The sequence below is a fragment of the Nyctibius grandis genome, chromosome 6 (assembly GCF_013368605.1).
Source record: "Nyctibius grandis isolate bNycGra1 chromosome 6, bNycGra1.pri, whole genome shotgun sequence".
Taxonomy (NCBI): domain Eukaryota; kingdom Metazoa; phylum Chordata; class Aves; order Nyctibiiformes; family Nyctibiidae; genus Nyctibius; species Nyctibius grandis.
Window position 1 is genome coordinate 8,767,058 of NC_090663.1, and position 144,179 is coordinate 8,911,236.

Sequence of the window (144,179 nt, forward strand, 5' to 3'; positions counted from 1 at the left end):
AAGCCTCAGCCTGTAAATAGGTATCTAAGATACCTTTCCTAAAGCTGGTTCTGTAAAACAGTTTTAAAAGAACTGATAGGGGGTTTAATAGGGCGTTCTTGGTTTTAGCACACAATGTTATATTAGCCACATCTTCCTCACACATAAATATAATGGTAAGGAGGCAGAAGTGCCTCTAACAGAGACTGCAGAGAGGTGCTGACAGGGTGTCTTCCTCACCATGAATCCTAAAGGATTAATGGTCCCATAAGTAGAGCAATTAGACCCCAGCTCCCTGCTCCCATCTGCCTTGTCTTGCCTTGCATGGAAGTCTTGCCTGTTCCTTCAGGCCCCCTTTCCTTCTGGAATCACAAGCTGCACCCCAGCAAGCCTTGTCCTTTTCCCCAAATGCTGTGGAGACTCATGGTTACAGCCCAGCTTGGCAGACCCATATCTCCTGCCTCCTGGGAAGCCTCTAACCACAAGTCTAGCATGCAAAAGTGAGACACCGTCACCATCTGCCTTTGACCTAAACTTAGTATAAAGTCTGAGGACAGTCATAGTCATTTGATCTCATCTTTGAGTTGTCTCCCAAGGCAAACATCTCATCCCTCATCCTCAGGTCCTAGTGAGATGGGGCTCCTGGAGCAGACACCTCAGTGGCTTTTGGTACTATCTGATGTGATAAAAAGTGGCTGGGAAAGCCATCAGGGTCTGCAGTGAACAATGAGAGGAGTCCTTGGGATCCACCTGGCTAACAACACTACGATGGGAGCATTTGGAGCTCTAATTGTGCAAAAGCTTGAGCTTCCTGAAGATGCAGGCACACAGCTGGTCACCTAGAGATCCTCACACACATACACATGTGCACACACACATACACATGTGCACACACGCACACACATGCACACATGCACTCACAACACTTGCTACATATTCAGTGATCGACCGGCTGTGTTGAGGATGACCTCAATTAAAAGGTGTCTTTGTAGGCTAATGCAAAGTGTGGCAACACACAGGGGTCTAGAGGGTGGTGAGAGTTCCTGGACTTTGACGATGTTCATTACAGGTATATGTGCAGCTGACACAGAGTTTGTTATTAATCTTTAGCTGTAGCTCTCTTAATTGCATCTCTCGCTCCTCAGCTCCAAATTAATGCAAACTGCACTTTAGAGCAGTCTTATCTCAAAGTTGGCCTTTTGCAAATACCAAATACGTATATTAGTGCTCAGGAATGTCATCTGCTCATGCAGTGACCTTGGTCACTTACACCCATGGAGATCCCATTTTTCACTTTGTCACTATCTCTTCTTCACTCACTGGGCTGAGATTCACTAGACATCATATCATCTAATATTTTTTTAGAAATGCCTGGTATATTTTACTGGTGTCATCCCAAAGCTGACCATGCAGCTGATTCTGCAGACAAGGAGAGAGGGTGATTTACTGTGATGAGACTCCTGTAATTCTGGGCCAGCAGCAATCAGTAGCATACAGAGACTTAGCATTTATGGGGAGATCCCATATTCTGCGAATGTTCTGCTGAAGCATAAATATCATATCCAGCCAACCAGGCTTGTGTGCATAAATCTCTGTTATACACTGTTATAGTTATGGCACTGCTCCACGTTTGGGACCACTTAAGGAGATATATACATCACTGGTAAGAGGTGCCCAATTTGGATGCAAAAATTAGGATTTTATGCCAATGCTGAAAAGCAAGCATCTTCTGGAGGTCATTTAGGATGCTGAATTAGGAGGCTGACTAGGAATGTTGCCAGTGCAGAGAAATTAGGGCCTCCAGAAGTGAGCTAAGCAGTCCTCATGAGATGCCCACCCAGCTGACGAAAACCCTGACAAAACCTCTAATCACCAGGGCTGTGCAGAGAGGCAAGGTCTATAACCCTACATTTAAAATCGCTTTAGGATACTAATTCTAGTCCCTTCCATGGTTGATTAGCAACATAAATCCAAGCTAATTTATATTTGGAATAGCTGAAAGCGGAGGCTAAAAAGATATTTTTAAGAGAGTAAAGTAATAAATATCTCTTCAATGTGTCAAAGGTCCACACTCCTCTGTTCTCTCCCTGTTGGTGAGCATGGCTTTGCTCAGCTCCCACCCACCACTCCTTTAAGGTGCATGGAAAAGGGAATTCAGTGAGGTTATTAAATAATTTTCTGCTTAAAAATTGCTTCCATCATCACTTTTGTGTCTCTAGCTAGCTGCCAGGCACTTGACTGCTACTTTACTTATCCCAAGAGATTCAAAGCACGTTTCTAACTCCTTTTAAGTAAGGAGCAAGTAATGAACAGCAGTAAGGACTCCTGTCACTGGCTGTATTCCTATTCTTCAAGGTTTAGACAAAATATTCATTGGTCCCCTAGAAACAGTCCACAGTTGAAGAGGGAGACTCATATTAGCCTTGAAAACAAGGCTGTCCTGTAGTCCTGCGGAAACCTCTTGGAAAAATTAAAATAGGATGTTCTGCTTAAAGCCCAGCAGACACAGATTGCTGAAGGAGGCACTGTCTCCTAATGATCTTTGGGGTCGTTTCCTCCCATATTCTGCAACAATGGGATTTTTTTAAGTGAAAGACAAATAGTAGTTCTAGTACCTTTTAGAGCATGATCCAATGCTTCCAACAGAAGGAGAGGCCCAGGCTTGGACTTCTGTTAAATGTGGGGAGGGTAAGTGTGAGGGTAAGGTGAGAGATTATTGATGCTGTATCTGAAATGAAAGGTTTTTTGCTGGTACCAGAAGCAGAAACAGCATCTCCCAGCTCTGGATTATGCCACATACCATGTCAAAGTGATTCATGTACAGCTAATGGTACATAGAGAACAGTTTGCAAACTCCTCTATGGAGGCTTTGTAAAAGTGACAAGGAGTAGTTTACTATGTGGTTAATAATGTTGTTTGTTGCACTATAATTTATTGATGCCGAATAGTAATTTCATCAGTCATTACTGTTGTGCAATTTGCAGCACTGCATGGAGAAGGAAACCTCAGGCTCTTCAATGGGCCATAATAGTTAGCAAGGGTAAATGCAAGGGTAAAACTACGTAAAATCGTGTGGCAGCCCTTGTCAGCATTAAAGCACAAGTGATTAGAGATGTCTCTGCTTAGTATGATGCTTCAACATTAAGAAACTTAAGCACATGTTCTTGATGAGCACGATACTGTCCTGAATTGCACAGTAAAAAGGACAAAAAGTCACACAGGGGGAGTCAGAGTCAGGCCATGCAGGGAGGGGAAATTTTTGAAGGCTGTTTCCCAGTTCTTGGTTCTCCAGCATAAAGCCTGCTATGAAAATCTGCTCACAGAGATATTAATGGTACTTGTATTGGGACATTTCTTTAAACTAGATATTTATCCTCTGCTCCCATCTCCCCTCCAATAACCTTACTGACATAACAAACTTCACCTTTTCAAAAGCATTTTAAGATGCTTCAGCTGTAGGCATCGCAGAAGACCAGCTACCCCTCCCTCAGAGGCTGTTGTGTGTTAGAGGATTATACACTTGGTGCCATAACTCTGAAGAAACAACATTTAATGCACTTAAGAAATGAGTAATCCCTGTCAGACTGCAACACACACATGCACATTGAATTGTTCTTCTGCAAATTGTGTCATTGTGCTCAGGGTGTGGGTTCAGGAGGAGGAGGTGAGACCCACAAATATTGGCCTTTATTCTGGTCTGGGGGTGTGGTCTGACACCTCCCAGAATTTGTCAAAACTTCTGACGCCTTGGTAGCATTTTTCCTTATAACAGATATTTTCCCATCCGTCTTTCTTTCTATCCATCTTTATTTCTTTTATTTTTCTCTTTCTCTTTTTTCTCTTTTTTTTCTTCTTTCTTCTTTCTTTCCTTCTTTTTCCTGCCTCAGCACCTTGTCTTGCCTAACCACCTTCCTAATTCCAAGACACTCAACTTTCAAAGTTTATATCTGTGAACAACATCTTCACATGCACAAACAAAGTCAATTCCAAGCTTTGGCATTTGCAGGAGTTGAGCCTGAAGTGTTAAAGTACAAACACTTTCTGATCAGCCATTCCCTTGATAACAGATGGCCCAATCTATGCTCCAAGAGTGTCTTTAACTCTGCCTGACCCAACATAAAACCAAATGTTCATAAACTGCAGTTCTCCGTACCCCAAGATGTCCATTTTTGGCTGTAAATCTGGAGCACATGCTGTTATCTGAGATTTGTAACAGTCATGTGCGATACAGGGAGGCGCGTTAGCTAACTGTGATCACCACAGGCAAATCAGTGCTCCCTCCAAAAACTTCAGCTTCTTCTGAGAAACTTTCTCTGCCAGTATTTTCAATCTGATAAAGTTGTTTTTTATTTCCTTGGATAGTATCTCACCTTATACCTTGGGTAAAGGTACCAAGCCCAAGCCATAAGAATTATATGCATTAAAGGCCACAGGAATCACACTGCACTTGGATGGGAAGGATCTCCCTCTATAACACCAGAACTTGGGTATAAGATCTGCAAGGATGAATGTTGCCTCTTTCCATTGGTGTTAGTGTTGCCTCAAGGGCAGGAGAGCACCGAAAAAATGCCAGATGCAGACCCCATAGAAGCTACTGAAATAACACCTTGAAGTTAATGAATTACGAGGAATCAAACCATAGCTCAGAAGTCTGGATGAAACCACTCTTCCCCGGCATTTTTTCAGTGTAGTCCTAATGGGCTGTGATCACACACTGCTGCTGCGAAAGGAATGGGGAGATAGCTGTGACTGGATACTTGCCACCCCCTAATTTCAGGAGGAAAAGGGCTGGATCTGCTATTTTTGATGAAGTCACAAATTCTGTTAATCAAAAGGATATTTAAAAAAAATCACATCTCTTATAACTCACTAAACTTTTGTCTCAGGCTTCAAAATAAGAAAATAAGAGATAATTTGTTTTTAAGGAGTCCATAACATAGACAAATGTTCAGGTTTCATTGATGCAAAAAGAAGTCTTTTCATGGGCATTATTTTTTGCAGGACAGGGGGAAGGGGATCTTCTAATCTGTTTATACTAGGATTAATATTAGGAGTGAGTTAGTTTTTCCAAGGTTCAGCAGAGCATGAGGGGGAAACAAAACAAAACTTATTTTCAGGAATGTTTACCAATGGGTTCTGGTCATGACTTGTGTTTTGAAACTTGGGAGGCCAGTTTTTGAGCCTCACTGTTAGTGTTTAACTTTAGGATTAGGAATTATTGAGTTAGGTTCATTAAAATAGCTGGGTTTTGTCCTTCAAAAATTTAAGAAAACATGGAGTAAGCCCTGGAAGCGAGGTCTCTTTCTGGGTAACAACAGCCTCATTCATCTCTAAGCATATGGCTGTCTTTGTTTTAGAAACCTGTGTTAAAATAAGGGTAACGCTCCCCATTCCAGCAGAATCATCAGCTCTGTTCTCAGGGATTTATGTAGCTCTCAATAACACCAGTTTAAAGCCTTGAGAAATCTACTGAGATGCCAGTATATTAAAACTACTGTAAGGGTGATGGCAGTCAGTTCTTCCCTAAATTTCATGTTCAGTTCCCAGTTTGAAGGTGGGGAAAAAAACACCAACATCACAGACAGGATAAGGCTGGCAAAGGGCATCTCTGAACTCTCTGAGCTGAGTAATGGATGAAGATACTGAAATACTCCCCTAAAAAACCCTTGAGGAGAGACTACTCCCAGACATCAGCATGAGGACATCCTCCTGGGAACACGTGGACAGGCCAGAAGCGGTTGTCCTGCCACAGTGGGTTACTCTGCAAAGGGCAGACTGCATTCCCGTGCCCTGGCGCAGGCGGAGGACAAAGGCTCCTTCGGGGGCAAACCTCACTCCTTGAGCTTTCAGAATGATTTGCGGTGATCTCTGTGGCTTTGTGCCAACTGCATGGTAGGATCTTTGCATTTCCATCCTCGGCAGGACCAGTTCTGTCTTCAGCCACTTTAATGTAACTGAATTCAAAGCAGCTGCCCCATTACAGCACAGGCTAGGACTAGCCCCGATTTGTCTATGTGTGGTTGAACTCACAAATTTCCCATTAATTGGGAACAGTCCCTAGTGGGTTTTCATTTCAAGAAGACTTTTAGAAGTTTGGGTCACTGCAAACAAAATCATGCTCTCCTCTGTTTTGGGTGTTTTACAGCATCTCAACATTTTTTTTTAATCTGCAGCCCAACCAGCTGACTGGATCTGGCGGGAAGACAATGAATCCTTTTTACGATGACTTTCAAGGTTTCAAAATGTGTTTTGGATCTGCCTTGGAGTGAAAACAAAACCTCCTGAACTTTTTCGTACAGTGAAGTCACGTCAAGACCATTTTTGCCTGGGAAGGCCCTGAGATTGCCTCTGTGATGCAGACTGTGAGGACAGCCTCGTTATTGCTGCTGGATGTCAGGTAGCTGCTTATTACTCTGAAAGCAGCAGCTCAGCAACATATAGATAAACCTGGCTGCCTTCAGCCCTGGACACAAAGCAAGCTGGTTACTACTCTGGACGTTTTCTCCTAGATGGGATATCTGCTGTGACTTTTCTCAGGAATGCTACACGTTCTTCCTAATGGTGTAAGGTCACAGCAACATTGAATTTCTGTGACAACAAACCAACCGTGGGCAAAGCGAGTTGGGACCCCGATTCCCAGCCTCACCTTTCGCTTTTACAGATACCACCAGCTTGCTGATGTAGATATCACTCTTCTCATGTTTCTGCCCTTAGCAGGGAAAGATATGGCACTGTACAGTAAATAAAAAAAGAAAAAAAGAAACAGCCTTATCAGTCTTGAAATTGCCTCTTTTTCCTTCCTTGGTTTTTATTTCTTCCAACAGCTCTGCTTCATTCATTGTTTAAGACAGATAAGCTCACTGACAAATGCAAACCGTGGTCCAGAAAAACACAATCCTAATTTTTCCAGGCAGAGACCCTGACTCTGCCTTATTTGCACACATTGGTATATGTCAGCTCTCACATAGTTTCAGACCTGCCAGGAATCACAGCAGTAGTGGATCATAGCATATTTGATTTTGAAGAGAGGAGAAGCTATGCTACTGTAATCATTATTTAAACCATATCCCTTTGCTTTGTTGAATGGCAGGCTCCCATCCACACATAGCATATCATGCAGACACAAAGAAAGGGGCTGTATTTGAGAAGAAATCTTTTTTTTTTTTCTGTTGAATTAATAATTTTTTGTGCAAAACCCCATGATTTCAGCTAGAGAGGGAGCAGAAGAAAATTGTGACATATATTTATTGATCTTTCGAGCTCAGAGGCTTCCTGTGAAACATGACCCCATATGCCAGGTGAAAGCACAAAGCTTCTCCCTGAAGAACTTTCAGTCTGAATAGAAAAGAGTAAGAAAAAATGTATTTTTGTTATGTATCTTTATTGGACTAATGGAGAATAAACCAGTAAGAGAGTGGGTGTTTTATCAGAAGTATGGCTGGTTGAAAAGAAACCCTATCTGGGAAGGCAGTCAGATTCACTAACCGCAAAATTATCTTTCTTACTTATTATCTTTCCAAAAGATTTCACATAATAATTTCTGCCATTCTGGTTGATACCACATTAAATGGAAAAAGCAACCTACTTGTCACATAAATTACTAGAGCATGCCTGTCACCAGTTACCCATAAGGATGCATTGCCTGGTTTTCGTTCTTGATGATATTGTGAAGTTCATGAAGTTCATGAAGTCCACGTGGTTCACTCATCCATTACCTCCACATATCGATTACTAGCTCCTTCTACCTCACATACCAATTATTTCTGTATGCTGCTGTAGAGTTCATCTTATATACTAGGATAAACGAGGTATGCAGTCAGATGCAAACCTGATACCAAATGAACTGGACATCAAGGGGCTGTCCAAAGAGCTGGCTTTGCAGCAGGCAAACACTAAATGCCCAACAGTCCTTCCACATGTAGGTTAGTAATTTTCCCACTGCCCATCCGTCTTCTTTTTTCGCCATCAAACATAACTGAGCACCTACGATTTCTTGGCCACAGAGTGCATGGTTTATATTTGAAGAGAGCCATTTGTAATAAAGATGACGGATTCATGTAAGCATCCAGTGAACTCATACTGTCTACTTCAATGTTTATATTCACTTATTGTGCTCTACTGTTCTCAAATAATTACATAACTAGCCACAGCCATTTCAAACAGCCCTTCAACCCACATCAGTCTCATGTATAAACATCGGTGCTTTATACAGTCATTTTGTATGAAATTTGTCTGCAGGGCAACAGTTTGCTGCACCGTATTCATTTTGTGAGATGATTCATGCAGCAGTTAAGACTCAAAGCGCTTTTGATTTCCTTGCAAACAGTCTGTCTGCCTTCCCTGCTATCTGTAGCCCAAGATCTAAGAAGGGATTGCCCAGTATGGTCTGTGTCCAGAGTCCTGCTAATAAATCACTGAGCTGCAAATAACAGGCACAAACAGATCCCAGGCATCTGGACCCCTTGCTCCATAACTGCAGGCACAAAGTCTTCGATCATTTCTTTTAAACAGGTCCAATTTCTGCTCAAGCACCCGCTGCTAATGGGTCAGACGCTGCAAGGTTGCATTAATATGGTTCTGTGGCCAAGCAGCAATAATTTGTGCCTCATTTTCGGTCATTAGCTTGGGCTCAGCCCTTCCCTAATCATAAATGAAGGAAGACTCAGTCTGCCTGCAAAGGCTTGAAGGCTTTCTGCCCTGTGAGGAGCAGTCCTCTGCAGTAAAACAAAAAAAGCCTGAAAACCAGCCTGCTCCAGAAAGTAATGCAGGGCATCCTGGCTCTCATGGAGACAAAGCTGCCTCTTTGGAAAAACTTCAGGCATTTTTAAAAGCAAGAGGGTGTAGGATGAGCCACGACACAACTCTCCACCCAGCTTTTGGGCAGGGAAGCTGGTGAAATGGTCCAGTAGAAAAAAGTGTGTCATCCTGACAAGCCTGTTCACCTCACAAAGTGAAAAATGCCCCGGAGGCAATGAAAACCATCATGGTGAGCAATTAGGCACTGTGGGTGAGGACCAGCAGAAGGTATAAGCGTAATGTAATTCCGATCTAAGCCCTTTTTAAACATCGTTATAAGAGAAACCTGAGCCAACATCTTTGGCATGGGGACAGATTCTTATCTCTGCACCTTCATCCTCAAGTGGTGCCGTTGTATCTCGAAGGGAAGAGGATATTGCACAGCACCAGCCCGTATTCTTGCCTGAAAGGAATGCAAGGAAGAAAAAAAATCCCAGGACATTGTGCTGGTTTCTCCCTAAATATGAAGAAAAGGACACTTCTGCCTTTCCTCTCACTGGGAGGAGGGGTTGTAGTCTTTGTTCTTTGAAAGGAAGAAAGATGAAAACCTCTGTGTTGAGTAAAGAACATTTTTTAGAAGATGTGTCTTTCTCAGTGACACATCCCTGTATTATACATACACACAAACACACACGCACCACACACGCGCGCATGTACACACAGACACACATTTTCTATTTCATTAAAAAACATTCTGGTAACAATCAAAGGCAGCTCATAAATGTCATATTTTGAAAAGAATAATGCACGATTCCCTCTTTAGAGCAGTTTTTATGACAAACAGTATACCCATGTTTGTGTATCATTTCTAGGACTATAAAATAAATTTTTATGGCTTTTAGGCTAATATCTGAAAAATAGCGTACATTTTCATATGAAATTCTTTCGCAGTATTTAAAGCGTAATATCCCTTGGCAGTCCAAACTCCCTCTTCTTGTTTCTCTTTCTATGCAAAACCATGTGACAAAAAGCAAAGTGCTTTTAAGAAACATACCTCTGGCATAGAGCCAGCCCCTCTTTTTCTTTTTTTTTTGGTTTTGCCAGTTGAAGCTGACAGATATCTCTAGCAAACAGTTAACATCTATAAACATGTCAGATATAAAACAAATATACTTTGAAAGAAAACAGAGAGCTGGAACAGTTCATGCTGCAAGACAATGTTTGTGCAATTAGCAGGAGCAGGGTGTGGGGTCTTCAGGGCGGGTTTGGCAGGTCTATCCAAGGTAGAAGTACCTTTCTTCTTCACTCTGTCAAGGTCTGTGTGGATGGCATGGAAAAAAGACAGGCCCCCAGCGTCACAGCCACCATCTGGTATAGATGAAAAGAAAGTATAAGCAGTTTTTTTATGATGGCTGGTGAGGTGGTGTGTATGAGAGACATCTGCAGGCGTGCGTTTCTGGAATACGTTTCAAGGGTTGAATAAGCTGTATCGTCACTGAAATGCAACCACTTAGAGGCTTGATCCTGCAAAGCTTCTGTCGGATGTTGAGCTCTCCTCCCTCCGCTCCAGCAAGGCTTTCCTCCACTGTTTATTATTGCATGGCTCTTAATGAGATTATAAACAAATGAGACTGAATTAATTAGCGTTAGGGAAAAAAAAACAAGTAGCAGTGTGGTCTGGTGGTGTACACCATGAGCAGGCTCATAGCAACCCACCAGCGAGGAGTCACCCCAACACCGGAGTCACCTGTAAGATCATGGGATGTTTACTCTGGAGGGATGCACATGTTGGGGGCAAAAATGACCAAAGGGTGACGACCAGAGAGCAAGGGAAAGTCATCCTGCTTGGGTCTACTCCCTGCTCTGCTGCAGTCTTGGGAACATATATCTTCACAAAATAATTTTTCACTGGTCACTCCCCTTTGATGGCGCAGAGGTGTCCCATGGGACCAGGCTTATAATTTTTGGCATTCTTGTTATCAGTCTGAATGAGGAAAAAAGCTATTTTAGCCTGCCTGTCAAGTCAATAAGTGAGATTGGCATCCTTAAGCAGCAGTTCAGGGTGGGCTTTCGTGTCCAAAATGCCACAGGATGAATCCAGGCTCTGCTGTGCCTATGGCCAGTGGATCTTCTTGGTGGGTCCTATAAAGCAGTCTAGCACAGACCGGACACCAGGGAGGCTTCTGGCCATCCAACCCCAACAACAGGTTAAGAATAGACTAAACAGAAAATTAAGCAGATTAATTCAGCTCTGAAACAGACTAGAGGTGTAATTAAATAGACTCGGATTCTTCAGGCTGGGAAAGACACCACTGAAGGGGATATGATAGAGATTGTGAGTAAGCTGGAAAATATGAATAGAAAATGACTGTTCACCGTCTCTTCTAATACAAGAGCTAAAGGATGTCAGATTAAACTAGTTAGTGGCAAGTTCAGAGAAAAAAAAGAAACAAAAGAAGAGCCGTTTTCCCCAGTGTGTAGTTAAGAGGGGGAACTCTTTGCCATAGGGCTACCAAGCACATTCATGGAAGAATAATTATTTAAGAGCTATTGAAGGCAAAGATGCCTCCCCTGGCTCATGGCAGAGCTCGGTGGCTGACGAATGCAGCGAGGAACATCGCTGTGTGCTGGCCCCACTCACACCTTGGCATCTGCAGGGGGAGAGAGGCCAGATCTGCCTTAGGATGGAGGATTGGACAGGCTTAGGACCAGTGTCTGCATCCCACTGAAACAGTTTAAAATTCACATTTTTAAATCACAATCAAAAAGGCTAGTAACAGCATAGATGCTACCTGTAGCTGGAAGGGAAGGCAGACATGTCCATGGGCTCAGAGTCCTTTAGAAAATCCAGCCAGCAATACCTGAGCATCTTGGGAGCTGAATCTCCTAGAAAAAATTAAAACTGGGATGAGGAGGGGGTTTGTCCTTCTGATGCCTCCCAGGGACACAGATTGAACCGTTATTCTTTTGTGAGAGGAAAAAGAGAAGGATTAACAGCAATGATGGGTGAAATTCAAACACTTTGCAGGTTTCATTCAGTTTGGGTAAGGCTAAAACAGATCTGGATTGGAAGTTACACAGCACACAGATTGCAGAAAATGCCTTACATCGAAGTGATCTCTTGTTTGTATTCGATGCAGAAATAAATAAGGATGGAAACAAATGTTTTTGACAACAAGACTACAAGACTACTTTTGACTACAAGAATAATTAAGATGTGATTCACCAATAATGAAATATTTTGCAGAAAAATATTTTTCAATTATGTTTTTAATTTTTACAAAAAAGGTGATACTTTTTGAAAAGCCATTTTTAAATGAGCTAGATTTTTTCTTCCCTTTCTTCTTTCCTTTCTCCCTTCCTTCCTTCCTTTCTAATTGCTACACTTTTTCTGCTGATTACTCCCTCACTCTACTCCGCCTGCTGCTGAGAAAAGGACGCAAAAGATTTCTAAACCCTTAGAGAAAACTGCTGTCAATTTAAATCTACTCAAAAACATAGAGGACACACATTTAAAGTGTGAAACTGCATGGAAAACAAAGCTTCTTTTTTAATGCTTTTCTACCTGAAATATGGGGGAAAAAACCATGTGCAGAAATACTTCGAAAAATGGGATGCCTCTACTTTTGCCTTCCTCACCGCAGGCACGGCAGACTCAACAGGTCTCACCCAGCTCACAGAGGAGCAACTGAGACATCATCTGCTAAAGGATAATATTAGAGGTGCCTTGTTCCTTGGTTAGATCGGCTTTTACAGACACACAGGAAGTCTGCAGCAGAAAAGGGATTAAAAACAATCTTAAATGAGTGACCTCTTCCACCCCTCGTTTCTCTTTCCTGACAGAAAGCACACACTACTGATGGAGACAGCAAACGGGAAGGCAACCCCAGGAACTGCTGAGCTGTTCTGGGCAGATGAAGAAGATGCTGCCATCCAAAGCACTGTGATTTTCATTTTTTTGCACCTCAGATATCTTCAGCAATAAAAAGGCACCTGATTTCCACCCAGCTCCAGGACTATCATGGGACCTACCACCCCCGCTGCAGCTCAGAGGGTCCCTGTGGCAGTGGTGCCTCCTTTTCTGGGCCCTTTTCTGGTTCTCTGCTGCACAGTGACCCTCCTATCCTGGGTCCAGATCCTGAGCTGATGCCATGTTGAGGCGATGCCGATTGACATCAGTTGAAAATTAGTCCCCGATATTAGCTGTTAACTATAGGTCTGGTTTCAGGGTGGGATTTTCCAAAGAGACAGTTTGGTGCACATATGTAAAAGAGCAGGAGAAATTGCATAGATGGTTTTATCCTTCTCCACGATGAAACATAAACAAGTTCGGTCATATATTTTAATTCATGAGAAAATCACCCTCCAAATAATAAAAATATCCAGAGAATCTTTCTGTCAGCTCAGCAGAGCAGCCCATTCTGGCAACGTGCTGCGAGAGCTGCTTGCACTGACCTCCTTGAGAAGAGGCTTCAACCCCAAGGCAAACATCTGTGGAAGTTTTATGAGAGCCTAGACGAAGAGAAAAGCCAGCAGCAGACATCTGTTGGCTTCTTTTGGACCAAGGACAAGAGATCCCAGTATCTATTGTATGAGGAAGGACTGATGGACTTTGTGGGCTTCACGTCTAGCTGCGAGGAAACTCTCACAGCTCCCTTATCTCAAAAACAATTGCTTGAGGTTCCTGCCTCTTCCAGGTTCATCACTTTCTTGCGTGAAATCTCCTCAAAGAAAAAAATAAGGGGATGGTCAATCTATAGACAGATGACCTGGATTGGTCTTTTAACACCCACAATAAACCAGGGCACTGTTCAGAAAGAACTGTGTCTCAATTGCTTACAAATTTCCTTGTCTTAATAGCAGCAGGAAATGACTGTAGGACAAGGCGTAAAGCTTCCGAGTCCTGGGCATCCACAATCCTATTCCTAAACATGTTGTGCTTGCATGGATTTTTTTCCATAAAATATTGGATTGATTTTACCTCAGTTGCACAGGACAACTCCACTGCTGTTAGGATTGAGCTTTGAGACTCTGAGGTGAGAGTCTCACTTGGGGCCACCAACATATGAATTGGTCCATGAGTTCGTGGGCGACACTGGCTTAACATGTTGTAAGAGATTGTGATAGTTCAGAAAGCAGACAGGTGAATGAAAGGGGCCACCAAGTATGATAGCTCAGGCTGCTGAGGAGCCACCATTCCCAAGAAACCCTGGAGAAACAGAGCTGACATCTCCCTGGTGCTGACTGCTGTGCCTGGGCCAAAAAATAAAGTGGGCTAGGAACCGAGTGGAGACTGTGCTGTGCTCTTGTTTACTTTGCAAGCATAGATGTGACCAACATGTCTCACCACAGCCCTGAACTCCAGTTCAGCTGAACTGGAGCCTGCGACAGCTGGAGGAGAGGAAATGATCTTGCGCGGGTTTTCAGCTGCCGGTGTCTCCTTTCAGCTGAAATTAATGTCAATGGTTGTTGATGCTACAGGTCATTTCCTGTCTCCCCCCTTAAATCTGGAACTTCAGTGGATTTCCCAATGGTAAAGGGAGGTCTGGCCAGCTTTCCAACAGATTTTCAGGCTTAGTAGTGTTTTTGTGAGCATTGGAGGGAAATTCTGAAACAGTCCCATGTCACGCACAAGTTCAGAAAAAAAGAGTAGAATAGGCTGCTATTTGCATGGGGTGCATCCTACATAGCAAGTAGCAAATGTCATGTATGGATAGGCAAATCGGAGTTTGCTGCTGTTAGTCTCAAATACACAAACAAAACTCTGTTAGCTGGAATTCTTAATGTTGGGGATCATAATGTCAGACTGGTTGAAAAGACAAAGAGTTGTTCCAACGCCGTCACCTTAGAGGCTGAGTTTGGCCTCTGGATCATCTTCCAAAGCTATTCAGGTACCCATGGACACCGTCACCACTGTCTGCAAGGTGAGCCATGCTTCCCATCTGTGGGTGTTGACTCTGGCCTTGATGTACACATATTGTCTCAGTGCAAGGAGCACAATGATGAGCGACCATAGAAGACTTCATGGGGAGCTTGGCTTCATTTTGTAATCAAGTACCCGTTATCCAGGAATGTCTCCTCATTCAAAATACATGGACAACTGAACCAGCACAGGACAAATAGCAATGTCCAGAAAACTATGGGCAGCACTAGTCCACTGAAGCAGCAGCTGTCCCCCTAGGATCTCCAAATGTTTCAAATGTTAATGAACTCAAGATCTCAATGAGACTGCTATAATGCTGGGGCTGTGAGCATTCTGCAGTAGTGCCCAGTATTGCACAGAGTTTGTCTACTTGTGCACGGCATAAAGTTCTAGTTTTGGAGCAGGAAGACCAAAGCCTGCATCCCAACACCACTGAAATATGGAGTGGCCGCTCTGTGAGCCACCGAGCAGCCATGGGGCTTTTCACTGCCTGCAGACTTACCTAGTTCAGCTAGATGCTAATCTTTGCTCAGTTCAACTCTCATCCTTCTCTCATCTTTGCTCCATGAAATATTTTAGGTATGTCCTCTTCCCACCCCTCCTCTACCCATTGTCTTCCCACTGTTTTCATTGTTCTTCATAAAATTTCCTCTATGTTGGGGGAAAGTGCCTGTGGGTGTATTCAGAAACCCAACCTGAGGCACTTAACTGAGGCAGTTGATCCTGTGGCTTCTGAATTTACCAAGAAGAAGCTTCACCAGGGGTCAGGTTACGGTTTCTGCTCTGAACAATTTCTCTCATTTCTCTGGACAAGCCCATTTCTCCCAGGTTTCTGTGGAGGAGATCTCCAGAGAGCAGCTGGCCAAGTTTGGTTCCTAAATTTGGGTGGGGTGAAAACTGCACCCCACAGATGTCAAAGGGAGTTATGTTTTCGTGGGACCGGGAGGCACTTGTGAAAGCACAACCCTTTCTGCTGATTCCTTTGTTTGCTGTGCAACCCCATACAATGAAGGCTGGGATCTCTCTGTGCCAGGCACCACATAAAAAACAGAGGGAGAAAGTTTTCTCACCCTGGAGTTTGCAGTCTAAACAGACAAAGGAGTACTGCAAAAGAGTGAGCAGAGTTTGGCTTGCAAATATTATGTTAGCTCCCTTATTTCTTCATGGTTGGTTGGGCAGCAGATGTATTGCTTTCTTTGAATGGTCTGGGAGCGGTATCTGTACGCCTGGGAGTGGAACAGGATCTTGTCTTTATGGCAGATTTGGCATGAGGAGATGTTCCCAATTAAATCTGGGCATAATCAGATGAGCACTTGCAATCCTAGCAAAATGATTTCAAACTGAATTGGTTTGATTTGCTGTATACAAAGGATCATGTTCATTGGAAAACACTTTTATTCCAGAATTAGGGCATCTCTACGTGGAGTTTTTCAGGGAGAGCTATTCTTTCTTAAATCCACCCCTTCCCTTAATCTCAATTAACTTCCCTGGATAGAAAAGCGTGTGTGTATATGTAACACAGAAGGGGCCAGGGCAAAAGCAGGAAGGGATTAGCTGAAAGGAAAAACAAAGGAAAGGGCAGAGATATGGATGGGAGGGAGATAAATCGGCTAGCAAGAGGGAAGGAAAACGAAGAGCAGCTGGAACGAAGAGCCCATCAGGCCAAGACCTGAGCTGGGGGATCCCCCAGCCAACTACAGCGCAAGGCAGCCTGTCCGTTGCGGCTGCCCCTGGGCAGGCAGCCCCAGGTGACTGGGGGACAGCTCTGCCCTGCGCAGCATGCAGGGACCTTGTGGACCATCAGGCTTTTCTCCACGAAGCCCTCAGCTTCTGGAGACACCGTTCACTGGGGAGCTCGGCTTTGGAGTTATTTATTTTCTTTAAGAAAAGGAAGTGTTTCATTTGAAGGAAAACATTTTTTCTGTAAAAGTTGCAAACAACCCCAGCATATTTGATGCACCATTGCAAAGTGTTGATTATTACACTTCTGGAGTCAAAGGCAATGAAGCCAAAAACTAAAACAAAACAAAAAAATGGAACCAATCTCTTCCTTGTTAAGCCAAATTCACTGTTACTACAAATGGGGCAGGGGTGAGGAAAAGTTTGCTCCGAATCCTGGCTTGCAACAATCTGGCAATGCTGCATGTCGCCTGTACCCCATAAAAGCCATCTTCCCCCCCTAACACTGTGCCATGGGGCTTTCATGGGAGGGACATTCCAGCTCTGCTCTCGTTTTGCAGCACTGCTGTTGACCCTGAAATCTTTTCAGGTGTTGCGACAAACCTGATGCCGTGGTGCAGCAAACAGGCTGCTGTCTGTGGTTCAGCCAGCCCTCCTCCTGTACAGGGTACAGCTCCTATGACCAAGGGGAGTGAAGACAGCACCCTGCACTTGAGGGTTCAAATCTGTGCTCTGCCACAGGCTTTCTAGGTAACCTTGGGCAAGTCTCTTAGCCTTGGGAAACCCAACCCCCACGCCTACCTGCCAGTCCTAATGCTTCCTTACCTCTTAGGGGTGTCTCAAGGAGGTCAGCACCAACAACTGTGAGAAGCCCAGTCCCACGGCAATAGGAGCTGCACGTATTCCTCAAGCGGGTCCAGACTGTGATGACAATGGTGATATTTTTGTTGTTATATTTCCTAAATGCTCTTCAAAGAAGAAACAGGAAGATGTGGTACTTGCCCTAGACTATATCACCTGCACACTCAGGGCTCTGTCTAAATGAACAATACTGCTGGCCAGATTGTATTTCCCATGAGCAGGAATTGTGTCTGGTGTGGTGGAAAGCACAGCCAAAGTTCAGTAAAAAAAATAAGAGAGGGAAAGGAATAATAACATTTTATGCATGAATTCACTGAGAAATAAAACGAGGCACAGAGCTGTTGAGTGGTTTACACAGCAACAGTGTTGAACATTGACATATTGAACCCAAGAGTCCAGTTCTGAGAATCTCATCCTGCTTCAACTGCTAGCACAGACTGTTTTTTCATATTTTTCTGCCATTGCTATACACAAGGACTTTTATCCAAAGAGCACAATTTTGTCATTAATCTGATTTTGGAAATGTGGAAGATTTGCAAAGGAAAAGAACCAAAAAGTTTCAAGAATGAGAGCAAGCACCAAGAGAGTTCAAAGAGGAGAGCAAAACAGTAATGAAAATATCTCTCTGCTCATGCATCCAGATCACATGCAGTCAGTAGCCCAAAGAAGGCAGTGTTAGTTATTGCTACTGCTAACAGCTCTGAGGATGCTAAAAACAGATTAAAAACCACGTGTACCTTTATTGTTCCTTCCTTCCTTCCTTCCAAAAAAAAAATAGTAGTTCCCTATTCAAATACAAGCATTACTGTAAATAAGGATTTTGAGTCAGTCCTTAGCATCTATAATCAAAGGTTATTAAGCTAATTTAGACACTTAAGAGACAATTTAAACACTAAAGGTGCTGGGAATGCCAAGATGACCAGTGTTCTCCAAGATCACAGCAGCACCTATAGTTTCCCTCAGTGCCTACAGAGTAGGGCACTCCCGTAGGATGAGGGAAGGCTACATTCAGATCCCTCCATCCTTAGAGGATTCATCCCATACCTCCTACTTTTTTTTGAAGATATTAAGATATCTCCTTCCCTGAAGTTTTGGGTAGGGAAGAAACTTTAGCCCCATCTGTTGAAGTTATGTCATTGACTTTGGAAGAAAGTTTTGCTGGGCTAGAAAGCAAGGAGTGAGTGTGGCTGTCCAGACCCAGGTGTGAGCACCTTCCCTTAGGACATGAGAGTCCTGACTTTTTCCAAGCACTGGTGAACACAAAACCCTAAAACAGCGCTTGAAAGACAGATATGGCCCATCTTATTTCAGGTGAGTAACATGATTACTCACTAGAAAATCCTATTCTTTCTAGAGCCATGTGTTTTTTTGGCACAGTGGGACAGTCTCCCCCCAAGACAGGGATGTCTCCTAGGATGAGCTGTGAGCACCCAGCCCTGCCCAGCAGTGCAAGGGAGCCCAGGAGTGGAGCTTGGACTTCGGGCTCTGCTGAGAGGCCAAATGTGTCTCAAATACTGGATTCTCAATACTAAGTGTTGTGGCTTCTGAATCCCTTAATTTGGATCTGGCATAGGTTATCCTTTAAGCCTTAAGAGCAAGTTGAGCTCGTCAGTTGGAATTTCACTATTGGTCCTAATAAAAGGAGGCTCAAAAATGCAGCAACCCAGCCAGGGCACATGTCATACTGTAAGAGCTATCATACATGATGTACACATAGGGTCTGCATTTCTTTAAGTGCAAATTAGGTGAGGAAAATCTAAGAGGTGGTTGTGATCCCCTTGTATGGTTTGACTGGAAGTAGAGGTGATCCTCTAGATCTGCTCCAGGAATGCAGAGGACCTGGCTTCTCCTTGTTGGTGCTGTGTATTCACGGTCAGGACTTGCTTCCATGGCCACGGGAGATCTTACATCCTATGGATTTCATCTTACACATAAAAGTAGGTTTGTATTTTCCTATGGAGTAGTTCATGCTCCTGCCCTTTCAGGTAGCACGTGGTCTACTGGAGATCCTAATATGTGGTATGTTATGTGCAACCATTCAGATGAGGCTCTTTGAACTTGATCTTACACTCAGCAAAACTGGGTTTGCTTCAGCTCTCCTGCGGGCTTCCTGTGTGGCATTTAGAAATGTGTTTATCCATCCCTCACCTCGGTTCTCCCTGCTTGAATCTTGTTCTTATCTCCCACAGGACTGGGAGGTTAAATTGTTACGGACCGGGAAATGCTAAATCTGAGGGCCAGTGAGTTCTAGAGACGTTATTTCAGTCTCTCTTTCTGTTATTACAGCATGATGTATGCAAGTCAGCTGCTCTTATCAGTGTAATACAAAAGCAGATGTGTGAGATGTGCAGCTATATTTTTTAATGTTACTTTTTACTGTGCCTGTATTTTTCTTTTCTTTGTGTAAAATTATGACCTTTTAAATATCAAATAGACTACCTATTATTAGAGAACAGTTGCTCAGTTTCTTATGAGAAACAAATATGTTTTCTATTATATTCACCAGGTGCATTTTATAAAGGGGGCGTTTATGGTAGAATCATATATATTTCAATAAAGGCTTAGTAGTTTTATGTCAGAGAGAGGTAGCCTTGAAACCAAAACCATACATTTCAACTTCACTGAAATTGCTTTTTTTTTGTCTGAAATAAGGTAAACCCTCAAATGGGAACAAAACATATTGGACATTACATGGGTTTTAGAGAGAGTTGCTTAAGAGTTAGGGCTGAAAAAAAAATATTGATCATTTAGAGGGGATTAGGGAAAGCTGGAAAACATAATAAAACCCCACAAAAATAGGCAGAGTTATATAATGCTACAAAACCTGGAAATTGATATCCATTGCCTGCACTTTTACTGTTTGGAATCTTCCTTGGGAAAATGGTTAATTAAAACTAAGCCATTGAAATGGTAATTTACAGCCCTGTTTGGAGCAGAAGCCTGGAACAGTAAATTCTGGAGCAAGGCTGTGCATCACAGAGTTACAGCACAGAACTACTGTACAGACATCGCTGGAAAAGCTCAGCTTCTGCTGTCTTGTGTCTATTAATCTAGTATCTCTGTGTATACAATTCAAACCATTTTACAAATATTTGTCATTTGTAGGAGGAGATGTTGCCAAGACCTATCTTGAAACTGCAACCATAAATAAAGTGTCCCAACACAGAGCTCTGAATTTAAAACAAACGACTTGAAGAAGGTGGGGAAAAACTATCTGTTATCAAATACAAACAGGCCTTCGATCTTAAGCCAAACACAGAAGGAATCTTTGATATTGAAAAATCTAAAGAACACGTGAAGATTTTGGTTGCTACCCGTTTTCCGTCACTCCTGCAAGTGCTTTCCACCATCACGACTTTATTCAAACATTGTTTCATCACTTTCTTAAACCCACCTCATCCTCAGTATCCCGGAGATTTCCAGGAGAACATTAAAAAAGGTGGTTAGGTTCTGTCAGGGAGTGTTTTGTTCTCACGTCTTCTCCCCAGCAGTAGAAACAAGTGAAACAGTCTTATTTCAGGCAAATTTTTAGAAAAGCATATCCATCACTTATTGGGAACATCCACAGCAGGTAAGAGCCAAAATGTTCCTTTTCAGAGGGGATACAAGCTCCTACAAATATGAGCAAGAAACTCCCACTAGCAAAGAGAGCTGAAGCTTTTCCTACGCATAAATTATTTCATGAGCATTTGCTGTGCGTTTCTTGCATTTTCCCCTGCAGCTCCTGGAAGGGGCTGCTCTCCTACATAAGATAATGCCATAGATATTATCAGGCTTTGGACTGTCACGACAGAAGTCTTCAGGTTCATTAATACACTGGACTGGTACTTCAGGCTGATCAAACCAGTAAACATACAGCGTTAATGTTGAAATAAGTTAAAATACTGCCTTTGACTCTTGCCAGGCAGGAGATGCGGCGACCTCAGCAGTCGATGCCTTACCGAGCTAGCTCCCTTTGGAGAAGAAAAACCTATGTCCCTGCTGTTTATAAATCAGAGCCAACCCTGGCACATCTGTACTGTCTGTAAGTAGCAGACCTTGGAATAAATTATTACTTCAGTCATACTGCACATTTTTTTTTTATTCTGGAAAGTGCTGAGATCCTCTCCAAACAGGAGCCCAGAAGCAAGCTGCAATGCATTCGGTGACAGTCAGAAAGCACAGCCCTGGAAGCAAACAAAACCAAGGGCATAAATGCTTTTTTTTTTTTTTTAGCATGAGTGGACTACATGTTGCCTTCTGATGCAGTTCTGTACTCATTCTCTCTGCTGATTTCAATCTCTGCTGAACTGAGCATCGACTTTCGGAATAGTTTGTTTTTCCACATCTGCAGGAATATTGCACAATATTAACTTTCAGCAGCCTTGGGCCAGCGTGCCCTTTGTGTGCCTGGTGCATTGTGCTGGCCTTGAACCGTGACTGCAAATAATGAAGCTGTGTTGACTCTGTTTATTTCTGATAAATCTCAGCCCCTCCATTTTCTTTATGCCGAATACCTAAATGTTTTCTCAAAGTCTTGAGCCAAATCACGTCCAAACAAAATGTCTCTTTGCTGTTAAAGGTGTCCCAATCCTGTGTGTATTTCTATGAGAGAAGTTAGCAGCTGGGGAGAGCAGTCACAAGTTTATATCATTGCAATAGGTAGGAAAATTGGTGCGTTGGGTACATTTCAGTACCACGCACACATGTATGTGTCTCACCCTGCCTTTTTCTTGATTTCTTCACATTTTGTTAAAATTGGCACAACTTTCACTTCAAAGCCAGGAAAGTTACACTGTCCAGTTCCTACTGAATTCGCCTTCTGTATAGCTCTGAGCACTGAAAAAGGGCATTTTAGCATAAAAATCTGCATTGCTGTATGATGCAGGTCTTTAGGAGGAAGAGGCTGGGAGTCCTTATGCTCCCTTAAGGCAGCTGGTGTGGACTGCACAGCAGCAGGGCTGGAGGTGGGAGGCCGGGGAGAAACACCCTGTGCTCACACTGCTGTAAGCACCACCTGAACTGGGACCAGTCTGACCACTGGCAGCCACTGAGACACAGGAGGAGGGGGGCTCATATCTTATGCCTTGGTATACTGCATGCTGGGGATGCTGCAAAAACCTAGTGACTCGGTCTCCTGAGGCTGCTTAGAAACTATGCCTTGAATAAGAAAGAAGAAAGGTCACAGAATCACAGAATCAATCAGGTTGGAAGAGACCTCTGGGATCATCGAGTCCAACCATTGCCCTGACACCACCATGTCAACTAGACCATGGCACTAAGTGCCATGTCCAGGCTTTTCTTAAACACATCCAGAGATGGTGACTCCACCACCTCCCTGGGCAGCCTGTTCCATTGTCTAATGACCCTTTCTGAGAAGAAATTCTTCCTAATGTCCAACCTGAACCTCCCCTGGCGAAGCCTGAGGCTGTGTCCTCTTGTCCTATCTCTAGTTGCCTGGGAGAAGAGGCCAACTCCCACTCCACTACAACCTCCCTTCAGGTAGTTGTCCAGCCAGAACTGATTCTAATTCCTGCTCTACTTGAACCAGACCAACATCTTCATCCAGGATCACTCTGAATTAGGCAGGGAAAGGACTAAATCTGATTCTCCACATTCCTAGTCAGCCTCTAGCAGTTGAGCTTGTCTCTGTCATCCTGTCCCAAGCCCTTCCAGCTACGACTGACATATCTCTACAAAATGTCTCAGCTTTGACCAAGCCTTCTTTCTGGGAGCAGAGGAGAAAAGGATCATTGCAGCTCTGGCTGCAGCTTCTGACTCACCACAGGACAGATGCTGATACCCTTTTCCCATGTTCTCTATCACCCTTGCAAAAAACAGGGTGTGAACCAAGCCTGTGCTATTTTGGACTCATTCCATTGCCTGGAATACTCAGAGCTGTCAAAGTTTCTTGGGTTTCTTTCCTTCCTCTTTTCCCCATGCAAAAGCCTGTTCCTCCCTTGAGATATAGAAGATTGAGTCCAGCACAGCTCTGCATGGCTATGATTTATATCATATATATCAGATACGCTTTTAAAAGTAGGCTTCAAAATTACTCCCCCTAATAGAGATTAAATATTGATTACCTAAGTAATAGCTCTGTCTGCAATAGGAAATAGATGTGTAGCAACCCCCACGCATCAGTCACTCACATCGTCTGAGGAAATCACATACCAGAGGATGTTTGCAAATCCTTTTCTAAAACCATCCTCGTCTTCTACATAGATGCAAATAAATATATATATACAAGGATATATATATATATAAAAACATTTATAAATATAGAGATACATATACTCACACTTATCCTTTGACTTTCCCTGAAAAACTAGCTAGCTCCTCACATTTCATTTAAACTTCCTACTGTTAATTACATTTTTAGTAGAGATGTTACTGCATCTTCCCTCATGGCTTGCCATACCGTGTGTCCTTACTGATTTTGAAAACAGGTGAACCTCTGACATGGACAAGCAGGGTTTGCCCCACAGCGTGCCAGTCACGTGATGTGGCCGTGTCCCCTGCCAGCAGCCGTGCTGTGTCATGCTGTGTGGCAATGCCAACGGTGTCAGGTCACGCAAGGAAGAGGAGGGACGGAGAGGACATGGTGTGAGATGACCACAGTGACCAGGGACAAATGGTCCTGGGGTGCAGCACAGTGAGCCCTGTGGATGTGTCTGCTGCGTGGCACCAGAGAGCTGGAAAGAAACCATGAGCCCCTCAGGGGTGAAGATGAAGGCCCTCTCCTTCCCTCTTCTCTTCAGCTCTTGATTTAGAGGTTTTGGGTCTCCAGCACTTCAGTTATTCTGCCAGCTGGCCTTGGCTGTCATGCTCAGACTGAACCCCAAGGCTAAAGCTCTATAAACACTCACAGCCTGGGCCAAAAGGGACTTTTACCTCACACGTTTGCACTGAGCTGCACGGGTCACGGCCTCAGCTCCTATCAGCTCTGCAGTACCCAGAGCTGTTCAGCCCAGACCTCCTCATCAGCTCGGGTGCTCACAGCATTGCCAATGTGAGTGGCTGATCTATCCCTCTGCAGCAAGCTGACTTTAAAGAGGCAATATCTTCTTTGCCAACTTGTATTGCAGGACTCTGCTTATCTGCTCAATTTGTTGGGAAAAGATAGTAATTTTCTCTGACCTTCCGCTTTTGAGATAGCATCAAAACAAGGTTAGATGTTAGATAAAGCCCAGGGACATGTGTCCTCCGTTCTGGTCTGCAGCAGTGTGTCCGTGCCCGCAGAGTGCACAGCATCTTTGGAGCATGTGAACACTGCACAGAAACTGGAAAAATGTCTGTAATGGCAGCATGCATCTAGTTACTCTGTTCATCTTTCCCAAATCATGAGAACATAAGAGGGCATTTTCCTTCCTGTAGGGACAAACTCCTTTGACCGTTGCTGCAGCCAGCTGAACACTCGTCTGTTGGGAAAACTCCAGTATTCATGAAGAACTTCATCAGCTGATAATACCATCTGACAGTGTAGTGGGAGTCTTGGACTCACCAGTGGTGTGCATTCCCATCCCTAGCTCCAGCTTGTCGACTGAGGTTAAAAGGTGATAGTTTTACCACATACCCTGCACAAACACTATTGGTTTTATGGCTGGTAACAAAGTGTAACATGGGCATAAATTGCTTGAACCAGATTTTTCTCTTGCAGATGCTTTATTTGCAGTTTTCCTCATTTGGGTGGATGGAGGGGATCCAGAAAAGAACTGTGACTCTTGTCCCTGCAGTGATCCTCATTTGGGTTTCTAAGGCCTAACATCACTTTTCTGAGGCCAGGGACTTGTTTGTAAGGGATGATACCCATTGCTGGCTCACTGCAAGGTTTTTCATGGCCATCTTCTTACCAAAGAGTGAGCTGTGGTTCTCAGTTTCCAGAAGGTCACTAATAATGAGCACTTCTACATCATTCCCAAAGAGATTGCCATTGCCATGCTATCCTGCAGGCAAATAAGCCATAACGTGAAAGTCATTATAAGTAAAAGAAAGAAAGCAGGAGGCTTTCAAAGATCTGCTTGGTACCTGGCCCCCTTTCATCCTCTACAGGAATGAAGCATCTAGCTGGCACAAACCCATAGGCAGGCAACAGTGTGAGCATCCTGCCAGGAGATGCTGAATTACACTCAAATCGTGCGAGCCAGGCCAGTGGGCTGAAAATCACTCATCATGCTGCCAAATGCTTTGGCCTGAGCTGGGGTAGTAACATGCTCCTTTTTAGCACTTGTCTAAAACAAGCTGTCATCCAGCAGCAAGGAGCTCAAAGCAGTTCAGAAACTGGAGTCAAGTCCCAGCAAGTCTCTCTGAATTTGAGTGAAACCCAGGCTAAAAAGCAGGTTTGTCAAGGCTCTATAGCAAATCATGTAGCTGCACCAGGAATACTCTTTCTAAGCACTGCTGTACCCTTCTTGCTGGGGGAAAGACACAGAAATAGACAAGACAAGGAACACAGTGAATGCAATTACCTGGGGGTTAGAAATATCCTTCTGCTTTCAGTGCCTGCAACTGCACCCACAAAACTCTCAAAGTGGCCAAAGCTCTTAAAACATCACACTGGCTTTTGTTTGGCTTGCATGTTTTAAACAAAAGTTTTTGAGACTGTTGCTATAAGGGTAGAATGGGATTGCAGGAACATCTACTGATTCAAGTACATTTTATATTATCAAAAGTAATTATTCATGACATAAGTATCCAGAAACCCGATGAGAGCATATCTCCCTCCTTCAGGTGTCCTACAGGCCCCACATGGAGAACTGTGACTGCAGCAGTGAAAGGACAAAGGGCTACAGAGACTGCAAGATGATGCAAAAATCCATGTATGCACAAATTTGTACACAATGGGTATGTTTTCAAAAACCAGGCACAAAAGTATGAGCTAAAGATGAAATAAAAGCCTTTCAGCTCAGTATGCCTGTACATATGTTGTCTCGCTGTGACTCTAGCAGTTTGATATTGCACCATTTGTACTAGCGTGCGTTTATGCCTAGTAAATTTTTGTTTTTTCACACCCCCAGAGCCATTGCAGGCCCCTTAGAAGAGCTCTGAACATGTAAAATGACCACCCTTGGAGCATCCAGAACACGTGCTGTGGTCGGTGGTCTTTGATGGTCTGCAGGCAAATGTCACTGATTCAAACAGATGCATGGCAGTAGTGGACCAATAGATCCTCCTCTTGTTATCTAATTCTCTGAAGTGTGTGATAAACACCTGCAACGGAACTTTGATCCAAACTCTAGCAGAAGAAAGGAACTTCTCTCTGGTCAGGTGCCTAAAAACTGATGTTTCATTAACATATTAGCTCTGCCCTAGCTCATTAAAAGCATATATTCATCTTCATTTTATTAAGTCTGTCTGTGGCATCACATCTGGGTTATGAATTCGTCATCTGATCTGCCCATTTCCTTGCTTTTAATATTTCAAAACCATCATTAAAAATGAATATAGGCAGAAATTTCAATCTCAGATAATTATCGCTAACTATTAATTGGTTTTCAGCTGGCATATTGTGTTCACCTTTTATGAGGTGAACACTCATAAAAGAGAAATTCCTTGACCTATCCTAAAAACATGCTTCCTGGGGAAAATCTCGATATTTTCAGCAGGATTCAAACATCAAGTTTGTCAGCTGTTACAAGTATTAGCTATAATATTTAGTTTTCAATTTTATTCAAATGTATTTATGTTTTTAATTAGAACACACAATTCTGTGGAAAGCAGGGATCATTTTGAAAAGGTAGTCAGTAGAAAACCAGATGTTCTCTTTAGGGAAATAAATAGATTAATTGCAATGTTTTTAACCAAACGTTTTATCCTTACAGAGATTACTAACTACTGAAAAATTAAAAAATAAAAATAAATAGTTGTATTGTGCATATTTTTTTAACAGGGATTTAATCAGACTGAAAACATTTCTTGAAGAAGCAGCTCGGCATCAGAAAGAAACTGAGTTTGATTGATATTTTAAAGTGCATTTAAATAGTATCAAACACAAGCAAACATAAACCATAAGGAGTGAACAGAAGTTTGCCTTTGTAGAAGTATGGAAATTAACCAGGAGGAGGAAAATTGAAATTGTGACCAATCCACAATTGCTGAAAATGCTTTTTATTCTCGTGTGTGTGTATCAGATGCCCTGATTCTCCTTTCATTGACACAGTTGCAAATTGGAAGTGAGTGTTGTGGGAGTTCACCCGTTACAGCCCGAGAATGAGACTCAGAGACCCGAACAGATTGCAGCAAATAGATCCTCTTGCATAAACACTGGTAGAAATTAGCTAAAAGCACTTAGTTTTGAAGCAATCTGTATTGTCAGAAACCTAGATTAGGTGTTGTCTAAATAGATCCTATCAAGCAGTGAGGACCTGCTCAGCCCCGTGTACCTCTCCAAGGGTCACCCAGTGATAATTGCCTAAACCAGGCAAGACCCGGTGCAACAAATTTCTGCAAGAAGACAGTGAATTGTTCAGCTGAAAACAGCAAAGGGAAAAAGGGAACAGGGGAATTTAACTTTTGCTCAGGATTCATCAAATTCACAGAGAGAGAGTTTGGCCTCAAGGGAATATTGAGAGATACACAGATCTTAAAGCAGTGGTCCTGTCTTTATTTATATTCACCGAGAATTTGGCCATTCTACATATTGATTTCGGGCCCAAAACTCTGAAAGCAATGCTCTACTCTTTAAATCATTGCAGCGACGAGTAGGAACAGATTAAAGGCATCAGGATTTGGCCCTTTGTAGATTAATAAAGGCGTGCTGAAGGGGAATTTTGTCTTTGTGATTTTCTTGGAAGTGAACGAATAAAGTGCTTTGATCTAGAAGGGGAGTGTGAAAGGTCACTGGCTAAGCATGTGTGCTGAAGTGCCCTGAGCCATCCAACATGATCAGTATAAATTAGAATCTGACTGCCCAGCTTTATTCGTCTGTATTGATGTCTATATAGTTGCAAAGGCAGAGGGACTATAACAATCCCAGTCAGAACAGAGAACCAACTGGGGCATGCAAAAATCCATAAAATGTTTAGTATTTCCTAATGGAAGTAAATATAGGAGTATGTGTTAGTGCTGCACAAGCCTCATAATTTTAGAGTTTGGGTTTTGTTTGGACCTGGATCCAAACCTTTGGAAGCTTATCTGAAGTTTCCAAAACTACTTGTACTTGCAAAATTGGAGCCAAGTTTTGAGAGTTTATCATGAGATTTTTTCCATTGTTTCTAGCCCTGGCTGAACCAGTAGTAACTGTTATCGATGCCCAGCTGCAGACCTATCAATATAATACGAGCACATTCCCCAAGGCAAACTGACACACTGATTACAGCCCTGGGGAGCCAGAAGCTGCATAAGATTGGACAAAACAGGTTTATGACATGTTCAAAATTTCTACTTCAAGGTCACTTTTGGAAGCAGAGACAATTTATCCGAAAAAGCCACTAGATGAGTAGATTTGTGACAACAGGAAGAGACAGATTCAGCTTTGCACTTGTTTAAGGCATCCATCTCAGTCCAGCAGCCACTTACACCAGCAGTACAAAATCCTCCATTGCTCCTCCTACATCCACAGAGGACCTCTGCCTTCTGTAGCAGCAAGCTACCAGGACGACTTCTTCATTCATTCCCCAGAAACACAGGCTTTTGGGTTTGGAGGTCCTCATTGTGTCACTCAAGCTGGTAATAGTCATTTCACTCCCTTGGAAAATGAAGCTTTCCTCTTCTGAAAATATTGTATAAGTAATAAGAGAGAATCTTTCATTTCTGACTACCTGATTGTCTCTCTTGGATGAACAGTAGGCAATATTCAGGGCTCAGTGATTTGCGGAGAAATGCAATCTTTTGAAAGCAAACACAGAACACCTTCAAAATTACATATCTCTGTTAAGGAAGTTCCTATGGTCAGGGCTCAACTACATAAAAACCATGTCCCAAACAGCGATCCCTGAGCCAAAAATCTTAAGGTCAAAATCATAATTTTGATCATTTAGCCTGACCTCCTAAGAAACAAGCCTCAACAAGCAATTCCTGTCCCAAGCCTGTAATGTTTGGCATATATCCTCTGCAAAAAGCTACGGTCCTGAGTTAAAGATCCCAAATGATGGGAGATTCCAACATTTGTGTTGGCATTTTCTTCGAATGTTTAATAATTGTCATTGCTCAGAACAAGAATGTTCTTTTTTCTAGTTGTACCATCAGGGAGCAAATATTGTCACCCTTGTAAAGAGCTTGACACAAGAACCCTACCAATTTTAATTTTCCTACCAGAGAAATTTTTCCTACATAGGCAGTAAAATAGCATAGTTACTATAGGTGCTGAATAGAGCCCAAACTGAGCATTCAAATGGACTTTTGTCTTTAAAATTAAAGAAAAATGTTTATATTTACAACACATGCCTTTTGTTTCCCTTTAAACTGGAAACACAGTATATAATTTTCAATAACCACAGTGCCTCTATTTTTTCCGACCACAAATTAACCGTCGTTCAGTGCAGTGAAATGCAGTACGACTGATGGAATGCTTCTGCCTAAGGGATGACTTACCCCTAACAAAAATTATGCTTTGCTTCCTATTTGTTGTGTTCAATAATATTGCCTCTCTAAATACTTTTAGTTCAGTACTGACACCAAATGAAGAGGAAAGCCTCCAGAACGTACAGACATGCAGGATTAGGTTTCGCTTGTCTTTGTTCACTGTCCTAATTCAAACCAGCCACCCAACCGCTGACTTACGACTCCAGGAGGCATATTGTGGGGTTTTTCAAATATATTTCACAAAACCACCCAAACTCAAAGGGTAACTTTCTGTCCTCAGCTACACCCCTGCAAGAGCAGCAAAGTTTGTAAGTTTGCACATGCACAACAGAGTGGTTTTCAGAAAATCCTGCACATTGCATTTTTAGTTTGTTATGTTTGAAAATACAAATTATTTACTCCGGACATGCATGACCAGTTTCTGCAAGGGGCCAATAAGCAAAATATAGATACTTTGTACATCTACCAGTAGATGAGAATATTTTGTTGGCTATGAGTAGAAATCTACTGTTTGATGAATCATTTTTCTCATCCATTTGTTTCAGAGACAAAATTTTCTCATTAAATATAGAGAAGGGGAATAAAATTCAGCTTTTCTCCTATGCCCTCTGCCCTAAATTGCATATCTGTCATGAGAAATAGTTCAAAATTCTTTCCAGATGTTAATTAAAAATCTCACTATCCATTAGAATAACCCTTGGTATGTATTTATACTCAGTCTCATAGCTGGTGAATGTGTGAGAACACACTTATTAACAAAGTACTGAAAAAATCCATATTCTCCACCAGAAGATCTGTCCTAATTCCCTTTGCAGTTAGTGGCTGAATGCATCAAACACCTACCATGTTTCTGAAGGCTGGTGTGAACCTGTAATGCTGCTGCATGTAAATAGCTCCACCAAGATTAATGGGAGTATTCAAGCAAGAAAATATCATGCACACTGGGTGGCAGGATCAGGCCAGCAGTTAGCATGTCCCTCATGGTTACAGTGACTTCTTTTTCAGATTTATCAACTGTGACTGCTACAGAATTTCCATTAAATTTTATCCCTTGTATCCCCAAAGAACAGAGACTTGATAATACAGTAACTGTAATTAGGAAGAACTTACTAAAACTAAGTCCTATTACATGCAATACCCCATCACTGGCGAAAAGAGTGGTGTCTGTCATCATTTTGTCGCTGCCTGGTTTTAGCCACTTTATTTAAAATTTGATTGAAACTTGAATAAGGATTTACTTTACAAATCCTTACCTGCTCAATTCTCTGCTAAGATAAAACAGTGAACTTTTTTCCCTTGAACTGTATAGAAAGGAAAGTTTGCAGGGAAATATTTGAGCTGTCAACAATAGATTTGAAGCAAGAATTAAAATTCAAGAACTCTCATGAGGAATTGATCTCATCTAATGTTAATAATCTGAAAGTGGGAATCTGGTCTAAACTTGTCTCGGGATGCCTCAGTGTCCAGAGGATGAACAATTCCATCTTAAAACAGCTGTCAAGTGAAACAATCACTCCCCGGAAATTCTCCTTTCTGCTTGTAGAAAGCTCCTAGGTGAGCAGCTAGGACCAGGCACCTAAGTTTTAGATGGCTAATGTGCGGCAAGAGTAAACTTCTGCTTGATGTCCACTGAATATCTTGAGCCTTTCCTCAATTTTTGACCACAGAGACAGTTCTATCAGCAAGCAGTGCAATTTAAAACAATAACTGGGCTTGGCATGCTGGGATGCACTGTGCTGATCTTGCTGTATGTGTATTGTACATTTGTCCTGTGGTAGCTACCTACACAGTTAAGATCCCACGTGCTGAGGTCTCAGCCTGTCTCCTTAATTAGCCCTAATGAAATGTATGTTTTTGTGATGAAATCCAGACTAACCTCTGTTCGATATTCAGCTTTCATTGCAATCTCAAAAAATTCAGGCTGATCTTGCTCATAGGCGGTGCATTTTGATAATGCCTCAGCAGCAAACCTGGCCAATATCCAAGTAACAACACGGTGGTTCTGGTTGAGCTGTGTCTGGAGTGTTGGTTCCATCCCAATGATAAGCCAGAGGAGGCTCCAGCTCTTAATTCTCTGTTCTGCATGAATAGCTGGACTCAAATCCCTAAAACAGGTAGCATAACTCAGGAACAGTCTTTCACCAGACTTCGGAAGAATCTCCATTTAGAGCTGAACCGTAAAATTTGCACCCTTCTCAACCTTTATGCCAGCCCTCAGCTCCCAGACAGCATGGTCCTTTGCAGTCAGGGCATCACACAGTCCTCAGACAAACTCACTGGATTACTGCTGTGGCATTTTCTTTAGATGTCAGGCTGCTTCCCTGCAAACACACGGAGTTGCTGCCCTGTGTGACAATACTTGCTGGTGTGCCTTTGTTGACATATTCATGCAGAATGGGGTTTTTACTATGTTTCCTACCAGCCTGGCTCCGTTCCCCACATACCTATTTTTCTGAAACACAAGCAGTTGACATTGTCTCCATTTTCCTATTCCTTCATATCTGGGCTTTTCCCTACATCCATCTGGATTAGAAAATTTTTTTTTAGTGTTTAAGCCAAGCTCAAATTTAGGCAGAGGTGTCCACTTGTGCTTGGAATGAGGGGTGTGACCACACTCTGCGCAGGGGGTTCTGCAAATAGCCATGACCTGACAAGGACTGTGCTGCTGGGTCAAACCAAAGATTGATCTGGCAGAGTGTCCTAGACTGGACAGCAAATGCCTGGGAATAAGCAAAAGAACAGGTGAGAATATAGTGATACTTTTCTCCAAACACTTTCCAAGCAATATGTGATGTTTGGTTCCTGAACCCTGTGCAAGTCTTTTGGCATTTCACTGTACTCAATGAATTTCTTTTCCATGGTACTGCCTAGTAAAACATTGGCCAGTGGTCTTGAACCTACATAAACCACCCAGTGTCCTCTGACAAAGCACTGCAGAGCTTAACTACTCAGTGAATGAAGGACCACCATCTCAGCCTTCTTCGAACATGCCCCAGCTGGTTTCATGTGGTCCTCTAACGGTTGATAGATGATAAACAGTTGTTTCCTTATCTTCTCCATCATACTTTTGACTTCATATCCTCTCCCCATTTTTCTTTTTTTTTCTGGATGAAGAGTCCTACTCTAATTATTCTTTGTATAGATAGTAGTCCAGACCTTTGACAATATCTATTGCCCTCTCTGTATCTTCACCAGCTCTGCTATTTTTTTTTCTGAGACAGGGAAATCAAGACACTGCAAAGGTGCTGGCCCACTATGGATTGATCAAGGACAAATATATTTTATTTTCTGTCCTCTGTTCCTTCCATAATAATCAAGCACTGAACTGATGTTTCTCATTGAGCTAGCTCTTATAACCTCAGATTTCATATCTGTGTTGTAAGTCAGCTTTGACACCTCTAAATATATGATGCTGAGCCTGTGGATGACAGCCCAGATTAGACAGGTTGTTTAAGAATGGGAAATGTGGAAAGGACCCTTTCTTGCCTTTAATTGCTCTCCATGAGTACTAAGACAGCTGCAGCCTTTGTGCTGTGAATTACAATCAAGGAAAACCTGTTCTGGAAGAAATATTCCCCCTGGCCAGACATGGAGGAGAGAGTGAAAAGTTATTTGGAGTCTCCTCTGCTGTCTTCTACCTCCATGACTTCCACCTGGAGTTGCATTGCAATGGATCCAGTGGCTGCTGAGCCCTGGGAAGGAACCTCAGTCCTGGCTTCATCCACACTCAACTCTGGTCCCTGTGGGCCAGAGACAAGTAGGAGTAGTTTAGGACAACCAGCTGTCTGGGATAGAAGCTCTCAAAGCTCATAGGCTACATAAATGCATCAGCTGTGAAGGAAAGAGAAGCAGAGGCCTGTGTGCAAGGTGCAACATGTCACAGGTCAGATTTGTTGGAGCACTGCCCCGTAGAGAGCTGCCTGCCATTTCCCCCAGTGGGAGTCCAAGCCTCTCTGCTGGAGCCAGGTCCTGCATAACTCACTTTCTCCCCCTCTCTGTGCTGCAGCCTCACTCTTCTTAAGTGCTTCTATGAAGCACTTCTATGAACCCCGCCAGGCTGCTGCATTACGCTCCTGCTCGAGCTGAGGGAGGGAGGTGGGAGCTGAGAGGAGAACAGAACAGCAGTGCTTCTCTGTTTTTCCTGGATGTCTTTCCATTCACCCTCGGCTGCATTTTCTCCCCATTCAGAATAACTAGCATTCTTTGGGGCACATCTCTCCTCGCAAATCTCGAGGAGGCGGAAGCGTTGCAGAGCTTGCTGCTTCACTAAAAAACGCGTTATTCCAAGACTAAGATCTTATTACAATTCCCTTACTACAGCAACACATTTTTTCCACTCCTTTTCTAAACCTCAAATGTTTTTATGGCGTCGATGGTAAAGAAGTTTAGGCTTGCTTGGATTTCAATCTCTTGGCCTTGGATGGAGGGGAAACATTATTTCTCTAAATACGTGAACCCGTATGCACACAGACACTCGCATGCTCCAAGACCCCAATCTTGCAATAGGATCTGCTCGTGCGTAGCCTTGTGCCAGTCCGGAGTTGTGCTGAACGCAAATCAGGCACATCTGACAGCTCAGGCTCTTGTAACACAGTGCTTTGGTAAGGTTGCTGCTAATGTGATCTGGGAAAACAGCAGTGTGGTTCAAACCGAGCCAGGCAATGGTCCCAGTGTAGTAGCAAACAAGATAAAGTTAATAGAAAGACAAACGATGCTGCAGGGATTCTGTGCACATCCAGATCTCTATCTTCAGCCTGATGGGGGAAAATGCAGCTTGTGCTCCCCACTGCATGGCAGAAGTGCTGGGAGGAGAGACCCTAGAGCTCATCCCGCTGCAGCTCTGGGCAAGGAGGCAGTGCTTCCACCATGGTCCAATGGCACAGAAAAGCACCTGCTGCCATGCTTCCTTGGGCCCCTTGGGTTTCTCCCCTCTGCATATGTGAGATGGGAGGGATTTGGGGGGCACAGAGATCAGTACTGGATTTTGGGAGAGGTTCTGTTGCTGCTGCTGACTCTTTGGGCTCACTGTTTTGTGCCCTGCATGCAGCCTGCACACCCCGGCCCCCTTCCATGGGGAACAGACCAGAGCACACAGATGGGTCTGTCCCACCTCCCAGAAGACCTGTGCAGAAACCCAGCCCTCCCTGATGACTTCCTCAGCACCCAAGGCACTTAGCGCTGTCTCTATCAGCAAAGCTTCTGAGCACCTTCTGGCCTTCAGCACATTTTTTCCTTCAGCAGCCCTGGGAAAGGATACTCTGTTTATCACACTTGAGAACGAGGCATGGAGGGAGGCACAGCCAGATTGCTAATGATATTTAGGTGCCTGGAGATGAAGATATGCATCTGGTGGAATTGTGAAGCACATGGAGGCACTTCCCTCCCACTGCACTCAAGCCAGGTACCGCAGCAGGTCCGGGCTGTACGCAGTAGGAATCGGGCAGCATTTATAACAGGCTCTGTCTGTTGATGAGACTGTCAAAACCCGCTGTACATTCCAAGAACAGCTTGTTCCCTTCCAGTGAAAATTGTTATTCTTGCACTGTTGTTTCACAAGTTCTGTTTCCAGCAATGCCTAATCACGGATAAGACAAATGTAATCTCAATATGTACATCTCAGGCTTTTTTTTTTATCCAGGATCAGCTAGGCATCGTGGTGGAAAGACTGACATTTGATTTCTTCCTTCAGCAGCACCTCCCCTTCTCTGCTTCCCAATTTTCTTCCACTCAAATCTGAGTTCAAAACAACACCGAAATCCACTGGAGCAGGGATTGGATAATCCCCCGAGCTGGAATCAGTTTCAGTCTTGCCAGATGGACAGGTACAGATCTGATTCGAAAACAAATCTGAGTTTCCTGCAGCCTACACTTTCCTAGTGGCTTCCTGCAGGTTCTTGGTACTGTTTAATACCTCTCTCAGAAGCTGTAACTGAGCCGAGCACTTAAGCCCCAGCTTCAAAGCATTTTGGAGGCCTCGATCAAGTGCAGACCTTGCCAGGGCAGTGGGGATAAGTGAGCCGTTTGGGGCTTGTCCTCCCCATGACTGCTGCAAGACTGATAATCCTGGTGGAAGACTCAGTGAGGTGGCATCAAACCTGCGACTGGACCAGAAACCTTTGCTACTAACAATTCTGAGGCCCTGAGTGATGAAGACTTAAAGAGGGAGTGCCTGCGTTTCTGAATCTCAATCAGAATCACATTTTTGCAAATTAAAAAAAATGAGAATGACTTGATTCAAGTTCTCCCTCTCTGAACAACAAGTGTTCGAGAGATTGGCTCAAGCCTACAGAGATGGGGCTGACAGTCTTTCCTTTCATCTGTTGCTGCTGCAGAAGCTGTAGAGGGCTGTCTCAGATACGGATTTGATCTCATCCAGGTTAATAGGATTCTAGGGATACGGTGAAGTTAAATGGAAATCTTGTCTTTTGAGCCAATCTTCACTTGTCCTTGTTCCTCCAAGCCTCACAGTTATGAATATAACACTCCAAAGTAATAACTGGCAGAGTGGTCTTCATAAAGATGGAAACTCCTGTGAATTAGAAGTCATTTACATACTGTAAAAATCTGGATATTGTTTTCTCCCAGTATTAACGAGATGTAAAAACTCAGAGAGAGTGTGCCAACTCAGAGTTAAAAAAAAAAAATACATGAGGCAGGCATAAACTGTCCTCCAGTATGGCCAAGCAGCTTCTGTGTCCTCCTCCCCAACATGAAAATTAACCTGAGAAAAGGCAGTACAGTGCAAAGCAAGAGAGTTAAGTTGCACTTACCTTGGAGGAAAGGCTGGACAGCAATTGTTTAACCCAGCCTCTTGACCTGATTTCTGACAATAGGAGGAAAAGAACCCTGAAAGCTGATATCTCTTTTATCTTATAAGATAGAGGCTCATTTTTGCTTCTCTGATTTAAGTTGCAAAAAGGAGTTGGGAAGAGAGCAGCCTTTGTTCAGTCACACATCATGTAGGTCAGCCACAGTGAGCTGCTGTGTGCCTCCCTGGGAGCAAAGTGTGGTGGTGACACTGGGATGGAGGTCCCTGCATCACTGCCCTGGGAGGGCAGCATCCCCCCAACCCACCCTCTTTTCTCTGGTCCTTTATTGCACGGTCTCTGCATCTTCTCTCCCCGGCAGATAGGTCCCTTTGGGTGCCTAGTCCTGTTGGCCAAGGGCCAAGATCTTAGTTCATGTGTCCTGTGACTGCTCCAGGGCCTCCCTCTGGTGGTGGTGCCCCCCATGTATGCCCCAGGTCACCAAAACATCCCCCAGATATCCACCTCTGTGACAGAGTTTACATTTAGCTTTGAACTAAACCTTGAATCCCTGTAATCTGGAGAGCCACAATGGTCCTCAGAGGGCAGGATGCCCCTTCTCAAAACCTAAACCCCTGACTGGGCAGAGCAGGCTACAAGCAAGCCTGAGAAAGACAGGAAAGAAGCAGAGACCTCCGGAGAAAAAGTATATTTGGGGGTTCCTGAGTGGTATTCCCCCTTGTCACCTTTTTAATTCACTGCAAAGTCCTCTCTCTTAGCAGTCAAATCTCTTCTTCCAGGCTCATGCCTTGATATGGGTGTGCAATATCTGGCCATCCGCTTTGGCTGAGCTCCTGCCATTCAGAGCATCCCTCTGTAAGCAAAGAAAACTAGCTCTGCTCTCCTGCCAGACACATTTCAACAAATCCAGCATATTGGAAGAGAGTATCTCCTTACACCATGCAAAATACCCGAGAAGTCTCTGAGACTCAAGGGTCATCACACAGGGGGAGGGGAGAAAGGTCAGTTTTCCCAGCCGAATCTCCAAACTAATCCCCAGAGCAAAGAAAACACTCTGGAGTCCTCGCGAGGGCTGTTGTTGGCAAACTTTACACAAACAGGACTCTGGCAGTCACTGCCACAAGGGTCCTCAATATTTCCCTCGGCCTGTGTCTCTTGTCTGCTGAGGAGCGATGCAATATTTGAATGTGAATGGCGGGTGCTTTTTGGCGGAGAAACTGGCATTAATCAGCAGCCTCTGAACTGGAGCTCCAGCAGCTTCCAGGCTCTCGGCGGGGGCAGCTTGAGAGTGAGGAGGGGAAGGTGGACTCAGAGGCCAGCCCTTGGCACAGCAGAAGTGATCAAGGCATGGGGAAATGGCTGCAGCCATCAGCAGAGGAGAATTAGGTTTGCAGGATCTCTGAGACCTTTAGGATTCTTCTCCTTCCTATTACTGCTTGTGACAGGGTTGATAAAGCACCCCAGATAAACTACCGAGGAGCCATTAGGAGACATCAATCTTTCTGATCTTGGTTTTTGGCCTCGAGTGATTGAGGCCAGGTTGGCCATGAAACATAAACCAAGAACACATGAGTTTTGGGAGGAACTAAATCCAGGCAGCAAGCCGTGTCAACGGAATAATAACTTTCAGCAAAACTGACACGTATTAGACCTGGCTTCTACCGGATAACCTCAAACTGGATTTCCAGTAAATATAAATCAGTGCAGCTCCACTTAAATAAGAGGTTTTACACACCAGCTGGAAAGCTAGCCAGGATATGAGGTGGCTTCACTCACCATTGCATAGTGCTTCTGCTTCCAGCTATAGCCTGTGGGGTCCAAATGCTGCTGTGGAATACGGGCACCCACCTGATAGCCAGATGCCCAAAGCACCTAGTTGATAAAGCCCTCTGTGTCTTGGATGCCAACTGACTTCCAGGTTTCTTTCCCCTCAGAAGAGCTGTCATCATCTGGCCCACTTCAGAGAGGACCACTGGTCTCTCATCTCTGCCTCTGTATTGAGGTCACACTACGGTTTGCCAGTGACTTACACTTGGTCTTCCTGACACAGACCACAGCTGCTTGGTTTTTAGAAAACTCAGCTAAGCTCACATGCATCACTGAAAAATAAGCAGGTGGATTAAGAGCTTGAAGTGTTTTATCAGTTCAGTAGCAAATGCTGCGAAACCTCCATCAAGAATAGGTGACTCATGCAGCATAAGGAAGCCCAGCTCCTACCAAAGCAGGTTTTTATTAGAGGCAGACTTAAAGCATAAGTCTTTAATAAGGCTGGATACATATCTAGGACTAATACAGCCGTGTCTCAATGGAGCTGCTTCCCAGATGCTGACAAATCAGACAACTCCTTCTTTGGCTCAGAGATCCTATGTAAGTAGTAAAACTGTTTCCACATGTTCATTATGTAGTGCAGGGTTGCTTTTGTGGTTATTAATGCATACACTGTGCAGAGCACAGGTCCTGGCCTGATTAAAACGTGAGTCTCTTCTCACTGCTCAGTGTCTGTCTCCAGCAGCATGTCCTCTGATGTGGAGAGAGAGAAAAGACCCAGTTTTCTACCCCATGAAATGAGTAATAAGTCAGATTCTTAAATCACTTCCAAGCATTTTGTAATCGTTAGATTTAGGGCATACAATATTCTAGGTTAGGCAGAAAAAGTCTATGAAGGTTAAAGACAATAAATCAGAAGGCAGGAAGAAGGATTTAAAAAATGAAAAAGAAAGATAATATAGGACTTGAAATAAGCAATTGACGGCACTGAGCAGAGAGGATTTGGTGACAGTTTGATGGAAAGAAGCTTTAAGTAAGAATGTGCATCTAAACCCACTTCTCTGGTTTTTTTTTTTTCTTCAGGTGTTGAATTTTGCATTAGAAGTGTCGCAGTAACTCACAAGCAAATGTACCTCTAACAGTGGCAATAACTTAGTCCCAGCTTGTGGCTGGCTGGCTAGCTGTGTTCAGCACTCATGATAAAAAACTGTACGTGTGATATGCTGATATGAAAGCTGACCTCAATTATTGATGTCTCTGATTGCAACTTCCTTCGTCAGCCCAGGCAAGCCATGTAACCTCTGCACCTCAGTTTCCTCTTATGCTCTGCACCTGTGGCAGTAATGGGGTTTTAATCTGGACACTGCTGCACCAAGGCGAAATATGAGTATGAGAGGTGGCAAGAGCATTGTCTGAGCCCAGGAAGGCTTTACCAGGGTAAAACATGTAATGCTGGTGGGACCACTTGTCTCGCCTGAGCCCTGGGAGGAGGGCTGCAGCCACGGCCGTGGCTGGGCAAGATGGGAGCCCACCACCTGGGAGGGTGGATCTGCTCGCGATGGTTTGTATAGCCTCTGTTCAAGCACTGATTGCTAAGAAAGGTAAAAAGGCAGATACAGAGGAGCCACGTAAAAAACCAAACAAATCAAAGATCTGAACCCTGTGCTAGAGAGCAGTGTTTGCATGGAGGTGTGTTTGCAGGCGCCACAGAGACGCACCCTGTTACCATCAGTTTATTAGGAAAGCAAAGGTGCAGCCTCTGAAATAATAGCCTGATGCAAACTGCAGGAAAATCAGTGGAAAGATTCCCACTATATTCACCAGCATTTGGCTTAAATTATAAAAATGTCATGTTCGCAGTGCCCTTTTACTTCTCCATTTACAGCATTCCCTGGCCAGGAATGGTGTCCATCCTTCACACACCACTGGATGAGAGATGGAAGGTTGTACATGGCTAAACAAAGGAATTTGTTAGGAGGGCAAAAAAAAGTGTTGCTGGCTGCCTTAGGTGACCAAATTTGCAACTTCAGGTCAACACAGTGTATAAAGAGTCAATGAATAACTTGGCTGGAAAAAAGAAATTTGAAAAATAGTTGTTCAGACATATTTAAAATAAAATGTCTCCTTTGAAAAATGTCATTTAGATGACTACCTGTATTTCCTTTATTATAAAGGTTAAATATAATGTCAGGAAATGAACATTTAGTTTGGGGTTGGATTTTCAATCAGTTTGACTCTGCTTTGAGTGAATTTCTTCCAAAAAATTTTTTTTCCAGTGTTTCATTTCAATCTGAAAGCAACAAAGACAGTTCTGTTTCAGGAAAACACCAATGTATATTTTATATTCTGAGTTTTTAGTTCTGTGGCCACACTAGAAAAGCAGCTATTCAGATGATCTTAATTATAGATGTAACCGTAGTCATCTCAGTGTCACTAATGAGCAGATAATTTCTTGGGCTGTATTGACTGGCAGTACAGTAGGAAGCAAGTGCTGTGTATTTCAGATTTATTTAACGTTCCCTTCACAAATCCATTTATCCTGGTCCTCTGCAGTTCCCAAATGTCATTATAGTGGAATATAGGAGCAGCACAACAGCAAAGAGGACAGAGGGAGTTTTGGAGATACAACACACACAGCCCACTCCAGGCACAAAGCAAAAGCCGAAGAAACAGTGACTGAGGAGATGTATGTACACATTCTTATTTAAAACCTCTTGTATCTAACTACAGCTTCTCATTTCCCAGCCATTAACTGCTTCTTTCAGGGCTTGTGTTAACGTGCTGATACACACACAAATCCTAGAAGGAAAAAAGATGCAATTGACTGCAAACCTCGTTTTCCTTTATTCATCCTCAGTCTGTGTGTGTGTGTGCAAATGTTTTCTGTGCACAGTAATCAGTACTGATGAGTGCATTAGGCACCTTCATTCAGAGCTGTCTCCTGGGTCCATGACGCTCTGTGTGAAGACAGGACCCTGGCAAATGCACCAGTAATACTGCCCGTGAAGGGTCAGAATCACTCGTCAGCTGGCAAAGGCAGAACAGGTTTTCAACTCTATATTTGCATGTAAAAATAGCCATGCTTTTTAAGAAAAAAGATAAGCACATTGACGCAGGAAATGTGAGAACAGGCTCTTTGGTAATCTCCATTACATATCTTCCCAACAGGTAAGTGAGACTTAGGTGGAACGGGAGGATGCTCTGAGGCTTTTGCTGGTGCAGGACACTAGCACAGGGCTGCGGTGTTGTGCATGGGACCTACCTCCCATGAAAAGTCCACCTACAAGTTCACACCTAATCTAAACTAGTTGTTGGGGCTGCTTCTCTTGGCAGGTGGTGACAGAAGGCACTTCCAGAGGTGGCTCAGACTGGTCTAAGGTGAATCCTAAAATGGGCAGCAAGTTACTCAAAGCTGCTTGGCCCATGGGGACATTCCCAGCTGGTAAGTGTGGGAAGCCTAAACTCTCCATAAACCCAAGATGTGCGTGCATCTGCCTGATGTGAGTCACAGGAGTTGTGGCCTGGGATCACTGCAGTTTTTTCACTGTGAGCCAAGCCTGTCTGATCAACAGCTCCCCATCCCAGACCTCCGTAGCTCAACTACAAACGTGGTTACCTCTACAGCTCTGCCCTATGGTGATACAGATTGCTGCCCACAGCCATGGACCAGTTTCAAAAAATGGCACAAGTGTTGTCAGGAGTTAGGCAGCTGTACTGAGCTGTGGGTCCCCATCACACCTGAGGGTGGGCAGAAAAGATGGAGACCCTGACTCCTTGGGAACTGCAAGCCTACTCACACACAGTGAAGACTTCAGTAGTGGGGAATTTAAGCAAAAACGTTGCGTATTTTGGTGCTACATCCAAACCCCAAGCTAAACATGTTTTCCTCTGGTTCTAGACTCATATAGATATGACAGAATAAAATCTTTTGACTTTCAGGCATGTTTGAGGCTTTTAGTAGTGTGACTGGTAGTCAATAAAGGTATTATAGAATGAGGTATTTATTCAACTGTGAAACTACTGCCATAAAAAATCACTGGCAGCAAGATCTATGTGGTGTTAAGTTTAAGTCTATTTATGTGTGTTTATGGATATATTGGACAGGACTGTTCTCATCTGTAACTGCTGGAGCAGTGAGGCCTGGATGCACAAGACGTTTTGGAAGAGACATGAGCCTTCAGGCTTAAGATGGTCTAATTGCCAAGCTAGGAAGGACATTTTTTCCACAGCAGGTCAGTCTACAATTGCTTTCTTTAGGAGCAGTCAATGCTGGTTGCTGTTGGACCCAATGGTCAGATGATCTGACCACTGGACTGGCACAACCATGTCTGATTCAGCCTGGCAATGTTTCCACTGCACATGGTCAGGTCTTCTGGAGCAGAGTATCCCTTTTAATAAACTTCTTTCTAAACGTTTTATTGTGGGAATTTCTTTGGGGGCAGTATTACTCTTATTTTGGACTTTCACAGAATCACAGAATCAGTCAGGTTGGAAGAGACCTCTGGGATCATCGAGTCCAACCATTGCCCTGATACCACCATGTCAACTAGACCATGGCACTAAGTGCCATGTCCAGTCTTTTCTTCAACACATCCAGAGATGGTGACTCCACCACCTCCCTGGGCAGCCCATTCCAATGTCTAATAACCCTTTCTGTAAAGAAATTCTTCCTAATGTCCAACCTGAACCTCCCCTGGCAAAGCTTGAGGCTGTGCCTTCTTGTCCTATCGTTAGTTGCCCGGGAGAAGAGGCCAGCTCCCACTTCACTACAACCTCCCTTCAGGTAGTTGTAGACTGCAATAAGGTCACCTCTGAGCCTCCTCTTCTCCAGGCTAAACAACCCCAGCTCCCTCAGCCGTTCCTCGTAGGTCAGACCCTCCAGACCCTTCACCAGCTTGGTCGCCCTCCTCTGGACTCGCTCCAAACACCTCAACATGTTTCTTGAAGTGCGGGGCCCAGTACTGAACACAGTACTCAAGATGCGGCCTCACCAGTGCCGAGTAGAGAGGGACTTTGTAGGAAAAACCCAAGCCGTCCCTTTCAGCTGATTTTTCATACTTTATTAAGAACATAATTGGAATCCTTCTATACTGAAAAATGTTTTGCTACAAGTTGATAATAGTGTGCAGACTAAGGATGCAAATTTGATCACTGTTTTTATTATTCTGTTTTCCTGAGTAAGGTAATTTCCCATCATCCTAAGTGGCTTGAACAGCCACAGGCCTGAAACAGTGATGATGAAATTTTCTGAGAACAAATTAATGTGGAGGCACTGGGATATTACAGTAATAGCGTGGTAAAGGAATGTGCCTTTTACTATATGCCTCCGTCATATTGATGTATATTTTGGCTAACACCAAATGTCACTTGTGAAATGTGTACTATGTTGTGGTCCGTGTTTTTCTGGCCTCTCTCAGACCAAAGCGGGGAGGACTATACCGTATCAGCAACTTCTGATCATGGTCCTGCAGCGCTTTTCCATGCGGGCAGAGCTCCCACTGATTTCCAGACGGGCACACACAAGTTAAGTCTGCTGGAATCCGTACCTACCATGGTAAAAATAGACAGTTACTTGGTTGTTTTCATTAAAAGGAGGGGAAGGAGAACATTATATACAAGAGGGTTTTTGAGGGGAGCACTGGTTTATTTAAAACCTCCAGTGATAGCTGCTTTCCCTGACGGGAACTGGCTCTGCAGCAGGGCACGAAATCTGGGATCTTGCCATTGCTGGAGAGCAGCTCTCTTTTCTTTATTAGCAGACAATAAGCCACATTCAAGACATGCTAAAGAGCTGGAAGACAAGCAACCAAAGCAGAGAAATTCAAAGTGAGGGCTGGTACTTGGGAGTCTGGTGTTTGCATTTGTGTGCAAGGGAGAGGCAGACACAACTGAAGATGCGGCAGCTCTTTGCCAATGCTCTAGGTGCTAGTGGGGATCTGGAGGCAGAAACGGATTTAATTGGCACCTATGCTAATTGCCTGCCCTTAGCAGGCAGAAGTCCTGCAAGACTGGAGCAATTGGGCAAGGCAGAGCACACCTGAGAGGAGGTGGCATTTTTTTATGGTGGTGAGGGAAGTTTAAGGACGACTTGCATGCAGTGAGTGAAGAGAAGGTGTGCATGGGGGCTGGAGGCTCTGTTAGCAGAAGGGTCATGTGGGGGAAGAGGAATTTTGATACTTATAACCCTGCTGGTGTTTCCTCCCTGTCCTGGCTCTGCACACCATCAGCTGTCCCCTCATGACCCACAGCCAGATCTCACCCACTCAAAGGGTACGGCCGCAGAGCTGCTGAAAAAACATGACTGGCCAATCAGGGTGAGCCCAAGGGCTGTTTTCTTCTCTCTGGCAGAGGCCAGGAGAAAACACCTGAAGAGAATGAGAGCAGGTCTTGTCTAGTATGTCCCCATCCCAGGACGTTCTCCTGGCTCGTGCCTCTCCTGATCCATGTCTTCTCAGGAGAGGCATGACTCACCAAAGCCCTGGAGGATGTTTCTCACCTGTGGCCTCACACCAGAGATCCATGTGCTGTGGGACAAGTGAGTGGGTCTGTGGGGTGGCCATGGAGGGGTGCTGGCACACCCTGAGTCGGCTGTGGGTCTCCCGTAGGATGCCAGCACTCAGATTGCACCACACTGGTTGTCCTCAAAAGCCCTCAGACCAAATTATTTCATATTGTGCATGCATTGATCCAAAGCCCAGTTTTCCTATTGTTTTCAGTGGCATTTACTTTGGGCCACAAGGCCCTGAATCAACACAGAGCTGAGCCTGGCAAGTCAAAGAGACTAGAACACCTGATTAGCACAAGTTTTTTTTTTTAAATTATTCCCTGCCTGGGGACTTATGTGAAATGGAGAGTTGCGTTTAGAAGGACAAACTGCTGTCACTCCCATGGGCCTTCAGCAAATCCTGATGCGCTTTGCAGAGCACCTGGTTGTGGGCCCCAAAAGTAGACTTCTTCCAAAGGAAATACAGAAGATTCTCACCAGGAACAACAGACTGTTTTCATTACTTGAACCAGTTTTATTGGGTTACTGGGTTTCACAACATGCAAAGGTGCAATGAGGTAGCAGAGTCCTGGTGAAGGCCATTTGAAAAGCGTCGTTTCAGAATGGCCACTAAAAAAAAAATACAGCAACCTTACAAAAATGAATTTCAGCGTGAGACGTTGATTGTCAACATTGAGCCAAGGGACATTTCTTACATGTAGTTTCAAATGGGAAAAAAAAAGATGTTGGCACAGTCTTTGCTACAGCAGTTCCAGAGGAGTAATTAAACAGGAGCCACTCGGAGCCAGCTCAGGGGCTACGTGTGATCTCAGAGGAGGAAGGAATGTGTGACTGCACGCATACATGTGTGTGCATATTGTTTTTTGATTTTTCTTAGTCATATTTGTGCATTATTTTCCTGTGTGTCCATGGCACCTGACTTCAAACAGTTTGAAAGGCATATGCTGTTGAGCAAAGGGGAGAGAAACTCTCCTGATCTTTTTTTCTCTTATCTCAGTAAACATGCCATTTTTTGATGCTTTTCCTAGGGCTTCTGTGACCTATGCTTTACACCACCTGGCTGGTTTAATTCATGAATCTTCTATTAATATGACAGGCTCTGCAAAGGTGACCAAAATGTTAAGGAGATGGATGCCATCAGTATCTCTCAAGGGTAAATACTTGAAGTTCACTCCCTTTTTGTGCGGTTGATCTCTGTTCCAGATCTTGGCACTGTGGCTGAGCCACTGAGACTAATTCATTTTTGCTCCTTCCTCAGATGCTGTGGATGAATGTTAACCATAATTTTAACAGTTTCCTGTGTTTTTCCCAAATGTCAAAACCTTCCTCTTCTGTTTCTCCTGCTGAAGAAACCCCATCTTACATAGATGAACAATGTAGCTAGAAGAGTCCTTATAACTCTTAAGAAGTCACAGGGTCCTTTCCACCACCAGCAGAGCACATTTTGCCCTTCAGGCAAGAAAATAGGTCTTTGCTAAGGGTATAGCTAGCTCCATGTTGAGTCAGCTCAGCATCTCGTTCTCATAGAGATCTCACCTGAAAGGCTATCTCAGGATCTGCTGTGGTTGGCCCAGTGATGACTAACATGGAGGCAGGATTAGGCAGAAGTAGGTCTGGTGCAGATACCTGGCCCTGGTATTGTATAAGGTGGCTTGTTTCTCTTTGCCCCAACATGAGACGTACCCAATGCCACACAAGACGAGGAAAGGGGAGAAATGCCCATTCTCAGAGAGCACAAGAATATTTAGGCTTTGAGGCTGACCCTAGCGGGTTCATTTTGAGTGGAAAAACACAGGCTTGGACCTAAAGCACATAAAAACATATAAAACCATCTCTAAAACAACCAAGATGTCTTGGGGACTTATTTTCCATTCTGTTTTTCTACAGTTCCTAGTGCAGGGAAGAGGGAAAAGGTTTGAATGCCACAACTAGAGTGTTTAGACAACAAATGATCATCACCACAGTGTGGTTAAAGACAGGACGATAGTCTCTGAGGTGGTCTCAGCATGGATGGGTGTTGCTAGCGGGACTCACCATGAGTGAACTCTAAACTATTCCTCTGCTTATAGAGCAGCAAAAGCAAGGAGATCAGGAAACCTCTTCTGTTCACTTGCTTACAAGCTGCCTAGTAGTTTGGATCCCAGCAAAACTGTCTGGATCCAGCCCACGTAAGAGACCGAGCATCAAGCCCAGATCAAGCCATGCTCTTGGCTCCGGGGCACAATTCATATCTGTGTCCAAGATGCATATTGTGGGCCTGCTCCAGGCTGAGCACGCTGCACTTCTCCTCCGAGACAAAGCCCCATATCCACGCTGTCTGCATCATATTTATCTTTACAAGACTGTCCCAGGAAGATTGTTTCGTCTTTGGAAAACCCTCTTTTGCAAACGGGCATTGTGCTGGACTCATCTCTCCTTTCACACTCCTTCCCAAGGCAGTTACTTGTCTGCTGTAATTTACTCTTTAATGCAGCACTTTCCTATTCTGTGAGACAACAATCATGAAGCATTTAAATTCCAATTGAGTAGGGCTGGAGTGCAGAGGGGCTGCGGCTTGCGCAGTGAGGATAATGGGAACCTGAGACAGGGGACACCAGTTCAAGGCCCCCCAGGAAGGAAGGCTACAAGCTTCTCCCTCACATTCCCATCTCCCTAGAGATGTAAATCAAGAAAATGAAGGGAGGGGAAGAGGAGGAGGGGGGTTGTTTATAGAAAGAAAAGGGAAAATGGATTGAGTTGTGCTGAATTCTAAGACAAGGATCAGCTACACAAGAGAACTATTGAATAGCTGTGAAATCTGGAATTGAGCCATCAAAAAAGCTGCTGAGCTGCATGTGAATCAGGTTGATTGTTTTTGAGAAGCACCTGATTCTTTTTTTTGCCTCCCTCTCTCTCTCTCCCAGGCTGCGTGCTTAGCCTTGGAATTGGAACATGACTGCCGATGTGCTAAACTGCTTTTCCTTGAGATAGAGACGTTTTAGGGAGTGGGAGAGGAGGGAGGGTGGGGGAGCGTCTCTCTGAATGTGAAGGCCATGGTACCCAGGCCGGGAGCTGACAGGATCCCCACTGCTCCCGGCAATGGCAGCGAGGAATTTACACTGCTGGCAGAAAGCAAGCGGGAGAAGTAAAGAGCTGTAACTCCCTGGGACGTGGAGGAGAGGGCTGCTCAAAGGGCTGCGTGCTGCTCCGTAGCTGGGCTGCAAGTATGTTTTGCTCACTCCTCACCAGCTTTGTGCTCCCAGAAACTCACATTTCTTACCTTGTGTCCCAGGACAGAGCTGGCGCCTATTTCCTGCTGAGTGGTCCCTGGTGGACCTGAGGAAAATGAATTGCAAAGCCTCAGTTTAATACTACACTTACCATCATAGTGTCTGATTCTCCCATCTGCATTGGTGGCAGTTGTATTCTCTCTGCAGCCCTCACTAGTGAGGGAAGCAAAGCACAGGGTGCTAAGATGCTGTTTTCCCAAAGAGTGCTGTGATTCCGGAGTGCCTTAAAAAAGGCACACTGAAAGTGAAAAAAAAAAATAGCAAAGCTGCAGTTAAAAATCTACCAACTTGCCCAGGGTTATGGAATGAGTTGGGATTGCAAGAGTAAAACCTTGCCTTTCCTCATTTGGTATGGCTGAGAACCATCTCTGTTCTAATTTATTATTATTGTATTGCATTATTGTGTAATTTTATTGCATTAAAAATCATGTGAATAGCACCATGGTGCTCTACAAACAGAGAGCAACACAGAGCCCCTGCTCCAACGAGCCTTGTTAAACTGCCTCCAGATTTGACTCAAGAGACCTACACTCTATTACCTTATGCAGAAAACATCTACATTGTTTTATTGTTGTTTATTTACTGGGCATGGAGGGTAAGCACTGTGCCAGGCGAGCTTGCGCAGTCTGGACAGATCTATCAAACTTCATATCTTCTGCATGGGATATGCGTATGTGGCCTCTTCATTCTTTCCTCTTTTTTGGTACCATAACTCATCCCAATGCTGCAGCCTCTCTGCCTCTCCAGCAAACTAGCTGATAAGAGCCAGGTCCCCCCTGGCCCTTGGAGAGGTGTCCAGACCCTCCCTGTAGACCACCTCTGCCCATAGATCATCCTCTCCCCACCCATGCTGGTCACGCTGAGGGCTGAGAGGACCTCAGTACCTCAGAGCAACCCTGAGGTCACTCTCAGTGCCACCCACGAGAGCATCCAGCTGTTTTGAGCCTGTACAGCACCCACACATCAGGCCAGCCTTAGGACAAGATTTAATATCTGCTGGCTGCTACAGCAACCCAAAGCAATCGTGATGCTGCCATGCTGGTGTCTACAATGATGCTGGAGATGCCCAGATGAGCCATGGGTCAGGGCTGGAGGCAGGGAAGGCTTCATGGCAGGAGGGAGCTCAGCATGCCCTGCTCCTGCAGCCCCAACCTCATCAAGGCACCAGATGGGAAAAGGCTCTGTCCTCAGGGGTTCTTTCCTTTCCATGAAGAGGACCCTCTCATGGGATGAAATATGCTCACTGCAGGAGGTGAGGGAAGGAAATGCCCCGCCATCCCCTCTCAGCTTCCAATCTGCTTTTACAGTCTTGGTCCCTGAGCAGACCCCAGCACCCCGGCACTGGTGCTGTACGAGGTGCTGCCCTCAGAAAAAACTCACAGCAGTTAATGGCTCACCATCCCGCCCTGCGGAGGGGACCCTGAAAGCGTCGGGCGGCCGTGACTAAGCTCCGGCCGGGGTCAGGGGCAGCGGGAGGGCAGCAGGAGGGCAGGCATTGTGCACCAGCCATTGCTGCCCACTGCAGACCTTGGCCATTCACACTGAGCTCAACTCTGGGACCCTTGAAGTTAATGAAAAGACTCTCCGGGATGTCAGCGGGTTTTAGGCTAAGCCCTGGGTGTGCAAAAGCAGCTCCACGTCCTGTGTAACTCAGCAGCACCAGGAGCACCCAGAGACACCCAGGCTGAGCAGCTCTCAGATAGGAGCAAGCAGCATCTTCCTGTGGCAGTTGTTAAAGCACCTCAGAAGTTGGCAACCAGTTTTTTCTTCTTTTTTTTTTCTTAAAGGGATAAAAAAAAATTAACCTTCACCTCAGGTCCCAACTTGCATAACCACAGATCAGATTCTACTAATAATTTGCTTGCTTAAGTGACTCAATAAACACCGTGAGTTTACTTTTGCTTTGACAGCAGCTGATCTTTGGAACAAACCGCCCACAGGCGTAAAATCATGTCACCCATTTGCTGATTTAACCCTCTGAGTGCTCACGTGTCTCTGGACCCTGCTCAAGTGCTGCTTGCAGGAAAGCCTGGTGTCTGGGAAATTTTGTCATCGAACATGAAATAATATCTAGAGAGGGTGTGATCTCTTCTTCACCTGTTTCAAACTGGGATGCCTTTGCTCAGGTCTGTGGCCCCCACATATGGGCCCAGATGCGGGCATATTTCATGCGTATTTTCTGTAGTGTCATTTTTCCCTTATTACAAGTTCTTCTGAGGATCCTTTTACTCATTAATTATAGATGAGCACTCTCAGCCTTGGTTCCCCCTCAGGCCAGCCTGAACCTCAGCAGTGCTAATACGGTGTTTGAGGGGCACCGAGGCCCAGCACCGTGACCTCAGACTGAGAGCAGGATCCTGATGGGACACCACAGACACATGGTCTGGTACCAGTCTCAGAAGGATATGTTGCTGCTGTAAATAAAAAGAGCCAGGGTCTGTTTTCACAGAGCTAACCTCTTTTCCCCTCCAAAGCACAGGGTGTACATCCTCACTGCCTACGTGGTGAGCCCTGGCTCTGTGCTTTGCCCGGACACTCTTGAGGTGCACAGACCATGCTCAGACAAGTCCCACTGCAATACCATGACCCCTCGTGCAAAGGCAGACGACATGTGCAGGCTGACCTGGGTGTGCAGCTGCATGTGCCTGCAGTGATACCCTGAAACACCCTCTCATCAGTAAAATGTGAACAGGGCACGCCTCGTGTCACAGCCATAGCACAGGACTGCACCCTGTTTTGCAGGTGGAGATAACTGAGCTGACAGAAGGGCTTCCCCAAGGTCATACAGGAAAGCCCTGCCAGAGCATGCCCTGTAATGTAATTTAAGCTTCAAAACCCAGCGCATGGAGCAGGTAATTGCTCTTATTCTGTGTGCATGTGTTTTCCCCTGCCCTCTGCATTTGGCGCTCGATGCAAGTGCAGCAAGTTGGCTGCAGGCTGCTGACCAGCAGCTTTCTGTGGCATCCTCAGACTAATACATTTTTGGAAGAGAATTTTATTTTTGTCCATCCCCAGCTTATGGTTTCAGCCAAGCAAAAACCTGCTTGACCTAATTTCTCCACCTTGCCGATCAAAGGTCATGTTTTACCAGGATTATTTCTGTCTTCATTGTAGGCACAGCTGGTAAATAACATGGAGATTTTACAGTATTTAGCTTTCTGATAGATTTATGGAGGCTCCCTGCCTGACTTCCTCTGCTTCTTTCAAAGCTTTTGCACTCACCCTACAGATGATACCATGTGCTGTGCACCTTCAAGCCCAAAACCCAAGCTGAGACAGAGAAAAGAGCCATGTGTCAACAATAAGCCACCCACTCTCCCCACAGCCAGCCCCAAGCCTCCACTCCAGATCACATGCTTTCAGCAAAGTGGTCACATTAAATCAGCAACAGCTCAGACCTGCTCAGGTGCAGTGATGGGCATTGCCAGGCTGCCAACACTCCTGCTGCCAACCACAACCAAAATAGAGGGAGGGTGCTGACCCCCCTTCCCTGGGCTAGAAGCGCATATAGCCTGGTCCATAAGCCAGCGTGGAAAAGCTGTTCCTCCATGGGGAAAACAGTGAGGGCTGGGGCAGGCTCACCTAACGGCCTTTTTTGCCTCAATCTTATAGGCTTAAAGAAGAAAAAAAAAAGAGGTTTGCTTGTCCAGCATCCATCTAAAGAGTTTTGCAACCTTGGGAGCTGTAGCACACTGCTTGGGAGAAGATAGGAAGGTAGCTCCATCGAACACCTAGCCTTCTCACCTTCTCGCAGTGCAGTGGTGGTAGGAAGGGTCCCGGCTGGATTTCCCAAGTTGCAAAGCCTCCCACCATTTGGATATGAGTGACAATTTCTGCCATTCCCCATTTAAGCAGCTCTAGTAGTAGAGATAGCAGAGGGCAACAGCCCAGAGCTGGGGCTTCAGCACTGCATGTGCCAGGGTAACGTTTGGTGGCAGAAGGAGCAGAGGGTGTCCCTGTGAGCATCAGGTGTGCTCCTGGGTCCCTGAGCAGAGAACAGTGACCCTCCAACTTCCCAGATGAGGATGCTCTTTCCCATACTAAATTAAAACCCTGGCGTCTGCTACACCTTCCTCAAAGCAGTTTTTGCATCAGGGAGCGCAGTTTGGGAGCTCCTGCTTTTTCCAGAGCATTCGTGCCAGCAAAGAGATTATTCAAATCCTCTCTCCTGAGGATTCAACCAAGGGGAAGCTGTGCTACGTGCAAAGTTATTGCCTCTGGACTGCAGTATTGATCCACAAGCAAAGTCAGTGGCTCACAAGGAAATATTATTTCACCTACGAAACAATAGTCTAAATATATAGTATTCAACATATTTTATCTTCTTCCCATCATCCTCCACTGAGTAACATATCTTATTCAAACACCACGAAGCCACACTTCCCTGGTACAACCATTTTCAATTATTTATTAAACAATGACAGTTGGAATGGGCTGAGTCCTACAATGGTCAGTCATTTCTTCTTTTTCTAATTGAGTCTGCAAAAAGTGTCGTAAGAGTCCAGAGGTAACAACTCATTTTCTGATACTGGCTGCTGCTTTGGAAATGTTTCAGACCAGGATCCCAAAATAAGGACATTGCTCCTTATTCAGAGGCGTTACCCTTGCTAAAAGTAGCAGATGCAAGGCTTTGCTTGCCCGCTTGTCCTGGGGAAAAGATACATTTGCACTTTTTCATATATTTTAAGTCTGAGTTTTATTTCATTTATAACATGAGGTGGTTATAACATTTATAACAAGAGGATGCAGAAAGGCTCTGGAAATGTCAGCCTATCTACCTGAAGTTTCCAGGAACCTCAAAGCGAGCTCTAACCAGAGCACAAAGCAAAACCCGAACCCACCTGTGAGTCTCATAACCCAGGCTTTCCTAAAAGTGCCCGCACACATAAACTGGGTGTAATCCCTGCACTACTTAAGACAACCCTGTCACCCTCCTGTGTCCCCATGCATCCCCCAATAGCTGCGGAATAGCTGCCCCAGCAGTGCAGGTGGGACATGTGTGTAAGGACCTGTTTTCTGCCTTCACAGAGAAATCTTAAATGAGGGAGGGAAAAAAATGGAAATTTTTGGAAAATTCCCCTTTGCAAATTCTGGCCACTGATGAAAAAAACAGGTTTCTTATTAGAAAATTATGGGCCTTTCTGAAGCACATAGCAGCCAAAAAACATTGACATTACTGCGAGATAGGAGCAAAGTGCCTTAAAGCAAAGATATTTATAAGTGTGGGTTAAATTCTCCTCAGCTATCAATAATCCACTGATTACAACAGTATAACAGGAGATAGGGCCTATTGGCTTCAGGAGACTGCCCTGATTTTTAGCAGGAAATAGTGTAAATGAAGTTAAGCTGTAATTTGTGGATAATTGAGTGATCAGTGACAAATGTTTCTGGGACACACAACAAGCTGTCATGGAAAAAGTATGCTGCTACAGCTACATGTCACATGTGGTTTTAAACTGATTATTCTAAATCATCCAGTGTCTCTGTTCAGTGCTTGTTAAAAAAAGATCCCCCAAATTTGATCTTTACAAAGTTTAAATAAAAATTGTTTAAAAATGCAATGGGAGATAGGTCAGAGGAGATTTTGCTGCTGACTCGAGTGGACTCCTCCAGACTGCCGAGTGGAGTACTTACGTGGGTAAAATGAGATGCCCACCTCTTCACTTAAAGAAATGTCACGCAAACAAACATCTTGGGTCAAAATCCCAGATGTGCTATTTTTCCAAGTGCAAAATAATAAGCTGGTGTGCAGAGCTGGTGTCGCAGCTCCAATTTGCACAGATAGATAGGCTAAGGGTAGCCTAGAATCACAAACCTGAGCCTCCCCAAATATGCTCTGTTTGGAACATTGTGCCATAGAAAATTAATTGCATTCCAGCTCCAGGGAGCATTAGCACTTTTCTGAATTCAGGGCCAGCCTGAGGAGCAGCCGTGCCCTAGGCAAAGAATCCAGCCCCCTCCTGGCCTTTGCCCCTTCCTCTGCAGGGCTGAAAAGGCAAAATTATAATAAATCACAGCCTTTAGAGACACCTACCAAACACTGACTGGAATATAAATGTATAAATAAAATAGGAACTGAATGTACTCATCTCAGCACTCGACCATGGCTTTTCTTCCCTTCTCACTTTCATTTCTTCTTTCCTTTCTTCACCTTTGTTTCACACATCTCCTCTCCCCATCCCCTCCCCCTCGCCTTCCTCTGTTTTTTCCCCCCTTTGTTGTCTTTTACTTTCTAGGCCCTTTCCAAGACTGTCCTTTCTCACCCTTTCTGTTCATCATTCCCTATTGGCTGTTAGGTCTCTTTCCTTCTTCCTCAGCACTTTTTTTTACTCTTTTCTCTTCCCCAAGAATGTCCTGAAGATAAGAGAATGGCCCTCTGCAGAGCAGTCTGTATCTTTGAGAGATTGCATCCTTATCACCCTTTTCCTTACAAATAGCAGTTCCCATTTAAGATACTTTATAAGTTTTCTCAGGAAAGGCATTTAGGTATAAAAGAATCCAGAATCACTGGTTTCCTTTGGAAAGTTTGGCACATATGCAGTGCTTGCAGTAGATGATACATTACTTAGGAGCAAACCTGTTATCCTTGAAAAAGATTTCTGTGGTTGTGAAAGATATGAGCATGGAGATAGTTAAATACTGATCCGTACTAGCAAAGAGGCTTAGTCCTGGCCAATTTATACTCTGTTATTCTTACAAGCTTGAGTTACTGTGAATCGTGTAGAGTACAAGGAATAAAAAAACTAATTCAAGATCCTACTAGCTTCTCTATTCACAAGTTTTATCACATTAACCATCTAAATCTCTCTAACGTGATATAACATCCCCAATGGGGATGAATTACGTTAATATAAAGTTGCTTATGTTGCTCTAGTTACTCCATCAGGGGAAGGGAATGAAATATGTACATAGGGTCCCTTTATGTTGAGATACCTGATTCTGCCTGAGCAGCTGCAGCTATGAAAAGTCTCAAACTGCTGGTCAGTGGAGCTCTAGCAGTACAGAAGCTACCTGTAATAACCTGGTAATGAGGAAGAAAAAATTGTTTTGTGAATGAACAGTTCTGCAGCAGAGAATTTGTGCAGTTTTTCCAGGATCCCGTGGTAACCTGTTGACATCTGAAATGTCGTATCTTTGTTATCACAGTGGTTATGACACCTTTCCAAGGGAAGAATTTTGCTTGCTCTGTTTCCCACGAACTCCCTCCCCTCTCTGTCCTTTTCTCGCCTGCTGACTCTATGTCCTCACTACTTGCATTGCGGAGGCACTGCTGAAAATGAAGAGGCAATTTCTGCTTGAAATTGGCGTCTACATCGCAGCTATACTGCATTGGCCTGTTCCTGCCCACCTGTATACGTTGAGAGGGGGCTCCATGGAGGGGTCTGTGGATGTCTGGGAAATCTGACCTTGGTGTTTCCCCTTGGTGTTTAACTATATACACAAAACATTGACACTGGTTATTTTTCTGCTCCAACTCTCCAGCAGACTCCCCAAGATGATGGCTGGGATGAGGGTATGGTATTATCCTGTAACTATGGATCCCACAGCTACATGTCCCATAGCCATGACCCCCAAATGCCAGTTCAGGGAACTGGCCAGTGCTCATCAGGGCTTCTTCCAGCCCCATGGATAAACCAGAGTATGGTGGTGGGCACTGGTGCATGGCCACATCTCATCCCACTAGGCAGTAAGACAAGTGTGGGTGCTCCTGGTCATGGAAGCTGAGAAATATTTTCAGGTGCTGCTGCTGGGACATCTCAAAGGTCTCAAGGGAAGAAATAAAGGCTTCAGATTTCAGACTCAAATATTGGCCAGGGCTACGCTACCACTGTCAGGGTGATGTGTAGAATATGTACATGTTTGGCCTTGCACTGGCCAGATGAGGCATGGTAAGTGTCATGGAGCTCAGTGCAAACTAACTGACCCTTCCAGGAAGAGGTTGTGGCTGAGCTTCAAACGTACTTCTGTAGCTCCTATAGCTGTAGGTAACCACCCCTGAAGGTTTGATAAAGCCCCTTTCCTTCATGTAACTCATTTTTATGGATAGTGTATCATCAGTTCTGTGTTCCTGACAGGTTGCAGGCATGTGGACAAGGATCCAGTGTGATATGCTGTGCTCTTTAATTCAGATCATGACTGACAGTATGTTCTTCCTTCCTTAAACTGCTCTGCAGAACCTGGTCTCTGGCTGCAAATGAACTTCTTGAGGGAGGTGGTGATGCATCTCCAAAAGCTTGCCACAGACAGATTAGTAGTGCATTCAAACAAAACACGGTGCAAAAACTCCTTGCACACACAAATGGTAGATGATTCAGACATATCAAGGATAAAAAGCTTGATCTTATCAACTTCATAGAATCATAGAACAGTTTGGGTTGGAAGGGACTTTTAAAGGTCACCTGGTCCAAAACCCCCCTGCAATGAGCAGGGACATGTTCAACTAGATCAGACTGATCTGCCAGGGTTGCCCTGTTGTCTTTGATCCCTGCTCCATTAGAGTCAACAGGACATTTTGCCATCACTTTCAGTGAGCAGAGCTGGGACTGGGACTTCTCGCCAGACTGAAAGTCCGAATACAGCATTGCTATTGAAAACAGGGAGTCGTTTTTAAAATATTGAAAGCATCTTTGTTCCTCATCTCTGCAACTCAGATGGAATGTAGTGTTCTGAGAAAATGTGCATTTTTTCTCACAAGAAGAATAAACTTAATTGATCCTTTCATTTTTAACTCTGTGCCCAGTGTAAATCGGTCACCTCTTCGCAATAATATCTGCAAAGCAAATAATCTTTGCTGGATCAGATGAAAAGGTGGAGAAAGAGTCACAGAATTAACTGGCAGAGCAATCTGGTTGTTGCCCTAACATATGGGAGTAATAAGTGCCAGCCAGATAAAGCCTGAACACTGAGCTTTCATTTTGTTATTCTAAGCACAAAAATAAATATTTTTATGACTACATGTAAAGAGTAAAAGCAAATAGAGCTAATACGTAAAAATATACATTTAGCTTCATTATGTGTAATAATACATATTGATTTCATTACAATATTTTTTTAAAGATCAGTTTACCTGGGAATAATGGTCTATTCCTAAAGTGCAGTCTGCCTTTTTCATCCCTTCTTTTTAAGGTGTTGTGCTAGTACAGAATGAAAGGGAAATATTAACTAGGCTGTATTATAAAGAGTTATACACTGGTTTTGGGAAAAAAAGGCATTTGCAAAAATGTGAACTAAAAATATTTTTGTTTTTACAATTGAAGGTGTCTGATTTTCAGTCATGGACTGCTATGGGCATGAAAGAAGAAATACAGAGAGAGAGGGAAATGGCAGTAGTGCTCCAACTGTAAAATGTTTCAAACATTAATGCACTGGCCTGCTTTGTGCATCTTTGTGCTTCGGTCTCTACAGCCCCCCTAAAAGGAGGGAAAGGGCACTGCTGTAAACATGGAGCTTCGACCCAGCAGAAGCTCAGAGCCAGGACAACCGGAGCATAAAAAAGCACAACGTTTTGCAGCACAACCCAGGTACGAGGAGAAATGAAGTTGCCTTCCCTGGGGCTGGCATTGCACGGGCTCTGACAGTCCCTCCAAGCACTTCCACTCACCCAAACGCTGAGGCTCCCATCTTCACCCTGTGTATCTCTCGCAGCGCTTGAGGACCTCAAAGACTTGAATTTCAGCAAGCGGGTGCCTTCTGCAGCCAAATGCTGGTGTATGGCCTCACGTGAAGCTGTGTCCCTGGGAGTCCCATTTTATGTCACCTCCATGCACCCACCATCTGAGTTAATTCAGAGTATAACTGCCCCATCCCGGTCTGCAAGGCTGGCAAGTGTGCAGCTGCCAGGCTCTGAATGTCTAACCATGTTTCATACACTACGGAGAGAAAGCTGGGAGAAAATGGTCACAATCCCTTAGGACAAGGACAAGGAATTTTACAGGCACCGTGGAGGGTAACTGCTATTTTCTTTTATTATTCATGAGCTGTTTTAGTCCAAGAAAGAGAGTGATGTTTATGTGGATCTTGGGGGAATTTGTACAATAAATAGGACAGAAAACAGCAAAGCCCAAAGGCAGGCAACCTTCTCACCATGCTTCAAGGTGCAAGGGTTACAGTACCTGCAGTGGTTTTGCTGACACTGAAGCTGAACCCGCCTCTTTCTACGTCCAGTTTCTGGGAGCTTCATTTCACACTCCAAAAAAATAAAATCCCCTAACCGACTCCAAGTTTCTGTGGCCCCATGTTCATACAACAGCCCATCTGTCTGTTTGAACTACTATGGGCAAATGGTCCCACCAGTGTCATATCCCTCTATTGATTTTGGTCTGGGTGATGACACAGAGGTTAAAGATCAGTTTATATGTACATTATGCGGACTCCAAGGAATGCTGACATGAGGTGCTTGCAACAGCGAGAAAGTCAAACTGGAGAGCACATTCAAAACGTTAAACAGCAAATCTTGGCTTTGCAAACATTAGTGCTGGCTGCATACGAGAAACTTAAGCTTTTATATCCAGCTAGTCTGTTCTATCAAGTACCACTTAGTCTGTGGGCTGATTTACCGCACTGCTGTACAAGTGATTTAGCAGATACGGATTCTGTTTAAGAAATGTGCTTATTTGCTTAAAAGCCTGTTATCATGTTGTGGATTTGGACTGAAATGGTCTTTTTTTTTTTAATCTAGTGAGTGGGTGAGTTTGGTGAAAGTTTTTAAAATCTAATGAGTAGGTGTATGTATTGCAAAATATTTCTGAAAGTGGGTAAAAAAAATGGTTACCACAGATTTCAGTGTTCCAGACTCTGGATAAATGAAGTGGCATGTCAGCATTTGTTTTCTTAAGGAAGCAAATAAATTGTGCCTCCTAAAAAAGTAAAACAACATGTAGGTTTCCATTTGTTACAGTCTCATAACTAGTCAGAGAAATTCTCTGTAAGCAATGCATGCCCCTGAGAAAAAGTATGATATTCCCAAAGAGGGTTGAAGTGCTTAGAGGGAGAGACAGAATGGGTTGACTCTGAAAGTGGAGGAATTAGGGTTGACCCTAGGAACAGAAACCCAGGGCTGAAGTGCTGGGCCCATGAGGCTGGGAAGAGTTTTAGTACTGAATTCATTGCAGCTTTAGTTTCATACTAGATTTTTTTCCAGAGCTCTATCTGAATGCCTTGAATCTGCCAAACCAGGTTGAAAACCATGAATGGGGCAGCCTAGTCCCTGTGTTTTTGTCTCAGCTAGAATTCCACTTGTATCGCACTGTTTTTTCTTCCAATTTGAGAGTAAAAGCATAACCAAGCATCTCAAGAATTTCCAAAAAGGCTGGTTCAAACACGATTTTAAGAACAGGCGAAGATGTGATACGGTTATTTTGGGAAAAGGATACTCTCACATTCTCTGAACGGCCGATGGCCTCAAGGAGACTTTGTTTATCAGTTGGATCCCAGAGTGGTGAACTTTGGCGTTTATTTTTTTGGTGATAGTTGGTGGAATCAGATTTTAATTCAACATGGGAGGAGAGTTGCTCACAAAATGCATTGTCAAAAAGTACATTTCTTTGAGTTTACTCCTGAAAACACAGTAGAATCTTTCTGATCACTCCTATTGCTAAGGACAGGCACAATAAGAGGACCTAGAAGAGGACAATGGCAATGCAGGTCTCCACTGGCTTCCACCCACCTTTCCTTCTGCCTAAAATAGACCTTTTTTAAAATTTTCCTCCTTCTGGAAGCTCTGTTGCTTTTTGTTCCTTCTTGACTTCCTTTTGCAGCTTCTTCCCAACCTCTTTGCTGTGACTAGCTCTCCTCTGAGCCATGCGCAAGCACTCAATGCTCTTCATTTTCACCATGCCCTGGCTCATGTCACAATATTTCATGTTGTTCTCAAAGGTCTGCCCTGAAGCCACGTCATTGTGCAAGACGTAGGTTTTGTTTAAAAGCAGGCTAAAGACAAACAACAGAAAACTCCATTTCAGAAAGATGAAGAACCTGGATTATTTTTAATCTCATGATCTTCAAACTGGCTCCATCATTTCCAAATGTCTGCCTGAAATAGTGGGAGTAAATCAAGGCAGAATTTTGGCTCTTCTTCCTTATTCTGCTCTTGTTTTACGTTTTCTTTCATATCATCTTATTCTATGTCTCCCCACAAATATATCTCTTTTGGAAACATCCAGCTCCATGGCCTCACGCCATAGAAAATGTGGGCCCTCTCTGGAAGGAAACGGGAGACTTGGTTACCTGGGATATGGATAAGGCTGAGATATTCAACCACTTTTTTTGCCTCAGTCTTCACCAGCAAGTACTCTAGTCACATCACCCAAGTCACAGAAGGCAAAGACAGGGACAGGGAGAATGAAGAACCACCCACTGTAGAAGATCAGGTCTGAGACCATCTAAGGAACCTGAAGGTGCACAAGTCCATGGGACCTGATGAGGTGCATCCACGGGTCCTGAAGGAACTGGTAGATGAAGTTGCTGAGGCACTATCCATTATTTTTGAGAAGCCTTGGCAGTCTGGTGAAGTCCCACTGACTGGAAAAGGGGAAACATAACCCCCACTTTTAAAAAGGGAAAAAAGGAAGACCTGGGGAACTACAGACCAGTCAGTCTCATCTCTGTGCCTGGCAAGATCATGGATCAGATCCTCCTGGAACCTATGCTAAAGCACATGAAAAATAAGGAGGTGATTGGTGACAGCTAAAATGACTTCACTAAGGGCAAATCGTGCCTGACAAATGTGATGGCATTCTACAACAGAGTTATAGCGCTGGTGGATAGGGGGTAGAGCAACTGATGTCATCTACCTGGACTTGTGCTAAGCATTTGACATTATCCTGCATGATGTCCTTGTCTCTAAATTGGAGAGACATGGACTTGACGGATGGACCACTCGGTGGATAAGGAATTGGCTGGATGGTTGCACTCAAAGAGTTGTCGTCAACGGCTCAATGTCCAGGTAGAGACCAGTGACAAGTGGTGTTCCTCAGGGGTTGGCATTGGGACCAGCCCTGTTTAACATCTTTGTTGGTGACGTGGACAGTGGGATTGAGTGTGCCCTCAGCAAGTTTGCTGACGACACCAAGCTGTGTGTTGAGGTCAACATGCTGGAGGGAAGGGATGCCATCCAGAGGGACCTTGACAGGTTTGAGAAGTGGGTCTGTGCAAACTGCATGAAGTTCATTAAGGCCAAGTGCAAGGTCCTGCACGTGGGTCGGGGCAATCCCAAGTACAAATATAGGCTGGGCGGAGAATGGACTGAGAGCAGCCCTGAGGAGAAGGACTTGAGGGTGTTGAAAGCCAACTGTATCCTGGGCTGCATCAAAAGCAGCGTGGCCAGCACGTCGAGGGAGGTGATGCTGCCCCTCTATTCCGCTCTCATGAGACCCCACCTGCAGTACTGAGTCCAGCTCTGGGGCCCCCAACATGAGAAGGACATGGAGCTGTAGGAGCAAGTCCAGAGGAGGAATGCAAAGATGATCAGAGGGCTGGAGCACCTCTGCTATGGAGACAGGCTGAGAGAGTTGGGGCTGTTCAGCCTGGAGAAGAGAAGGCTTCAGGGAGACCTTAGAGCAGCCTTCCAGTACCTGAAGGAGGCCTACAGAAAAGACAGGGAGGGACTTTTTACAAGGGCATGTAGTGATAAGACGAGGAGGAATGTTTTAAACTGAAAGAGGGGAGATTTAGATTAGATCTTAGGAAGAAATTCTTTACTGTGAGGGTGGTGAGACACTGGCACAGGTTGCCCAGAGAAGTTGTGGTTGCCCCCTCTCCAGTGTTCAAGACCAGGCTGGATGGGGCTTTGAGCAACCTGGTCTAGTGGAAAGGTGTCCCTGCCCATGGCAGTGGGATTGGAACTAGGTGGTCTTTAAAGTTCCTCCCAACCCAAATCATTCTATGATTCTATGCTTTGTTTATTCAGTATTATACTACTCTTGTGCAAACTTACCTTGGCATGGGGATTTGCTAGGCATTGGCAACACTTTGCTTCTACATATGACTTCCATGATAGGGAAGCTTTGTAAATAAATCGTGAACACCTTTGCAAATTGCAGGATGGATAATGCCCTCGAGTGCATTTGATGTAAATGCCCCAGTTCTTTGCCAGGTATAACTGAAGTTAGTCGAGATACATCCATTAATAGCAGCCGGGAGATTGGCCTGTTAAGGTAGTTACTAAGTCTTCTCTCAGATGGTCACAGGATGTGCAAACTAAATGCAACCTCCCTTTGTCTGGGTTTTTCTAAAGTTGCCTAGTAAATCACGTCATTTATTGGGTTCTGTGAGCTTTCTCTGAGGAGACTTTAAGGGTTGTACCCTTGAGTTTTGCTAGTGCACATATGCATTTTTGCCCAGGGAAGATGGTGTTCAGTAGACCATATTCAGTGAAGCCCAGTAAATGCAGGGAAGATTTAACACCAACTGAGACGTTGGCCCACGGTCATCAGAAGAGGGATGCAGTAAGGGACTAGAAGGGCTTCATGGGAGCCAATGGCAAATCTCCCATTGGCTTTTCCAGAGCCAAGACTTCACCCAAGTGGGTGTGAGCCCTCCTTTTAGGGCCACACGTACCCTTCAGCCTCTAGTAGGTTAACGAAAGCACCATCCTTGAGCTGCCATAAAACACATTTGTGGTCATGCAAGCAGCTCTTGGGACAGGCTTTATCTCTCCTCATTGTTTGCTGTGTGTGTTTTAACACAGAGCCTCAGGACACAGCTTGGCTGCAGTACAGCATTTTGTGTAAAGCCAGCCCTAAAGCCAACCACAGCTAAGACACTGTAATTTTCATAGAGACATCATGTACTTTTTATGCTCCTTAACTCAACTGTAGTCACAAATCACTCTTTGTATTGGCAACTTCTGTGAAAATAAGCTTTAGGAGCTACTTGAAAAAATTGTACCTCTGTGACGTTTACCTGTGTTGCCTGGTCTTGCCTGCCTGCTAAGGGTAGCCCTGCATAGCTTGCCTTAAAAAAAACCAAACAAACTCAGAACTTGCAATTCACATTATGTAGAGTATTGTGGAGCCTGTAATTCCAATAAAAGTCACATCAGCCTGCTAAAGACCATCTCTGAAGTGATTTTCTGAGAGCAATCTGCCTGTATACCAGTAGCTGGTCATCCTTGCCCCTTGCACAGCTCTTTAGCACGTGATGTTAGTAACCACCACAGAGAAAGGTGCTTTAAAACTGCTTACTGAGACAGGCGATGGGGCTAAACACACTATTCATCCTGCATTAAATTTCAGTAAAATTGATTACTTTCATGAAGCCCCCAAACTTTGTGCTAGGAGCATCTAAGCCACTTCAAAGGCATGATCTCTGCCCAAAGGAGCTTTCAACCAGACAGAAGCCCTGAAGGTGGGGCGTCAGGGCGGCCAGGGAGACAAAGGGCAGCCGAATGGCATCAAGAGCTACCAACAGCACCAAGCAGATCTTTACACATTCAGTTGTTGGAGCGCACTGAACAGATTTATAGTCCTGCTTGGGTAATTTGTTGTTGGCTAATTAGAAATAAGATTAATTAGCTAGCTTGCCGGCCCTTAATTACAAATTTGGTACCTTAATTTATTGTCATTTCTTCCAAATAATGACTATGCTTAAATAAGGCTAATTTATATTATAGTAGGACGCAAACATAATGAACCTGACTCCACGTTGTACAAAGGCCTCTTCACACTGCTTCCAGGGCATAATAAGGTCTTAAAGTGAGCACAAACTTAATTTCTCCCCTCCAAGGCGGCTTTATAGTACCAGCGTGCAGTGATTCACCGTGAGTCAGCAGCAAGCAATGGTAAAGGCCATGACTTGCACAGCTGCTGAGAAACTGAGATCAAAGGAGCCGTCCCCATTGACTCCCGTTGGCCTGCCATTACACAGGAGAGCCCTGAGGCCAGACAGTTGGTGTTTGCATAGCACAACCAACTTGAGCAAGTGGGGGTTGCTCCAGCCTTCATTATTGACCTGATTTTTGCCTGCCAGCTCCTTTTCCCAGTTATTGCTCTGTTTTGTGTTGCCCCATGCAAGCCTGAAGCGAAGCAACCCGAGTGTAAATCAGAGCTGGGTCTGGGGCTCAGAAAAAGGGTTATGAAATGTCAGCAGGAGCAGGTTGCCTCTGAGCAAGGGGGAGGCTGGATGCTGAAGTGTGCAGGAGGAGTGGCAGCCTGGTCCAAGGTGGTCTGAAACACCTGACCTACAACTTCCATGGGGCATCCTGACAGCAATTTGGGGCAAAACATTGCTGGTTGCACCTGCAACATCAGGGTTGAGGTAAAAGATTTTGCTTTATGGCTGTGTTGGTTTTCGTCCCCTCCTCCCTTTCCTCTGCTGAAAATTCGATCCTTAATGGAAGGAGGAATCAGTACAAAATCTCCTGTACTCTGTTGAAAATGCAGGCTTGTGTGAAAACCCCCAATCCATACAAAAATGGTTCATCTGCCTCAAGTATCGTGCAGTGCCTGATTTGAAAAGCACCTCTCTGTATGATTTTAAAAAATGTTCCAAGTTCCACTTCATTCGCTCAGTTACATCCTGTAGAAGTAAAAAGGACCAAATTCACTTTCCTAGAGAGTGCAGAAAATATACTGCTGACCAGTCTTCCAGCAGCCCCTCCAGCTCCATGGATTTAACTTTCTCAATGCAACAGTGTGCAACGATAACAGCAGCTCTAACCAAAAATCTCAGTCATTACTCTGCAACAGGCCGTATGAGTCTTGCTTCCTGCTCTATTGTTTCCTGTGAGATTTTCATATTTTTTCTAAAATATCTTTTTCCCCTTGCCCTGGAGAGATGAAGGAAGTGTGAAAACATCATCGCCTACAGATCTGGAAGCTTGAATACTTTGGCCTAGGTGTATTGTACATCTTTGCAACTTTTAAGCCCACCGCAGAGCAGCAAAGAACTGATGAGTCGTCTGAATCCTTGCCCATGATCTTGACTGCTGAAGGAATGAAAAAAATTATCATCAGTTTGACTTCTTGGTCTCTAAAATGCTCCCCCACCATGTTATTGATTTGTGTGCCTGCATCCAGCCTGTGCACATCCATACATACCTAATGAGAGGGACTCAGTGCAGATCCTGACCACCAGACACCCTGCAGAGCCCTTCTCTGGTTGACAATGCTTTAGAAGTGAGTTTGGGTCTGAATTTATGACACAGACTAATGCCCGGGTATCAGGTCCAGTGAAAACAGTGCTGGATAAGGATATGACCTAGCCCTGGCATTCCCTGTCTGGATTAATATTTATGGGACCTGTATCCCAGGCTTATGATTTGGGGTATGGGAAAGGAATCATGTTTTCCAGAAGCACTGCAGAGCCACATAAATATCAGAGGGATGAAGATAAGGCCTCAGCAGTGTTTCCAGCACTGGGAATTAGGTTTGTGTAGCTGGAGCGGAGCTCAGAGCACCCACTGAGAGGTTCAGCCTGGGGAAAGAGCCCTCCTGTGCACCTCCAGCTGCACTAGCAGGAGACATGCCAAGGCGAGGGGCTGTTAACTCCAACAGCACTACCTTCATAAGTGATCCCGCTGAGAAATCTGTCTCTAAAATTATCTTGAACTTCTGCCATATGTGTGCACATGCACACACACCTTTTAAAGGGAAATGAAATGCATCTTCTCTCTATCCATCCCCTTGTGAAATATAAACAATTCCTGATGGATTTGCAGCTTACGCTAGTAACTGACAGCTTGCTAGCTGCTGGTATGATTACTTACAATCTGGCAAGCACCAGACGACTGTGATGCCTACAATGTGCAATCCTTGAAACGTGGTATTTTTCAATTCTTGCTGAAGACCAGATCTTCAGATCTGCTCAGTTCTCATGTAAGCAGCAAAACAACTGGCCAGGGTTGAGTGCCAGCAGTCCAGAGACTGATCTCTGCAGAAAACCTTGCCTGAATTGACATAATAAGGGGTGCAGATCTCTTCTGGAAAGTTATTCTAAGCTGTGGGTTTTGAGCGCTTGGAAAGCTATCCCTGAATTTGCACTTGAGTGACCTGGGTTTTTTCTCTATGAACAGTTAAGCGGACCCTGACGATGTCCCGTTTCAGGGGATCTGGATGCCTTGATGGGATTCTTTCTGAGTGAGAGACTAAATCACAAATAGATTGAGAACTGACTGGGCACAGCAAGTAAAATTCCTTATTTGCTCACATAAAAGCCGCAGACAAAAGCAGAGCACCACCATTGCATACACCTACTCCCATCCAACCAGCAAGCTGGAGCTAACCTCTGGGCCAGATACCAAATCAGGAACTTGCTCTATTTTAAAGCAGGTCCTGCTTAGTCTGAGAAGAAGCCTGTGTGGGGACAAAGGCATCCATTTGCACCAGCCATGTGGGGAACAGCCTCGCTTCAAAGAGCTTTTTCCAAAACAGAGGTGATTTGAGCATTCAGGTGCCCACTTCTGGCAGAGATAAGGCTGCACCAAACCTTCGCTCAGATAGCAAACACCTCTGTGGGACCACACAACACGACTTCACCAGTGACATGGGAAAGCATGAGAGACTGGGACTCCTTCACCTGACTAGACTTGTGATTGACAGACCAAACATGTGCTGAAGACTGGGATTTGGCTGCCTATGGCCACATACATCAGATCCGTTGCTGGAAGATGCCAGCCAGGCAAACAAGAGGGCCACCTCCTGAAGACACACAATGAGCTCTTGCCCCTACAAAGCTGAGGTGATGTGCTCTTCTATCAACTGGGCACTAAACTGATGACCAGGCAGACTTCCAGCTGGCTGTCACCACCACTTCTGGGAACAGTTTGCTTCATTGTTTAGGAAAAAAAAAAAACAACCACAAAACACACTCTTGGAAAATAAAAACAACCTACGATGTTCATGTCATGAGGCAGGGCAGACCTTCTGCCCCCACCTGGCCTACAAAAGGCTACATGACTCCAGACCAGCTTGACAGCTGAGTTTATAACAAAGTGAAACTATTAAGGAAAACTGATAGCAGCTGAAGCAAGAGTAAAGGAGGGGATGGGGTCTGGGGGAAGGGAAAAGATATTTTCCTCTGTATCCTGAAGGAAGGTGGGAAAGGGAGCTTGTCCTTAGTATGCATGTAGCTTGCATTGAAGATGGGAATGAAATGCAAGGTCAAGGACAGCAATTGGCTTTTCTGCTCAAGGTGACTGACCCAGAGGTGTCTGTGCTTAAGGTCTGTCTGTTATAGATGAAAACCTTCTGGAGACTGAGCTGGGCAGAGTCTGTGGATACTGGAGCCTGCACTGGAGATGCTGCTTAAGCAGGTGGTCCATGAGTTGCTCTCTGTTAATGAAAACAGCTCTCAGAGGACACCATCAGTGCAGCACTTCTATAAGCATCACTTGCAAAGCCCCAACCACCCCAAGCCTGTGTCGTCTCACTCATGAGCAAAGGATTTATGTCCTCCATTTTGGGGTTCTTATTTTCTGGCACGTGACATCTTTTAGCAACAGCAACACATGTGGGTTGCAAAACTTGTTTAAGTGAGCTGTGAGTCATCTGAACCCTTTCCATGTGCCCACATCATCTCCATGCACCAAATGTCTTTCCAGCAACACAGTAGAAGTGCACAACAGGTGCCCTGTTGTGCCAGCCAGTCGTCTCTCCTTTCCAACAGCCTACCTTTCACTGGGGCTTTGGAGAAAGGAACAAGAAACACTGCACTGGACAATTTAGGAATAGTTGATGAATGGAAGGATTTTCTCTCCTACACTGCAAGTTGGCACTTGGCGTGCATCCTGAAGCATGGGTGCTTTGACTCCGTTATGGCAGAGAATCCAGCTCGCCACTGGGTTATTACTATCAAGTGGCAGGACAGGCTCTGGCCCAAGGTGTCAGCTTAAATTTGGGTATGAACACAAGACATTTAAGGCTGGCTGGGAGAACGCAGCTCTTTGGTAAGGACTCAGTGACATGGTTGCATGCCAAGCCCTGATGAAGCAATTCTCTCCTAGCCCTCAGTCTTTTTGTAATCATAAGTGATTTCTGTATTGGAAACTTTCAAAACAGTTGCCTAGTTCAGACAACGTTACAAAACTTGAATGACTATTGAAATCACGAGATCCTAGAAATTGAGGGAAGAACGAAACACTGTGAAATATCCCTGTATCCCTGACAAATACAACCTGTTCCAGAAAGGGAGATGTCACAAGCCTGTTCCTTCTAATTTTAAGTGTATTTAAACTTTTCCTAATATCTACCCTAAATGCCTGGGGAGAAATTACTCTATGCCATTACAGTTCTCGAGTGTTCCAGATAAAATTGTTTTTCTCTTACTAACCAGGGCAAACAGAAGTGAGTTTGTGCTTATGCAGGGGGCCAGCAGGTGTGATTCCCTTCAGTGCCCGTCCACAAGGATTACATTGCCCTCCGTTCCCATGCTCCAATGCAGACATGTCCATGGGCTGTGTCACCCTTTCCAGCTTTACAAACAGCAGTTGTTATCTGTTCTTTCTTTTCTGTTTCCTGAAATTGAGCATTGCCATTTCTAAGCAACATGGTTTATATAAGCAAGGTACATGAACCAGTTAGTGGCCTTTTTAATATTCTTTCCTCTTTACAGAGGGGACAATCAGCAAAGCTTTTAAGTCAGAAGCACAACATTTTTCTTGATCCCTGCATCAGAACTGGGTTTCTGGTAGAGCATAGACAGGAGTCTTTAATGGATTGTCATGGCAGCCTGAACACCCGGCTGACTATTTCATTTCTGGCTCTAATCTGACCTATTAATTTTACCTGGAATTTTAAAAAGAAAAAAAAAAAGGAACCAAGAAAAACCCTAAAAAGGCCTAACCCTCATTTAGTGCTGAGGGAAAAAAGTTATTTCAGCTCAAACTGGTGGCAGTTGCAAGTGATGACCTGCATCCTTTCACAGAGAAGCATCATTTTGAGTGGGGATACTACAACATGAAGGCATTAAGCCTCTTTGTCAGCTTCCAGGCTTGACTGCACTTTCCAGTACCTCTGCCTACACTTTTCCAAGAGGTCCCTTACTGTGTTCTTCCCTGGGGACTCCTACCTGGGATATGGGATCCACAACCATCCATGGAGCTGCCACATCCTATCTTTGCAGTTGAGCTACTGGAAGGTAGACACCATTCCTGATCCTGCTGAGGTTTTGTCCTTGCCCTTCCTCTTCCATCTGTGCCAACCTCACACTTCCAGTGTGAATCATTTGAGAATGAGAACAGTTCTTGTATTATAGGTTTTGAATTGTGCCTTTCACAACTGGATCATGGTTTGTGGATAAAATCATGGTAATTCAAGTAATATATTGCAGTAAGTCATGAGCCCTTATCGGTCTTCTGAAGGGGAAATGACAAAGTTGAATGTATTCTATCAGATGTACATATATCAGATATATGTGACATCCCAGCATCACTTTGTCTAGCAAACTGTCAATTTGCAGCTATTGAGAGCACCCTTCTAGCCTGTGGTTCATAACAGCTCAAGCAGCGTGTGCTGGAGAACTTTGTCTTGTCATTATTCTGTGTTTGCATCTTGTAACCTTAATCTCGCTCTCTCCAGTTACAAATGTCCTTGTCAACTAAAGAAGTGCTGCACACACTCCCGCCTGCCTTCCAGGACTACTGAGCCATAGCTGAGAAGCCATCCACTAGACTGTTCCCATCTAAGAGCAACTTAACATGCCAGTGCCTGTGCCCTCCGTGTAGCTTCCATGACAGTGTAAGGTTGTATTAAACATGGTGCCTAACACGCTGTCTGGAATGCTGCTGGAGGGTATTTTAGTAGGGCCTTTATGAGTTCATCTTCATTTGTGGTTTCTTAAATTCACCATGACCCTAAAAACTGGAGGGCAACTTGACGTCTCTGCACTACTGCAAAATGCCAGTAAGTCCTGGGTATACCAGAGCCCAGGAGCTTTTGTGAGTAATGGCTGTCAAGCTCTGGCCATTGTTCTCAGTGGAGAATTATTGTCCTTTGATCTTTTTGAGTGCAGTGGTCAAAACTGTTTTGGCATCACTTGCTGCTCGGGCTGCCAGGCCCGAGCACAGAAACATTGCTGACACAAGCCAGGCAAACTGTGATCACATTCAGCCTGGGAAAAATCTCCTTCCCATGTGGATCTTCACAAAATTAGAGATGCTTTGATTGTCTTGGCATTCAAAATACACCTGGGTTGACAGGAAAGGAAAGGAGGAATGAGTGCCTCTGAGCTTAGCGCAGTGGGGTTCGCAAAGAGCAAGTCTGTGACATGAATGTGTGCTCAGGACCAAACTTCCCACATGCAATCTAGCTGTCAGTGCACACCGTTTCCTGAGCCCAGCTTACCCAGGTAAGACTGGAGCCAGAGATCCTGCTTCTACCCCTACTGCCTCTCAGTGACAGGGAAACCAAGAGCAGCCAGATTAATATAAAGCTGCAGTAGCTGTCAGGAATGTGGAGCATTGTTATTTAAACCTTAATTCAGTTACAATCCTCAGCACCTCCTCAGTTACCTGTCTTGCTCTTAACCAACACGTCTGTGCACGTCTTCACCCATAAGCATGAAGAGTGTCCATGTCAACAAGGCTTGAAGCCAAACAGCCCCTGATGATTTTTGGTGACTAAATTGGCTCCTAGAAGCCATAAGCTGGCTGATGCAATTAGATGTCAGTGCCAGTTGCCTTAATGTGTGGAGCTGTGCAGGAGCCATGCTTCACACTGTTAGAGCAAATTCACACCCAATTTGCATTCTGACCCCTTACAGCCATGTTATCTAAAAGTATCTTTTTCTCATGATAAATGTGTAAGTAATTGCTCGCTGAAGAGGCTGGTTGTACGGGCAGCTTGGTGGAGCTTTGAGCTGTGCTTATCAGATTTTTTCATAGAAAAGACATAAAAACTGAAACATGAGCTGATGTGACTGGTTTTATATACTGTGAAGCAGGGACCTTGAACACTTCAATATTTTACCACCATCAATCAGTCCTTTCTCCCCAGTTGAGAATACATTTGAACTCAGCTCACTAAAATTGCTGTTTGTGTCAAAACTAAAAAAAAACCAAAAACCCAACAAACAGAAAATATCTTGGCCTGTCTCCTGAGACCTGTTAGCTAGTAGCTGCATTTTATTCTTACATGCATACTCCATTGTTAACAGCACAAGCTATTCTGTGTAGGATATTTTGTACAAAAGACATAATAAATATTTCAGTATGTGGTGGACCCTTAAGTTGTGGAAAAATATCACACACTGGATTTTAACTGAAGGATTTAAAATATTCTTAAAGACAAGCAATAACTGTTGATTGCCTTTACTTATTTTATGTGTGTCTGTACGGCCACAAACATCAAGGGTCTAAAGCCTGAGAAAAAGGAGGAAAATCACAGATACAGATAGGAACTGTGTGTCTGTAAAATCTAGTTATATTCTCTAATGACATTTGTTACCTCACCCAAGAGAAATGCCTCATTTTTTCCCCAAAACACACTGGACTTCAAACAGGAAAAAGTTGCTTTATACAATGGGACTGGGTGGCAAAAAGAAATTGAATGATTTCCAAGTGTGACCAGTAACAAACAGAATACACCATGTGGCATACATCAGCCACATGGGGGTTTGTTGTACTGTGAAGTTTTTATTGCTGTGGGTTTCGGTTGTCTGCATGACACATGAAATGACAGAAAGACAGAAGCCCCATAGGCTCTGACCAGCAAGAGCCATTCAGATTTCATAGCTACACTCAGAGTTGCAGACCAAGAACAAAAATGAACGTGTGGGAAGAATAGTGTTTCTCAACACAAAAAAAAAAAAAACAACAACCAAAAAAAAAGCAAAATTTGGAAAGGTTTCAGGCATCTTACAATGGAAAGAGTGTATTCTATGTAACTTCTTAACTTTCCCATCGAGTTATTATTGCCTACTTCAGTAGCCAGTTATATGCATAGAAAGGCCATTCCTGCCCTCCAGAGAACGTTGCCAAAATAGATGTGATGAGATAAATGGAGTGGAAAAGCCTTATTTTACGCAGTTTTGAGGCAGTGGGAGAGATTGAAACCTAGATCAGAGAACTTATTTGTGTGACTAAATATCCTTCTAGAAATAGGCTTTAAAGACTTGGCTGCTCTTGCACAAGAAATCTGTGGTAAGGCTGAACTCCCCCTGAGAGTCTCCATCCAGAAGAAAAAAGTGGAAGTCTCACTGTGTTCCCTACCTCCGCAGAGCACGTCTCTGTTGGACATCTTTCTGTCACATCTTGCTACAGCTTCAAGTCACCACCTTCTTGGAACCTATGAAATCTGCTCTCTAAGCAAGCTTGGGGAGTATATGCTACTAATTTTTGCTAATTAGAGGGTTGATGAGGAGGGTGAAGCCAAAAGGGAAATTCTGCTCCTTCTTGCTCATACCTCCTACCTCCTGTTATCCACAGTGTAGCTCCTGCTCATGTACTCTCAGATCTTCTGAAGCGGCATCAATTAATTAATAACTTGTCTTTATGCCTAAGATCAATTAGACAGTACAGACAAAGCTTTTCCTTTGTTACTCTCCCTAGCTCCTGAGAGCGCATCTCTCTTGCCCTTTTCAGAGAACATCTTTTTTTAATTAACTTTTTTATTGAGCTGTTCAGAAAAATCAGAATTACAGAGCTTCAAAGATACAATTAGCATAATGTAACAGTAACATCATTAATGAGGACTGGCATGCATTCACCCAACAGGGCATGATTACAGAGAGCACAATAGCAGCTTCTTTCTGCAACACCAAAAAGTCCCAACCCAGGCAACCATCGCCTTTGTATTGCACAAGCTGAGAACTGCCTTCACATGCTGGTCTCTGCTCCACACAGGGATGCTGTAGCTCTTGCAAATATATGAGCAGCCTGCAAACAACATGACACACCATCAAAGGAAAGTAGTAGAGAACAAACTTCTAACTGACCGTGACAGAGAAGTAAATGCCTTTTAAATGTAACCACTCCTTCTGGCTGTTTCAAAAACTGATGAAGAACAGGACCAAAAAAACAACCTACAAACCACAGAATGAGTGCAGATTTCATGTGGAATTGGAGGGTTGCATCAGGCATAACTGAAGTAATATATATTCATAAAGAAAGAAAATGTGATAGAGAGCTAGAAATTGTCAGTCAAAGGGAATCGTAAAAGATGCCGTGTGCTCATTTGCAGACCTTCCTTAACTAAGTGGATGAATTTAGCGATGGAGGCCGCCAAGTTCTGGGTGGACGTGCTCTGATATTGTTGGCTGGAAATCCTCTCAATATTTGTCTTCCAGAATTGTTTAGGTTTTTCTTAATATAGTAAATGTTCTAAAACCAGAGAAGCATCGTATGTACAATACCTAGATGTAAGTTCTCCAATTTTTTCAGGATTTCCTTGTGAGAGGTTCCCCTTCTGCGACAGACGTTTTTACATGTAGAAACAGAGCTGCAGATTTTTACAGCACAAGCACATAGGACTCCATTCAGAGCATGTGTTTAACTTGGAGTACTTAAACTGAACCAAGATTTAACCATGTGGGTTGAATATAATTAGGGAGTTTTCTAGCCCTAGCAGTGCTGTATAGCTATGCACGCAGGGATATTCAACAGTAGATTAGATTTATGCAAACTGCACAGATTTTAGTACAGACCTTATAGTCAGCAAACCTTTCCAAACTGACCTCTGCAACTCCCCCTGCTTAACTTTATCCCATTCTTTCAGTGTTTTCTTGGGGTATCAAGAATACTGATCCTCCTGTGTGAACCCTCTGAATGCTTACCCATGTGTCTTTAATTGGAATTTGTTTAACAAAGAAATATTTGTTTGTTTCTTGACTTCTCCTTACATACAGTATTCCGCCTGTGCCTTTCTCACAGAGGTCCTGATTGCTTCCCTCTGACCACCCTCCACCCCAACAGTGGTGCCTGATGATGGCAGCCTGCCTCGTGCTGACGACTGAACGTCATGTTTGTCCATCAGCTCCATCAGACAGAGGTGGGAAAATGGTGAAATCTGCAAAGGGACTTTGACATAACAGGCATTTTAGGTGCCCAGAGCCAAAACTTAGACCTTCAAAAGTCTGTTAGCTCCCATTTAGCTGTTGGTACACCTAATGTTTTTCTGCCCATTTATTAGTCTACATCTGTCTCAACACCAAGGTATCTACCGGCTGTGTGAGACATTTGGCTGCAAAGGTGTTGTGTTGGCAAAGAATTCATTCCAGTTGGAGAAAATCCACCCTCTCAGGTCATCTCATAAGATCTGTCTTCTTAACATCGGGAAAGTCAAACTGTGCTCAGGGTCCTTCCTCAGCCTGAGCTAATATTTTGTGAGACTGTCTTTTGCCACAAAATTTGTGTTGTCACCAATCTGTGTTTAAAATGAGACAACTGGATTATTTGGAGCTCAGACATAAATTCCTGGTGGACCAGACTCAGGCTTGCATTCCTCAGCCCTAGTAGGGTCACGAACGGCTCCTGGGAGAAAATAGGTATCACAAGGACTATTACAGAAAATAGCATAAATGTTTGCTCGATATCTCCCTGTTTTTCCTTATGGCAAACGTCAGACTGTTGTCCATCCTGCTGAAATTGTTGAGCTGCTAATTTTTGATGCCTTTCAAACATTCTGGCTGTGTGGTTTTCACTGACTTGTCTTTTGAGGTTCACTCAGTGTTGCACCCACAAGAACTGATTTAGAGATTGTGCAAGGGCACATTGTGAAAGCTGCTGTGAAGCAGGATATGTGCTAGCCACGCTAAAGTGAAAAAGTGCAGGGGTTGGAAGTTGCAAACAGAGCTGTGTATACAAAATTCATTTTCTGGCTACTCCCTTGAACTGAGAACAGCTAATCTTAACAAAACAAAAGCAGACAGGCAAGAGACATGGTCCAGAAAGGCACAGTCAACCTGACTTATCAAACAACCGTGTTTACCTTTTGACACTCTTTTATTCCATTAACAATTACTGATCTGAGACAGTTCTGCTAGGGTATTGGAAATCTTTACAGCTCCAGGGGAAAAAGTATATTCTCTTAACAGTTTTTTTAGCTGAACAATTTATTCTTTATTTATATTGGCTTTGAGGTGAGAGAAGAAAGTGAAAAAGAATGTAGAAAGTGAGCAGTTTCATAATGCAAGTATATTTATCAAGTGAAAGAAGCTTAGGAGACAAGGAAAAACTGTAATGTGAAACACTTTTGCAAAAACATAATTAGGAACATAAGTATGAAATTATGCACAGTATAACCTGATTTCAACCTTTTCTTGCCTGGTATGACGGTAAAGTTTTTCAATGGCATTTCCAAAAAAATAAATACCTGCTTTTATGATCTAAAACTCAACCAGGAAACTGCAGCAGCAATTGGCATCACCCTGCTAGAAGGAAGTCTTGGTGTGCAGAAGACATGATGGCTCAACACTTTTTAAACTGCTGAAAGGTGCCTGAGATCAGCAAAGTCTCCTGAAAGGTGCCGGGATTAAATTTAACTAAGGAAGGAGAAGGGCAAGTATTAAAGTATTTTGAGGATACTTCTATGGTTCAATCAGCACTATATGGATTCAGTACCACCATTAGTGCACTACAGAAAGGCTCGTGAGCTTAGAGAAAAGCTTATATCTCCCTCCAAGTCTCATTTCAGAGCCATGATGGTCTGAGTATATATCACATTTACAACAGTCTTAAATGTGTGTCTTCTCGGTGTGCTGATCAGCTTGACTGACACCACTTTGAGGAGGAAAAGGGTTGCACATACCCAAAGGCTTCTCTACACAAGGAAGTTGAATAAGGTGACAACCTCCCTGTGAGTACACTCCCCATCTGTCTCAAATAAAGGTTTCTTTTTCCAGTTTGGCTCAAACTAAGATGTAAAAAGCTCTGTTGATACTGGAACAAGCATCTGTGGATATATGTTTGGCACCAGCAATTGCATGGTGAGGCTGTTGGGGAGAGGTGAAGCCCAGGTGCCGGTCAAAGGTGAGGCAGGCAGCCCACTACAGAGAAGGACACACAGCCTGTGTCTTCCAGATCCTCCAAGGCCAATCCCTGGACCCTCCTGGCCTCTCTCCCATTGCTCTGCATGGATGTGGAAACTCTTGCACACAGCATCTTGGGTCCTGGATCTTCCTAGTTAACAAAGCTTGCTTGATCTCCTCACTGATAGGAAATAAGCATCATTCTAAACATTTGTCTTGGTTTGGCCTCAGTCCAGCTTTTCCTGCACTGTCCCAGAAAAGTTTTTCTTACTTATATGTGTACAGACTTGCAGGTGGTCATGCACAAACTTTGCATGCTTGGGAAAGAAATCACAGGATGCACTTATGATGATAAAAGGCTTTATCACTTGTGAAGCTCCTCAGTTGTATAAATAGGGAGTGAAGGATATGAGAAGCCCTCAGTTGTTTCCCATCCAGAGTCCAGGTTCTTTCCAGAGAACAGATGTAGTAATGAGAAAAGGATGAAAAGGTCTCGTTTGAGTCATTTTTTGGATTTACTTGATTTGGGGTAATTCCTGTGATTTCCTCAAATCACCCTTCCCTCTCTCTGGTCCCTGTCAGGGATTGCAAACTGCTTCCTCTATCTGAGTACCTGGGACATCCTACCTGGAACAGTGGTGGTGGTGGTGGGTTGTGCACAGCCCTGTCTTCAGACACTACTACTTGCTGGCTGAACAAGGAGATTATCCGTACCAATAAAACGAATGAAGTAAGGACCACGTTTTCCATATGTAACCTTAGATGAGCCATCTGGAGACATTCATCAGGCAGGAATTTGTGTGCACAAATTGGGCAAGTGTGCATTCAGCCACCTGATTTGAATATCCCAAGGTATGTTTTCTGTTTGCACATGGGAAAACACATGTTTTCAGAGTTTCAGAGGTTGATTGGAAAAAATCTATCTTGTTTGATATCTAGCAGAAAATCTTTTAATTTAAAGAGTTGCTGAGAAAGATTGCACCAGAACATCTCCCAGCTGACCCAGTCTAAAGCAGAGGAGAATCCAAGTTGCTCTTTTCCCCCTCTTCTTTTTTGTTTTTCATGAGAGACTCTTCTCAGGCAGCAGGATATCAGATGTCCTACGTGGCAGACAAAGAATTCTGTTTTGCCTCTTAGTTTCTTATCCAGTTGTTTTCAGTGAGGGAGTTTGTTTTTCCTGTATGATTGGAATAATTACCCTGACAAGGCAAAGGACTGGGACAGATGTTCTCCCTAACTGATAATAAAAGCAGTGTCCTTCAGCTTTTTGCTGGCTGTGAAATCCACTACCATCCCATGATATCCCACGATGGGATGCAAGCAGTGAATACCTTAGAAAGTGGAGTGCTGCTGCTGATCTTCCTTCTTGTTTCAGGAGAGGACAGGGCAAAGTCTGCAGGGTTAAATTAAACTGTACGCTCACTCTCTCCAAAAAGGAGAACTACTTTTTTAAAAGCTCCTAATCGTTGCAGGTTACCTGCCCTTTACAAGACAGAGTTATTATAGTTTTGATATTTCACCATGAAATGGTGCTGCCAGCTGTCAACAGCTCAAGGAACAGTTAATTATATTTTTGTACAGCTGTTCATAAGAGTGTAAAAAGCTGCTGTTCTCCTCCTAAAAAAAAAAAAATCTTGGCATCAGTTCTTTGGGGAAAATAGTTAACAAGTGTTCAAAAAACTTGCAACTGGAAAGCCAACTCTTCTTCCTTTTGCGAAGTAAAAATGCATTTCCTCTGGTGTAAAGGGAATCAGTTTACTATTCTGGGGTTGAGTTGGGAAAGATTGTGTTTGAAATACAAGGGAATTAGTAGTCTCCACTCCTAGAAACACCACTTCAAATCCAGGGCCAATTCCTGTCTGGCCATACCAGGGAAAAGGCAGAGGAGCCGCAGATTGCACCCTGCCAATGCATTTGTGTGGATGGACCTTCACTGATTTCACATGCATTAGGTCCTTAGGTTGTCTATGTCCTGCTAAATCCAGATCGTTCCTTTCTGATGGACAGCAAATGCCTCAGCGTCATGCTGTAACACATCTGCAGCTACACGAGCAATTTGAGATTTGCATTTCTGGCAATGCTTGAAGGGTCTAGCCCAGTTCTGCAAGACATGAGCAACGCTGGAGAATTTACAGTGTAGGTAGATAAGCCAGACAGAGGGTGTGGTATTTAACTTCTTTATCTGAAAATTTTGATTTGTCAAAAATGAACTTATGTTGTCAGGAAGGAGTCTCTTTCAACAAATTCAAGCCCATTAAAAATAATTGAAATATTTTATTTGGATATTTTCTAAGCCAAAACGTTGCCTCCCTAATTTTTAAATAAGAAAATTATTTTGACTTAATATAAATATAGAGTGGGGGGGTTTTTTCTGTTTTTCAACAGAGTGGTTGAAACCAAAACAATTTGAAAATGATAACATGTTTTTATTGGCTCATATAGACCTCTATTTTTTCTTCTGAAAAGTTCTTTTTTTTTTAGAAATTCATATTCTGTGTCTTTTTTGTGTTTGGGATGGAGGGGGAATGTTCACTTCAGATGTTTAGGGGTTAAGGTATCATTTCAAGTTACTTAGAGCACATGGAGATGAGGAGACATGAGTGTCCCCTTGATGTTATCCCCAGTTCAACTGCCCTAAAAGATGTGTGCTTCATTAAGCTGCTTTTCCTAAGCTTCTTCAGCAGGCAGTGAGAAAAGTAGGTCCAAAGGAGGGTCGCAAAAATGATCAGAGGGTTGGAGCACCTCTCCTGTGAAGACAGGCTGAGAGAGTTGGGGTTGTTCAGTCTGGAGAAGACTTCAGGAAGACCTTATTACAGCCTTGCAAGACTTAAAAAGGGCTTATAAGAAAGTTGGAGAGAGACTTTTTAGCAGGGCCTATAGCGACAGGACAAGGGGTAATGGTTTTAACCTGAAAGAAGGCAGATTTAGATTGGATATAAGGAAGAAATTATTTATGATAAGGGTGGTGAGACACTGGAACAGGTTGCCCAGGGAAGTCGTGGATGCCCCCTCCCTGGAAGTGTTCAAGCTCAGGTTGGATGGGGCTTTGAGCAACCTGATGGGAGAACCAACTACTGTCTTCAACTAGATTCATTGCTCCCTGGCCCAGATCAGGGGAAAAAAATCCCAGTTGCCTCCTCAAGGTCACTGATAGAAGGAGAAGAGTGCAAAATCCACCTCCTTTAGCTGGGGCAATGCAAGACTTACTTACAGCCTCATCAGGGTGACAACTAAGTTGACATGTACCAGCTTTCATGCCATTGGGGTGCAACCTGCTGAGGATTTCTGTGGCATGGGCAATGCAGTGGGTGCTTCCTAACTCTGACACTTAACCCGCTGCAAGCCCTACAGAGGGCCTGTCCCTGGGCGTCATATCTATCCTGGCTCTGTTGCTCAAGGCCCCTGCTTATATCATCTCCAATGCTCTTATATCTTTTTTCTAGCTAGGACTCCTGACTCCTGACTTCATCACTGAATACCTTGTCACTTTTATGACTTTAGGGGACTAATTTCTAACATGTGTTTCTACTCCAGGCATGTGCAAATTCTCCCCTAAGTGGCACACACCTCTATTTACCCCAAAATATTTTGAAAATTAGGTGGAGATCAGTCAACTCTTACAAAAGTGTCACTTAGCAGCATTGTGGTTAATGGGTCTATTTGCTCCAGTGATTCTAAGCAGCTGCAATACTTTCCTTTAGCATTTACCACAACACTTCTAGCAAGCTTGTATGCAGAAAAAATAACTGATTAGTGTTAGCTGCTTTTTGAGGATTCTAAATGCAGACACTTAGACACATTCCTTTTATAGTGATATGGTTTTTTATAGCTGTGTATTGAAACACCTTCAGGAGACTAACAAAAAGTTCTGAAATTCGGAAAGGCATAATTCATGACAATTTAGTTTTGAGATGGACTTTAGAAGGTTTTTAAGCATTTTTTTAGATCTTTAAGGCAGTAAAACATGAATTGAAAAGAGCAACAGCAGCTGGATAGTCAAAAGGAGGTCCCTTATGGAAGGACTAGACAGGGAGATGGTCAAAAAATGAATAAGCAGCTTTGCAAAATAAAATCTGGCCCACAGGATCCCAACCAAATACTTTGAAATGAAGAAGTCTTCAAAATACCTTGTAGTTTTCAGAGTTTTAAATACTTCACTACAGTATAAGTAATTTTGAGCATTTTTTCTGTCTTCCTTCTTCCTATTGGCAGTCTGTAATTTTTCCGAAGTTGAGAAACTTCAGAAAATATGGATAACATGCAGAAAAATATAAAGAAATATTTCTTATTGCCCTGAATTTTTTTTTTGCCAGAAACGGGACATCTGAAAACTCCCAGTTAAAATATATCTTTGACAAAAAATGAAGTGAATTCCAAGAAATTTGCCTGATTTAAGTGAAGAGACAACAGCTGACTTATTTAGAAAAAAACTTGCCAAGATTTACAGAGTGGCTCCTGTCCCAACAAGAGCACCCAAACTGCTCCAGCACTCAATTTGCAGTTCTCTACATAAATGTGAATAATTTTTTTTTTCCCATGAGAAAATGCTGCTTTCACTTTCACTGAAGCATCATCTTTCCACAGGAGAGTCTTTCCCAATGAAAGGTTGGTGGGTCTGTTAGCTTGTGTGTTTGTTTGGCTGAGCGTAGTGCTGGGTACTCCTGTCTCTGTTATTGAGAAAGACCTTGATTTTAAAAGCTGGGCTGTATTAATAGCATGATCTGACAGCTCTCTACTCTTCATAGCAAACTCCCCCAAAACCAGAGACCACATTCATTCTGAAAACACTATTTGCAGTGCACTATTGCCTGGATCTGCCTGCTCAACAAAATAACCATGACCACAACCATTCATGACAAGACTTTGGAGAAGACTCATGAAGATCCTGTACCCAGGCTCTGAAGGCTCTTTCCAATATAAGAAAGTTGCTGGTTAAAATAAAACTGTAGCGGGTTTGGAAATCTTATTGTATAAATGCCTTCATAGGCTTCAAAATATGAAATCTGTCCCTGTGCAGGATCTGGCCACTCTGCTGTTCTCTGCACACCCGTCAGCGTCCATCACGCTCTTCCTTAACTGGGCAGTGACTTCCATGGCCCACTCACCTTACAGGTGCTCAGAGTATCTGGGACTGTCAGCCCCTTTTTGAGCTGGAAACATGCTGGCTACCAGCAACAGGGCACTGAAATGGATATGGCAAAATCCTCTCTTGCTGTCTTCCCTAGAGATAAGACCTTTGCCTGCTGTGGGCTTCAAGGCAGTGTTGGTGCTAAATGAACATGAAGAGAGACTTTTCCAGTAGCCTCATGACTCCTACAAGATCTACTAGAACAAAGCCCATGCTGAGGTTTATTAAACAGTTGGTGACAGCAAATGGCTGTGAGAGAGGATGGAAGGAGCATTGGAAAATGCAGCCCAGAGACACGAGTAAGCATGGTTGGCAAGATACAGGGTGCTGCTCTATACCTTGAGAGAGGAGTCAGACAGTACCAATAGTGAATCCTTGAGCATCCCCCCCACCCAATACCCTTGCAAGTAACAAGATACACAAACACATTAGCTAAAATTTGTTCCCTTGGCAGCCTGATTGAAAAGCTAAAAAAAAAAAAAGAGACCAAACCCCTTAGCATCTGTTTTGCAGATGATAACTCTGGATTAGAGCTGGGTTGTCCAAGTAATGAGGCATGCCCAGTTCTCCACTCCACTTCAACATTTTCAGAATATAAAGCAGCAGGGACGGTGAGAAATTGAGCAAGCAACATGAAAATGGAAAATAAGGTAGATAATTATAATTTAACTTCATCAGTGCAATTGTATGGAATTGAAAAGTCATTTCAGGAGCCCCAGGACATGTTAACAGCCCTAGAGAGTCCAGACATAAAAGCAAGATATTTTCCAAACTTCAAATGCATCCAAAGTTTCCTAGCAGGAGGGAATTGTTTTAGCATGTAGCTTTCTAATTAGATGTTGGAAAAACTTAGTGGTGGAGTAGATTCTGCCCTAATTTACACCGAAGCAACTGCACTTTAAAGTACAAAAATTACTCTGGGTGGATATGGCCTTGCCAAAGGAAAGAATTTAGCCCAGCACCTTTAAAGTTCATGCACCTACATGGTCAGAAACTCTCTTGCCCTATATGGGAAATGGTGGCTAAAACTCCTCTGAACTGGAGTCAATTAACATTAATTTAGTTCAGTCTTTCTTGCAATAAATGGATGTAAATGAGGCATCCCCAGTGGAGACAGATTTACAGCAGGCGAAACAGCTATAAAAGTAAGAACAACAGGAAAATGAAGCTGGTCTCTGATAAGAAGGTGTGAGCTAATTATGAGCTTCCAGCTAGTGCATGAAAGTAACACATTTAACCCCAACAGATAGTAAATGTCTAATCCGGCAATTTATGGTGAGTGACAGGTGAGACTTGCTGTGGGAAGAAGAAAAGAGAGGTGAAGTAGCGGCTCTTTGAATTGCTCTGTAGTCCTCCGTGTGTTACATAGAGCAAGGTTCTGACACAGCTCAGCTACACAAACTGATGTAATTTATTCCTGTTTCTTACCAAAATTTCCCTAGTGGCTCCTTGTCTCCCATCACAAGGTTTCTCCACCACTTATGAGCCTGTTGCCTGATCCTCTTAATCTCCCTCCTTTTCCAAGTTCAGGTTTTGCTGATCCTCTTTAGGCTTGCTGTAGACACAGCTCAGATGGGATGGAAAAGAGGAAATTAAAAAAGAAATCATATAGCTACTGCAAATCACATGGGCTAGGGTGTTCTCTCCCCTGTTTCTCCAGCAAATCTTGGGTTTGCAGCTTGCATTGTCTTTCAGTAGGAAGGTGAATGTCATTACTGGCATTTAGTCCAAGGGAGCATATTTCACTCTTGAGGGGCACCAACGCAGTTAGTAGAACATAAGAGAAGACAAAGGTCCATGTGACTCCATAGCCACATGGGACATTCATAAGGGGAGAGAAATGGGATGGAGATAAGCCTATACTGTTGTTCCTTTTTCCGTACTTTTCCAGTTCCTGGTACTTTGTTTTGCATGGCATGATATTTTCTTGCTTCTTACAAGCCCATGATCTTTTTCGTAGTTGTCTCTTAGTCAGACTTGGGCGCACTAGTTGTTCCCCCAAATTTCAAACCCTCCTTTATCCAGACCATTTAGATTACAAGGGAATGACAACTGAGCCCATCTGTGCTTGGCAATAGTCAGCGATGGGGAATGTTTTAATTGCACAGGCAGAAGAGGGCAAACCTGTCCAGCTCTGGCCCTCTGTAAATGATTGAACTTCTTTGCAGTAGAGAGTTTGGAGCAAGTGAGACAGGCCCATTTCTATTCTTATGTTGAGAGACCCAAGGGCAAAGAGAAGTTGACTTTCCACAAGGGAGAACACCATTTCAACAGCCACTGAGGAGACAGATTTCCTACAGAGGTTTCAGACTTCCTAGAAACTGCATGACTGTACACAGCATTGATCTGGGTTGATCTCTGGTCTTACCTCAATGTCCAAGTGTGGTGGGAACAGATTTTGTGATCTTTGACTCAAACACCAAGCAGGGTCAATGTTTGAGGATTTGCAAGAAGCAAAGAGTAAGGATGGTGCACAGAGCAAGTGTGACACTGAGTGAGGTTCAGAAGGAACTTGCAGATAATCTGCTAAATTATCTGGCATTGCCTCCTCCTCCAGTTGGCTGTACCCACAGTATGGTGAGCTGGTTTCCCAGGTGCACTGGGAGTTGAGGAAGGAAAAGGCCATCGCAGAGAAAAACAGGACAGTGGCTGGAGGAGAGGGACCAGGTACCCTGGAGACCAGAGCAGACATGCTCCTGCAGCAGCTGCTGACACTCCATCTGTGTATGCTTGACAATTCCTCCCCAAAAACTTGAGGTACTCCAAGGATGAGGACCAGGAATTGGCTCAGGTGGGGGCATGGGATCCCCACAGCAGAAGGAAATGGGCACATTTGGGTTGCATTGTCTGGGATGGGAACTGCGCAGCAGCACAGTATCTATGTGTCTACCAAAGGCTGTTGATAAGGCCCAGGAGACATCAGGATGGAGAGTGCATAGCGGGTGCGGGGATGTGTAACTCTTCAAATTAATAGTCTGAAGATAGTTTGATGAAGTTCAACAAGGTCAGTTGCAAGGTCTTGCATCTGGGTCAGAACAATCCCAAACATGGATACAGGCTGGGTGATGAGTGGATTGAGAGCAGCCCTGAGGAGAAGGACTGGAGGGTACTGGTGAATGAAAAACTGAATATGAACCAGCAATGTGCGCTTGCAGCCCAGAAAGCCAACTGTGTCCTAGGCTGCATCAGAAGAAGGATGACTAGCATGTCAAGGGAGCTGATTCTCCCCTTCTACTCCATTCTCGTGAGACCCCACCTGGAGTACTGCATCCAGCTCTGGGGCCCCTGACATAAGAAAGATGTGGACCTTTTGGACTGAGTCTATAGGAGGGCCACAAAGATGACTGGGGGCTGAAACACCTGCCCTGTGAGGACAGGCTGAGAGAGTTGGGGTTGTTCAGCCTGGAGAAGAGAAGGCTCCGGGGAGACCTTGTGGCAGCCTTCCAGTACTTAAAGGGGGCTTACAGGAAAGATGAGGAGGGATTCTTTATCAGGGAGTGTAGTGACAGGACAAGGGGTAGAAGTTTTAAACTGAAAGAGGGTAGATTTAGATTAGATATTAGGAAGAAATTCATTACTGTGAGGGTGGTGAGACACTGGAACAAGTTGCCCAGAGAAGTTGTAGATGTCCCCTCCCTGGCAGTGCTTAAGGCCAGGTTGGATGGGGCTTTGAGCAACCTGGTCTAGTGGAAGGTGTCCCTGCCCATGGCAGGGGGGTTGGAACTAGATGGTCTTTAAGGTCCCTTCCAACCCAAACCATTCTAGGATTCTATGATTCTATAGTAATAGGTCTTAGTCTGGGCAAGAAAAACATAATCATTTCTTCATGAGTAGAGCTCTTTTCGTTCAGTTTTGGGTGTCTATTGTTGCAATGGGAAGCCAAACAAATGACTCGGACCAAGGAATCCCTGTGGACAGGCAAATGTTGCTGTGAGAGTTGCATTGCCTCCATTGGCAGCTGGCAAACTGCAGGCACCCAGGTACCAAAGGGCTTCCCAAAATTGTCTCTGGCTCCTCATGACCACAGGCACATGGGATCTTCAGACCAGTGCCATATAGTCCAGGGAAATTGCAGAGCAGCATTTAAAGCTGCATCCTAACACCTCGTCACCTCCCAGCCATGTGTGGGACAGGACTAATTTTGCAAACAGCAGGGGTGGATGGTGACAGCCTGTGGGACTGGCTCAAGCCCAACAGGCAGTGCAAATGCACGTCTGGCTCTACGGCTCTGTTACACATCAGCAAAGGAGCCTTCTGAGCCTGTAAAAGCAGCCACCGTTCCTGGTGTACGCTGATGCAGGTCCCTCTTGTTCTGCCACTGCAGGTCTCAGCAAAGACTGGGGAGTTTATTAAAAAAGGTGAGTAATTATGCAGAGTAGTTCACATATCCACCACACCATATGTGCACAGACTGTGACCTTCCTGGAGGTTTCTGCAGCACACCCTTCGGCAAGCCTGCCACAAACATAACAGGTAACCAGGGACCTGCACCAGGGAGCGCTTGCTGATTGCAGTGGGAGCTGTTAAACAGCTCTCTGACAATGAGCGTTAAAGAGCAGTTTCTCTCACTTTCCTTGCCTAATTTATTAGTGTGAGGTCATTTTGATTATTAACCTGAGCCCTTTGCTTTCTATGGGCAAGTACTTCCACCCTCACGCCGCACGTTTACACGCCGCCTCTCTGAACATTTTATTACTCCATTTTCCTGTTTGATTTCCCAGGGTACTTCAGTTCCTGTTCTGAGATACGGCGTGTTCAGAGAGTTAGTTAAAGACTCGCAGATCTTCAGATCTTCAGGGATAGATTATTTTCCTCCTTCTCAGTAGCTGACAGATGGTTATTCTTCAACAAATAAAATCTAAATTGTATGAGTCTGCCCTGCTGCAGAAGCAAGTTCTTAATAAGCACCTTGCTGTGATGAAAGGAAACAGAGGAAAAAGCAACAACCCCAAAGTGGGAGTATTTAGAATTAAAAATAGACTCCATGTATCCATTTGCTAGAATTGCACGGTAAAATTCACATCTGAAGGCAACTTAAATGGCACAGAGGCCCGGTGTTGTCTCGCTCCAAAGAGATGAGTTATATCCATAGCAAACTCTCGTGAGTGGCAGCTGTTTTCTGAACCAGTGGTAATGATGTGTCAAATCTGCCTCGTGCAGGACCCCACATGTGGATGTATATCCAGGGAGAAATGGATCTGCACCTACCCAGCTGACGCAGCCAGGGTTAGACCTTCCAGGGCTGTGGAAATGGGCATCCAACAGGTCTGCCAGAAGCATCAAGGCTGAGCTGAGTTTATCCGGCAGAAGCTGGCTTGCAGAAGGCACGAAGGGCTCCCCATTTGCCTGATCTGCTATCCTCTAGTCCCTCTTTGTTAACACCCCGACCACTCTAAAATGGCTTTATAAAACTTCAAAAACCCACTATGTTTTCATCTTAAAAATCCCATCCCAGAAACCTCTCCGTTCACTTCTGCACATTATAGGGCTGCTCTGGCTCTCCTTGGGCCAGCTTCTGCTCTGGTTAGGATTGGCATGGAGCTATTCCCACACCAAGGTCTGGGCTGACTCCACTGACATCAGCAGGGTTAACGTGGTTGTGCATAGACAGCTCAACCCAGCCCTATTACCTTTTCATCATAAAAAACATGGGGTTTAGCATACTGCAGATCTGGTGAATGCTAGTGCGGTGGGCGTGCAACAAGCATGGCCCTTTGGTCAGCATTGCCACAGCACCATGGGCTGGCCCAACAGCTAATTGCTCTCCCCACCAGAGAGCTCTTACCTGTTCCTGCAATGCTGACCCACCAAGGTTTCCAGTCACCTAAAATATCTGCAGATTTTGCTCCTTCTCAGTCCTAAGGTAAAATAATAAATATGGTTGTGGGAAATACAAACACCCATCTTGCTGTGAAGGGGCTACCACTCAGGCTGGCTGGGAAAAAGTGACCACTGGCAAGATAATCCCACAGGGGAGAGAGCCTTGGTGCTCTGGCATTTGAGAGCTGCTGAGAGGTGTCTTTATTAGCTCTTCATTAACTGCAGACTACGAAGGGCCTGATCTCAGACAGCAATCCTCTGGCAGCCTATGGTTTTAATCACCATGTCAATTGATTAAGAAAGTAACTGCCTAAAGCCAGCCTGTTATTAATCTTTGATTATATCTTCATAATTCAAAATCAATAATTCAGATCACTTAGAAAAAACAATTACTCTTTGGAAATGGAGAACAGAAGTGGGCAAAATAATTTACTAACATCTGAAGTTTTCCCCCACTGTATCTGCTCAGGTAGTCTAAAAGACACTCTTCGTTTCACACTGTGTCACATTTGAACTTTATTAGGTTTGCATGGAAGCATCAAGTAGGAGCTGGTATTTCCCTTCGTTTTAGTCATTGCTTCAGAGAAAAAGGATTGGGCATATATGCTTTACACATCTGCATTATCAACTGTTTTGACATAGTGCCAAATACCTTTATCCATCTTCTCTCCGTATTCAAGGCCCCTGAATGGACTCATATCCCAAATCCACTAAACCCAGTCTTGACCCTCATGTTTTCTTGGGATTACTCAAGGTCTGAGTACCAAAGTGCTCATGCCTATGCCTGACTTGGAGTAGAGGACACATTCACATTTGCTGAATCTGGACTTCATCTTTCCTGCTCATCCATCTTCTTACTGCTCTTACAACATCTTCCTGGCCCTGAGGGATCATGCATTATAGGGGAATCAGTCAACAAAGATGAGGATTAGGGGCTGAAAGCTCTCAGTCTCCAAACTCTTGCTGAAAGGAAGCCAAGCATTGTCATGGTGATCTTCTGAGGAATGCACAGGGAGATGTGGTGATTCCGTCAGCAGCGTGTAAAACAATCCAGTGTCTGTGCTCAGACTACAACTTTTGCTTTTTATTGTGGGATGTGGACAGTCACCTTGGCTCTTTGGTGGGCTGATGCTTGGGTCCTTCCATTCCTTTTCTCTGAAACTCTTCTCCATACTTACTCCTGTAAAGAAAGGCTGTAAGATCAGACATTCTATCTCTGAGGAAAGCTTTTTTAATTTCTTTCAGGCCAGTCATAAGGTAATTAGAGCAGTGCAACTCAGATGATGTCAGCAACGATATGTGCTTCAGAGAGGTGCAGTCAGCCAGGCAAAGAGGGGTTATAGATGTGTGAAATTCTTCCCTTCATGTGAAACAAGGGCCAAATGCCAACTGCTAACCCTTATGGTGCTTGTCACCACTACGGATGTCCTCTCCCCACTGGTGCACACTTCTGTGAGCCTCTGCCCAGGGACTGACAACATGGCCATGCAGGAGAGCTAGCCATACCACAGGATGCTTTCTAAGCTCAAAATCTTCAGGAGAAGGTGCACTGAACCTCAGAGAAGATGGATATAGAAAGCCCTGTTCTGGGAAGTGTTCTGTGAAAGGGCATATCTCCCTGTTCTTAGATAACTAAGCCCACTGTTTTATTGTGGCCTTTAGGAGAACAGTCCGTTCCCCCATATACAGGTATACTTCTATCCTTATCTTGGCTCCTCACCCATTCACAGCCAGACTGCTGACAGCTCCCACCATCAGTGTCTCCTGTTTTGTACGTGGGTAGGGGACTTGATCTTGAACATCCCTGGCTTTTGGTTGAATCCTGCTTGGCTTTTGGCTTCCGTAGCATCCTTCAGCAAGCAGTTCCACAAGTCAGCTATGTGCTGTATAATAATGGACTGTTTCCATATGTTGGTTGTGTGTTGCCTTCTATTTATGTAGGTATTGGCTTTCATAGAATCACAGAATCACAGAATCACAGAATCACAGAACGTTAGGGATTGGAAGGGACCTCGAAAGATCATCTAGTCCAATCCCCCTGCCGGGGCAGGATTGCCTAGACCATATCACACAGGAACGCGTCCAGGCGGGTTTTGAATGTCTCCAGAGAAGGAGACTCCACAACCTCTCTGGGCAGCCTGTTCCAGTGTTCAGTCACCCTCACCGTAAAGAAGTTTTTCCTCAAATTTAAGTGGAACCTCCTGTGTTCCAGCTTGCACCCATTGCCCCTTGTCCTGTCAAGGGATGTCACTGAGAAGAGCCTGGCTCCATCCTCTTGACACTTGCCCTTTACATATTTATAAACATTGATGAGGTCACCCCTCAGTCTCCTCTTCTCCAAGCTAAAGAGACCCAGCTCCCTCAGCCTCTCCTCATAAGGGAGATGTTCCACTCCCTTAATCATCTTCGTGGCTCTGCGCTGGACTCTCTCTAGCAGTTCCCTGTCCTTCTTGAACTGAGGGGCCCAGAACTGGACACAATACTCCAGATGCGGCCTCACCAGGGCAGAGTAGAGGGGGAGGAGAACATCTCTCGACCTACTAACCACACCCCTTCTAATACACCCCAGGATGCCATTGGCCTTCTTGGCCACAAGGGCACATTGCTGGCTCATGGTCATCCTGCTGTCCACTAGGACCCCCAGGTCCCTTTCCCCTACGCTGCTCTCCAACAGGTCTGTCCCCAACTTGTACTGGTACATGGGGTTGTTCTTGCCCAGATGCAGGACTCTACACTTGCCCTTGTTATATTTCATTAAATTTCTCCCCGCCCAACTCTCCAGCCTGTCCAGATCTCTCTGAATGGCTGCGCAGCCTTCCGTTGTGTCAGCCACTCCTCCCAGTTTTGTGTCATCAGCGAACTTGCTGACAGTGCACTCTAATCCCTCATCCAAGTCATTAATGAATATATTGAATAGAACTGGTCCCAGAACCGACCCTTGCGGGACTCCGCTAGACACAGACCTCCAACTGGACTCTGTCCCACTGACCACTACCCTCTGGCTTCTTTCCTTCAGCCAGTTCACAATCCACCTCACTACCCGATCATCCAGATCACAATTCCTCAGTTTAGCTGCGAGGATGCTGTGGGAGACCGTGTCAAACGCTTTACTGAAATCGAGATAGACCACATCCACAGCTTTACCATCATCTATCCACCGGGTTACATCCTCATAAAAGGCTATCAAGTTGGTTGAGCATGACTTCCCCTTGGTGAAGCCATGCTGAGTGCCCCTAATGATCCCCCTATCCTTGATGTGCCTAGAGACAGCACCAAGAACAAGTTGTTCCATCACCTTTCCGGGGATGGAGGTGAGGCTGACCGGTCTATAGTTACCCGGGTCCTCCTTCTTGCCCTTTTTGAAGACTGGAGTGACATTCGCTTTCCTCCAGTCCTCAGGCACCTCTCCCGTTGCCCACGACTTAGCAAAGATGATGGAGAGTGGCCTAGCAATGACTTCCGCCAGCTCCCTCAGCACCCGCGGGTGCATCCCATCAGGGCCCATGGATTTATGGACGTCCAGGTTGCTTAATTGGTCCCTGACCCAGCCCTCATCAACCAAGACAGATTCCTCCTCTATCCTGACTTCTTCTGAGGCCTCAGGGGTCCGGGGCTCCTCAGTACAGCCTCCAACAGTATAGACAGAGGCAAAGAAGGCATTCAGTAACTCCGCCTTCTTTTTATCCTCTGTCTCCAGGACCCCCACCTCATTCATCAGTGGGCCTACATTGCCTCTAGTGTTGGCTTTACCTGCAACGTATTTGAAGAAGCCCTTTCTGTTGTCCATGACCTCTCTTGCAAGGTTTAATTCCATGGAGGCCTTAGCTTTCCTAGTTGCCTCCCTACATCCTCTGACAACAGACTTCTATTCCTCCCAAGTGGCCAGCCCCTCCTTCCACGATCTGTACACCCTCTTCTTCCACTTGAGTTTGCCCAGCAGTTCCCTGTTCAACCATGCAGGTCTCCTGGTACCCTTCCTTGACTTCCTACCTGTTGGGATGCTCTGATCTTGAGCACGGAAGAAGCAGTCCTTGAATGCTAACCAACTATCTTGGGCCCCCTTACCTTCTAGTACCCTGTCCCATGGGATTTCCCCTAGCAATTGCTTGAAAAGGCCAAAGTTGGCCCTCCTGAAGTTCAGGGTTGCGATTCTGCTAGCTATTCTGTTCCTGCCCCATGAGATCCTGAACTCTACCATCTCATGGTCACTACAACCAAGGCTGCCCTCAACCTTCACCTCTTCAACCAGACCCTCCTTGTTAGTTTGTCTAACTAGTCTTTGGCTTTGTCTAGTTAGTCTGAGAAAGCACTAGTTAAAGCACCCTTTTTTCCTCTTTTTTAATCATTTATTGCTTGTGAAGGCCTGTGAGGCTTCTCTTGAAAACACCGCAGGCTATACAATAGCATTCAACACCTCCAGTAATTTTCATCACTTGTTTCTCCTCCTCATGCTATATTTTTTGAAGGTGAGGGCTGATCTGAAGCATGGGTGACCTGCTGCCAGGCAGAGCTGTGCTCCCTCCTGGACCGTGGCATGGCATTTGCATGACAGTCAGCCACCACGTCCATCGTGGTGCTGACACGGGATCTTGCCTAGTGTGCACCAGTTCATTTCCAGCCCAGCGAAGGGCTAAGGAGCACGGCTCTGTAGTCCTGCTCCCCAGGGATCATTGACTTGTCTGTCCCCGCAGTGCCTTTTATCTACCCCTGATTTGCCCAATTACCTGGGCTGTGTGACATCTCCCAGGAGGTACTCCAGCCTCAGCAAACCCAAACAATAGGCTTACTATCAGTCCTGGGAGGAGCAAAGGAGCCCAAGGCTGCTCCTGTTGGAAAGTCTTGAAGAAGCAGTTTATATGAGCTCTTGCCCTGCTCTATCTGAAAGTTAAAAACTGCAGCAAGAAAATCTCGCTCTTTGAGGCACTTGTGTTGCTCCTCTCCCCACCAGTCTCTGAGCACCTCTTAAATCACCTTTAATGTGATGTATCTTCACAACTCCCCTGCAAGATAAGGGTGATACCATCATCCTTGTTTTACAGATGGAAAGCCAGGGCACAGGCAGAGCACTGTTGCCTAATCACTTTTCTTTTATTAGTGAGCTTACCTCCAGCAGTGCCTGGTTATGTCTTAGTCAGCATTCAGTCCTTTGAACAGCTGCTCTTACATGAAGGCTCATGAAGGCAGTCGAGTCACCACAGAAGCAGCAGACCAAGAAGTTTTTGGCTGGTTGCATCACTATGGTTCTTGCCATACTAATGTAGGTGCAACTACAGAGACCCTGAATATGCAGGAACTGTACACTAATCTAAAACCGGTCCATTTAAAACCAGACGTTGGTTCACTTTATTGATGAGCAATTGTAATTAATATTGGTGAGAACAGGTTGTACACCTCAGGGAGGTAATTTTATTTCATGCTTTACTGTGGCTTCTCTAATTAGTACTAAAAACCACTTCTTTTGGTTGTGTACCCTCTGTTCCCCAGACAGAGAAATTCTTGCTACAGTTTCATATTTTCTGAAAACACGTGCATTTTCAGAATGCATAGCAAACCTGCTTGCCATGTCATAGCATGTAACTTTCACACTGCATAGAAAATCATCTCTTCTCTTTACACTTCCATGGTGCGACTTTATACTCATGTGAAGCCAGCGCTCTTACCCAGCCCTCCTGACTCTTGAGCCTATTTATTTCTGGTGCAGCTCATGCCAAACCTTGATCCAAGCAACTGCGCCTGTCCTATGCTCACATACTACATCCATCTAAACAATACAGTTGGATCCTGGGCTGCTCTATTCCAGCCATGTACACAACACACTGGGCCACCCTTCTGCCTGAAGAAGAACCACCTAAAATCCAACTTTGACCCAAACAAAAAGAGTATTTCCACAACTCCTGGGCAGACACCAACTGGCTGCTGCTTTCCAGATGAAGATGCCCTCCACTGCATGGGTAGCACTCACTGCCTTGCAGCCATAGCCTGCATGAGGTGGGCTTCCAAGATGGAGTGAATGTCCACATTGCACCATGTGTGCTAAAATCTGCAGAGCTATTGAGTGCCATGGGGTGGTAGATGGGCCGTGCCTGCATGATAGACCACCAAATCTTTTCCTGTTGCTCATTTTTCTTTCTTTCCTTTCTCTTCCTTCTTATCTGCTGGTACATGACACCTGCTCAGGAATGTTGGCCTGAAGCCAGCAGGAAGAGGGAGCAGCTGAAAGTTGCTTGGCTGATTTCTCTGTGGAGAGCTCTCAGCAAGTTTTGCACAGACAATGAACAAAATGCAGTTTCTTGCTTTAAAAGGGCAAAGAAGAGGGAGTGGGATAGAAGGGCTCTGCAGTGCAGATTTCCCCACAATCCGAACTTTATGGAAGGGTAACACAGATCAGTCTTGAGTTCTCTTAATATGGAACAGAAAGTCAAAATTCAGTCATCAAACGGCACGGCAGGTGCTAAGAGCCACCCAGACCGACAGGGTCTCCTGTAGTATAAACAAGTAAACTGTTTGATTTCAAGCTCTGGCTATTTTGCTCAGATACCCCTTGTTTACTAAGTGCTGAATGGCACTCAACATTTACAGATGTAAAGCCCCTGACTGGGAAGGTCATTAAAATTGGAGGGAAGATTGGGTAAAATCTGAGAAAATCCCCAGGGGACCCCCGCTAATTAATTATGGTTTTGTAATGCACCTAAGAGAACAATGTCCAGAGCTCTGAGCTGTTTGAAGGGGCTGTTTAAAAGCAAATTAAAGCAGAATATCTACTGTAAACGCACAATTGAGCTGTATGCTAAACACACAAGCAAACTTGTTTACCCTGCTCCTGAGGCCTCTTGAGCATGGTAGGTTCGAACCTTTGAACACAAATGTCCTGGGTTAGGAGAGGCTATGAGAAATGAAGCAGGCAGGGAAGGAGAGAAAACATCCACTGGAAAAGAAAAGTAGTGAAATACTGCAGCAAAGAATGAAAAATAAACAGAGGAAAAAAAAGAGTAAACCAAAATATCTGAGATAGAACTGGGTCCACTCACCACCCTCTACAAAGTTTGTAGCTCTGTCTCTTGAAAAATTATTTGTGAGGAGCATTTGTTGTGTTTTTGAAGAGAGGCTGCTGGCACCCGCTGCCGGGCAGGCTGGGGCTCCCATTCGGCAGCGGACTGGCAAAGCCAGGGCAAGAGCTGGTGGTCCATGCCCCACGGGCATCCCCTGCCGTGCCAGATCTGCATCTGCCACCTGGGGACTATCTGCCTGCGGTCCAGGGAGGGCTTAGCAATGACCCACCTCGGATACGGGGAAAATGGCTGGGCTCTGATGAGCAACAAACCATCAGAGGATTTCCAGCTACCACTACACCCAGCCTTTATTCAAAGTATTGCTGAAGGAAGCATCTGCCTCCCATCTGCCCCCCGCTGTCTGCAGGGGCATATTTTTTCCATAAGCACAAGAATTTTTCTTGAGTTAAAAACTGCTTTTTGGAGTGGACCACAGCCCCTGGGCTCCTGAAGCTCAGTCGTTCCCCACAGCTGAGAGCTTGATTCCCACAGCGAGTGTGGCTTTTTTCATCTGAGAGCGTAACCAGATACCTTTGGCAACTCCAGTTATTTCAGGAGGAAGAAAAATGCAGCTCCTTCTGCTGACAACCTCATTGTAATCTGGCACAACCTGCAAAAAACTCTCTGAAAGGTTATGGCACGTGATGCAAGACAGGTGAAGCTGGCTCTTTGGAAAGCACACGTGCGTACAAATTTGTAGCACCTGCCCTTTCTAAACTGCTCGGTGGACAGGGAGCAGTGGCCCTGGAGGATTTCACAAGCTGTCAGAGGCAATGTGTGTGCATTCCTGTGCGGGGCTCGGATGACACCAAGTGAAGACAGAAACCATTATGTAACTTGGAAGATCGTGTTATACAATAACTTAAACACACACACACAAAAAGATGTATCCCAGCCAACTGCTTCAGCGTGAAAGATGAGATTCGTTAAGATTAGTAAGGCGTCCTGTCTGCCAAATCTTGCTGAGCATTTCACCATGCGATGGAGTTGGGCTAACCCTGCGCGTTATTATGACTCAGCTTAGTGGGAGAGGTAGGGCAGGGCAAGGCAAACTTTACTATCAGCATCTGCTTAGAAATTGAGCTATATTTACAACACCAGGGCTGATAAAATGTCTGTTCTATTTGACTAACAAACACCAAACATTGCAATACACAGGTTACCAGAAAGGGACTGGTTTGGCAGCTAAATTGTTTAATTAAGATCAAATTACCAGAGGGCTAGATCTGGTTCTCAAGATGTAACATGGAGATTATTAGCAAGAAATGAGTTTTAATGTAAAAATAGCAGCTGTCACCTGGTACAACACGTAGTTGCTGGTGAGAGAAACCCCGTGTTTGCAACACCAAGCTTTGCCAGCTACCACCCGTCATCAGCCTGGCATTGCTCCTACACTCACCCAAGGGACAGCTGGGTCAGGGCAAAGGACCAGAGGACAGGATTAGATGCTGTCCCCAACATCCACCTCGCTCCCATGACAGACCTCTGCAAGGCACTTGTCTGCCTGTTCTGGTGTTGTAGGGGCCAGCCCTGGGAAGGGGTGCTCCTCTTGTTTGCCTCTGCCATGGGAGCTCAGACCAGCCCTGTCTCTGGATGGGAATCAGCACAGCAAGAAGGAAAGTCACTTCATCCCTCCCCAGTAAGGGGGCCATTGAGCAAGTTGCTCCCATGCTACATGTCCCCTCCCTGGAGAAGGACTAGCAGACCTAAGAGCAGGGTCACCTAACCATGCAAGTCCCTCCAGGTTCACATCACTACCCTCTGTACAGCAACAGGACAGCTTCCAGTTGCAAGCACAAGAATGAGCAGAGCCCAGTGCCTTGCAGCTTTGCATCATTTTTTTTTTTCTGTGAAGGTGTGAGCCTGCATTGCTAAAATCCCTTCCCCTTTTGGACACACTGAAAGGTTAAGTGGCCTTCCTCTGAGACAGCAGGACTTCTGGCACCTCTTTCCCGCTTGGCAGCCCATCTCCTTCAGTTTTATTTACTTTTGCAACATATTTCTGTCTGTCGAATGTGAATAAATTTGGCCAATGGATGGAGCAGTTATGAGAGAGGGTCAGATAGAGACAGAGACATGACTATGGGGTTTGTTTGAGCTCCATTTTCACAAGGAACCAGACTAAGATCCACTCACTCATGAAATATGCCCTGCTCCTGCTTACCTGGTGAGACACTAGAGTGTCTTTTAGCTTCCTGGTGCACTAAGCTTCACTTAACACAAAATCTGCCTGTGACTCGGTGTCACCTCTGCATTTCCTTCACTGAGATCACTGCATGCAAAGCATTTCAAAAGCGGGATCTAAACTTAGGGACCCAGACCTAGGGACCCAAAGTCTGCCCAGTTTTACCCACAAGTAAGCAGTCCTGCAGCTCCAACCAAAGCCAATGGGAGCTGCAGTATATTAGGCACGTCGGGTTATGGCAGCATTTCTTAATGAACTGTTGGTTCTTTTGAGACTTGAGTTTCTTGGTTGTAGCTCAGTGCTCAGGAGAGAGGGAAGAAAGAGAAGTGTGTTAGTCTAACGCTGAAACAACTAATTTATGTACTTACACTGTGACTTAAGAAAGTTCTGCTTTAAGTGAGTTTATTAAGTGGAGTCAGGATGTCTGACAGCTAGCAGAGTCTCTGCAAATAGGACAAGGCTGTTGGTAGTAAAAAGTAGGAATCCAGCTAAAAAATAGCTCCTCCAGTTACAAGACTGCTTGAAATATTGTACTCTGGAAATGTTTGTGTTTTAAGCTGTTTTAGTGTACAGTATAAGTCATTGATTTTCTTTTTCTTGGTTTTGTTGCTAAACCTACGAGGGAAATGTTTTTCTCCACTTGCTGGACAGCAGCCATGAATTAGTAATGACTGACCATGTTTCAAAAGTGCGTGTGTTTTAATCTGCATTGAAAGCCACGTTTATCTTCTTTCTGGAAGCTAAAGGAAGTTTTAGCGTCTGTGCTGCTAGCAAGGTGCAACTGCTGCAGGAGGGAGGCGAGCCCGGCGCGGGGCTGAGCGGCTGCCATGCGCTGATGCTCGGCATCCTGGCGCTGGGGTATCAGCTCAGCCTGCATGGCTGACAAGCAGCTTTGTTCTGCGTCAGGCTTCGTGACCTCGGCTCACCACCAAAATTAACCTCATCCTGTTGAGGTAGTTTCCCTGTCTGGGCACAATCCAGCTGTATCCCTTGTTTCTCAATGTTTTTAAGATGTAGATGCAGCACCTCCACGTCGATGAGCCACCAGTGAGGTCTTGTGCAGGCAGCAAGGATGTCTCGGTTGCTGGAGGATATCACTGACACTTTGAGCAATAAGCTTATGCTCTGCTGTGCTTCCTGACCAGGATCCTAGACCAATGTGTCGTCTGAGAATAAAGGTGCTTATTTGAGAGTGATTGCCCAGCTTTATGAATTTATCGTAGCTGAGTCTGCAGCAGTTATGTTGGTTCCTCTATGGAGGCAATTTCTCTTGTCCAGGTGAAACAGAGGTAGAGAAGGAGGATCATATAGAGGCTAAAGTGCTAATTTGAGATTTGGGAGACCTTGGTTTAATTCCTTCCACAGACTTCCTTGGACAAATCACAAAGTCTCCTACTCCTGTCATTTCCAAAATGAATGTGGGAAATTTCATCAAATTTGCCTTCTGGGGCAATGAGCAAAACGCTCATGAGAAAAGCTACAGTAATGGGGCTACATAAGTAACTCTGAGAGAGATCCAGATGGACGTGCATGAAGAGATTAAGTTCCTGATTGTCATATTCTTTATGCGAATGTAGGTTGGGAGGAACCCTGTTAATGCAGCAGGAGTATGAGAGAGAAGTGGGCTCCCATGATTTACAGTGGTAAGGCCCCGCAATTAAGTCTCCTGATTCTCAGTAGCCTACTTGAAGCAGCAGATTATTTTTCCTAATTCCTCTCTGTTCAGTTACACCAGCCACTTTTCCTGGTGACCAGACAAGCAGAAATTTTGAACTCAGCCCTTCCACTGTTATTTCTTCTGCTCTAACTCTGCCATCAATACTTTGAGGTCACTAGGGAGGGCAGTAATAGCAGTGGTATCTTCATGGCTACTCTACAAATTTCATTTGTACAAAATGTAGTATTCATAATGAATAATTTTTTGAGGACAAAAAGAAAGTCAAAACTTTCAAAAAACTTTTGGTCTTTAATAGCGTAATGAAATGATTACTTTTTTGGCTACATCAGCTTCACAGTCCTTCTCTATTTGGGTGGAACAGGATAACCTCTGAAAGCCACACCCAAGTAATTCCAGTATTTCTGCTAATGTGTGTACACTTTGCTTCTGTAACCTGAACTAGCATGTTCCCAGCTAGCTCAGGTATTCCTGCATGGCGCTTCATGGAATAAACACATCCCAGTTGCCCGTAGGCCAAGGTCCTGTCTTCTGACAGTCATTTATACCTACTGAAAGCCTTTCCTTTTCCTTCCACCTCAGTTTAACTCAGGCTCTGCTGGAGTTGACACTCTGGATTATGGATGGATAGAGCAAAGGATAAAGGCACTGTGGATGAAAAGAGGTTAAAAAGAGGCCTCCAAGATCCCATGGAAGTATATGGGAAGAAAGAGATAGGAGCATATAGATGGAGTGAAGAAGGATTATGACATTTGAAGGAGTCCTTGGAGTTAAAGATTAAGGTAGTCCAGAGAGACCTGGAACAGTAAAATGAGAAGTAAGGAAATTCAAGATGTCCAAGGCTGCAGCCCTCTAGCGATATTAGCAAAAGAAGTATCTTAAGGGAAAACAAACTGAGTTTCATAGCACCTTGCAGTCTCTGGCTAGTGTGAGAATGGATTTGAACCATTTCTTCAACTGAAGGTGTAGTATTGCAGAGATCATGCTCTTGTCCTATGTTTGTATGAAAACTAATGAGCATCAGAGAAGTGGGCAGTACTATATAGAGTCATACATCTCTATCATGTTTAAGAAAATATTGGACATGGTAAGCTATCAACTACAAGTCCTTCTGTTCAATAGAGCAGCTCAGTTGACTTCATCTGCCACCTCTTGGATGAACCTTTCTGGGCTCTCTCTGGGACCAGAAAAGGAAGAGTAAGTCCAGTACTTGCTTGGGCTGGGGACAAGTACATCACACAGACTTTCAGTGCCAGGTAAGACCAAACTGGTGTGGTCCTCTACTTCATGCTCACAAAGTTTGGAAGACAACAGCTCTTAGATAACCAGAGAGAGAGTCTTGATAACAATAGAGGTTTTTAAGATTCTTGTGGCCTTCAGCAGCTCTGCGCTTGAAGGAACTGAGGCCAGAGCAAACACCTGTCCTTCTTGAGAATGATGTAAATTTAAACTTCGCAATAGCACTCAATGGACATATTGATTCAGGTTGACTTTTCAGTTAGGATTAGTGTATTTGGAGATTGGGAGATTGTTATTTCACAGATGTGTGCAGATAGAAACTGATTTCAGTGGAGTCAGGCTAAATACATCTGGAGAAATACATCTGGACAGCTGTATTTCCTCTTTCACATCGTTCGGACTCATAAGTGTCTAGTCGATCCAGGCGAACAGAGCATGGCGTAAAGTGATTTCCAGCCCATGCCATGCCATTGGGTCATTCTGAGCAAACAAACATGGCCCTTGGGGGTCTTTGCGGACAGCCTGGCACCAGTCTTGAACTCTGTGAGCTTGGTTTGGAGATGTGTTTTAGTCTGACTCAGGAGAGAAATGAGGGTAATGGCCTTCAGCTAGTAGTAGTAAGTGGACAGTGGCTTGCACCATAAAAACCACCACAAGTATTTTATTACAGTCATAAAAAGGACAAGTTTTTGCTTGTGCAGAAGCTGGGATTTTATTGAACTGAAAACTGAAAGACACCTCAGATGGTGACAGTGTTTCACAGTTCTCACAAGTTGTCATTACATTGCATGTAGCTTTGTAAGCTGCATGATCTGGATATTTTTGATGTCCTTCATCTTTCTGTTTCTAAAAGCTTACCATCTTGTGGGCTAAAGCTGAGGCAAACATACATTGAACAATATACTTTTCTCTTACAGAGTTTTTGGCTTCCTATTTGGATTGATTAGTACATGGATGTCTTCGGGGTACTGAGTGAAAAAAATAGACATGCTTGTCTATGCTGCCAAAAGGCCTGGTTCATCTGTGATAAAACTCCAGGAGAAAAAAAAACAAAACAACCAACAATCAAACAATGGACTTGTAACATGACTGGATTTGACTCAGACTTTCAGTATTCAGTGTTAGTCTCTCAAAAAGCTAACACTGATTCAGAGTATCTACTGCGGCGCCAAAAGTTAACCACATGATGGGGGCGGGCAAAAGGAGAGGTGGAAGCATTTTGCAAATGGAAGACTGAGTGCATTATTCAGGCTTTAACATTGCTTGCATTCATGGAGCAATGCCCTTCAGTTTTGGAAAGCATCACAAGCACAGCTCCTGTTTGGCAGGATGAATGAAAGGCATCTTACAGAATCTGTATGTGAGACCATTAGCCTGACGCCCGAGACACTGCAAAAGGTGCACTGATAAACCACACCTCTTGAAGGAGACTGGTATCCTTACATCACTGACACAGGCAAAGCCCTCAAACTTGGGCAAATAAGGCCTTGTCTACTGGCTGCTCTCCTCGCCAGTACTTTCCACTGTTGCTACCCAAGAGACGCAAATGCAGGGAATATTTTGCAAAAAAAAAAAAAAAAAAAAAAAATAATTCTGTCTCATCATTTAAAAGGTAATTTCATGAGTTTGGGTGTGGATTTTGGAATTAGTGCTCTGGCAGAAACAAAATCCCAGTCATTACATTGCAGTTCTCATCAGTACCTCTTTGACTGTTTCTACAATGGAGGGCTGTACTGTGGACCCTCATTTTCTAGAAGGGTATATACTAAGGCATGGAGGAGAAAGGCAACTCGGTCAAGGCTGTTGAGGACAGCCAAGAGGAGAGCCAAGAGGAGAGCCAAGATTAAAACCAGGTCTCTAGATCCGTAGCCTTACCCATGGACAACATAGCCTCTCCAGAGGATGTTTTATGCGTCTACAGATGGAACAAAATTAGTCAACAGCATGTTAAAGATTGCTCTGACCGCCTATAACCTTGTTGAACTGAACTCCAATGTTGTTCTGAAGAAAAAACATGGCAGGTCTTCAACATAATGAAATCCTGAATAGTCACGGTCTGTCAGTACCCAGTCAGTTGCCATAAAACTGACTTGATATTGGTTTGCTGCTGGAGAAGTAGCCATTTTCAGACAAGTTGTTTTAGCTACCAGCTTCAACTCTTCTAAACATTTAAATACAGAAACTGTTCACAGCCTTATATTTTATTGCTTTGGGGGTTTATTTGTGTGTCTTAAAGTCTCTTCCTGAAGAATTTTGGATTGGTAGCCCTTCAAAACACAGACTTGCCAAGTCCATCTTCAGATAAACCTCATCCCTTTTAGAGCAGTTGTGTGGGTGTATTTGGAAGCAGTCCAAAGCAGATCCCACCTGAATTGCATAATTCTGATATAAAACAAAAATATATGGGGTGGAAAGAGTTTGTGGCATTTGAGTAAAGGAGAGGAGGGGGAAGAGTAAATGAGAGAAAGCATGTTAAGCATAAATATGATGTGATCATAAGACAAGCAAGAGACTAAAAAGAATGCTGTGCATCCAAAAAAGAAAACTGTTTCTTTAATAGTAAAATAGACTTGAAAGTTCAGGCTTCCCCACTCTTACAGGATAATTGGTTATTACATGTTGGAAGGGACGTCAGGAGATCTCTAGTTCAACCTCCTGATCAAAGCAGGGCCGGATATGAGGTACTTCATTCTGCTCTCCCCTTCATACATCTTTATGACTAATGTCTTTGAACGACACTTGCTTGACAGCCCCCCTCCCCAAGGTTGCAACAGCAAAAAGGAGGGGAATGAAGGGGAAGGCATTAGTGATCAAAAAGACTTAGGGACTTTATTTCTGTTTCTCAAAGACAACATGAAGTAAAAGATTGAACTATTCTTTTGGCTGACACAGTTCAAAAAATCAGTGTCAGTCGTATCCAGTTAGGGTATCCAGTATAATCCCAATGAGGTGCTCTCATGGGATGCCTGTTGGAGAATGTTTGTCTAAGTAGTCTACTAGTTCTACACTTGTGATGGCTCTGCCTTCACACGCTCCTCCCACCACACCTTGAGTTAGCCAGATAGGTTAGCCAGACAATTTGACACTTTCTTTCCTTACCCATTCTGATAAGAGAGATCTCGGTTTGGAATCAAAATACCACGGAAGATGGCATCTCCCCCCCTGCCTGACTCCTTCCCATGTTCCTGCAGCTTAAATACACATCAACACAATCTGAGAACCCCAAGATAGGAAGGAGAGCATGTAAGTTCCAGCTGGGCTAAGGGACACTAACAGATGTATGATACAAATTATTTCTTAGCACCCTTGCTGTGATTGCTAATTCTGTCCAAGATTTCTAGGCCGGTATGAAGGGATAATTATTCACATAGCCATGAGGATTCTGGGCTGAATACACCAGGACTGTAGTGCCTCTGTGTCCCAAATGCATGCCTGTTTGATGATCTAAGCAGCAGCTGAGTTAGTCAAACTACAACTTTGAAAATATTCACACATCCCCTCACATTCCCAAAGATTTTTTTCAAAAGTGCTTGGGTGGTATTTTTAAGTCTTAAAAAGATGTGATATTCAGAAGGAACTTGGTGCTTTCTGTAGATTAGGCTAGTAGGGCAAGAAAATCTCCTAGACTGTGCACCTAGACATTAGACTATGTCAAACCTCTGATCACGTAGGAAACCTTCTAAGGTCCATGAAGTGTTTGAGTGGTATTTCACAATAACCCACAAACACAGAAGAGCAATCCTTGAGGCATTAACACACTTTGTACAAGGAGGTTCTTCAGCTAGGATGGGAGTGGCAGGGCTCTCACAAAAATGAACATTTGCAAAAAACTTACATTATAAAAATGACTAGTTCTGGAAAGATTGCCTTACATGACAAAAGCCCAGAATTTGAGAGCTATTTTGTAGCTTCAGTTGTTATCAGAGTCCTATATGATTTTTGAAAAGTCCATGAAACATAACTAAGTCCCATTAGTTTCAGCATAAATTAGATACCTAAGAAGCACCTATTTGCACCTTTTAGGTACCTAAATACCTTTAACAGCCTAGCACTTCAAACTTAGGCTGGAAAGGCTGTGAAATGAATTTCAGGTATCCAGCTGTTATTCCACTACCGTACTGAATATACCAGTCTGCATTCTGCAGAAGATTGAAGCTTGGAAAAAAAAATAGAGGTAATGAAATGTCAACAATGCTTGGAAAGCATTATAACTTAAATTTGCAAAATTAGGTAGCCATTAGGGAAAACTTCCCAGTACAGAGTTCCTGCTAGGAAACAAGTAGAGTTTTCCACCCCGGAAAATACAAACTGTTCTTCAACAGGTTATCAAAAAGTCAACAGGAGATAATGATATTGATGCAATTTCATGTCAGTCAATTAGTTATTGTTCCTGCCCTAAGTAGAATGATTATTTTCATGTTCTGCTTGTTGTTAGCTAATAAGCACGGTGACAGATGTCTAGAAATAACGCAGTGCTCAGGTGGTTTCCAGGCAGAGCGATTCAGAGAGCTGTCAGCAGAGCGTTTCTCCTGGAGGTACTAAATGTAACAATCAATCCACATTATTCTACACTATATTGTTCCAGTGATTTGAGGGGTTTTCCTTAGTGTTGCTGCAAATAATTAGTGTTTCTCTGATGCTTGTTTGAGGACAATAATAGGAAGTACCTCATTTCCTTCAGAGGACTAACTCTAATTACCTATAACACAGTACGATACCCATCTCACTTTGATTAAGTCTCTATGAGCCCCCAGCCATCCAGGTTGGCCACTTGAACATGAGCATGGCTTCTTTACACAGAGTCTAACATGGTAGCACTTCCACAACCCAACTTTTGACACTTTACACCCAGCTTTGACTGTCCTTAGCCCCGCTGCCTTCACTGGATGGACCAAATGGAAGTCAAATCCATCCCCACACAAGGACCTCACAGCAAAGTCATTTAACTTCTCTGTGCCCCACCTCAACACCTAGTAAAATAGAGGTGGTAGCACTCCTTTGCATTTATTGAAGATTTTCTACTATGTGCAGTATCACTTAACATTTGTAGGAGCCTTTTTTTCCTATGATCCTCATAGAAGTCGAGGGAACTCAACAGCACTCAACTTTCAGCAGGATACTTCTCTTCCTCATCAGTGCTCATATTTATACATTATCATGTAATCAGACTGAGAAATTAATACCTCATGAGTCAAAACTTCCAAGCCACAGCATTCAGACTGGGATAGATCATCTCTGCTTAATTCTCTTTATAATGATTCTCCAGTTATCCATAGGAGGACTACATTACCCTTTAATAAAAGCTGTTAGGTCATTCCCCCAAGTCTGACCACATTCTTCTTCTGTAATAGGAAATGGAAGAAGTGTGAGAATTTGAGTGTGAAAAGACCAACAAATTTACATTTCTAGGCTTCCACTTTGGGTTCCTCTTTTGATGTTGACTTCCCTTCTGAAAGCTGAAAGGACTGGTTTGTCTTTAGTCTCTGGTATATTTTTGCTTAAATTAGAGGTGATTTATTTGGGGGGTTTTGATGTGGCTTGTTTCCTATGACCTGGACTGAGTCTTCAAAATTAATTTTCTTTAGATATTTGACTCAAATTCAAAGGCCTTTCTGTTTAAAAGAGAGAAATTACAGAGATGGAAGAGGGGTAAAGTTTTACACAGTGCTCCTCACATCATTATCCTCCTTCCCTACTCTCCATCCTTTTACAAAATGGCGTTTGCTTCTCGTTCTCTTCTCAAGACTGTTCCTCATTCCTGTCACACATTCCTTAATTTCACATAAATACCAGGAAAAATACTGCAGACCTTGCATGGGCAAACCTCCCATTGAAACCAATGGAAATGTTACCTGAGTAAGGTTCTGAGAGCTTGGCCCTCCACCAGTAACTCACAGGAAAGGAAAAAAGACACTGAGAAACCAAAACACTCTGTGCTCTTACTTATAAAAGAGGGGGCAGGAGGTGGATGAAGGTTGAGGTAGGGTTTTGGGGGGGTATATTTAGAAAAAAAACTAAGTTTGGCATTGCTGCCAATATGAGCACATGGAGTTTCAATTTGTGGTTTCTCTTTATGCAGTACATTTTGAAACTGGAATTTAAAACAAAATATACATCTCCATGTCTGACTGTGTATATAACAATTTGTCATTTCTTGGCGGGAATTTGAAACTATTTTTAGTGTTCAGAAATAGTCTTCTCTCCCTTTCCTTCACCTCCCTTCCCCCCATCCCGCTTCCAAATTACTCTTTAATCAACATTACAGGATTGTTAGAACTTTCCAAACTCTTGAAGTAAGGAAAATAGTGACAGGAAATTAATAATTATTGAGGAATGGGGCTATATTTTCATTTCCCGGCCCCTTTGGAGTTAAACGTTGAGTTAGAGCAATTTGTCAAAAAGTTGGACAGAACGGTTACCTGCAGATTCATTTTAATGAACTCCATTCAAGAACAATGCGCTCTGAAAAAAATATATATCATTAAGAGAACCAAGAAATCCTTCTAAAGCTAGAGCACTTGTGTTTTATACTAGTGCTTGAATAAGAATAAAATCCCTCCCATGGGAGAGGTCTGGCAGTGGAGGTGGTGTGTCGCTCTTCAAAACCACAGGTTTTGTTAGCAAGGACATCAGCATGGAGTCCTTTGACCACTCATAAGCTGCACCATGTGCTGAACCTTAGGCATGGGAGAGCCATCAAGTGTTTGACCTGGATTACCTAATGATGGCATTGTGACCCTTAACAATGGCACTGTGAACCCCTCAAGCTGACCACCACCATTTACTTACCCACCTCACACCTCAGCTTACTGCAGCAGTGGTCTGCTCAGAGCAGGATGAAGGTGGCCACAACCGACCAGGCCACTGCCTCTCCTCTCCTTCCCCTCCATGCCATAATCACCAAAGTGCCTGAACTAAATCATCTTTCTGCTCCATCTGTGAAGTCAGGACTCTTCCCTGAGCTTTATCTTGACACATTCTGCTGAGCCCAGATGCCTGAGAACATACAAAAGGCAGTACTGAATCAGGGCAATGATCTTCCTTACCCACTATCCTGTCACCCTACTAGGGGCTAAAAATGGATGCCTAGGGAAGCATACAGAGACCATGTGAAAAATCATTGTGTGTCCCTGCAAGTTCCTTGAGCTCTAGGACTTTGTGGCCTATGAATTTCCTAAGGCACTGCCTGCTATCCTTGCAGTTAATATTTGGTTGTTTTTTCCTCTATGATCTGGTCTAGTCACTTTCTGAAGCTTTGTGGACTTTTAACATCCACAACATTCTGTGGCAAAGAGATACACAGCTTAACTCAGTGTTGTACGAGGAAATGCCTCTTCTTGGTTTCAAACCTGCTGCCTACTAGTTTCATGGTTGACTTCCTTAAATCTTGTATCAGAAAAGAGTGAGCTGTCATTTCCTAATTGCCTTCTCCACATCTCTCTCAATTTTATAAATCGGAGTTGTCTATTCTGTCCTTGTATGGGTGCCATACCATACCTTGGAAGCTTCTTTATACCTTTTCTAGCTCTACATTAGGCAAGACAAGGTTTTTAGGTAGCTGTAATTAATATTTTGAATTAGACTTACTTCTATAGCTAGAAATACTAAACTGGCTTTTGGATCACATCACTTATTTGCTGCTTTTTTTTCTTTAGATCTGGAAAGGGTTTGTGTGCTCAATAGTGTGTTGTTGCTTTTTTTTTATGATTCTAGCTGGTCTAACATGAGATGTTCATCTACAGGTCTTGTTTGTCTACATCGACTTGCAACTACAGTAGAAGTTTTACCACACATTTTTTAAGATGGAGAATCTGGAACAGTATACACTATACAAGATGTGTTTGCACCATAGATTTACAAAGCAGTATAAGGACATTTTCTTTGTTGTTCTCTATTCCTCTCCAAATAGTTCTTAAATTCAAACAAAGAGGGTTTTTTGACTGCTACTGAACATCAAGTTGCTTTTTATAGAACTGCCTGCCATCCTTCCAAGATCTCTTTCCTAAAGGGTAATAGCTAAGAGCACATCTGAAAAGCATACCATTATGTATGTTAATTGAGGGGGTTTTTTTCTTAGGTGCATTATCTCTGATTTATCAACACTGAATTCCATCTGGCATTTTTTCATCAGTATTGCAGATCTGATTTATTGCCTCTGCAAATCTTCATAGTGAACTTTCATTTTTACCCTGAGTGGTCCTGTCTAGGCTGCTGAGCAAGCTTAGTACTTTCACTAGACATTGAGGTCATTTATATACGTGTTGCACAGCTCAAGCACAAGCAGAGATACTTTGAAAGTCCACTGGCAAACATTCAGGAACTGACCGTTATTTCCTACTCGTTGTTTCCTATCTTTCAGCCAGATGTGTATATTAAGTTCTTACATATCTCACAGCAGGTTCTCTAACAGGCTTTGGTGAGGGACTTTGCTGACTGCATTTAAGAAATCCAGTTAGACTTCATCAATCAATTCTCCCTTGCCTACATGCTCACTGACTCCCTCAAAGAACACTAGAGGGTTTATCTTCCTGTCACAAAAACTGGTTGGATTATTCTCCCATAAATGAATAAATGTTATTTATTCATGTGTCATGATCTTATTCTTTCTTATAAGCTCTACCAGCTTGCTTGGCACACATTTCTGACTTGTGCATTTCTCTTTGGAGAATTTTATTAAAAATTGGCATCACCTTTGCAACTTTCCATTTCTCTAATACAAAGGCAGGTTTAAATGACAGGTCACACGCCACAGCCAGGAGATCCATTATTTTAAACTTGCCTTTCTTTAGAACCCTTCAATGAACGGTATGTGATGCTGCCAAATTGTTTCTCCTGATATTTCTTAATTGGTTCTATTTTTGACACATGAAGTTGAGGCAGCAGAAGTATGTGTTAAGGCCTCATGGTGAATAAAATTGGAAAATAAAAAGTCATTTCTCTTTTACGCTGTTACCTCTTCTCACTGCTACTTTCACACCTTCACCGTCTACTGGTCTGCATAATCACTGCAAGGCATTCATAATATAGTTAGGTAATTAATTATTATTAAATGTTTATGCCTTTTTTAAGTTGCTCCCAAACTCCTGTTTAGATTTGTCTTTTTGCATCTCCATATTTAATCTACTGGAGATTGTTCTCTTCTTTCTTCCTCATTTGAACACGGCTTCACCTTTTTTAGCAATATGCTTTCTTTTGCCTAACAGCCTCCCTTATTCTGTTGATTATCCCGTATTTTGTTTGTTTCTTTCGTCTCTATACACTTCATTTTGATAGGTAATATGCATTTGATCTGAGTCGTCAGTAAGAAGGAATCCTCACAATTCTTTCACCTTCAAATAATCTTTCTGCTAGCTGGTGTTTCATGCCTTAAATAAACTGGAACAAGCACGTCCCTCACCAGTTGTCTCCTAGCCAATGCAGTTTTGTAATTCTTTTCTTAACTTGTCAGTCTATCTTTACATTTTTGTTGTTTTTATTTGAGTTCCTTCATCTACTCAGATACCTGTGAGGACTTGTATTCCTGATGAATCTTATGTTGACATTTAGCTTTGCTTTTGACAAATCCTCTGAAATCCAGGTAAGGTCTCAGCAGGTTTGAATAGACATCTACTCAGAGATGTCAATCACCAGGATGGCTCAGGTCCATGCACTCCTGTTTGTGCCTCCGGACAGTACCATGATGCCACATCACCATATAAATAAATAGAAGAGAACATCTGAATCCATTCTTTTTCCAAATGCCATGTAAAGAGATGTTCAGGCAAGGGCAATGTGTTCCAAGATTGGTGGTGGAGAAAAAGTCAGCAGTATTTGGTGCCAAAAAAAAAATTTCATTTGTTTCTTTGTTTTTCCTGAGTCCCTTTGTCTGTATCTCTCCACTCAATGAGTATTCAATTATATCTTAGAAAGCAGAACACTTCGACAGGAAGGACTGAGGAGGAAAGGCTGATGGTCACCTGATACACAGATGATCTAGGCTTAACACCCTGATCCGAATTAGGCAGATTGAAAGCCTGGGTCTCTGTCATTGCAAGTAAGGTCTTTGACCACTTTTATGCTATTGGCAGTGCTGGAACATGATGGAGAGACAGGGACTGGTCTCATCACCCGGTCAGAAATTTCATCCCCAACCTAGTGAAAAGTGTAGCTGGAACTTACATTGGAAAGTTTAAAATCTGACAAACCATCATTTTCAAATGGGAAAAAAAAAAAAAAAGATGTTTCTATCAAAAGTATCCTGGCTAGCAATCTTGTTAGCGAGTGACTTGGGAAGGTGGATACATTTCTCAAGAGTTTTGAAGAAATTACTTATAATGTTTTTCAGCCCAGTTTATTCTTAATGTCAGTGAACCTTGTAGCTTTAAAATTGGACAACTCAGAGACTACTACTGGCAACTCAAGGGGCAGTAAATCCCTGCAATGTGATGAAATTCACCCTGCAATGTTCACAAACATAGGTCAACAGGAGGCTAAAAGGATTCATAGGGTTTGGCAAGTGAGATGGAAACTCTGAAGATTACTGACGGGCTAACATCATAATATCGAGAAATGACTCTTTTGAGTATCCATGGAAAGTGTACAGCAAACTCCTGGAAAATAAACTTTAACGTGAAGCAGCCATCTGTCCAAAGTCTGGATTTATGTTTCAGTTGGGCTTTATTAAGTGTTTTAGGAGCACAAACTCTGATGTGAAAGTTTAGGTTCCTTCAACAGGTGTTAACTGTGTTGGGTGAAGATACTCAGATCTATTGTGTTGTATGAAGCATAGGAGCTGTGAGATGTAAAATAATGGCCACTAGGAGACAGAAAGTTTCAGAAAGGATTGGAAACACAGGTGTGGACAGCTGGTTTTCAAACTCATGGCTAAAATTATATGTTTACTACACTTTAGCACTGATGTTAATCAATCTACACATTTGTAAAACAAGCTGTCTGGTCATTTTGCAGTGTTTCACACAATTGGTAGAAATGGACTGTATATTTTACTATTTTACAAAACTTTTCTAAATTAATGATCTTTACCAGAAGCAGGGCATTATTTGTGTTGTGAATAAGATGTATCCAGTAGCCCTTTCTCAAAAAAAATGGGAAGATGGAAGATATTTATGGTTCTCCATTTTTCAGTATCGGTTCTGAGATTTAAGAAGAACTTGCTGAGCATTAGGGAGTGCCAAAAAAAAGTCATTTATATTTTTAAAATCTTCAGTGAAGGCCATTGACTCACAGTTTGAATCACGTAACACGGATAGATGATCCCCATGCTATGAAAAAATTGAAATTCCATGGCTCTTTATGAATTAAAACGTTTTTCCTCTTCACTATCAGAGCTGCTTTTGAAAATCTTTACTCTATAATAAGCCTCCTTGGCAGAAAGAGTAGCATCCCCCGGCATTTCTACCTGAGAAAGTGTCAAATTAGTAGTGCTTTTCAGAAAAAAAACATTGATCATGCACTAGAAATGTGCACATGTATTTGTGAACAACACTGAGAGCAAAGTCAGCACCCATGCGTGTTAGGGTCCAGACTGGAGGTGTAATGGTTCTCCTCTGCGAAAGAGGGCTGGTGGTATGGGACAGACTCAAGATCTCCCAAGTTTACATACCAGGTCTTTTTCTCTAACAGCTCCCTCTATTTGCTGGATGGTCACACTCAAAGAGTTGCAGTCAACGGCTCGATGTCCGAGCGGACACCAGTGACGAGTGGCGTTCCTCAGGGGTCTGCACTGTTTAACATCTTTGTCGGCGACATGGACAGTGGGATTGAGTGCGCCCTCAGCAAGTTTGCTGACGACACCAAGCTGTGCAGTGTGGTTGACATGCTGGAGGGAAGGGATGCCATCCAGAGGGACCTTGACAGGCTTGAGAGCTGGGTCCATGCAAACCGCATGAAGTTCAACAAGGCCAAGTGCAAGGTCCTGCACGTGGGTCGGGGCAATCCCAAGCACAAATACAGGCTGGGCGGAGAATGGATTGAGAGCCGCCCTGAGAAGAAGGAGTTGGGGGTGATGGTTGATGAGAAGCTCAACATGAGCCAGCAATGTGCGCTTGCAGCCCAGAAGGCCACCCGTATCCTGGGCTGCATCAAAAGCAGCGTGGCCAGCATGTCGAGGGAGGCGATTCTGCCCCTCTACTCCTCTCTTTTGAGACCCTACCTGGAGTACTGCGTTTAGCTCTGGGGCCCCCAACATAAGAAGGACATGGAGCTGTTGGAACGAGTCCAGAGGAGGGCCACAAAGATGATCAGAGGGCTGGAGCACCTCTCCTATGAAGACAGTCTGAGAGAACTAAGGCTGTTCAGCCTGGAGAAGGCTCCGGGGATACCTTAGAGCAGCCTTCCAGTATCTGAAAGGGGCCTACAGGAAAGTGGGAGAGCAGCTTTTTACAACAGCATGTAGTGATAGGGCAAGGGGGAATGATTTTAAACTGAAAGAGGGGAGATTTAGATTAGATCTTAGGAAGAAATTCTTTACTGTGAGGGTGGTGAGACACTGGAACAAGTTGCCCAGAGAAGTTGTGGATGCCCCCTCCCTGGCAGTGTTTAAGGCCAGGTTGGATGAGGCTTTGAGCAACCTGGTCTAGTGGAAAGGTGTCCCTGCCCATGGCAGGGGGGTTGGAACTAGATGATCTTTAAGGTCCCTTCCAACCAAACCCATTCTATTATTCTATGAATCACTAAATATTATTTGCTCTCTTCGGTGAATTCCCACCTTTGCTGTTGGTTTGGGGACACTGGCAACCTGTACTCAAGAGAAGGCCAGGATTAAATAATAAAATTATTGCTGAACGGGGTATGAAATTGTGCTCCTGCCTGCCCTCACACTGTCAGACATCATTTTGTACCCTAATAGTTTTCAGTTTTGTACCTCTCAGATTAGTTCTTTAGTTCCTAAACCCATAGCTCTTAAAGACAATGAATGCATTTACTTTTCTTATGGATATGAAAAAAATTGTTAGCATATATTTGATACTTTGATACAAAAGATAATTTGACCTAAATGGTCCTCAGGATTCAACATCTCAATACGAGATCTAGCAAGCTGAGTTTGCTCAGAAGCCATGTGGCAGCAATAATTTATAGGTTGAGGGAGTGGGAGAGGATCTTCACATCCAATAAAATCTAGATATTTCTTGGTGCTGCATCAGTCTTGATTTCACAACATTGCTTCCATCATAAACACACCTGTATGTCCTTGTTGGATTACTTCACTTTAGTGCTTTTTTAAAAATGAATATAGCTTTGTGGTGTTTGAGAAATCACAGTGACAAAGCAAAAACCATAAAATTAAGCATAACCAAAGTGTTTGTTAAAACAAAACTGAAGCCAACCTGGCACAACTGCATTTTATTCAGCCTTGGTGCTGGAATATTCCTTCCAGGAGAAAACCAAAAAGAAGTCTGAGCCTCAAGAGGGAAAACAATTCAGTCCAGACTAAGGGTATTTCAGACAGTACGAGAAGAAAAACTCCACATGAAGGGATCTGTTTTAAGCAATAAGGACTTTAAGGTTATTTCCACGGAGTTTCGGGGCTGTCACTTTCTATTATGAAATGTTATTCTTGTTCAGTATGCCAACTTTTTCAGTCTTACATGCCTGAAGTCAAGCCTTTTCATATGAGCTTGTGTTCCCAACACCTCTGAGAACCAGAACTGCTTTCATGTAAGAACCGAAATCCAGACTTTTAGGTGTCAGCATACCTGTTTGTAAATGAAGGCGTGTGTTTATAATGCTGCTGTTTTCCTTGTTAGGGAGGAAACTTATTGTTAGTACCCGAGCGCTAAACTGTATGAAGTGAATTTGTGCAAGAATTCAGCAAGACCACATCAGCCCTCTGACAGGAAGGACCTAAAGAAAGGAATTAGCAGGATCGGATGTGGTGCTTTCTGACAGACGGCCAAACCTAAGAGGTCAAAATAAGAAGCCCGTGCAAAAATAGATTTATGCTTAAATTGAAATGTGCACAATTCCCATTTCTATCACTGTGCCCTGGATTAAGCAACTATTGTGTGATAGTTTATGAATCCAAAAGCCCTGGGCTCAACGAGCCACCCATTTCACCATAAATTAGGCCTCGTTCAGCAATGCTGCAGTGGCAGCATTTCTAGTGGTATTATCCCTGCTTTCTTCCGTAAAGGAACAGGGATTTGCATGAACTTGCCCAGTGATGTACATCCCAGGTCGTGCTTTGGAGCACCATGCAGCTCTGCCATCACAGGCCGCCACCCCAACTAACTTGCACTCTTTCTTGAAGATTTCCCTCTTTCTTGACCTCTTTCACCACCTTGCCCAGTTTTTAAGAACAAGGCAATATTCTTTGCTTTGTTCCCAGGAAGGGAACAGGAAGGGCTTTGTTCCCATTGCATAAGATGGACTGCCAGAAGTGCACAGGATCCCTTTTCCTGTGCATATGAGGCTTTGCTCATGCAGACCACATAACCACAGCGATAAGTACCTGCTTCCTGAGGCAGGCGAGCGAATGTCTTGCAAGAACAGTGTAAGAACCCACATTTGAAAATTCAGCCTGAAAGTGCTGACCTGTGCTGAAAATAACCTCGACAGATTGCAGGGGGAGATTTGTTGTTCTGTCACAGCGTCTCATGGCCTTAACTATACAGGTGGGGATGGTGCCTTGGAGTGAAGCCCCTTGTTCCAAGTGCCTCATATTTAACCTGATCCTGTCTTTCCAGGTCAGGCATCTCCAAAAGTAAATAGTCTACAAATGGAAGAGATTTAACAACGCTTTTGGTGAGGGATGATCCAGAAGAGTTTCCAGCTCCATGCCTAAGAACTGCTTTATCAGGGCCAACTATTTTCTGCACTTGTTTTCATCAGCATGTTTTAGACAAGCTTAGTGAGCTGTTAGCATCAAAACATCATTCCTTATTCAGTTCTGCCCCTCACTATTGCTGGAAGGCACCATAGAGGGGGACCACTGTTCGGCTCTCTTCCTTTGACTAGCAGAGGGCAACTCATTGAATCAGAAGTTGATCTACATGAGGACAGGGAGCTGAACAAGGCACCTGGAAGTGTACCTGTGTTATCCTGGGGGACATCAGGTTTCTCTCTACCCACAACGGACTTTTCATCTCTTTCCTTTTCACACTAGTTGTGGGAAGCAGCAAAGTGGCTGGCAACTATGCATGGGACAGCTTTACCAGGTAAGAAGATGCCACTAGGACTTGTTAGCTGTATGGTGGCACTGGGAGTAATTAACACCATCTGCCTATGGCCGGGGTGCAAGTGCCCAAGCTGCACATTGTGTGTCTCCTGGGGCCTCACTTCCTTGGGCAGGGAGCAAGGCACAGAGCCTGCAAAGCCTTCACTCTGCTTCCTCATCCCCAAAGGTCACCATTCCACTCCCATGAGCCAGAGCAGGAGGAAAATAAGAGGGTACAAATTGCTGCTGAAACGGGGCACACAGAGGCATGGGTACAGTGTGTCTGAGGCGACTGCTGAGGTGGCGTGGCTTTGGCAAGATGTCAAAACGCACAGCTGGCTAATATAGACCCCTCTTTTCTCCAGAGCCACCTCAGAAGCACCTATTGATTCTTAAGGCAGTAATATTCATCTGGCATCTCATTCATTCCAAGTTAATTGCTTAAATGGGTGGAAAAGGAAATTTATGAAAAGAAATGTGCTGCTGCATCAGGCATAAAGGAAACTTCGTCCCTATTAAGTTGGAAATGCTTCCCAAAGACAACACATAGGCTTTACTGTGCCGAGGCACTTAAGTTCAATTCTTCAGTGGGGCCACTGTTTAAAGAGAGCATTACTAACTCGGTCACAGCAAGCTTCTGTACTTCAACTTCCCAGTCACTCAGTTTACTCTTCAGGATGGTTTCCCCTACAGCTTAAAAATATGACCTTGGAAAGAATCACTAAATAAGTAAATACTTGAGTCTAGCAGGATTTTCTTCCTAGATCCAAACCCTGGCGTGGGCTGAAGCCTTGCAACTATGTCCTATCTGCTAAGGAGACTTCTGTTGCTATTAAGTGGCATATTGTTTAGAGAAATAACTCATTTTCGTTAGGGAAGGAGAAAACATTACAAATAAGCTGCTGGTCAAACACACTTTTTTTTATGCATGTCAGCAGCTTGGGAAGAAGAAGGAGAAGGGAGCAATTTCATTTCAAGTGTCTCTGAAGAAAAGTTACAGTTTACATTACCATGATTTTCTCCTTCAGAGTGCTTCTCATTTTCAGGATGCAATTTTGTGCTTCCTTCTCGCAGCAGACTTTTTTCACAATCTATATAGCAGTGGTCCTTTAAGAACTGGCTATTTCTCCTCTCTAAATAAAGCTACTTTAATACATGCATTAATTCCTTACATTTACCATTACTGCCATACAAAATGCCTTTTCTGCAGAGATAATAGCACTGCAGCTATTTGTTTAATTATTGAAAGCAGTTGGCATCTTTTTAAAGAAGGTCTTTTAATGTTTTTGTTCAATATCAGTTTTTAATGCCATTTCCATTTGTGACTCCCACTGTATTGCCTCACTGTTAGGTAAGTCTAGAGAAGCTTCTTTTCCCTCAATGTAAGGCCTGAGGAAGGTCTGTGTGGTGTTTAAGGGATTAGCCCAGGATATCATCTTGGTGTCTGCTGCCATTAGCTTCCTGTGCCTGTAAGCAATTTTCTCATGAAAAAATGTTCAAAGGACATTTTAACCCTCTATTGAGTGTTTTTTCTTCCTCAGCTCTGGTACTGCTGTGTGACGAGCCATTCTCTCCTTACACCTCAGCTATCAACAGACTCAAGGAGCCAATGCAACCAACGACTGCCAAAATAGAGACCTATTCCCATGCCCCCATGGTCCTCAAGACTCTCCAACTCGGTAGCAGCAGTGTAAGCCATGCATTAATATCTCCTGTGGGTTCCCAATCCAGAGACCCTGTTCCCAGCTCTTAGTTGAGGGACCCAGTGTGCTCTGAGAGTGCACCATATTACTGGAGAACATCTCCTCCAACTGCGAGTGCCTGTTCAGCTTAAGTTTTCAAGTTTTCTCCAAGGAGCCTGAAAAAGACTTATTTTTTTTTTCTTTTCTGAGGAGAATGCCATATCGTTGCATTCAGGCTTTTGGTTAAGGGATGAGGTACAAACCACAGTGCAGTAAAAGTCTGCAGGTGACTTACTTGCAATGATGGTAAGACTGATGCAACAAGGGTATGGTTGCACGGTCAGTACAAGAGTTAAAACTTTCAGGCAGTCAGAGACAATAGGTGAGTGAGAAAAAGAGGAGGAGGACGAACTGCAAAGACCTAAAGGGAACTGTCAGAGTTTGCAATGGAGCAAGGCGAATCCAGAAGAACAGGGCTCAGAAAAAAAGTCAGGAATTTCTTGAAAGTGGCAGAACAAGCTTGGTGCAGTTTGGTGCAAGTCTGTATCTGTGAATGCACCAGCCCTCCTTCAGGTCTCGGCAAAACAGGCAATAACTCCTTAAACTCAGTATTCTCTCATATCCTGCCTAAGGGAACATTTTAGCTGCTTTCTCAGTACTGAAACGCTTCATTTTATTACTGTGGATGGAGCTAGCTGCAATGAGGTAGATGATGGCAGCAGTATTTGGTGCTCAAGCAATGGGAACACCATGGCCTCACTGGGTGATTGGCTTCACCAAGACTGAGGAAAAGGAAGTTTAACCTGGACATTTGCAATTTAAGTCCATCCTTTTTCTATGATTCAGGCATGGACACAGGCAACAAATTAACCCCTTCCTCTCCACATCATCGGCTTCCCTATCTCCTGGAGAAACTCTCCCATCCAGTTCAGTGGGTTTCCAACTTCAGTACTTCTCCTGGGATTTAGCCCCCCAAGGATTGCTACTTTACTTTCTGCATAACAACAGAAAGCAAAAAGTGGATGCTCTCTTATAATGAAAATAAGGAGGCTGACAAAAAATAAATGCATTAATGCTCACCACACTCATGTGACACCTCTCCTTATATTTTTGGCTTTTGTTTTACACTTGTTAGTGCACTAGAAGTAACTTCTCTCTTGCTCTTTTTAAGGGCACTGTTTTTAAACTTAGGAGATTTCAGCAAAAGAGGCCCCACAAACATTGAGGAGGTACATCTGAAGAACAATGAGTTTCATCTGGGGGAGGTGGAAATGAGTCACAAGAGAAAAGAACTTGTAAGAAAAAAAAGCCCCTGAGAAGAAAGACTTTAAAGCTGCACCTTTGAATATAAAAAACACTTTGTCTTTCAAGCCGAAACACTGCTGCCTGGAGGAGGTGCCATACAATGTGCATAGTATCAACATTACCTATCGGTGCAGAAATTCAAGGTAGCTACCATCAGTCCACATCTGTCATTTCTGCTCTAAGGTAGATTGGTTGAGTGAAAAATGAGCCTTACCTGTGACACAGTTCAACACCATAACAGTGGGAGGCTCTGCCCAGAATTGTAAGCTTTAATGCAGCATTTCACAATCTCAGATCATTTTTAAGTGAAGCTTATAAGAGAGAAAGAATGATAGATATTTACTCAGGAGTTTGTGATTTGGTTGAGGATATGCTTCCAGAAATGGGTGATGGGTGCTCTGCACTCTTGTACATCAATGCAGAGAGTGTTGTAAATGGTTATCGAGTAACCTCCGTTTCAGAGGAAGGGTGTACAAGTTCAACAAAACATTGGTGTCCAAAGGAGCCTGTGGTGAAGGAGCCCTCTAAAGAGCTATTAACCAAGCTAAAAAGAAAACCTTGTGAGAACACTTTAGCTTTCATAAGTTTTCTACCCCTGGGGAGATGTGTGAGGAGGGAGCTGAAAGGTACAGCAACACACTCTTATTTGCCTGTTTGTTTGCCTTGGTGTCAGTTATCTGGTACTTGATAAATGCAGGAATTGTACTCACAGAACTGCTAGGATGATGAAACTTTGCTTTCTTCATCTGCTGTGGTTCTGGCAAGAGATAAAGAATAACTAAAATGAAGTTATTAGGAAAATTAATGGTTCAGCCCTGGAATTTCAGAGCTATGCTCAGGTTTAACTGACCTCTCTCGATGAGGAAAGCATTCATTGCCTTCAGATTTTAGGCTTAGGTCAACTACCAAATTCCTGAATAAACATGCAAACCCTCCCAAAATCTTGAGTTTGTTATATTGAGGCTTTCTTGCAAGTTTTCCAGTCCACCTGCCTTCCAGACAGATTAGAAATGGTGCTAGAACAACTAATTTCTGGAACCTAGGACAAACTAGGAGTCTCACAAATCACTCTAGTCCAGGTTTAGTTCCAGAAATAAGGGAAGAGTACTGCAGAGTGCTCACTTATTCTGCTGTTGTTTCCTCTATGAGAAAAATAGTCATTAATATATCTGAACAAACTTGCTTTGCTTCATTTCCAGCCTAAATGAACATGTTGCTCCCAGTTCAGCTTCGGTATACAATAGCAAAAATGAGAAAAGAGCCCAGCAATACACTAATAGATTCCAGAAATGCTGTACAATGTCAATAAAGCAGACATCAAGCCATTTCCAAAAACGTAAAGTATTTGCAACATATGATGAACTGAAATAAATTGTTCCTCTTATGGCTCATAAAAGAAGCTCTATGAAATGCAGAAAGGATTCTAATGATTATCTTATATGAAAAAAATAATAATTGATTTGTATTCCAATTAAATTGAAGCAATTTATTAGAAAGATCATTTCACCTATAAACAAAATAGCTTGATTTGTAGCATGTCATTTCCACTGAGAGAAAATTTCAGTCTAACAGAAAATCCTCTTTTGCTAACCAGTTTCATGGTCTTTCATTTAAATATTTCACAAATGCTCATGATTCTGCAAACCCAAAGTGAATGCCATTTCCTCAGAAAATGTAAGGAAAAAGTCTAATAAATCAGTAAAAGATTAATAGGTCTAATAAGAGACATCTAAATAATAGTAATTCAAAAGTCACCTTGGGATTATATGTCTGCAAAAACTGTTTTTCCTACATGCTAAAGGAGGAATTAAGGTGTCCAATGTCACCTCCAGGACAGGCAGCAGACAACTGTCAGGAATCTGAATTTTGGACAAAGGTTCCTCCAGGGAAACCTGGAGAGCACATAGGCTCTAATTTCCTTTTGTGGAGTTGAGCCTCTGGTGTTTTTGTTCTTCAGCTGTAAAATGGATGTACCTGCCATATTTTCCTTCCTCATCAGAACGTTGAGAGACCGACTCAGGTTAAAACTTTCAATAGCTGTCTCTGAGGGACTGCGGTCATGGAAGTATCTGAGATGTTACTTTTCATTCCATCATCAAGAATGTTATTTGCTTGACCATCTGATAGTGAAAGGGACTGATTTCTATGCAACTGCTAAGAAAAGAATTTGAGAATGTTAGATTTCCATTTCTCATTACCTTATTTCCATTCTCACAGGCTACTGACTGATTTGAGATATAGGCTGTGTTTTTGGATTTACAGAATAAGATTAGCTGTCGCTAACTATGGATATCACTATTTATTCAGCTTGTCAAGATGGATTTTTAATTGCCTAGAAGGGAGTGTCTGCTATTTCCATTTTCCTGAGAAAAATGGGAGTTAAGACATATATCTGGAAGCAGCCTATAGTCATGACACATGAGATCACAGACCTCTGACCACACCAGAGATTTCAAAGAGAATTTAAACACCTTAAACATTGTGGTGGGCTTGGTCACGCTGTCCTACCAAGGTCATTTTCAGCTGGTTCAGGTAATACAGTTCTCCAGAATCTGAGTACTATTGCTGTGATGGCAGCTTCCTTTATTGTTATGTTTTATCTTCACTAAGCATAAGTGAATGCCAAGTACCTGATGAGGGTTAGCAATTAGTGTCTAAGAGGACATGAGCTATAGAGTCCGAAATGAAGAATCTCTTGTTGCATTGGTTCATCCATACACCTAATTTGGTTTTCATTTCCACTCACCTCAGCTTGAGACCCCTTGCTGTGTAACTGATAGAAAGGCACAGACACCTTTGTAAGTGTAATTTCTGGGGAATAAACTCCTAAATTAACAGCTTGGTCTCCAAAGAAGAGTCTGGTACAAGAAAAAAGTTTATTCTGAAAAGTACCACTGTTTATAATGTCCCTGGAGTTCATTATCACTCCAGAATGGCTGCAGACCTCACAGTGGCTGGAGAATATAGTAAATCTGGTGTTTTATCATGAAATGTTTTTTTAATACACTTCAAAAAAAAAACCCACCTCTGCTGAAATTCCTGTACATTCAAAGGCAAAATGTAAACGTCCCCCTAGAGAACAGTCTACTGAATGATTGTGGAAGAGGAAAAAATTAAATTCAGACGAATATATAATAAAAACCAACTACTTACATGTAGCTACATTATTGTAATTCATGTGGGCATGAATTCTTGGAGATGGCAAAACTGATTTGTGGCAGTGGCGTTAATGTTGAAATGTCACACCTGAGCACAGTGTTTTTTCATTCTCTGAACTTTTATTATCTCCCTCAGTTTTCTGACAGACTTTACCACCTTTGCTCTCTCTTTTTATCACCGGCCACATTGCTGGGTTTTCTAAGGTTTTTCCCAGCTCTTGTTTGTTACTTCCTTTTTTTTTAAGGTCAAAAAACTCTGCCATTAGAGAACCATTATAGATCCCCTTTGGTCTCTGGTGCTGTTTCCACGCCAAAAGCTCTTGAGTCAGGACTAACTTCACCAGTGGACACTGGCACCATGATGCCTAATGGCCTTCAAAGTTGCATAGCTTCATAGCTGTGCCTTTGGGAGTAGAGTAAGGATGGGCATCAGCATGAAGGCTATGGCCCCACATGAGATATCAGTGCCGAGCAGGATGTCCTTCTGGTGTATTGCCCACCAAGGAGGCCCTCTACTCAGCTATCTGTAGGGCACATGTGCATGGGTCCTGAATTGGCTAAGGCAGTCCTGCACTCAGAGGTACCCAAGGGAAACCCAGCAGGAAAGCCTGGATGTTTGCATCCTCACCATTAAATAAGTAGCCCTGATAACAGGTGGGCAAACCCCCTCCATCTCATGGATTAACACTTAATCATTACAGTTCACAGAATCTAACTGCCTGTTATTATTTTCATAACTGTTACTGATATAATTCTGGCTGATTTTCCCCCTTTTCATGCTCAGTGAGGATATGGTTTCTGTGGGAAGAGAATTCTGAGCTGCCATTAAAAGATAGTCCTCAATGCTGCTTCTGACACATTGTGCAGGGACAACCTGGCAATAGTGTGAAGGGCAACTGATATGGAATTATTCAAAAACATATTTTTTTTGCAGAAACTTGTAGGATCACATGAAAACTTGTTAGTTTTCTAACTTCAAGGGAGGAGACCGAGATACTTTCCCATTTCATGGAAGAGAAGTCACTGGAGATGGGGAGACTGAAGTTGAAGATCCTACTCCAATTCATGCAAAACAAGAACTTGAATCTGGACCTTCTTGTACCCCAGTGGTACCTGAACCACAAGCCAGACAAACAAGGTGGGAAATCCTCTGCCTCGCTCATGTTTCAAAAGGTAAGACATTTGTTATGTTGCAGGAAGAAACACCTCAGAACTAGTAAAGGTTTTGTAAAATGGGGCTGGCATCTTCCCCCAGAAGACTTCCCTCCTGCTGAGCACCTGCTGCCCCCACACAGAAAGCTCTTCTCTCCCAGCAGGAGGATGTGGGACCACCAGTCTCACACCAGCTCCATGTCAGGCAACAGTGGGATTTGAACCTGGGTTTCGCATTGTGTAGACAATGATTCTGATCACTGCCATTTCACATTGATTTTGTGAACTCACCCTCTGACTTCATTAGAAATGCCCCAAAACTAAATAAGCTAATTTGCTAAATATTCTCAAAAATCAAGTTTGTGTTGTCCTGAAATAATTATCTTCCCATTTTTGGGTATAAGTCTGAAAACAATCAGTTCTTCTGAATCTCTTCTCTCTAAATACCTCAAAATCCACAGTGTAGTTATCCCCTCCTGTGCAGAGGTGTTGCAAGTGTATTTTTGATTCCATTCATAGATGAACAACCATGGCCACAGAGCAGAGAAGGGATTTGCCCAGGGCCATACAGATACTTTGTGGAGGAGCAGGGGCTTGAACCAGCTTTCCCACATTCCTTTTCTGGTTCAGTAAGAGACCGAGATGTTTTCAGTCAGTAGACATTGCAGGTTTCTTCCTCTGACTCTGGTCTCACATTTCACTGTATAACAGTCAGGAACATTATTTTCTGCAAGTTTGTTTAACTTTGCTAGTGTTCCCGTTTACCTGCTTTCCTACGGGCGTGCTCAGTATTTCCATCAGAAAATTTTGACTGGGCAGGAAAAAAAAGGGATTTTACCATTCGTCAAAGATCTCCAGGTTTTGGAGTAGCATGATCAGATTGGCACTTGTGATGGTAGTGCACACTTCGTGCAAATCATAGGCAAGTGACTTTTCTGCAAATCTGCTGTGTTTCTTCTTCACCAAGTTGCTGGTGCATATATAAATCCCTTTTTTCTTCTAGGGTTTCCTATTTAGAAATACACAAGACCTGCTCTGTCCTTTTCTGGGCTATAGGAATGATGAGTTACTTTTTGCCATCTCCAAAATATCTCCAGTGGGAAAATCCAGAAGCTCCTTACATCTTGTAAAATTTTGGTGTAAGCAACACTCTAAATTGCAGAGATTCTGCTTACTTAAAAATGATACCAATTTCTACAGTGAAGCCCAGCATTTCTCAAACATAATAGGAAGAACAGAGGAAAAAAATGAGATGATTCATTATTTCTATATCTTTACTGCTTTGGTAAATTGGTAAACAGTGCACATGAGAGAAGAAAAAGGTTTTGAGGGATTCTAGGGACCATTCTCATTTCTGTATGTGCAAAACAAATCACTATAAAACTAATTTGATTTATCTTCACATCACTGCTTGTGGTAATTTCAGTCTGAGGTTAACACCTGTATGTCAGCAGAGGTTGTGGACATATATATGAGGTGGAGAACAGAACAGCAGTAATAGTGTCCACCTCTATTAATTATCTGATAAAAGATTGCTGGTGAAAAAAATACATGCCTTGACATTCAATGTCCTTCTGTGTACAAGCAGTTTCACTAAGGCTTCTCGGTTCCAAATATTTTTAGAACTGTTCCTGTTTTTTTCCTACTTAGATCTCATTTATATCACACTTCACAAGGTTCCCGCTGTGCTCAGCTCTGCTAGATGGCGGAATTTTTAAGGACACTGGTTTATGAAACATAACTGGCATCTATATCCCTTATAAGAAATAACACTCAGGAGAGATTTCTGCTGTGGTCATGAAGGAATAGCAGGATTTAGATTCATTGACTGCTGCAGGAAATCAATAAAATATAATGACATATAGTGCTCATCATACGAGCGAGATGTTTATACCAACACATATAACTTTATGTGAAATACAAAATTAATGGTCAGTTCAACACTCATGATAATTACCAACATGCCTCCAAAATGGCACCGTGTGGCCGGTGCCAGTGTGAGGTCTGCTGCTCCTCTGCCTCCGTGAGCCTGATCCAGCAGTTCGTGGATGCTATCACGTCATTGATGCATCAAACATGTGGAGTCTCCCTTGTGTCTCTAACCACAGGTGACTTCACATCTCTGTGCCTCTGAGAAATTATGTGCCAGAGTGCTGGGCTCCTTTGGAAATGATGTTGTGACTTCCCGGGGAGAAGCACCCATGGAGGGTTAAGGAAGGTTTCTGGGCAGCAGTCCAGCTAACTTCTGCTCTCATTTCCACCAGAATAAACCCAAAACTGTGTGGCAGAAGCAGAGAAGCACATCAGCACCTTAAACCCAACGTAACCAAGATCCTTCTGTGCCTGCACATAGCAGCACCTTCCTTGTGGACACGGGCACGTACCTCCTGGGAAGGATTTGGCCCAGAGCTTGTGGAGGTTGTCCTCATTCCCCCTCTAGACGAGCTCTCCTTGTAATTCCAAAAACGTAGTTCAGTAGCTCAGCACAGCTTGGCTGATGACGAGAGGACGCAGAGCAACTTTGGAAACACAAACTGGCACAGGGAGAGAGTCTTTTTGGCTTCAAAAGGACAGCACACACGTTCAGAGCCAGAATGTGTAAAGACTTTTGTTCACAAACAGAAATCCCTTGTGCTGACAGGCTCCGAACAGGGCTGACGCTCTTGTGAACGCAAAGTGAAAGTTGCCTTGTATTGGGATTAGTTGAGTGAACAGTCCGCAGTAAACAATTAATTCGGAAAATTCAGTGGTAGGAGGATGATCCTCCAGTATTAAAAAAGAAAATAGATCAACAGTTAATGCTCTGCTGTTTTGACTTTTTTCTCTCTTTAAAATCACCCAGCAAATGTTTCAGGAGAACATGCTTCAGCCCAAGAGTGGCTCATGGTCTGTTACAAATGTTCATTATTTAAGGTGTGATACTTGGTCTATAGGGTGGCCAATATCCGTGGCTGTTGTCTATTTGTATCTCTTGAGCAACAAACTGATCCTTGCAGCAGCTCTGTGAAGTGGGGGACTTGCTTCTCCCACCTTACCCACGTCAAACTGAGGTTAATAGGGCCAGACCCTTGGTACCAAGTCACATGGGGAGTCTGCAGCCAAATTGGTCTTGCTGTGTCTCAACGAAGCATCACAATGTCAGAGCCACGTCTTTTTCTGGCAAAATTGTTATCTTCCTGATACAGATCGGTTACAAAAGGGTTCTTCACTGTCAGGCAAGAAAGTGAAGTGTCCACACATACACTCTCTCCTGGATTCATCTCATCCACCTGAGAAGGGATCAGTTGTCCTCTGAACAAGCTGCTGTTTCCATAAACTATAGATGGAGCATAAACAGGCCAAGCAACTCTTTCACAAGCCTTCAAGTTTGCTGTGGAGGGAAGAGACTGAAGCCAGATTGTGCTGAAGTGTCTGTTTCTGATCAAAAGTCCTATATTCTACAAACTACTTTTTTTTCCCTAATTTCTTCTCAAATTAATCTCAGACTATTTTCAAAAAACGAATGACTCAAATGTCACTTTTCTCCGTGAACTTTCATATGTTCCAGCTTCACCAGAGCAAGCATTCTCCAAAAAGGTCACAAACACAGACATAATAACTCTTTCCCCTCACTTCAGGCAGATGTGGGGCTCAGTGCTTCACCACTGCTGTTTATTTCACTGCAGTGGTTTAGTTCCTATAGTTCCTATGCCCTGTCTTTGTTAATTATCTCAAATGGAGTTAATTATTACTGGATAAGTTCATGTATGTAATATGACTAAACCCTCAGAACTGAAGTGTCAGCCAAGCCTAAAAATTAATGGGTTAAAAATTATGAGATTTTTAAAAATAGTAATTAGTCTTTGGATTTTTATTTTTTCTTTGCTAACAGCTGAGACCGCAGTCCTCAATTTCAAGCTTTCTGCAGTGATGAGAAACAACTTGTCGTCTAAAAGATGAGTGCCTTATCGCCTTGCATGGCTTGTGCTAGTAAAGCATCAGCATTTGCGAGAGCCCCAGTGCAATGGGGACCTGCGAGAGCTGCTCATGTCCTGTCAAAGGAAAAAGTAAAGCAGCACTCAGAGGAGGACCTCAATGCCAAGGAAAGCAGTTGGTTCACATGATATGAGCCCTTTTGAGAGTAGTTTAAGACTAATACCCTTGGATGGTACCCCTCGCATGGGTCAAGCCCACGTACACTGCCACCGACTGGCTGGGACTGAGGATTTAGGGGCTTTGGTTTTGTATTTCTTGCACACCAGTCACCAGACTGTGGGTCTTCGTATCTCACACCCTGTCCCAACAGGCCATGAACACTGAGGAGCCCCAGAGTGAGGGAATGGAAGAGGTTTTGTGGGACTTTCAAGACCAACAGCAACCCTGTGAGATCCAAGACGGAGCCCAGGTGGGGAAACTCTGAGCCTTTAAAAGGACACTTTTACCTGCTCTTTTCTCTGCCCCAGAAATGAGATGCATCATGCTGTTCTCCACTTTCAGCACATGCCCCCAAACATGTTTTTTTCTCCGTTTTCCACACCTATCAAATTACTTTTTTTTCTGTTCTTCATTTCTTTTCTCACTCACTATCTCAACTTGCTTGAGGGACTCTGCACAAAACCATCTGAGGGTGAATAGGAAGGACCCTTCCACTGAATATGTCGTTAGGACTCACAGGCACAAGCATTTTTCTCAGCACTGAAAGGATTAATTGAAATGTTGAGCCAAGGCAGTAATTATTTTACCAAACAGTGAAACACTATTCAGCCCCTGCTTCTTACCTGCTACTGATGCAATCAAGGCAAAACGGAGCCAGGATATAAAATTACCACTGCAGTTCACCAATACTCCGCATTTTAAAAGCAATTAAAGGAGAGAGGTGCCCACGATTACTGTGTAAGAAAGAGGGTTTTCATTAAACAAATGGGTGTAGCACTTGCTCTAAAGCCCTACTACTGCTTCTCAGCAAAACAAAACATACAGGACTGGACTCATTTCTGACTTTCCAGAATGAATCCATTCACTTGAGTAGAGTTACTACAGGTTTACTCTGTGAGATCAGAATCAGACCTGTGCAATGAAAGACGTTAGAGGTACTTTTGCTTTGCTTTGCTTTACTTTCCTGTGAGCGTATTTTTATCTCTTTCTATTTGCAGTTCAAATAGAGAGGAAACAATAAAAGTCCCAAAGAAGAAACTACACTGGGGTGGAGAGCAGGAAATGAAAATATTTCAGTCTTCATGTTTGTTCTTGCTGTAGGAGTAAATAGGGCTTGGTTCAATGCACAGCTCTGTCACAGCATGTTGTGTTTGCTTCTCCTTGTGTTGGTGAAGCTGCACCGACTGCCGTGATATCACCTCTACAGTGAGCAAATGGAAAGCGGCTGATGCTCAGGTGCAGAGTGGACAGCAGCTATCTCCTTGCAGCTTTTAGAAACTGGAACTGCTGAATGATCTGCTTTGTCAGACCTGCACAAAGTGATCATCACCCTAACAGCGAAAGGCCCTGCGCTTTTATCACTATGAATCTGCCTCGTCAAACCCACAGGGGCAATGCATGTTTCCCCCACCTGCATTTGCACACTGTGCTTTACCAACCATCTCCATACATTTTTGTTCTTTAATCCACTTGGAACTTTCCAAAAAATTCAACTGCCTTTGCTGAAATTTTCCATGTTTCATTTCTGACCAAAGGTCAGTTTGGATTTTTTAAAAAGCCAGAGGAAAATTCCATTGGCCACTTGTAAACTGAAATGAAGTGCCAAAACAAAGAAACATCTCCCCCCGTTTGAGAGGGCTTCTAGCCACATCTCGTTAGGGAGTGCAACACCAACCATTCAACACAAGGAGCTGCACACAGACCTTATGAAGGTCTCACCCCACCATTCAATCAGCAATAAAGAGCTACACGTGGACTTCGCACAAACAATGGCAGCTTGGAAACCATAAGATGCAGCAGGTTTCTTTATGTATCCAACACAAGCCCTACTGAAATCTGCAGCCATCCTTCCATTGGTCTAACAACTCAACTGGACCTGAACATCAGCAATAACATGGTAAAATGTATGGCTGTTGTCTGGGCATCGCCTGTTTGTGGCTAGCTCGATACCTGCTAGCCCAAAGAGGCTGTGGGCTCCCTGCATACCCCTCTGCCTTATATCCAACTTCTTTCCCCAAAGCTAGCATTTTTCCTAACAGCCCTTCTCATTCTAGCCTGAATTGCCAAAAATGACCCTCTGTCTCTGAACAGAAAACATGGCCAATAATTTTCTACCTTTCCCAGCCAACACAGAACTAATTAGTTCCTTTTCAGAAGAATCAGACTGTGAGGTAAGAAGGTCTTTATAGAGATATTCATTGAAGAAGGAGGAGGGACAATTCCATCCCTGAAGGGATCTTGAAAGTTTGGTCTTTTTTTGCTATGAATGAAAGTGAAGCTGCAGAGATCTCCCAGATCGAATAACAGAAAGCTCTCCAAAATACAGCTCCCTTTATAAATCTGCTTTGGAAAGTGTGAGGCATACCAACATTCCCTGCTATTTTTTTTTAATTTATATTTATTTTATTACATTTATTATTTTAATTTTTCTTTTTTTTCATTCCCTTTTCTCTTTCTTTCTGCCTATTGCGTTCTTATCCCTAAACTTTTTTCTAATGCTTCCTCTCCGTACTAGTGCCATAGTGGTATTTGACTTACTGGGTAAAGAGTAATGTTGTTCAGCCCTCAGAAGGAGCTCTCTGGGGTAGGACTGGAACATGTTAGGGAAGTTTGTTATGGCCTCTGTCTTGGCTGACACACTGGGATTGAAATAGGTGCCTCCAGAGCTAAAAGCCCAGGTTGTTGCAGGCTGAGGTTTAGAGCCAGGCTGCGTAGCTGGGAGCTGTAACAACTCCTATCCTCTGTGGACTAGCACAGAGGGGGACTTGTGAGTGGTCCATGTGATATCTGTTCTGGAGGTAAACAGAGGATTTTAGTCTCCTGGGCTGTCAAACCAGCTCCTTTGACGAGCTCTAAATTCACTTAAACCCATGTAATTTGAACATGCTGTGGGGTCCAAGTCTCCTTCACCCTTGATACTGCGTCAATAGGCCCATTAAGATTTAGCCAAGTTTCGTGTGGTTTGCTCGTAAACAGTCACCGCAAGTCTCCTTCGGAGAGATAAGCACTCCTCTGCCAGGACACAATAGGGGCTCCTTACATGGTGTGAATCCATGACTTTAAAATCATTGGGAGGGGTGGGGAGGGCAAAAATAAATCGTGCTCAAAAGATGTTATTAAACTTTAGCAGCTTCAGCATCTTGTGTATATTTTCCCAGATAGAGACCTCGTATGCTGAGCTATGACTTTGTCAGTGCTTGAATTATAAACACAGTCTTGTATGGCTTTTATAAATCAGACACAAAATTTTACCATAGGATGGAACTTTGCACACAACTCCTCAGCTAGGAGAGAAACACTTTCTTCTTTTTAAGGTTAGGAAATTTAAAAATCATGTAGATACCTCTAAGTGCCAGGATGCTACAGGACAGTTTAGATTTTCTATTTTATTGAATAGAAAATTCCATGCAGAGAAACAACACATTGCGCTGACATTTGATTAGACTTTTTTTTGGGGGGGGGGTAAAGCCATAGCAGTGTCAAAGCTCTAGCGGTTCGAAAATGCAGTCTTGCCCCTCGGATCACAGAGTCACAGAATCACAGAATGGTTAAGGGTTGGAAGGGACCTCTGGAGATCATCTAGTCCAATCCCCTGCCAAAGCAGGTTCCCCTAGAGCATGTTGCACGGGATCGTGTCCAGGCGGGTTTTGGATATCTCCAGAGAAGGACATCCACAACATCCCTGGGCAGCCTGTTCCAGCTCCCTGTCACCCTCAAAGCAAAGAAGTTCCTCCTCATATTCAGACGGAAATTCCCATGTTTCAGCTTGTGCCCATTGCCCCTTGTCCTGTCACTGGGCACCACTGAGAAGAGTCTGGTCCCCTCCTCTTGACACCCACCCCTAAAGTATTTGTAAGTGTTGATAAGATCCCCCCTCAGTCTTCTCTTTTCCAAGCTGAACAGACCCAGCTCTCTCAGCCTTTCCTCATAAGAGAGATGCTCCAGTCCTCTGATGATCTTTGTAGCCCTTCACTGGACTCTCTCCAGTAATTTCTTATCTTTCTTGAACTGGGGGGCCCAGAACTGGACACAGATAGTTCTTGCAGTTCTCTGAACCAGCATCAGATATCACTTTCCAAGCATATGAACTAGAGGTGGTCTTCCATAATGCACTGAGTATGAGTCTCAAAGAGGATGATTTGGCAAGCCTGTTCAAAACTTCAACAATAACCATAAGTTGGACACCCTTGCCTAATAATTTCTGCAATAAATCTATCTTTTTGGTTTGAACTATACCAACTGCTTCAAACACAATATCTGTGCTTATCTTAAAGATTGCAGAATGCCACCACGGCATGTCTAGGTAGAAACCCAAATCATTGGTGCTGATCAACAGCCAGCTAAACATGAGCCAGCAGTGTGCCCAGGTGGCCAAGAAGGCCAATGGCATCCTGGCCTCTATTAGGAACAGTGTAGCCAGCCGGTCTAGGGAAGTGATCGTCCCTCTCTACTCGGCACTGGTGAGGCCGCACCTTGAGTACTGTGTCCAGTTCTGGGCCCCGCACTTCAAGAAAGATGTCGAGGTGTTGGAGCAAGTCCAGAGGAGGGCGACCAAGCTGGTGAAGGGTCTGGAGGGTCTGACTTACGAGGAACGGCTGAGGAAGCTGGGGTTGTTTAGCCTGGAGAAGAGGAGGCTCAGAGGTGACCTTATTGCAGTCTACAACTACCTGAAGGGAGGTTGTAGTGAAGTGGGAGTTGGCCTCTTCTCCCGGGCAACTAGCGACAGGACAAGAGGACACAGCCTCAAGTTTCGCCAGGGGAGGTTCAGGTTGGACATTAGGAAGAATTTCTTTTCAGAAAGTGTTATTAGACATTGGAATGGGCTGCCCAGGGAGGTGGTGGAGTCACCATCTCTGGATGTGTTTAAGAAAAGCCTGGACATGGCACTTAGTGCCATGGTCTAGTTGACAGGGTGGTGTCAGGGCAATGGTTGGACTCGATGATCCCTGAGGTCTCTTCCAACCTGGTTGATTCTGTGATTCTGTATGTAGGAAAAGTCAGGTAAGGAGAGACAAATGAGGAAGATATGCAGTCCACAGATGCTAAGTGAAGCCATAGGGGAACATATGATTTCAAAGGAACAGTATTTAGGTGAGTTTTTACTTTCAAACATCTTAAAGAAGAGCATGGTTAAGAAAAGACTTTGCTGAGAAATTAAGATAAGAATTCACTGCTGGTCTTCCTTGTTGTCCCAAATGTGATAGAGCAGGATACCGAGAGAACATGAATGCAACTGGACAGAGTGAGAGCACTCATAAGAGTACTGAAGGCAGCCAAACCACAGAGCCCCAAGCCCCTGAGGAGGGACATGGATCCGTGCTCTTACGTGTCTACAACCCCTTGGTTAGAGCAAAGATCTGGCAGTTTGGGCACAGCTGCCTTAGAGCGCAGGCAGCCAAAGCAAAGTCTTCTTGCAGTAGACTGTTCCTTGTCCAAAGAGGATTGGCCAGGTTGTGTTACAGCTACCTGCTGTCACTGGTAGTATTTGTTTTATCAGTTTTGTGCCTTACATCATCTGTATGGCACATAACAAGTTTGCAGCAGCGGGTTAGCCCTCTCTCTTTTTGTTCCTATTATCCTTTGAATGGCTGCGTTTGCAGTAGGCTGAGTACGAAGGTGTTTGGATATTGATACATCCCCACCCTGAAGGCCAAGGAAAGGCTCCCACTGATTGCTGTGGGGCTGAATACTCCACTGTTTTTACAAGAAGAAAGCCTATAAAAACAACAGGGAGACAGCCCTGAGCTCCTCCTGAGGCCGACTTCAGTCCTTCTCCTCAAGATCCTCTTCATACTAAATCCCACTTTTCTAGTCCACCCTTAACTCCATGAAACTTTGCGGTTTTCCAAGTCCCTTATCACTCTGTTCTCCTTCAGGTTCTCTGAGTGCTCCTGAACACAACCCTCCTTGATTGCTCCCCAGTGTTTTAGCGCAGCAGTATCTCTTTAGACTGTGAGCCAGACAAGATGAACACCATCATTACAGCTGGAAAGGAGACAACGTCACCCTTCAAAGCAAGCAGCCATCTCAGCACCCAAGTTGCTGCTTGCAAGTCTTAAGGAAAGGGTGTCGAGGTGTGTCTTGGCTCCACTTCAGTGCTTCTGTGGGCCTTCCTTAGCCCCTTGGTGTTGCTTTAATATTTTTTTGTATGCCCAGTGCTCTGCCCATTGCCTAAGCTTCCTCCTCTTCAATGCAGGGCTCTCAGGTTTTCAGCCTTCCATGAGGAAAGGACTATTCGTCTTATACCAAGTGAGACTTCAGGGAAAGTAAATGAACAGAAGAGAGCACTTAGAGCCCAGACGTTGAAAAGCTCCTTACACAAAACACAAAAGAGCTTTTCTTCTCATCAGTGTTTTCAGAAGACAAAAGAAAACACATTTTCTGAAGTGTTCCTTGGAGATATTTTGTTTTGAAGTGGTTAAAGAATTTCAAATGTGAGATAAGGGGGAGACACTGGCATGGAGAGAGGATAACAGCTTGTTCCTCCAAGGGCTGGGATTAAATTGCAGGGAATGCTGGCACTCAGCCCAAGCTCAGCTTCCCCGGCCCCAACAGTTGCTGAAAAAGGTAGAACTTGAAACATGTGCTTTGCACTCTCTTCATATCATCGCCCTCCCGGCTTCAACCATCGTGCATGTATTCTGGCATTCACAAAGCCTGCATCTAGGTTTTGCTCAGGACAGTGTGGATAAAGCCAGATGATGAATGTGGAAAACTCCTCCCTGAGAGGATGTGATTGGGGCTGTGTTTGAAATCGCTGGAAAAGGACTCCTTTGTTGTTTTTTGTTCGTCTATGCCCAGCATAGGGGCAGTCCTCTCTTGCAGAAAGCTGCACGATGCAAAGCAGAGATGCTCCGCTTGCAGGTGACTCATTATCAGGTTGACAGTGCTTACTGCTGGATTATGTCAGCTCTTGTTTTGACATGACACAACTCAAGATCTATTCCACGTGCAGTTCCTACTCTCTCTCCTTACCTGCTGTTGCTCTCTCTTTCAGCAGCAAAGACTTGCTTGCAGAGATTCAAAGCTTAACATCATTTGAGGCAGAAACTCTGTGCAAATCACTCACAAAGTCCTCCCCTCTCAGTCTGCAGGCGCTGCTGGCAGATACGAGATGTTTCACCTGTCTAACCCTCAACACACATGTTCTCACAACAGATGGGTGAGTGAGGATTTTCATGTACCCTAAGTCAGCATGGAGTTGCAGATTAATCAGGTCTGTGAATCAGAAAATGCTGTGAGGCCCTTTTTGTGTGCTGATAGAGTGTCAAGACCTGTGTTTTCCTACATCCATTTATCATGGTTTGGTATGTTCAAAAATGTTGTTGTTCTTCATTAACTCTTTCATCTGTAAAAGGCCAGGATCTTCATGCTGTCTTTGCTGCCACATTCCTGGGTCTCCCAGGTTAATTGATTAATGAAGTAGAGCCGCTGGCATCTGTGGAAGACAGGTCATCTTGATTTAATGTAAATACCACAATGATTGTCATTGGAGGCCTGAGGTAAACACAGGGGCCTGGTATACAAAAAGAAAGAGACAGTGCCCTGAAAACCTTACGTGTTAAATAGAATCATATAATCATAGAATTATTTAGGTTGGAAAAGACCCTTAAGACCATCGATTCCAACCATTAACCCAGCACTGCCAAGCCCACCACTAAACCATGTCCCTAAGCACCACATCTACATGTCTTTTAAATGCCTCCAGGGATGGTGACTCCACTGCTTCCCTGGGCGGCCTGTTCCAATGATTGAGAGCCCTTTCGGTAAAGAAATTCTTCCTAATATCCAACCTAAATCCCCCCTTGTGCAACGTGAGGCCATTTCCTCTTGTCCTATTGCTTGTTACTTGGGAGAAGAGATCGACACCCTCCTCGCTACAACCTCCTTTTAGGTAGCTGTAGACAGCAATAAGGTCTCCCCTGAGCCTCCTTTTCTCCAGACTAAACAGCCCCTGTTCCCTCAGCCGCTCCTCATAAGATTTGTTCTCCAGACCCTTCACCAGCTTCGTTGACCTTCTTTGGACTCGCCCCAGCACCTCAATGTCTTTTTTGTAGGGAGGGGCCCAAAACTGAACACAGTACTCAAGGTGCGGCCTCACCAGTGCCAAGTACAGGGGGACCATCACTTCCCTAGTCCTGCTGGCCACGCTATTTCTGACACAAGCCAGGATGAGGTTGGCCTTCTTGGCCACCTGGGCACAATATATAGCAAGGCAAATAGCAAGGCATAGTGGCATTTTGTCCTTTTAAAGTAGGGGAGAATGTTGGAGGTGATGGAAATGAGGGCAGCAAACACAGAGTGACTTGTCTAAGATCATGCAAGGCGGCAGTGGGACATCTAAGAACCCAGATCTCAGCCATGTGTCTTAGCCACAAAGAAATCGACTCGCAATTTTAGGTGGCTACGTCTTGTGAGGTACGTGAGCTTTGTGTAGACTGTCAGCTTATGGTAAGAAATTATAAGCAGTCCCGTCTCTAATCAGGCAGAAGGCAGGGATGCACACTGAGCCATAAAGCTCCCTGGCTGGATGCTAAACCCAGCAGCTGTAAGCAGGTAAACTTTGTGCTGCTCCCTATCTCACTGTACAAGAGCAATTTTGGCATGCCCTAACCTGTCTGGGGTACAGGTGATTCTACGTTCATGATTCTGCTTTGTCCCATTATAAAGACAGGTCCCAAATCCAGCACGTGTAAGTGCAATCAGTATTACTGCATGGGTTAGATTTCCCCTGGGGATGAAAGGGAGCTGTAAAGCCCACTTCCCAGTTAGGGTGCCAAAATGTACTGGGACTGGACTGGGGAAACAGATGCCCCACAAAAAACAGAAGGGTCAGTTTGAACCTTCATCTTCCTATGGTTTGGAAGGAGGCTGCTGTGTGTTTTGGGTTGGGGCAGGTTTTTTTGGTTTAGGGTTTTTGGAGATAAAATATGGATTTTATCCTATGTATTTTAAGTACTTGTGTCACAGAGCTTGGCCTGTGTTGTCTCTGACATATTGTATACATGCAGCTTTATTTAAGTAACAGCTGGGATATATGCACATATGTCATCTATCAAAGATTGGAGAGGGAAACGCATGAGCTGATGCGTTTTTGTATACTTGCTGTCATCACACTCATGTAAAAAGAATTGAGGCTCAAAGAAAAAAACCTTGTTGCTCCATCTGACCATGGAAATCTTCTTCCTTTAACCTCATGCCCTGCATGGTTGAGCAACTGTAAGGAAAACTTAAGTGGATAGGACAGAGATCAAAAGAACTCCATTCATTATAAATTATTTGAGTCTCTCACACTTCAAAAAAAAACAGCGTCAGGTTCTGTTTGTGTCCTTGTGGGTTGTTGTTGTTTTAACCTGTTTGTTAGTATTTGTTTCTTTAACTTCTTATTTTGATGCTGATCGTGCCCCTCATCCAAAGCCTAAGGAAATCATTAAGACAGCGACCATAAACTCTGTGGAGCTGGGACTTTCCATTTGTCTCTCTTGGAGTGGTGGGTAGCTGCCTGAGTATATAAACACAGGTCAGTGATTTGGGGCACTTTCATGGATGGACAAACTTTAAGGGACCAAAATCCCTAGGAAAAATGGTGTGTCTCTATTAGAGCTTTGTAGAAGGTATCAGAAATTCCTGGATTGAATTGGTAGATGAAATTCCACTTGAAGCAAGATGGTGTCTGGCTTTGAAATGCGTCATTTTGGTAAAATAACCTCTCAATAGAAGCACAAGTTCCAAATACTGGTTACAACTTTCTTTAGCCCCTCTCAGACAGCAGAAGCAGCTGGACTTTGAAACACTGAATTTAGGTTTGGATACCCTTTGTTCTTCATGCCACATTAGAGACTCAGTGAGGCATAAGGGAAAGACATGAAAATTGTATTTATCTTCTGTATATCTCATCTATAGATCTACAGATTGTCTTTCCCCATCCTCTGAATACAGAAGCTGACATTTTAGAAAAGACCCAAAGCTGATCTAATCCGCTACCTTGATTCTGACAGTGGCCAGTGGCAAATACTTGAGATAACTGCATTAAATCATGACTGCAGGCAAATTTGAAATAATTTTCTCTCTCAGAATACCCATCCTGCACTGAATGAGTTAAGAAACTGCTTCAGCTCTGCAGCAGGAGATGTACTATCCCTTCAAATGTACATGCTGTTATGATGTGTAACTCACACCTGGGTATCCTCGTTATTCCTAGGAATATAATTTTTGGAGTATGGCTAAGTAGCTCCCTGCAGCAGTGCATGCCTCATCCATTCATGTGTGGTATCAGGAGATGGTGTTTCCTTTTATATATTTACCAGTTCCACAGAAAACCACGCTGCTTTTGTGTTGTGAGTTTGGAGAAACACCTTAGGATGTCTCCCAGCAACTTATTTCTACCACATTTTCTGGTGTGTACCTCCTTTCTCACTTGACACGACTGCTTACATAGGCACCTTCAGCTTGAGGAGCCTTGCCCTTAGGAACATTCCTCCCAGTAGCAAAGGCTCATATGAATCTCAGCTAACTTCAAGCATCTGAGCAAACTGACCTAAGGAAATACCCCTGAGGCCTATTGAGATGTCATGGGCATGACCCTGGAAGTGCCACGCTTTTCTGTGGCTGGAGGGAAAGTTGAGGTTCTCAGTACCAAATGCCTTGAGTCAGGGTGCGGCGGGGATCAAGGCACATCCTTCGTGACTTTCTTACAACCGCCCTGACCTGAAGTCCAGCTGCATGTCCTCTTCTGGTCTTTGTCTTGACTTAGTGGAAACACCATGCCTAACCACACTCTGAGAGCAGGGACCTTTCAAAAGGTGGCAGGACTTACAAACACACATTAAACCAGTTACAGATTGCATTCAGACTTGGTTTTAAAATGCTGCAAAGCTCAGCAAGTAATACCAGCTGAGTTTTTTGCTCACAACCTTCTCGTGTCCTGAAATACAGCAAGTGCCTGATCATGTCTTTCCCTTTCTGAGCTGCTGGGTGGAAGGAGAGCTGTCGTGCTGTTTCCCATTAACACCACCACCAGTCTGCTCCTCACACCCAGCTTTTCTCACAGAAATCCAATGCCTTGCATGAGCTGTAGGTGGATTTCTAGGACTTAAATTTCTCTGGAAGCATTTTCATCACTCATAAACAACATTTTCCACAGGCCTATCTGTAACTCACTGTCTGAAAAGACTTGACATGGATGCCACGTATCTCCACAAGCTTGCTCCTGTCCCAAGCTTGTTTCCGGTAATCTGCTACAAATAACATCATTTCACTTGCACGCAGGACTCTTCAGCCAAACTTTAATCTGAACTTTGTGCACTGGTTTTGAAGAGCTTCCCCCTCCCTTTCAGCATGCTGATTTTAATCTCCTCTACGGAAAATGCTGTTAAGCCCATATGGACTGATTTCGCCACCACCAGCACTGTTCTAGTCTTTATCCTACTGTGAAATGCAGCCAGATGAGGAGAGTAGTGTTTTACCGTCACCTTGCCTGCAGCAACTGACAACACTGGACAGGCACCAGTCCCATGGTTCATGTTTAATATAATCTGTGGCTGTCAGAATTACTGGATACTGTCAAAAGGCAAGAAGAAAAGAAAGGAAAATCTTACTTCCACAGGGCTGTGGTCATCTGAGTGTTGAAACTGGAGCAGTTGAAATGAGAAAGAGTCAAGGTGAGGCAGCATATAAGTAGGAATTAAGAAAAGAGAGGATGAGCTGTGAGGATAACCCAGGTCTGACGTGTGTCCTGCAGTCCAGGCTGCAAGGCAAAGCTCCTCACAACGTTAGGAGAGCATCATATGAACACTGAGCTGGGGTTCAGGGCACCAGAGCAGGCTGAGCTCTGCTCTGCCAATGTAAATGATGCCGTTGGCAGGGATGTGACCTGTACTTCTGGATCTGCCTCTCTTTGTAGCTAATGTGAGACTTATGGTAGACAAACATATTTTGAGGAAGAACCGCTCTGGTTTTTAGGTGAGGTCACCTCTTGCATGCTTTAACTTTGGTGGAGAAAGTGAGATCCATGGGGTGAAACACTTTGAGACAAGGGCCATATAAAGCCACGCATGCATGGCTATACATCATGTTCCACAAAAGCACAGACCTCAGCATGCTGTGAGCAGTTGCATACCTGAACCCACCCTCCGAAACGTGCTTCCTCATGGCTTTTTATGTTTTAGTAAAATGTCTGGGCAAATAGTGAGCGATGATTTCCTTCAATTGTTGCCGCCATCCTCCACCACCCTCAAAATTATTCATTCTAAAGGAAATTTAAAAAAGCCTTTGTTTGAGAATTCCCTCCCTCTAATTGAGTGCATTGTACAGAGATCAAAGCACTGTTTTTAGTGGGTCTTGGTAGGCAGGAGTTTTTCTGAACTGACTCCAAGCTTTTGGTGTAAAATGGGTCAAAATGACCTTTGCTTTCCCCCCTCACATATTCATACATTAGTGACTGCTAATTCCCATTAGCTGGCATGGACTAGACTTAGTTTCTAGATCAATTATTCTTACAGCCTTACAGTTTTCACACAGAGTGGAAGAGTAAACAGGGCTCCTAAACTGCACACATTTGAATCTTATAAGTGTTGCTCTACAAAGGCGAATATCCCTCTCAAAGGCTTTTTGATGGATACATTTCACCTCTACCAGTTTTCCACTCATGGGACCAGAGTGGAGGGAAGTGGAGGGAAGACTGAACCCACAGCAAGCTGCCATCAAAGAGGTCCAGATTTCATGTGTGGCTAAGTTTCCTGATGCAGCGCTCTCGTAGGTGAGCAAAGCAAATAATAGATCATTTTATACCCCTGAACACAGAACTCAAATGTCGAACTTTGGCAGAAACATTCATCACAATGAAGAACATGGACTGTTAAAGACCTAAAAAAAAAAAACAAGTAAATTTTATACATCACCCCTGGGGAAAACCTCCTCCCACACACAAGTGTCAGATGCTAGTCTTGGCTTGACTGTTGCCTGAAATGCTAAATTACTAAAAAGGGAAAAGAGGTGGCCACCTTAGCATGCTGGTTTCAAAGCTTTGTATAGCTCATGACCTTTGGAAGGAGCCATTTGTCACCTGTGGGAAGTCCTGCATTTAGAAGGGCCAATGGCTTACCAGAGGAAAGCAGTGTTGGGACAGCTGCAGAGGCAAGAATTCAGTAGAAAAGGGCAAAAAAGAAGAGCAGAGGAAGATAATGTGAGGATTTACTCATAAACAGACGCATTTCACTGCTGCCAAATCAGCAACCTTACTAATGAGGGTTTAGAGAGTCTCTTGCCAAATAACTAATATTACAGTGTGTGAAAAAGCTCAGGTTTTCTAAATGCATGCCTCTAAACCTCCAGCCAAAACCAGCTGAATGCTTCCTCATTTAATACTCGGTAAAATGTTTTATTTAAATGTACCATAAAGCGTTCAGTGTTTCTATTACACTGAAATGCAATTTGTATCATTTAAATCCTGAAAATACCACCACTTTTCAGGTTTGTTCACGCTACAAAATACATCATGTTGCCCACCGCTGCTGTATTGGGGAGTATTTTGAGGAGAGACAGCAGTCCAAAACAGTATTCATGTTACAGTAGTTTCCCAGTCTCAGACAATTTTTATTCCTTAATTTTTGAAGTCTGCAACAATCCATCTGGAATTTTACATCCATGATCTTCTGGAAGAACGGGCCTTTCTTTCTGGAAAGTTTGAAGTAAAAATGGACAAAGCGCCTTTGAGACCTGGAGGTTCAACAAATGAGGTGTTTTCATTCTTGGAAAAGTTGCCCAATTTGTGTTTATTTTGGCTCATCTGATCGTATATGGCTAGAGCTACTGACAACCGGGGAGGATCAATGCTTTTCACCAGCGTTTAGTAATGTTGTTTAGAGACAAGGACTGGAGGCCTGGCCCAACAGACGCAATTTAAAAAATGGGCCAACGTGCTTGAGTTTGAAGCTGAAAATCTTAACATGGAAGATCACAGTCTCCAAGAAGCAACTAAATTACATTCGCCTAAACAGACAAGGTTCCTCATATGGTACTCTGCAATGATTTGAAAAGGAGGAAGACTGTCAAACTCAAATTAAACACAACACAATTTTTCTACTGCTTTACTTAGACCTTACTCCCTTGCAGATTTGTCTCCTGAGGCTGTGGGAGATGTCCGGCTGGGCTGCAGCTCTTCCCTTAGTGTCATCTCCCCTTCCCAGTGGTACAGTTAATGTTCTGCCTGCACTGCAGATCCCCAGCTACACCCACAATCCACCTTAGTTTTCCCTGATTTTATACCTATTTTCTTCACCTCATGACTCATCGAGGTCAAATCACTTTTGACTTTTTTAGCAACTGAAATTCGATTTTCACCCCCAACCATCCTGTTGTGACTATTCTACCATTAAATATTTGCAAAGATGCACCTGGGCTGAGGAAGTCTCTGAATCACAGATTGTTGAACCTTGTGGTACGCTTACCTTTTTCCTATGCTCTTTCTTAGGCATCTGCTACTGGCCAAGGCTTGGAAACAGAATAGTGGTCTACCAGGGTCTTTATACAATCATTCTCACATTCTTGTGTCCCTGTAATGCACCATTTACGCTATGCTATAATAATGTAAATCTGTGTGAGTGATGAGGCTGTACTGTTTTCAGGAAAAAGGATGTTCCTCCTTTAGGTGGGGCACTGGTTCATGTATTATAAGCTATTCTTTGTCTTATCCACAAAGAAAGTGAATTTGGGACTGCTGCTCAGCAAAAGGTGTAACTGCAGTCATGATAGCTCAGTCTAGGCAGGCTGTTAACAACAGCACTGACAATATGGTGATGCTGGCTTTAGCAATGGCACTGTGAGTAAATAGCATGGTCCCAGGAGAGTTCATATGCTGTCACCAAAGCTCTTGCTGTGGGGCCTTTCCCGCTTCTGCAATTTACTCCAAACATGTACCATCTGATTCAATTTTCTGCTGGAAAGCTAAGCCTGGTTGTAAAGTCTCCTGCTTTCCCAAGCGTGATACCCAGCGTGAACCCAAACTAAGGGCATCCCAATGGCCGAAACTATTCTACACTTCTATGCACAGCTTGGTTTCAAGAGCGTAACCTTAACTCAACCTACAGACACTGGAAAGATTAAAGTCCTGCTGAAACCATGTGGCTTCACTTCCACAGGACTGCAACAGTCAGCCCTGAATTTCAAAAAGCCCTATGTCTTTTGCAATGCCAAGATGTTTTGGAGGAGTCACAGGAGGTTGAAATCAACCCCTCACCCTTCTTTGCCCCACTCTGTGAATAGAGTTTGCTGTGTCATATTGCTCAAACTATTAAAGACTAGCATGAAATGGTGAGAGAGTTGGGGCTGTTCATCCTGGAGAAGAGAAGGCTCCAGGGAGACCTTAGAGCAGCCTTCCAGTACCTGAAGGGCCTACAGGAAAGCTGGAGAGGGACTTTTTACAAGGGCAAGTAGTGACAGGACGAGGAGGAACGGTTTTAAACTGAAAGAGGGGAGATTTAGATTAGATCTTAGGAAGAAATTCTTTACTGTGAGGGTAGTGAGACACCGGCACAGGTTGCCCAGAGAAGCTATGGATGCCCTCTCCCTGGCAGCGTTTAAGGCCAGACTGGACGAGGCTTTGAGCAACCTGGTCTAGTGGAAGGTGTCCCTGCCCGTGGTAGGGGGTTGGAACTAGATGATCTTTAAGGTCCCTTCCAACCCAAACCATTCTGTGATTCTATGGCAAATACCCCTCCAGCCAATAGATTACCAACACATAATCATGCAAGATTTAATGATAGGAAAAGAAAGCAGATATTTTTCTTTTCTAATGAAAAATACGCGTATGCAGCTACACTAATAATGTTTGTCTGCCCTTGGCCAATCTGCTTCAGTAAATATCAGGACACTGAAGAGTTTGGAAATTGCATAGGATAAATCACAAACAAAACAGCCTGCCCTCTAAATTAAAAGCCAAGCTGATGGAGGAGTACAGTTCCCAAATGCAACCCTCGACAATTACAAGGTTGCCTGTGTTCAGTTGTACACACATGTACAACAGTGAAACAGCAAACTGTTTACAAGGAGGAAAAGAATCATTTCAGGTCCTGGATGGGAGGGTAGATGGGTGAGGACCTTCATAGTCAAGGCTTGTGTCACTTGATCTACAGCCTTCTAGGCAATGTAACTATTCTTTTCAATTTACCACATAAGCTGCCTGGATAAAGAGGCTGTTTCTCTGCAGTGCGAGGATACTCTCTGTCTCTGGAAAGTCTCGGTCACTTGGAAACAGAAGTGGCAAACGCTAGCAGTGTTAGCATAGTCATTTTTCCATCACCCATGCTGAAAGTTGTTTTCTGTCTCCAATCTCTTTGACATGAATGATCTGATTTTGAAAAAAAAAAAGCGTGTATGCAAAGGAAACCATTGAATGCAATACCAAGAAAACATATTTAATGTGCTCACTTGGGTGCTGTCATAAACTGGGTATTTCCAGAGTTCACAAGTTGCCCACTCCACAGTTGAAAAAACATAGATAAAGCTTTTCAAAATCCCAAGATAATCTTAAAAAGTCATGATATAGTTGAGAATTTTGCAACAGACTTTTACTAATTTGAATTCTAAAGATTAAAGCATCATGGATCATATTCTCAGCCTCTTCTTTGCAACAGCTGCTTGTATTTTTGTTTTCGTTAAAAGGTGAATTCTTGTGTAGTTGCCCATAGGAAAACAGTCATAAAAAATTCATAGAGGCTAGTGATTTTGTTTAGTCAGACGCTTACCCAGATACGTGCAGACAAAAATGTCATGTCTTACCACAGGTCTCGCAATGTTCTGTGTTTTTGCTAAAGGTCCACTGGCTAGAATAGAGACGTGTATGAAAATTCAGCTTTCAGTTAAAAAAAAAATAACAAGGAACTTCTAGGCCTTAACATTATAGAGAAATATTTGTATGTGTGAGGCTGAGGCTCAGATGGTGATTCAGATCTTAAAGGCATGACTTTTACAGTGAGATGTCAAAATTTCCAAGCAAGTCTCTTGGATCTGAAGGCCTGGCTCAGGGGTTTGACCATGCGGTTGGGATGCTAGTGGTACTCCAAAACATTCATCTGATCTGGGGAAAATCTGGTCTGGAGTCAGGTGCACAGGCAGGACACTGCTTTATACACGTGCCTCTGTTACAGGAGGGAGTGTATAAACACAGACCTGTCTGTGCATATTAAAAACCCCTGTGTGTTAACAGCAGCAAGTTCTGGGAACATCAGGAAGTGAGTCCATCCCCAATTGCTTACACCACTGTAATGGTGTAATGCAATGATGCTCCCGGCTTGCAAACCTGGGACACAATGGCTGCAATCAAGAAATGCACTACCTGGATTCATCTCAAGCAGCGGTGAAGTCTGAATCCTAAAGCTGCTATGTAAACAGCAGCACGTGGAGCGAGTTCCCAGCAGGACTGAGGCTGTAGCAAACTCCCCTTCCTACAAGGGGAGGGTCCCCAAGGCCCAGCAGATGTGATTCAATCCTGAATAAAGCAGTCTGGGTTCAAACTGGTCATCCCAAGTAAAATGTTTGGCTGTTCATTGTGTCGCCCTCAGAGCCATCCTGCTCTTGGAGGAGAATCAATGTTTATACCTTTGAGCCTTGCTGTTTGGAAGGTTGCTGTAGGAAACCAAGTCCTGGTGCTCTCCGAGCATCCAGAGACACGGAGACAAAATCACCACTCATACACACCCCGCAGCTGAGTCCTGAGCCCAGGTCTTAAAGGAAGAGCTCACACTAAACTGGCGGTGATAAACCAAAGGCTAGCACAGCACCCTTGCACGTGAAAGCTGAGATTTTGTGATGTGTATAGAACACCCACAATGAATACTTCAAGATCTCCAAAATCTGTTTCTTTTTACCACTCATATGAGTCACTAACGAGTTTTAAACCTGCAGCCTTTCGCTTCCTCCACCGTAAGCACCTGTTCCTTGAGTTATGGTACAGGTAGCATCTGTCCCCAGTGTCCCCACCAGCACAGGATGACACAGGCTTATATGCTTACACAATTACTTGCAGGATGCAATATGGTACCAAGCACTGTGACTCGGGATATGCTTCCCCGTATCAGTGAGCAGCCTGCGGACAGCCGGAGCGATGCCTCTGCCTGGCGCCTCTGCACAGAGGAAACAGGCACCACCTCATCTACAAACACAAGCTGAAGAATCAGCTCTTCTGCAGCAATAGCAGAGAGAGATTAATCAGTTTGTGTGCAGCATGAATATGGGTATGTAGCCCAACACCAAAAGAAAAGTCTGGCACCATGCTCCTGAGTGAGCAAATTCAGCCCGTGCTTTCTGAAAGCCGTGGGACAAAGGGGATGACTCTAGCAATGGAGGGTCAGACCTTTGCTCAGCTCCTACCTCTGCCTGCAAGGACCTCAGGCAAACTATCTGTTAACTTAGGTGTCAGATGGGTGGATGATGGGCAGCTCCTCCTCAGGGCAGAGGCATGAGGTCATGGCTCGTAATGCAGCTATGAACAGCACATCGATATTCACTCCAGGCTGCAGAAGTGCTGGGACTTGTACTGTCTTTGAGCTGGTACGTGAGCACATTCCTGCCAGCTACAGCGTCGCTGCAAAGCCTCTTCAAGCACAGTCTGGAGCTC